The 144,179-nt window shown below is 38.6% G+C and overlaps 1 protein-coding gene and 1 long non-coding RNA gene across 2 annotated transcripts; one reads left to right on the top strand and one right to left on the bottom strand.

Annotated features, from left to right (window-relative positions):
* Positions 1 to 33,876: 33,876 nt before the first annotated feature.
* Positions 33,877 to 44,103, bottom strand: LOC130707477 (uncharacterized). Its single transcript, XR_009007357.1, has 3 exons — positions 44,039 to 44,103; positions 41,672 to 41,786; positions 33,877 to 34,188 (listed from the first exon to the last, which is right to left on the bottom strand). It is a non-coding gene; the product is annotated as an uncharacterized LOC130707477 (long non-coding RNA).
* A 100-nt stretch (positions 44,104 to 44,203) lies between these two features.
* ARMC3 (armadillo repeat containing 3) lies at positions 44,204 to 137,659 on the top strand. The gene is made up of 19 exons (XM_007189880.2): positions 44,204 to 44,242; positions 47,301 to 47,349; positions 55,660 to 55,777; positions 62,547 to 62,672; positions 73,567 to 73,635; positions 73,881 to 74,056; positions 76,432 to 76,626; positions 78,851 to 79,034; positions 85,101 to 85,253; positions 85,355 to 85,460; positions 108,787 to 109,036; positions 113,071 to 113,207; positions 114,034 to 114,202; positions 116,611 to 116,711; positions 117,407 to 117,508; positions 117,912 to 118,028; positions 131,582 to 131,782; positions 133,609 to 133,771; positions 137,450 to 137,659. The coding sequence occupies exons 2-19, from the start codon at positions 47,302 to 47,304 to the stop codon at positions 137,657 to 137,659; spliced, it is 2,625 nt and encodes an 874-aa protein (XP_007189942.1). The 5' UTR covers positions 44,204 to 44,242; position 47,301.
* The last annotated feature ends 6,520 nt before the right edge of the window (positions 137,660 to 144,179 follow it).

Genomic DNA, 144,179 nt, shown 5'->3' with positions numbered 1-144,179 from the left:
CAAGGGAGCGTCTCCTGTATCCTTCCCATATTACTTAATGTACATACAGCAGATATAGATTTATATCCTTACCCCCCACCCCTTACACATATATGTACACCATACACTGTTTTACATTTCGCTTTTTCATTTAATGCTAGGGCAAGCTTTCCCATATTAGCACACAGGGGTCCTTTTCAACTGTAGGCATTTGTTGTGTGGATGTACCATAATTTATTCAGTGACTCCTAACTAATTATTGATGGTTATTTGGGCCCTGTCAGTCTTAAACAGAAGATGACATGAACTTGAAATAGAATGTGCCTGAAACAAAATTTAAGAGATGCTACTAATTTTTTCCCTTGAAATTATAATTGAAGTCAATGGGAAAAGATGTTCCACAAAACTTCTGATAAAGTTATCTATTACCGCTTAAAGTATCGACATCCCTGGGCAAATGTTTATGAATGAGAAAATTTGTTCTTTTCATGTTATTTCCCATGTTATGAGCAGCAAAAATCTGTAATAAAACATTTAAAATAATACTTCGTAGGTTTCTTCTGGTTTTGAATATTTTGTAAGTATCTATCTGGTCAACATAAATTTTTTCTATTTCAATACTAATGGTAAAACTGGTTAAAAATTCCATGTCAAGGGCTTCCCTGGTGGTGCAGTGGTTGAGAATCTGCCTGCCAATGCGGGGTACATGGGTTCGAGCCCTGGTCTGGGAAGATCCCACATGCCGCGGAGCAACTAGGCCCGTGAGCCACAACTACTGAGCCTGCGCATCTGGAGCCTGTGCTCCACAGTGGGAGAGGCCGTGACAGTGAGAGGCCCGCGCACGGCGATGAAGAGTGGCCCCCACTCGCCACAACTGGAGAAAGCCCTTGCATGGAAACGAAGACCCAACACAGCCAAAAATAAATAAATTAATTTAAAAAAAAAATTCCATGTCAAATATTTCTATTGCAAATTTTTCATCGACTTGATTTCCCCAAAGGCTAAAAAGTAATCATTGTAATTAGTATAAGGTTATTCTTCAAAATAATTTATGTTTTGGGAAACATGAAGAGAAAAAGTAACAGAAAAAATGAATACCATGTACCAGGGGCATCTAAAACTTATCTCACATGACCCTTAAAAATCTATGAGTTAGACAGTATTATTCCCTTTTACAGGTAAGGAAACAGGATCAGAGAAGTAAAATGTTATGCCCAAAGTTAGACATAAATTCAGTTTAAGAGCCAGGATTCAATCCTCTCAGTTTCTGTGCTTGTCCAGTGCTTTACCCAGACTCTGGGGCAAGTACATGGCCTCTGATCATTTATTTTTTGACCATTCATCACAGATAAATCACCTTCTTTTAAATTAAAAAAAGAAAAATCATTTTGCCACCTTTTAAATTAAGAAAAGAAAAATCATTTAGGGTTTCCCCAGCTATTCAGGGGCCTAGGTCAGCTATCTCTCTCTCTTTTTTTTTGCCCTCAGGGATAAAGCAGCTCTGAAAATAAGTGATACATATTAGATGTCTCTAAGAGGTCTTGGTTTCTAAAATTTAATAGTGGGGCAACACACTTTTGTAGACAAACCATTGTCTCTTACAAAGATAAAGGTAGAGAGAAACATAGAGAAAATTACTGTGGAGCACAACATCAGTTCCTTCCACAGAGAAACCAGATCTGGAGAGATAAGTGTGACACCGAATAAAAGAAAGTGAAAGAAAAATGAGGTAATTAGAAGCATATCTCCAGTTTCATAGAGCACAACCATATTATAACTGTTCCCTATTGACAGAAATATGCTATCATCTACTGCTGGGGGTTGTCACTTGACACAGTATGTTTTATAGAATTATATAGGAAAAGAAGTTCAAAAAAAGGGCGGTGGGGAGGTCCCATGATTCACATACTGGAAAAATCTTGAGTTTAAAGTAGATCATCCTCTTGTCTAGGTTGTTGATGTGTTTTGTGAAATGTTTGCGCACTGAGATTTTCCTTCCCCTATCATTGGTCCATCTTCCTCTTTCTCTCAGAATTGGAGAAGTAATTGGATTTGAGGTTCTCCACTGTGAAGTAACTCTGGGCAGGGAAGCTGTGAATGCTCTCTGTGCCTAAAAAGTCAGGACATTCATTTGCAAGAAATAAAGTCAAAAGGATGTTAATGGAAAAATAGAAAAATTTCACAGGTAGGGCAGGTTCAGAAGAAATGGATTCCTTTGAGTGGTGACAACTGTTTGATTTTAGATATTCTAGGAACCTATGGACGGAGTGAATGTACCTTCCCAGACACCAGTCCCAGTATATCCCAACTCTATAGGTGTTCAAACCTCTTAGTCAAGAACTGCTTCAACCTGCATGGATTCCTGTATGTATTTACTTCAGAGCAGGTCCAGGGAGGTGAGAGATGGGACAGTAGGTGGAGGCACTTCCTTGTTCACCTCAGTCAATGATGGGCAGAGGCAGCAAACCCCTCATGGTCTGTGGGCAGTGAACCACATGTACCTGAGAGAAATGACACAGCTGGAGAAATAAAAAGGTCTTTCCCCCAAATTTCCTCTTCTCAGAGTAGAGTTAGGGCTATGCACCAGGAGACCAAAAGAAGGTGTCCACTGTGAGAGTTACACACATGTAAAAATCTTTTTTGATAAGAAATAATGGAAAATGTGGCATTGGAGATACTAGTCACACTTGTATGTTGTATTTTCTTGATATATCTTCCTGGAACATACCAATAGAATAAGTGAAAATTCAAAAGAGTGATTACCCCTGGGGAAGGGAATAAAATCTGCAAAGGAGTACAAATAGGTTGTTAAACAATTCTGGTTAAATGCCATGTCTTTAAAAATAATCTGAAGCAAGGATGACAAACTTGAACATTCGGTAAGCTGGTTTGCTTATGGATTGTTAAATGAATTTCACTGTGTCTTTTCCTGATGGTTTGAAATATTTTATGTGGCAAATATGTATTGGTTTGCTCAACATCCACACCAATCTCCTCCGGGTGTGCCTCCCTGATCTCACAGACTGGAAAGTGAAAAACTAGACCCTTTTCTAGCTAGGGTCCCAGGTATGATTTAGGTTCCAACAACACAACTTAATCGGAACTGACATAACTGGGGAGAGAGGCAGGAATGAAGCATCTGTCTGTCAGGATGGCCATAGAGATGGTATAGATTAGAAGCTGGTAGCTGTGGGGCAGGTTCCCCAGCTTAACAGAGATGGCACCTTTGGGAACTAGCATCTTCTCTCAGACCATGGTGCAGGGAGAGGACCAGCAGGCAGAGTTCCAGAAATGTGTAAATCTGCACATTTTATAAGCTGAGCAATTCGCAGGTATCATGCAGGGCTGGGAGATATTCAGGTTCTGACTTTGCAGAATGCTGAGACCTTGCTGAACACTTGGAGCAGTAGGTAGAGATCCCAGAAGGGTCACATGTTAAGTAGTAGAATTAAATTAGTCCTTGATTAAAGACTACTCTAGACATACCTGAAAAAAGGTTATAAACAAGCCTCAGAGGGTCAAACTGACTTGCAAATAACTGCCTGTCAACAAAACAAAGGAAGAAAAAATTCAGATACTCAACAACATAATACAATATCCAGCACCCAATAAACGAGTCAGTCAATATAGGAAAAAAAATAGAAAAAGATCCAGAAATGATAGCAGTGATGAAATCAGCAGAAAAAGGCTTTAACACAACTATTATAAATATGTTCAAATATCTAAGGGAAAGCAGGAACACAGTCAGGAGAAAAAAGATATTTAAAAAGAACAAAATGGGGGCTTCCCTGGTGGCGCAGTGGTTAAGAATCCACCTGCCAATGTAGGGGACACGGGTTCGAGCCCTGGTCCGGGAAGATCCCACATGCCGTGGAGCAACTAAGCCCGTGCACCACAACTACTGAGCCTGCGCTCTAGAGCCCATAAGCCACAACTGCTGAGCCCATGAGCCACAACTACTGAGCCCATGTGCCACAACTACTGAGCCTGCGATCTAGAGCCCGTGTTCCGCAACAAGAGAAGCCTCCGCAATGAGAAGCCCACGCACTGCCACGAAGAGTAGCCCCCGCTCACCGCAACTAGAGAAAGCCAGCGCGCAGCAACGAAGACCCAGTGCAGCCAAAAATAAATATATTTTAAAAAAAAGAAGAACAAAATGGAACTTCCCAGAGGTGGAAAATACAATATTTAAAATAAAATTTTATTGGCTAGGATTAGCAGCAGATTAGACATGCAGGGAGAAAAAGATCAGTAAACTCAAAAGCACTGCAAAAGAAACCACCCAAACTGAAGAAAGAAGAGGAAAAAAAAGGATAAAAAAATGAACAGACTAGGGAACTATATTCAATATCTCATCATAAACTATGATGGAAAAGAAAAAATAAAAATGAACAGAGCCTCGGCATCCTGTGGGACAATGAATACCAGGTGGTCCAGATTCCTGTAACTGGAGTGCGGAAGAAGAGGGGAAAGGACAAAACAGAAGTCATGTGGAGATGCCTGAAGAAATAATAGCTCCCCAACTTTCAAATCAAATAAAAAAATTATAATCAACTTGTTGAGAAACAGTGAAAAACAATATTAAAAGCAGAAGAAGGAGAAGGGGAGGGAAGACATTACACACAGGAGGAAAAAAGAATAATCACTGACATCAGAAACAATGCAAGCTGGAAGAGAGAGGAAGAACATTTCTAAAGTGATGAAAGGGGAAAAAAGACCCTAAAGTTTTATATCTAGGAAAAATATCCTTCAAAAAGACAGACAAAAAAAAAAAAAAAAAAAGACAGACAAAAATAAATAAATGTTCAGGCAAACAGATAAACAGAAAATTAATGGTCAGGAAAGCTGCACAACAAAAAACATTAAAGAAAGTTCATTCTTCAGGCCATTGAAAGATGATCCCTAATACAGTTTCAGATCTACATAAAGGAATGAAGAACACCGGAAAGAGTAAATATATGAGCAAATATTAATGACTTTTCCCCCTCATTTAAAAAATAATTAAATAGACAACTAATGAGAACATACTGTATAGCACAGGGAACTCTACTGTGGTGACCTAAATGGGAAGGAAATCCAAAAAAGAGGGGATATATGTATATGTATTGCTGATTCATTTTGCTATACACTAGAAACTAACACAACATTGTAAAGCAACTATACTCCAATAAAAATTAATTAAAAAAATAAAAATAAGAAAATAAATAATTGGCTATGCAAAACAAAATTAATGCCAATGTATTTGTGGTTTTTACCACGTGGAGAAATAGTGTATGATGATAATAGCACAAAGGATAGGAAGGGGTTAAGTGAAATCACACTCTATGTAAAGTGGTGTAATAGCATTTGAAGGTGGACATTGACAAGTTAAAGATGGATATTGTAACCCCTTGAGCAGTGGTAACGTTAGGGATCTGGGTAGAGGTCTGTGGGAACTCCGAGTACTTCTGCAGCTTTTCCGTAAGTCTAAAATTATTTCAAAATAAAAAGTTAAAAAGAAACAATATATGTATTGGGTACATTTGATCTTATGTTCATTGTATCTCAAAAAAGTTGATTTTAACAAAGATGATCCAGCTATGTCTCCTCTCTGTGTCACAGAGTCAACTTCATTTCCAAGGGTGGTTCCCATAAAGGTCTCAAGACTTCTGCCAGCTACAACTGGGACTGCTAGTTTCATCACGTCTATCAGGGGAGAGGGCAAGCACCTTATAGGAAGTTCCCATAATTCTTTCACAGAGAGCCCCTAAACATCTTATATCTCACCGCACTGACTGGATCACATGCCTACTCCTGAACAGAGCCCTGCAGCCTGGAAAACAGCATATCTTGAATTACTAAAGCCAATCAGGGCTCACCCTGGAGCTGGGGGTGGCGTTAGTCACATCTCAACCTTGCTACTGGGCAAGTTAAGGTTTTGTTAGGACAATGATAGAAAGAAATGGATGCTGGGGAGGCAGCCGACAAATGCCTGGAAGAGATGGCTTCTGGGTTGCTATAAGCAAAATATATGTTAAATGCCCAACCTAAGAGGCTCTAAAGACTAATTATCAGTATTACTTAACTACAGCTATTTTATCATTCTACTTGCTTTTTCTAATCAGAGAAATTTCCAAAGAATTTGGATGGGCTTACACTGGGTAATACCATTTAGATAAAATATTAGATAAACTCAACTCAATGATTTTCATGACTCCCAGAAGACACACCATTCCATTCTCTTTCCTCTCTCCTCTACTTGACAGACTCTTTCTTTCTTCTTCCTCCTTCTCTTATTTTCCCCACTCTTTTTTTAATTAAAATTTATTTATTCATTTATTTATTTGGCTGTGTTGGGTCTTCGTTTCCATGAGAGGGCTTTCTCCAGCTGCGGCAAGAGGGGGCCACTCTTCATCGTGGTGCGCGGGCCTCTCACTATCGCGGCCTCTCTTGTTGCAGAGCACAGGCTCCAGATGCGCAGGCTCAGTAGTTGTGGCTCACGGGCCCAGTTGCTCCGCGGCATGTGGGATCTTCCCAGACCAGGACTCGAACCCGTGTCCCCTGCATTGGCAGGCAGATTCTCAACCACTGCGCCACCAGGGAAGCCCTCCCCACTCTTTTTGTTCTGAACACCTTGTTTACAGTAACACAGGTAGAGCAATCCTTGAGTCAAGTGCAATGCCAAATGAAATTAGTTTGATCGTCCTGCTGCTTTCAAAGAATAAGTTTGTCCTACCAATGCTGGGTCTTTGATTTTTCCAATGGCTATGAAATGTAAAAATGGTTAGTGTTACATATAAAAAGAACGAATGTTCTAACTGTGAGCTCTTCCCAGTGGGAATAATCAGTTTAAGAGTGAGGATTAGAACCTCTGCAAACAGAAGAATGCATTTACTGAGAGTCTTCCCTCACTCTTGCTTACTGTACCCAATTTTCTCAAACCGTCATTGGTAGATGTTTCCCCAGTGACTGCCATGGAAGAAAACTGTCATTTTCCTAAGCCTGCTAAGTGCTTCTAGGCTTGACTGTTTCTAGCCTTGACTGCATCTAACACTTTTGGGACAAATTTCGATTTTCCTAGGAATAATAATTAACTAGTCTCAGAGTTTGCCAATAACAGGCATACACATCAAATAATATATTATCTGCAATTATGTTTCAGTTAGCATGCTATTATATAATTAGCAATTTTCAGATTACTATAATAATCAAAAGAGCATATATTTTGATAATGTGCTGATTACATGGCCCACAAAATATCTTAACTCTTCAGGAGAGGCTTGTCTCTGAGCATTTTAAAAATTCATACGGTAGAAAGTCAGCTCATCTAGCTTCTCAGCTGCAAACCACTTAACAAATCCAGAGTGAATTTAAAAAATGCCAATCCTGCTATCTGAAGAGCCTGCTATTGTGCCAGATTCCGCTGATGGAAGAATGTTTTCACAGCTTGAATATCAATCCTGAAAAAATATCCAAGAGAAAGCAGAAACAGTAGACAAAGGAGAACACTATAAACCCAAGAAAGGATGTATTATTTCCCTTAGCTATAAGTGGTCTGGACTAATGATTCTCTGAATATTGACTTTGCACATTTGTCCATTTTAGACATGTTACTTTTACTATTTCTAACATTAAAACATTTCACACTATTCACTGTTAATAGTTCACAATTTAGTTGAGTGTTAATTTTTTTAAAAGGCTAAGTATAATGTGTATATATTTAACCAAGTTTACAAATCAAAGTAAATAATTATTCTTTTTTCCCTAGAACATAAAATATTCTGTGATATTTCAGTGGGAATTGGAAAAACTAAATGTGAGTGGGTGAAGCCAGGATCTACAATAACTGACCTCATACCCAGCCCAGCAGGAGAGCTAAGAGATTCTAGAGCCACGTTGTCCAAGAGAATATAGTGAGAGCCACATAGGTAACATCTAACTTCCTAGTAGCCATATAACAAGGCAAAAAGAAACAGGTGAGATTAGTTTTAGTAATATATTCTATTTAGCCTAATATATGTAACATATAATCAATATAAAATTATTAATAATATATTTTGCTTTTCTCATACTATGTCTTTGAAATCCAGTGTGTATTATACTTAACAGCACACCTCAACTTGGACCAGCCACATTTTAAGTGCTCCAGAGCCACATGGGGCTGGTGGATACCATATTAGACAACCCAGCTCTAGGTAGATTTGCCAAGGATTGATATCATCTGCTTCTCAGACTTTTGGAAGACAAATTAGATTAATGGATTTTTTAAGTGTAAACTTCTTGAAGTATAAAAAGTACAGAAAAATGCACAAATCCTAAATGCATTTGGATGAGTTTTCATGAAGAACATAGCTGTTTAACTATAATCCAGATCATGAGATGAACATTAAGAGAACCACAGAAGGTCCCTCAAAATCCCCTTAGATTTTTAATAATTAATTAATTAATTAATTAACTAGTTAAATTTTTGGCTGCATTGGGTCCTCGTTGCTGCCCGCGGGCTTTGTCTGGTTGCGGCGAGCGGGGGCTACTCTTCGTTGCGGGGCGCGGGCTTCTCACTGCAGTGGCTTCTCTTGTTGTGGAGCACGGGCTCTAGGCTCACGGGCTTCAGTAGTTGCAGCACGCAGGCTCAGTAGTTGTGGCTCACGGGCTCCAGACGTGCAGGCTCAGTAGTTGTGGCACACGGGCTTAGCTGCTCCGTGGCATGTGGGATCTTCCCGGACCAGGGCTCGAACCCGTGTCCCCTGCATTGGCAGGAGGATTCTTAACCACTGCACCACCAGGGAAGTCCAGATTTTCTTTTACTATCACAAATATGAAGACATTGCTTTCCTCGCCCTCCCTCCCTCAAGTGGATCTACTTACATAACCAGGAAGAGGCTATTGCTGATGCACTGAAAGCCAATCCTTGGGTGCTCAGGGCCATGACTTAGTGGCCATGAATCTGGATTATGGGCCCTCACAAATGTGAAGAAATCCTCATGGGATCATGCCAGGAAAGCAGGCTTGGGAAAGCAGGACATCCCTGACTACATAAAAACAATTGGCTCTATCTATATTTGTCTAGGCTCTCATTTAGTTTCAAATATAAGGTGATTTAGACTCACATAGCTTTTTAATCTGCTTTCTTGCTTCACATCGTCATTACGTATGAGAGTAGGGTAATGATGAAAAACTTATTCTCAGTTATACCAGCTTGCACAGAATTTTGTGACGACCGTAAACGTTTTTGATCAGAGGCAAAATTCTCTCTTGGCATAAGAAGAGCTGGGTATACAACATATGCTCTGGAAATACTTGGTGTAACTAGGAGCATGAGAGGCCAGAGCAAGCATCCAAGCATTTTATGTATTCTTCTGAAAAAAAAATTTTTGGAAGGCTATGTCTGAGATTTATAGATGTAAAATCTTTCTAGAGCCAGGTTGGGGGCTGGGGCACAAAGGGTCAGAGTGAGGATAAGTATGAGTGCAGGGAAGCAAATGTAGCCAAGCTAGAGATTAAATCACACATCTCTGCCCTCTCCTTTAGGACCCTCTGCCTGGGAGAGGAGAGCTGCATGCCTTAAAGGCCCTTCCCAAGCAATCTCATCACCAGCACAGATCAAAATGGCTCTCCCAGGAAAGAGAGCACCTTGCTCCCACTGTGAGCGTGATGCCTCTCTCTTCCTTTCTGGCACATCCTTCCCAGTAGGGTGACTTTCTTTGGGGGAAAAAAGTGTCTAGGCTATTTTCAGGCACCTGACAAATGAAGATCATAATGAGAGCTGGTCGACCACAGAGCTATTTAACCGGTTAAAGATAGAAAATGGTATTGGCGAAAACCCAGTCTTTCCATAGCTTAGTGACTATTTTGTCATAACCTATTCTGGAGAGAGTGAAATCATTTTATAATATTGGTGTCGAGGAAAGGATGCTGAGGATTCCATGTTATATCATTTGTTCTATCTCATAGAATATGACTTAACCCTTTATGTATCTGAGTGTGACGGAAATCCATATCATCATGGGGTCTTGGGGCTTGGCCAGGAAATGGGCTGGCAACACCAGATCTGCCAGGGAATGAAACCTTTCTAATTTCCCACAAGACTTTTGGAAAGGTTGTTGTTTGATTGAGTACCTCTGGGAAACTTTTTGCCCAGATGAATAAGGGCATTAGAACATTCAAGAATAAAATAAGTTAGTATAATCTTAATAATTACGTGCAAAATAGATCCCCTCACTTCCCAGAAAAGAAAACCACAAGACAAAATAACGGGAGTTCTAAATTTACTTTTTAAAAATATTTTCAGCTTTCTTGAGGTTTAACTGACATATAAAATTTTAAGATATTTAAAGTGTCCATCACGGAGATTTGATAGATGTCTACATTGTGAAAGGATCCCCTCCATCAGGTAATTGACACATCTCTCACCTCACCAAAACAGTCAGTGATAGCTACATAGTTATTGCTTGTATTTAGCAAAAAGAGTGGAGATCTAGCTCTGTGAAGGCAGTTTTTAACAGCAGCAAGAGTCTGATTGCCAGATAACCCCGGACAATGCCTAAAACCCACCCATTTCCATTACAACGCAGCTTGAGGAGGAAGGAGAAAAAGAAGAGAAAGATGGCAACCACGTGTAAAAGAAACCATGAAGTTTACTTTCTCTGGCTCTTCCACCTACCTTCTGTCCCAACCTACATTTTACTGCCTGATAAAGCTCTAAATGGTTAATCTGAGCAGAGTACATAGCTAAAGCTGTACTAGAACTTTTCTTTGTGCACATTCTTCCCTAGATAAGCTTATCATTCTCTTGAATTTGCATACCTTCTATATATTCATACCAACAACTCCTAGATCTATCAATATATATCCATGGCACAAACCTTTCCTCTGAGCTTCAGGCACATAAATAGAGCTTCATAGTAGACACCTCCAAACACATGGTTTATAGGTATGGCAAATTCAGCAAGTCCAACTGAGCCTGGGATGTTTCCCTGACAAACCTGTTCTCTTGCAGTGTTCTCTGACTCAGTGAATGGCACTTAGTTGCCCAAGTCTGACACCTGGGAGTCCCATGTCAGTACTCCAACTTCCAGTCAATCACCAAATCCTTTTGATTCTAGCTCCTTCAAATCTTTTTTTTTTTTTAATTTATTTATTTTATTTACTTTTGGCTGCATTGGGTCTTCATTGCTGCACACGGGCTTTCTCCAGCTGCCATGAGCGGGGGCTACTCTTCATTGTGGTGCACTGGCTTCTCATTATGGTGGCTTCTCTTGTTGCAGAGCACAGGCTCTAGGCACCCGGGCTTCAGTAGTTGTAGCACACGGGCTCAGTAGTTGCGGCTCTTGGGCTCTAGAGCGCAGGCTCAGTAGTTGAGGTGCATGCGCTTAGTTGCTCCGTGGCATGCGGGATCTTTCAGGACCAGGGCTCGAACCCATGTCCCCTGCATTGGCAGGGGAATTCTTAACCACTGTGCCACCAGGGAAGCCCTAGCTCCTTCAAATCTTAAGTCCATCCACTTCAGCTCAAGGTGAAGGGCACAGTCCTCCAGACTGCTAACTCTGCCCAAGACTTCTGACACCAGCCGGAAGTTTGGGGGCTCCCAGAGCTACCCTCACTTCAGACTAGCTGCCTACAAATACAGGGGTCCCCACAGACACTCTCAGGCTTGATAATTTGGTAGAATGACTCACAGAACTCAGGAAAGTACTATATGTACAGTCATGATTTTATTACAGCAAAGAGTAAAAACCAGAACCAGCCAAAGGAAGAGATGCATGGGGCAGAATTTGGGACTGAGAGGGCTCCAAACTCAAGCTTCCATGTCCACATGTTGGTGTCCAGAGATTTTACTGAGGCATTAAGTAGGCATGTTGACTGAGTCGTGGCCTACACTGTTAAACTCAATCTCCAGCCCTCTCTCCTTCTTGGAGGTCAGACTGGCATCACATGGCTCAAAGTCCCAACCCTCTAATCACATGATTGATCTCTCTGGTGTGGTCAGTCCTCACTTTAAGACTTTTGGTGCAAGAAGAACCCGCCAATGAGTCATCTCTTAGCATAACCTATCAGAATGTCCACCATGAGTCATTTACCAGCATAAACTGTTAGGTGTGGTTTGAGGGGTCACCATGAATAACAACACATTCCTATTACTTGGGACATTCCAAAGGTATAAACGTTAACTCCCAGGAGCAGGGACAAAGGCCAGACCTCTCTCTGAGTAAAGCTAATTCATCACTGTACCGCATCTTAGAACTGGCAGGTTGGTGCTCAGGATAGACAGGCTGCATTCTTTTCCTAACTGTATATAAGAGACCAAAGGCCAAGAATAAGCAAATTGGGGCTTAGGGAGATTTTAGTCTACAAATGCCATCAGCACACTTTATTTTGTCTTCAGCTGCTAAAACTTCATGGTATAGACAAGGAAGAATTAATATTACCAGATATACCCCCAAACAATGACTGCTATACTAAGGCTTAGTTAAACCAAAGGTTACAATAATTTTGGCTTACCTCTTTCTGGTTATTTATAGTTTACAAAGTGCTTTATATATCTTATCTTTGGATTGTTAGTCATACTGTAAAAAGAATATGAAAATTAATTCAAAAATTGAGTGACAGGACTGCCCTGGTGGCACAGTGGTTAAGAATCTGCCTGCCGATGCAGGGGACACGGGTTCGAGCCCGGGTCCGGAAAGATCCCGCATGCCACGGAGCAACCAAGCCCATGCATCACAACTACTGAGCTTGTGCTCTAGAGCCCACAAGCCACAACTACTGAGCCCATGTGCCACAACTACTGAAGCCCGGGTGCCTAGAGCCCATGCTCTGCAACAAGAGAAGCCACTGCAATGAGAAGCCAATGCACCACAACGAAGAGTAGCCCCAGCTCACCATAGCTCGAGAAAGCCCATGCACAGCAACGAAGACCCAACGCAGCCAAAAATAAATAAATAAATAAATAAATTTTTTAAAAAATTGAGTGACAATTAGCAGAGCAAAAAGATTATTCAACTCAATTTAAGAATTAAGTTGTGCTAGAATTCATTTTTCTAACTCATTTTTCTAACAGTTGATATGCTAATTTAGATTCCTCTAGGAAGTCTGTTATGTGGCAAACCTTTGTTAATATAGTTCAAGATATTTTGTTAATTTGAAAGTTCAGAATTTCATATGCGATAGTTTTTTGAGTTTTTTTCCCTCTAAAACCAATCTTGTGTTAGTGTGACATGAAAAAATTAAGATAAAGCAGATGATGAGGGGCTTTCCTGGTGGCACAGTGGTTAAGAATCCACCTGCCAAGGCAGGGGACACGGGTTCGATCCCTGGTCTGGGAATATCCCACATGCCGCGGAGCAAGTAAGCCCACGTGCCCCAACTACTGAGCCCGCGTGCCACAACTACTGGAGTCCTCGTGCCTAGAGCCCACGAGAGAAAGCCCACGCACAGCAATGAGGACCCAATGCAGCCAAAAATAAATAAATAAATGAATTTATTAAAAAAGAAGCAGGTGATGAAATTTTTTTTGGAAGGAAGATGTTTGTCATTTAAGCAGAATATTTTCCCCCTTTCCCCTAAATAGGGAGAAATTCATGTCTCTTTTTGAGAATGTGTGAAAGTTCTTTACTTCTGATATAATATCAACCTACCTACCAGTAATTTTCAGATGCAGAAAGTTATGCCCTCACCCTTTTCTTTCAAATTTTCTACATTTAAACTTTTCACAAATTCATACTGACCAAACTAAGGAGGCTTAGCTATAATGATGATATTTTTCTAAATCTTTTGAAAAGTGGTTCCAGATACTTTATTTAGAAAAAAGCAGCTAACTAAAGGATCTGGTCATGATAACAGACTGAGCTCACACCAAAGCCTTATTCTATGCCTCCCAAACCCTAGAAATAAGATAAAATAAATATAATAAACTAGTAAATCTATAACTATTCTAGAAGATAAGAATAGCAGTTGAAGACCAAAAACTATAAGGTTCTTCTAAAGTATGGAAAGCAGATAGGTCCAAAATTTTAAAACCACAGCTGGAAATTCAAGAAGAACTGCTATAAAAGACCATTTATGAATCGATAGATGTATTCCAGTGTATCCGTTAGGGAAGGAGAGAAACAGGACCAGTAGTGGAGATATCTACATCCCTATGTACAAAGAGATTTGTTACAGGGTTACCACTTGCTCAATTGTGGGAGCTAGTTAAGTGGTCTCTATGAAGCTATTGTCTCTGCATTTGATGCTGGAGCTTGAAATCCACAGGGCAGGCAGTCACGTGGAAAGATTGTGAGCAGAACGGAACCCACAAACGCAAACCGGAGCTCCATAAGGACAGACTGAAACTTGTGCTCATTCTTGCTACTCCTGACATTGGTGTCATTGGTGCCATTGTGTCATAGAGCTAAACATGCAAACCTGACTCAGGGGTCAGAGAAGTGGAAGGGTGATCCAGGGGAAGGGAGAAAAATTGCAGGCCTAGCTGCAATTGCTTTGTGCCTGTAAGATATGTCAGCAGATGGGTAACAACATGTGAACATCCTAACCAGAAACATACAAGAAAGGGAATTCTAGGAAATGTAGTCCAGCCTACTAGCCAAGGTTAGCACATGACAAAGCTGGAATGCAAGAAAAAAAAAAAAGAAAAGAAATCAGTGAAACAACTTATTAAAGCTAAATGTGCTAGAGACAGACAAATACTGTATGATTTCACTTATATGTGGAATCTAAAAACCAAAACAAATGAATAAACATAACAAAATGGAAACAGAGTTACAGATACAGAGAACAAACAGGCGGTTGCCAGAGAGGAGTGGGGTGGGGGGGAGTGGCAGAATGAGAGAAATAGGTGAGGGAGATTCAGAGATACAAACTTCCAGTTATTGGTATGAAATGTACAGTGTGGGCAATATGGTCAATAATTATGTAATATTTTTGTACAGGGAGGGGTGGTAACTAGACTTATTGTGGTGATCATTTTAAAACATACAGAAATATCCAATCACTATGTTGTGTAACAGGAACTAACACAGTGTTGTAGGTCAATTACACCTCAAAAACAAACAAATAAAGAAGGTCATAGAAAAACAGATCAGGTTTGTGGTTACCAGAGGCCAGGAGTGGGGGGAGAGGAAATTGTATGAAGGTGGTCAAAATGTACAAACTTCCAGTTAAAAGATAAATAAGTACTAGGGCTGTAATGTACAACATGATAAATATAATTAACAATGTTATATGCTATATATAAAAATTGTTGAGAGTAAGTCCTAAGAATTCTCATCACAAGGAAAATAATTTTTTTTCTATTTCTTTAATTTTGTATCTAAATGAGATGATGGATGTTTGCTAAACTTATTATGGTAATCATTTCGTGATGTATGTAAGTCAAATCATTACACTGTACACCTTAAACTTATATAGTGCTGTATGTCAATTATATCTCAATAAAACTGGAAGAGAAAACAAACAAACAAAAACTAAAATTCAACACTATTTTAGTTTCCTAAAATGTATTAGGAAAAATTGGGTAATGAAGGGAGATACAGAAAAAAAATACTAGGGAAAAAAAAAAAAAGGAAAAAAATACACTTAAATGTGTTGATTTTTTTTAAAAAAATGTAAAGCAAAATCAATAAAAATTGCAAATAATATTTTAGAAGAACTCAATATATGAAACAGTAGGAGTGAGGCAGGAAGGAGTAGAGGGAAAGGAAAAAACAAAATGTTTCTGAGATTCTGCTGATTCAGCAAAAGATATAGCTATTGGCTAATTCTAACAACAATAAAAAAGTGACTTTAAGAATGCATTTTAAAATTATGGAAGCAAAAACAAAAAGGTGAAATAAAGACTTTCTCAGACAATCAAAAGCTTAGGAAATTTTTTTGCTTATAGAAATGCACTTTAAGAAATGCTAAAAACTGTTTTACTGATGGAAAGTGATACTAGATGGAAACTTAAATCTATGCAACTGAATAAAGAGTGCTGGAAAAGGTAAATATGTGGGTAAATATAAAATACTTATTTTTTGTTTTAAAATATCATAAAAAGACAATTGACTGCTTAAGGCAAAAATAATAATACTTTATGGGTTTATAACATATATAGAAGTAAAATGCATAATAATAGCACAAAGCAAGGGAGACAGGGAATTAGTGTATATTGTTGTAAGGTTATTGTATTGTGCAGTGATACAATATTATTTGATGGTAGAATGTGATAAGTAAAGATGAATATTGCAAACTCTAGAACAACCCCTGGTACCCTCAAAAAACAAACAAATAACAAGCAATTCAAAGAGATATAGCTCCAATGAAAAGCCAGTAGAGAAGATACAGTGGAATACTAAAAAAAAGTCAAAAGAATTAAGAAAAAAAGGGGGGAAAAAAAAGAACATATGGGACAAATAAACAGCAAAGAGCAAGATGGCAGACTTAAATCCAACTATATCAGAAATTAAATTTAATGTAAGTGGCCTAAATATTCCAATTAAAAGACAAAGCCTTAGTGAAATAAGTCAAACAGAGAAAGGCAAATACTATATGATATCACTTATATATAGAATCTGAAAAATAATACAAATGAATGTATATACAAAACAGAAACAGATTCACAGACATGAAAAACAAACTTGTGGTTACCAAAGGGGAGAGGGAAGGGGGAGGGACAAATTAAGAGTATGGGATTAACAGGTACAAACTACTATACATAAAATAAACAATGAGGATTTACTGTATAGCACAGGGAATTATACCCATTATCTGTAATAACCTATAATGGAATATAACCTGCAAAAATACCGAGTCACTATGCTGTACACCTGAAACTAATACAATATTGTAAATCAACTATACTTCAATAAAAAAAGAAAAAGCCTGCCAGACAGGATAAAATGACGAAAGCCAACTACATGCATGTTAAAAGAGATGCATATTAAATAGAAAGACACTGAAATGTTGAATGTTAATGGATAGAAAAAGATAAATATAAACCATAACGAAAGAAAACTGACATGGCTACATTAATACTGTCTTCTGGCTTGCATAATTTCAGACAAAAAGTCTTTCTCTTTTTTATATTTGTCCCTCTGTATATAATGTGCCTTTTTTTTTTTCCTGTCTGCTTTTAGAATTTGCTCTTAATCATAGGCAATTTAATTATGCTAAGTCTTGAGGCATTTTTCTTTGTTTTTATCTTGATTAGGATTTGTTAAGATTCTTAGATCTGTGGATTTATACTTGACATCAAATTCACAAAAATGGTTTGCCATTTTTCTGCTTTCCCTGTTCTTCTAGGACTCCAATTACACATATGTAAATGTGTCTCATAGATAATAAAGGATCTTTACTTATTTTTCCAACTACTTTTCTCTTCATGTTTCATATCAGAGTTTCTATTTGCTATGTCTTCAAGTTCACTGATCTTTTCTTCGGCAGAATCCAATCAGCTGTTAAGTCCACCCGGTGAATTTTTATTTCAGATTTTGTATTTTTCAGCACTAGAAGTTACATTTATATAGTTTCATTTCTCTCCTCATTATGTTTATGTATTCCTTTCATTCCTTGGCATATTTTTAATAGCAATTTTATAGTCCATTTCTACTAACATTATCATCATTCTGGTTCTGTTTTTATTAACTAATTTTTTCCTGCTGAATATGTCACATATTCTGCTTTTTTGCACAGCTGGTAATTTTTTTATTGGATGCTGGATGTTGTGAATATTATGTTGTTGAGTGTCTGAATTTTTAAAAAATTTTTCTTTAAAGAGTGTTGAATTTTGCTATGGCTGGTAGGCAAATTATTTGCAGATCAGTTTGATCCTTTTGATGTTTATTTATAAGCTTTGTTAGGGTCAGCAGACAGTGGCCTTTATTCTAGGCTATTTTAGCACTATTACTAAGTTGCAACCTTTCTATGGTCTCTGCTGAATACTCCAGCTTTTCAATATGGTTTCTCCATTGTAGCTAATTAGAAAATAAAACATCTCTCAGCCCAATGTGAGCTCTGGGAATTTTCCAGTTTACAGCTCATTTGCAAAGCCTTATGGAGTTCTGCCCTACACATGTGTAGCTTAGTATTCAGCCGAAACCTCAAAAGACCCTTATGCAGATTTGTACATTTTTGGAGCTCTAACTCTGCACAGTTCCCTCTTCCCCAATATTCTGCCTTGTAAATTCCATTCACCTTGGCATTCCCAAACTCCAATCCCTGTCTCTTTAGCTCAGTGAGACCACTGTCATCTGCCTGCTGCCCCCTTACTGTACTACAATATGGAAAGTACCTCTGGGCAGAAACCAATGGTGATCATCAGTTTCACTTTGTTTCATTTTTTCAAGTGTTACAGTCCTGACTGGTTTCCAATTTCCAAACACTGTTGTTTCAGATATTTTGTTCAATTTTCTAGTTGTTTATGGCTAGTTCAGTACCAGGTATTCTGTCATGGCTGAAAGAAGAAAACCTCTACACTTTCTCTTGTTTGTATCATTGAACCAATGAATCACATGAAAAATTACCTACCTCTGTACTTTTTAGATACATGAGCCAATAAACTTCCTTTTTATTTTAAGACAGTATGAGTTGGATTTTTCTGTTGCCTACAACCAAAATTTGTATCCTAAGTGATACACTATATAAAGACTTGGATTCATAGCTAAAAAGTGAAATATTTATTTAGTATTTTATTATTTCTCCTACATTTTTTCCCAAATTGATCTTTAGCAATGCAAGCATTGTTCTAATTCAGTTCAGTTGCCTTCTGTTAACTACAAATTGGCACTTGACATTGGCATTTGCTATCTACCTCTACAAGGATTAAACCATGTCCTGCTGTAGCTGCTGACTTTCAACACCCGCTGAAAGGAATTCAGTGTGGAGAGCAGAGATGAGGCACTCTGTGCTCTGGGAAAAACTAGCAGAACAGGTCTTCAGATAGTTAGATAGTTTCAGAAGCCGATTTTACGAGCCCAATTCTTGTATCTCCTCATATCTAGAAAAGTACTAAAATCCTTCATGGTGACGTCTGTTCCGCATGACTAACAGTAACCTTCACAAGACTAGCAGAAACCTTCTGCAAAAAATATGTGCTTGATTGCATGTACTCTCCCTTCACCAAATTCACATATATACTGACCTTATCCCCTACCTCTGTGGAGCAGTTTCTCAGAGCTAGCTGAAATGCTGTCTCCCAGTCTATAGTCCTCATTTTACCCCAAATAAAACTTAACTCACAACTCTCATGGTGTGCTTTTTTTAAGTCCACACTTCTATACACATTCACTGAAATGTGTCTACATACGTTGACCTAAATATAATTTGATGATATGCTAGATACCAAGAGTGTAAAGATAAAGTTACTGCTCTCAAGAAGCTGACAGATTACTAAGGGGAGTTTACATATAAGCAAATAAGGACAATACAGTTTATTGTGGATTGAATTGTATCCCCTAAAATATGTAGAAGTCCTAACCTCTGATATCTGTGAATGTGAATTTAAGAATTTGGATAAAGGGTCTTTGCAGAGGTAATCAAATTAAAATGAGGTCATAGTGAAATAGAGTAAGCCCTAATCCAAAGATTGCTTATCCTTATGAAAAGGAGGACATTTGGACACAGACACAGAGAGGAAAGCACCATGTGAAGACAGAAATGCAGAGACACGAGGAAAGAAGGCCACATGAAGACAGAGGTGGAGACTGGAGTGATTCATCTACAAGCCAAAGAATGCTAAGGATTGCCAGCAACCACCAGAAGCTAGGAAGAGACAAAGAAAGGATTGTCCTACAGAGCATTCAGGAAGAGCATGTTCCTGCCTACATCTTGATTTTGGACTTCTAGCTTCCAGAACTGTGAAAGAATAAATCTGTCTTGTTTTAAGCCACCCAGTTTGTGGTACTTTGTTATGGAAGCTCAAGGAGACTAATACAGTTTTATACACATAATGGTGGAAGCACATGGCAAAAATGTAGCACAGAGGAAGGAATAAAGCTTCTCCAGGACTCATAAGTGCTATGATGCATCTACTAAGTAGTGAGTAGAAGGACCAATTACTAGGCACCAATCCAAGTACTTTCCATCAGTCAGGAGAAGCCAGAAGGGAAGGGGAGGCAGAAAAATATTTCAAGAAATAATGGCCAAAATTTTTCCAAAATTGAGGAAAACCTTAAACTCACATATTCAAGATCATCAAATCTCAGGGGCTAAAAGCAAAAAGATTTCTCATGCACACAAAACTCACTGTGTTTCTGGGAGACCGTGCCAGGTACCTGTCATGAAGGTGATGGCTCTGCAGGATCTACCTCAGCTTTCCAGCCAACATCACACCATCCTCAGGATGGCCCCTAGTTGGTGATAAGCACGGCAATGTATCAAGGGCCTAGTCATTTCCGCCAAATGCAGAACTCCTCTGAAGGGCAATCTTTTTTTTTTTTTTTTTTTATAAATTTATTTATATTTGCTGTGTTGGGTCTTCGTTTCTGTGTGAGGGCTTTCTCTAGTTGTGGCAAGCGGGGGCCACTCTTCATCGCGGTGCGCGGGCCTCTCACTATTGCGGCCTCTCTTGTTGTGGAGCACAGGCTCCAGACGCGCAGGCTCAGTAATTGTGGCTCACGGGCCCAGCTGCTCTGCGGCATGTGGGATCTTCCCAGACCAGGGCTCGAACCCATGTCCCCTGCATTGGCAGGCAGATTCTCAACCACTGCGCCACCAGGGAAGCCCTGAAGGGCAATCTTTGCTCCAGAGTTCTGTCCTGCGGTGGCAGAGACTCTGTCCTGTCTGCCCTGTGGTCTGACAGCTCCCCCTGCCCCATCCTGCTCCCTCCCCCTTTCCTTTGTAACTTCTATTTCACAATAAAACATTTAAACTTCTGACTTCATTACCACAACTGCTTCCTGGAGAATCCAACCGGTGATCCTCCTCTTAACCCTCCACCCCACCATCAAGGGAGGAATTTGGAAATCAAAGTAAGACAAATGGAGAAAGGTAATTTTTCTGGTTTGACTCACAAAGAGATACTTCCTGCTAAACTGAGAGCACGTTTTAATGAAAACAGACCCAGGTAGAAGGCAAAAATTTTTTAGCATAATAAGAAGTATTATTGTGTAAGACACATGGCCTAAGTCATAGGAGGAATAGGCTGTCTGTGGTCTCAGAAGAATACTAATTCCTGATAGAATCAGCGGAAGCCAGCTGCCATCTCTCACTGGGAAGAAAGGCCAAACTGTTTCTCCCAGCATCCAGGAGCCAGAGCCCCTTTTCCATTCTTTCAGAGCCAGGCCACAGCTGGGCAGAGGAAAACCCATCCACACCCAAGCAAGGTCTGGGTTGGCAGATTTCTGCAAGCCACCCAAAAGCGGCTGGAGATGACACTCCTTATCTAGCAGGATTACCAACCTTCCCCCCAAACAGGCGATGTAAAGGGATCGTAGGCAGTAAAATCCCGACCAGCAGTGTAGTGGTACTGTGCTGCTCAAGGATGCTTACAGGAACATTCAGTGATGACATTTTTCTTTTAAATTTTTACACAGGCTGCTTTTACCTCCATCCCAGTTTAGTGTGGTTTAATCTGGGAAGTGAGGCATGGCAATGTTAGGAAGGGGCCGTTTCTGTTCCTGATCACCTGGTAGGTCACTGTCTGAGACAACCTTGGTTTCTCTTAATGATCCCTCCCTCCTGAGGGTCGCAAGGGACACCCCGGTGGAATGAGAAAGTATTCCATCATACTGGTGATATGATGATCGGTCTGGGTGTAGAATTTCCTGGGTGCAAACTGATCTATTTTAATTTTATGAACCTCCGTAGTTGTCTTTTTTTATAAAGTGGTTTCCCAAAATGTACAGGATAAAACTCAAAATGCTTTGCATAAACTCCTTGGGCATAAGGTCTCTTCCTATATCCCAGCATCGTCTCCTGTCCCTTCTCATGGGCTGTCAGCTCATGTCATGATAACTTTCTTGCAGTGGGCAAAAGATATTTTGTTCATGTTATTTCCTCTCTCTGAAATAATATCCACCCCATTGTCTATCTGGCTAAAATGTAACCAATTCTAGAAATTCAGCTCCTTGGAGCCTGCCTGCACCTTCTTCCTTCTCTCCTGGACCTGGCAGTGTCCTGCCCTATTGCTTTTCTCTGGTCCTTTTTATATCTAATCACTGAGACTGAGAACTATGAGTTATTGACGGAGTTTATATAAAAGACTAAGATTTTGTGGCCACTAATGAACTCTTCTTGTAAATACGGTACACCTATTTCTAAACCTGTTCATATCATTCAGACGAAATGAAGTAGAAAACATCTGTGAAATAACAATACTTTTAAAATATAATAACTTACTAAAATAAATCACTAGTATAAATATCCCAATTGCTGTATTCTTTAGTACATATTCCTGAAAAAGGGGGCCTTATAGTTAGTTCATGAAATATATGATGGGCCAAAATCTCAACAGAGGAGTGAGGTAGAAATTTAAGTAATCAAATACAGTTTTTCAATAGATTCTTCTTAGCAATCTCAAAATTTTGCTTCTGAAACTATTAGTCTAATTAAGAACTAACATTCTAGGGAATTCCCTGGCAGTCCAGTGGTTAGGACTTTGCGCTTTCACTGCCATGGCCCGGGTTCAATCCCTGGTTGGGGAACTAAGATCCCACAAGCCTCAAGGTGTGGCCAAAAAAACAAAGAAAAAAAGAACAAAAATCCTAACATTCTAGTTCCACAGATGGAGTATGGGTAAAACACCAATAAGTTTCCCATCTCCTGAGACACAGCGGGGAAAAACAAGAATGGTCTTTGATAGGTAGGGCGTTCATTCAGCATTAAGAGTTTCTTACCACTTCTGATGGTAAGAGGGTAAGTGTCCACTGTCACTTAAGAGGGGGGATAGATTTGTTTCTGAAATGCCTAAGTTTCTAAGCAGCTAGATTCTTCTCCACTGGTTAGAGCAGGAGAACACTGGCATTGGTAGTCTCAACAGTAGTGGAATGGGCTGACTGTGCATCCTGTCACCTCAGATTGTTCCTATAGGTAGGGACCATGAACTCTGGATACACCCATGGTTCTGTCAAGCCTAACAGGTCATCCTGGATGTGGGTTGCTCAGACATGTTACCTGTTATTCTTTTCTTTCTTTCTTTTTGCTTTAATTTTCCACTTAAAAATTATCATTAAATGGGTAATATAATCACGTTACACAAAAGGTATCAAATGTTATACCATGAAGAATAAGTCTCCTTCCCACGCTTGCTTTCTAGCCATCCAGTTCTCCCCCCAGATTCGAAAACTGTTCTCCCCTGCTTGTGTGTCTTCTAGAGTATTTTCACCACAAATGGTAGCATAATATTCACACTGGAATGCACCCTGCTTTTTTACTTGATATCTTTTTGAGATTATTTCAAATCAATACATATATTTCATTCTTTTTAAAAACTGTATATTATTCCATCAGTAAATGAATTTCATTCCCTAGCAATTGCAAATGCTAGGATGAATATTCTCTCTTTCAGCTTTTACGAGGTATAATTGACAAATAAAATTATAATATAACATTAAAAGTGTACAATGTGATGATTTGATATATGTATGTATTACAAAAGGATTCCCACTGAGTTAACTAACACATCCATCACTTCTCATATTTACCTTTTTCTTTTTCTTTTGGTGAGAATGCTCAAGTTCTACTCTCTTAGCAGATTTCAATTGTACAATACAGTGTTACCAACTATAGTTGCCATGTTATACATTAGATCCTCAGACTTATTCATCTTATAGCTGTAAGTCTGTACTTTTTATCAACCTATCCCTATTTCCCCCACCTCCCAGCCCCTGGCAACCACTTTTCTACTGTCTATGAGTTTGACTTTTTAAAAATTATTCCACATATAAGTGACCATACAGTGTTTGTCTTTCTCTGTGTAGCTTATTTCACTTAGCATAATGCCCTCCAGGTTCATTCATGATGTGGCAAATGGAAGGATTTCCTTCTTTTTTTTTTTTTGGCCATGCCACGGGGCTTGTGGGAATCTTAGTTCCCCGACCAGGGATTGAACCTGGGCCCCAGCAGTGAAAGTGCTGACTCCTAACCACTGGACCGCCAGGGAATTCCCTCCTTCTTTTTTTAAGGTTGAATAATTTTCCATTGTATAGATACCAAATCTTCTTTACCCATTTATCCATCGATGGATGCTTAGGTTGTTTCCATATATTGGCTATTATGAATAATGCTGCAATGAACATGGGAGTGCAGATAGCTCTTTGAGATAATGATTGCATTTCCTTTGCATATATACCCAGGAGTGGGATTGCTAGATTATACGTTAGTTCTATTTTAAATTTCTTGAGGAACCTCCATACTGTTTTCCACAGTAGCTGTACTGGTTTACATTCCCATCAAGTGTCCAAAGGCTCCCATTTCTCCACATCCTCACCGGCATTTGTTAGCTCTTACTTTATTGATAATAGACATCCAAACAGGTGTGAGGTGATATCTCATTGTGGTTTAGATTTGCATTTCCCTGATTTTTAATGATTTTGAGCACCTTTTCATGTACGTACTAACCATTTGTATGTCTTCTTTGGAAAAATGTCTATTCAGGTATTTTGCTCATTTTGTAAATTGAGGTGTTTTTTTTGCTATTGGGTTGTATGAACTCCTTAAATATTTTGAATATTAACCCCTTAATGTATATGTGGTTTACCAATATTTTCTCCCATTCCATAGGTTGTCTTTTCATTCGTTGATGGTTTCCTTTGTTGTACAGAAGCTTTCTGGTTTGATATAGTCTCACTTGTTTATTTTTGCTTTCGTTGCCTTTGCTTTTGGTGCCAAATCCAAAGAATTATTGCCAAGACCAACGTCAAGGAGCTTATCACCTAGGTTTTCTTCTGGGAGTTTCAGGTCATACATTCAAGTCTTTAGTCCATTTTGACTCAATTTTTGTGTATGGTGTATGGTATATCCAGTTTTCCTAACACCATTTATTGAAGAGACTATTCTTTCCTCATTGTATATTTTGCCACCTTTGTCAGAAATTAATTGACCATATATGCATGTGTTTATTTTTGGACTCTCAATTCTGTTTCATTGACCTATTTCTCTGTTTTTATGCCAATACCATACTGGTTTGATTACTCTAACTTTGTAATATAGCTTGAAATCAGGAAGTGTGATGCCTTTAGCTTTGTTCTTTTTTCTCAAGGTTGTTTTGGCTATTTGGGGCCTTTTGTGGTTCCATAAGAATTTTAGAATTATTTTTTTCTATTTATGTAGAAAACACCACTGAAATTTTGATTGGGTTTGCACTGAATCTGTAGATTGCTTTGAGCAGTGTGGACATTTTAACAATATTAATTTTTCCAATTCATGAAATGTCTTTCCATTTATTTGTGTCTTCTTCAATTTCTTTCATTTGTGGTTTATAGTTTTCAGTGTACAGAGCTTTCACCTCCTTGGTTAAATTTATTCCTAAGTATTTAATTCTTTTTGATGCTATAGTAAATGGAATTTTTCTTAATTTCTCTTTCTAATTGTTCATTGTTAGTGTGTAGAAACACAACTGATTTTTGTATATTGATTTTGTATCCTGCAACTTTACTGAATTTATTTGTTCTAACAGTTTTTTTAGTGGAATCTTTAGAGTTTTCTACATATAATATCACATCATCTGCAAATAGAGACAGTTTTACTTTTTCCTTTCTGATTTGGATATCTTTTATTTCTTTTTTCTTCTCTTTCTTTTTTTAAAAATTCCTAATTGCTCTGTCTACTAACGCACAACAATGCTCTATAAAGTAGCTTTGGCCATCAAATAGTTTTCTCAATAGTCATAATACTGGCAAATCCACATTCATAATTAAATATATACCTAAATATTTGCATCAGTTACATACCTTCCCCAAACACTAGAAGCTTTACTTGAGTCATAGGGCAAAATTGTCATCTAGTGTTTTTAAGGCTGAAGAAATATATGGCAGCTGATTATTTTAGCAGATATGCATCATTTCCTTGACTTTGGCCCTTAATATGAGTTTTATCTTGATTGTCACCAACTGGAGAACCATTTTAGAACCTTCAAATCATAAACTGCAGTACTCAGAACTAGTGGATAATAGAACTTCCCGTCTGAGCTGCTATTGTCCACTCTGGTGAATCAACTGAAAAATTTTTTTCTGTAGTTAGACGATAGAAATTGCAAATATTTCTAATAACCAAAACTGTAATATTCTTTAACAAAATTCTTTTGAATAAATATATAGCATACTACCTTTCTGTTTGAATTAGTTTTCAGGTGCTGTAATTAGTATTGCCAAGCTTAGAATGATAGTTTTTGACTTGGATTATGTTCATTAAGATGCTCAAAAATGTGATGAACATAATCCAAAATTGCAAGGTTCACGTGAAATATAATGTGTATGGTGAACATTAATAGGTTCAAAGAAAAAAGACACTAGTGTTTAATTACTGTTAGAATTTAATGCTAAATAGTAAGACCAGTAGAGTAACAATGGTTTATGCTTACTTTCTCAAGTAGTATCCTGTGACTGCAATGAAAACAAACTGCTTAGTAAGTGGAATATACATAGAACTACATTTTCTGCAGAGGTAGTAATGTGTTTATAAGAGATAGAGACTAAATTTGAAGTGAAGAACTCATCTTATTTTGAATAGAGGAAAACAAAATCTCTCTATTTTGGTATTGTTTTCTTTTTGGATTTTATTTGAATATATTGTCTAATTTAATATGAAAAAATAAATTAGATTAATGTGATAGAGAAAATTATTTGTATTTAAGAGTTTGTTTTGTTATTTAGTTTTTGTGTGAACTTGGTCTGTCTTCCATTAAATAAAGATTTCAGAATATTTTATCTCTCTTTAATTTTTCGATTCTTACGAAGGGGTCATATTTAAAATAAGCCCTACACCCTGAAATCAACTGCTCAGCGGATTATTATTATTATTGTTTTTAACATCTTTATTGGAATATAATTGCTTTACAATAGTGTGTTAGTTTCTGCTGTATCACAAAGTGAATCAGCTATATGAATACATATATCCCCATATCTCCTCCCTCTTGCATCTCCCTCCCACCCTCTCTATCCCACACCTCTAAGTGGTCACAAAGCACCGAGCTGATCTCCCTGTGCTGATCTCCCTGTGCTGTGTGGCTGCTTCCCACTAGCTATCTATTTTACATTTGGTAGTGTATATATGCCCATGCCAGTCTCTCACTTCGTCCCAGCTTACCCTTCCCCCTCCCCATGTCCTCAAGCCCATTCTCTATGTCTGCATCTTTATTCCTGTCCTGCCCCTAGGTTCTCCAGAACCTTTTTTAAAAATTTAGATTCCATATATATGTGTTAGCATACAGTATTTGTTTTTCTCTTTGACTTACTTCATTCTGTATGACTGACTCTAGGTCCAACCACCTAAATACAAATAACTCAGTTTCATTTCTTTTTATGGCTGAGTAATGTTCCATTGTATATATGTGCCACGTCTTCTTTATCCATTCATCTGTCGATGGACACTTAGGTTGTTTCCATGTTCCAGCTATTGTAAACAGAGCTGCAATGAACATTGTGGTACATGACTCTTTTTGAATTATGGTTTTCTCAGGGTATATGCCCAGTAGTGGGATTGCTGGGTCGTATGGTAGTTCTATCTTTAGTTTTTTAAGGAACCTCCATACTGTTCTCCATAGTGGCTGCATCAATTTACATTCCCACCAACAGTGCAAGAGGGTTCCCTTTTCTCCACACCCTCTCCAGCATTTATTGTTTGTAGATTTTTTGATGATGGCCATTCTGACCAGTGTGAGGTGATACCTCATTGTAGTTTTGGTTTGCATTTCTCTAATTATTAATGATGTTGAGCATTCTTTCATGTGTTTGCTGGCAATCTGTATATCTTCTTTGGAGAAAAGTCTATTTAGGTCTTCTGTCCATTTTTGGATTGGATTGTGTTTTTTTTTGATACCGAGCTGCATGAGCTGCTTGTAAATTTTGGAGATTAATCCTTTGTCAGTTGCTTCATTTGCAAATATTTTCTCCCATTCTGAGGGTTGTCTTTTCATCTTGTTTATGGTTTCCTTTGCTGTGCAAAAGCTTTTAAGTTTCATTAGGTCCCATTTGTTTATTTTTGTTTTTATTTCCATTTCTCTAGGAGGTGGATCAAAAAGGATCTTGCTGTGATTTATGTCATAGAGTGTTCTGCCTATGCTTTCCTCTAAGAGTTTGATAGTGTCTGGCCTTATATTTAGGTCTTTAATCCATTTTGAGTTTATTTTTCTGTATGGTATTAGGGCGTGTTCTAATTTCATTCTTTTACATGTAGCTGTCCAGTTTTCCCAGGGCCACTTTTTGAAGAGGCTGTCTTTTCTCTATTGTATATTCTTGCCTCCTTTATCAAAAAGAAGGTGACCATATGTGCCTGGGTTTACCTCTGGGCTTTCTATCCTGTTCCATTGATCTATATTTCAATTTTTGGGCCAGTACCATACTGTCTTGATTAATGTAGCTTTGTAGTATAGTTTGAAGTAAAGGAGTGTGATTCCTCCAGCTCTGTTTTTCTTTCTCAAGATTGCTTTGGCTATTCGGGGTCTTTTCTGTTTCCATACAATTTGTGAAATTTTTTGTTCTAGTTCTGTGAAAAATGTCATTGGTAGTTTGATAGAGATTGCATTGAATCTGTAGATTGCTTTAGGTAGTACAGTCATTTTCACAGTGTTGATTCTTCCAATCCAGGAACATGGTATATCTCTCCATCTGTTTGTATCATCTTTCATTTCTTTCAGCAGTGTCTTATAGTTTTCTGCATACAGGTCTTTTGTCTCCTTAGGTGGGTTTATTCCTAGGTATTTTATTCTTTTTGTTGCAATGGTAAATGGGAGTGTTTTCTTAATTTCTCTTTCAGATTTTTCATCATTAGTGTATAGGAATGCAAGAGATTTCTATGCCTTTATTTTGTATCCTGCTACTTTACCAAATTCATTGGTTAGCTCTAGTAGTTTTCTGGTAGCATCTTTAGGATTCTCTATGTATAGTATCATGTCATCTGCAAACAGTGACAGTTTTACTTCTTCTTTTCCGATTTGGATTCCTTGTATTTCTTTTTCTTCTCTGATTGCTGTGGCTAAAACTTCTAAAACTATGTTGAATAATAGTGGTGAGAGTGGGCAGCCTTGTCTTGTTCCTGATCTTAGTGGAAATGGTTTCAGTTTTTCACCATTGAGAACGATGTTGATTGTGGGTTTGTAATATATTATGTTGAGGTAAGTTCCCTCTATGCCTACCTTCTGGAGGGTTTTTACCATAAATGGGTGTTGAATTTCGCCAAAAGCTTTTTCTGCATCTATTGAGATGATCATATGGTTTTTCTCCTTCAGTTTGTTAATATGGTGTATCACATTGATTGATTTGCATATATTGAAGAATACTTGCATTCCTGGGATAAACCCCACTTGATCATGGTGTATGATCCTTTTAATGTGCTGTTGGATTCTGTTTGCTAGTATTTTGTTGAGGATTTTTGCATCTATGTTCATCAGTGATATTGGCCTGTAGTTTTCTTTCTTTGTGACATCTTTGTCTGGTTTTGGTATCAGGGTGATGGTGGCCTCGTAGAATGAGTTTGGGAGTGTTCCTCCCTTTGCTATATTTTGGAAGAGCTTGAGAAGGATAGGCGTTAGCTCTTCTCTAAATGTTTGATAGAATTTGCCTGTGACGCCATCTGGTCCTGGGCTTTTGTTGGAAGATTTTTAATCACAGTTTCAATTTCAGTGCTTGTGATTGGTCTGTTTATATTTTCTATTTCTTCCTGGTTCAGTCTCAGAAGGTTGTGCTTTTCTAAGAATTTGTCCATTTCTTCCAGGCTGTCCATTTTATTGGCATATAATTGCTTGTAGTAATCTCTCCTGATCCTTTGTATTTCTGCAGTGTCAGTTGTTACTTCTTTTTCATTCTAATTTTATTGATATTAGTCATCTCCCTCTTTTTCTTGATGAGTCTGGCTAATGGTTTATCAATTTTGTTTATCTTCTCAAAGAACCTGCTTTTAGTTTTATTGATCTTTGTTATTGTTTTCTTTGTTTCTATTTCATTTGTTTCTGCTCTGATCTTTATGATTTCTTTCCTTCTGCTAACTTTGGGTTTTGTTTGTTCGTCTTTCTCAGTTCCTTTAGGGGTAAGGTTAGATTGTTTATTTGAGATGTTTCTTGTTTCTTGAGGTAGGATTGTATTGCTATAAACTTCCCTCTTAGAACTGCTTTTGCTGCATCCCATAGGTTTTGGGTCATCATGTTTTCATTGTCACTTGTTTCTAGGTATTTTTTGATTTCCTCTTTGATTTCTTCAGTGATCTCTTGGTTATTTAGTAGTGTATTGTTTAGCCTCCATGTGTTTGTATTTTTTACAGATTTTTTCCCCATAATTGATATCTAGTCTCAGAGTGTTGTGGATGGAAAAGATACTTGATATGATTTCAATATTCTTAAATTTACCAAGGCTTGATTTGTGACCCAAGATATGATCTATCCTGGAGAACGTTCCATGTGCACTTGAGAAGAAAGTGTATTCTGTTGTTTCTGGATGGAATGTCCTATAAATATCAGTTAAGTCCATCTTGTTTAATGTGTCATTTAAAGCTTCTGTTTTCTTATTTATTTTCATTTTGGATGATCTGTCCATTGGTGAAAGTGGGGTGTTAAAGTCCCCTACTACTATTTTGTTACTGTTGATTTCCCCTTTTATGGCTGTTAGCATTTGCCTTATGTATTGAGGTGCTCCTATGTTGGGTGCATAAATATTTACAATTATTATATCTTCTTCTTGGATTGATCCCTTTATCATTATGTAATATCCTTCTTTGTCTCTTGTGATAGTCTTTATTTTAAAGTCTATTCTGTCTGATATGAGAATTGCTACTACAGCTTTCTTTTGATTTCCATTTGCATGGAATATCTTATTCCATCCCCTCACTTTGTCTGTATGTGTCCCTAGGTCTGAAGTGGGTCTCTTGTAGGCAGCATATATATGGGTCTTGTTTTTGTATCCATTCAGCCAGTCTATATCTTTTGGTTGGAGCATTTAATGCATTTACATTTAAGGTAATTATCGATATGTACATTCCTATTACCATTTTCTTAATTGTTTTGGGTTTGTTATTGTATGTCTTTTCCTTCTCTTGTGTTTTCTGCCTAGAGAAGTTCCTTTAGCATGTGTTGTAAAGCTGGTTTGGTGGTGCTGAATTCTCTTAGCTTTTGCTTGTCTGTAAAGGTTTTAATTTATCTGTCGAATCTGAATGAGATCCTTGCTGAGTAGAGTAAACTTGGTTGTAGGTTTTCCCCTTTCATCACTTTAAATATGTCCTGCCACACTCTTCTGGCTTGCAGAGTTTCTGCTGAAAGATCAGCTGTTAACCTTATGGGGATTCCCTTGTATATTATTTGTTGCTTTTCTCTTGCTGCTTTTAATATTTTTTCTTTGTATTTAATTTTTGATAGTTTGATTAATATGTGTCTTGGCATGTTTCTCTTTGGATTTATCCTTTATGGGACTCTCCGCACTTCCTGGACTTGATTGACTATTTCCTTTCCCATATTAGGGAAGTTTTCAACTATAATCTCTTCAAATATTTTCTCAGTCCCTTTCTTTTTCACTTCTTCTTCTGGGACCCCTATAATTTGAATGTTCGTGCGTTTAATGTTATCCCAGAGGTCTCTGAGACTGTCTTCAATTCTTTTCATTCTTTTTTCTTTATTCTGCTCTGCAGTAGTTATTTCCACTATTTTATCTTCCAGGTCACTTATTTTTTCTTCTGCCTCAGTTATTCTGCTACTGATTCCTTCTAGAGAATTTTTAATTTCATTTATTCTGTTGTTCATCATTTTTTGTTTGCTCTTTAGTTCTTCTAGGTCCTTGTTAAACGTTTCTTGTATTTTCTCCATTCTATTTCCAAGATTTTGGATCATCTTTACTATCATTACTCTGAATTCTTTTTCAGGTACACTGCCTATTTCCTCTTCATTTGTTTGGTCTGGTGGGTTTTTACCTAGCTCCTTCATCTGCTGTGTATTTCTCTGTCTTCTCATTTTGCTTAACTTACTGTGCGTGGGGTCTCCTTTTCACAGGCTGTGGGTTTGTAGTTCCCGTTGTTTTTGGTATCTGCCCCCAGTGGCTAAGGTTGGTTCAGTGGGTTGTGTAGGCTTCCTGCTGGAGGGGACTGGTGTCTGTGTTCTGATGGATGAGGCTGGATCTTGTCTTTCTGGTGGGCAGGACCACATCCGGTGGTGTGTTTTGGGTTGTCTGTGAACTTATTATGATTTTAGGTAGCCTCTCTGCTAATGGGTGGGGTTGTGTTCCTTTCTTGCTAGTTGTTTGGCAAGGGGTGTCTAGCACTGGAGGTTGCTGGTCGTTGAGTGGAGCTGGGTCTTAGTGTTGAGATGGGGATCTCTGGGAGAGCTCTCACCAATTGTTATTACAAGGGGCCGGGAGGTCTCTGGTGGACCAATGTCCTGAACTCAGCTCTCCCACCTCAGAGGCTCAGGCCTGACACGTGGCCAGAGCACCAAGACTCTGTCGGCCACACGGCTCAGAAGAAAAGGGAGAAAGGAACAAAAAAAGAAAGAAAGAAAAGATAAATAAAAAAATTAAAGTTATTGAAATAAAATTTTTTTTAATTATTAAATAAAAAAAAAAGTAGAGAGCAACAAAACCAATAAAAAAATCCACCAATGATAACAGCTAAAAACTATACTAAAAAAAACGGACAGACGGAACCCTAGGACAAATGGTAAAAGCAAACCTATACAGACAAAGAAGCATACACATACACACTCACAAAAAGAGAAAAAGGAAAAAGGAAATATATGTATATATATATATTTAAAAAAAGGAAGAGAGAAACCAAATCAATAAAGAAATCTACCAATGATAATCAGCTCTAAATACTAAACTAAGGTAAACATATAAATCAGAATCTAGTCAGTCACATATAGCAAACCCCAAGTAAGTCTACAGTTGCTCCCAAAGTCCACTGCCTCAATTTTGGGATGATTCGTTGTCTATTCACGTATTCCACAGGTGCAGGGTACATCAAGTTGATTGTGGAGATTTAATCCGCTGCTCCTGAGGCTGGCTGGAGAGATTTCCCTTTCTCTTCTTTGTTCGCACACCTCCTGGGGTTCAGCTTTGGATTTGGCCCCGCCTCTGCGTGTAGGTCACCCTCTGGCGTCTGTCCTTCACCCAGACGGGAGGGGGTTAAAGGAGCGGCTGAATAGGGAGCTCTGGCTCACTCAGGCCAGGGGGAGGGAGGGGTACGGAGTGCAGGGCGAGCCTGCAGCAGCAGAGGCCAGTGTGACATTGCAACAGCCTGAGGCGCACCGTGTGTTCTCCTGGGGAAGTTGTCCCTGGATCACGCGGGCTGCACAGGCTCCTAGGAGGGGAGGTGTGGATAGTGACCTGTGCTTGCACACAGGCTTCTTGGTGGCTGCAGCAGCAGCCTTAGTGTTTCACGCCTGTCTCTGGTGTCCGCACTGATAGCCGCAGTTCGCGCCCATCTCTGGAGCTGGTTTAGGCATTGCTCTGAATCCCCTCTCCTCACGCACTCTGAAACAATGGTCTCTTGCCTGTTAGGCAGTTCCAGACTTTTTCCCGGATTCCCTCCCGGCTAGCTGTGGCGCACTAGCCCCTTCAGGCTGTGTTCACGCAGCCAACCCCAGTCCTCTCCCTGATATCCGACCTCCAAAGCAGGAGCCTCAGCTCCCAGCCCCCGCCTGCCCCGGCGGGTGAGCAGACAAGCCTCTTGGGCTGGTGAGTGCTGGTCGGCACCGATCCTCTGTGCGGGAATCTCTCCGCTTTGCCCTCTGCACCCGTTGCTGTGTTCTCCTCCGTGGCTCCAAAGCTTCCCCCCCCGCCACCCACCCCTTCTCCCCTCCAATGAAGGGGCTTCCTAGTGTGTGAAAACTTTTCCTCCTTCACAGCTCCCTCCCCAAGGTGCAGGTCCTGTCCCTATTCTTTTGTCTCTGTTTTTCCTTTTTTCTTTTGCCCTACCCAGGTACGTGGGGAGTTTCTTGCCTTTTGGGAAGTCTGAGGTCTTCTGCCAGCGTTCAGTAGGTGTTCTGTAGGAGTTGTTCCACATGCAGAGGTATTTTTGATGTATTTGTGGGGAGGAAGGTGATCTCCATGTCTTACTCCTCTGCCATCTTGAAGGTCCTCCTCCAGAGGATTATTAACTCCTTCCAGGTGCCCTGAAGTTTGAGGTCTAGTCAAAATTAAAGATACACTTTAGGTGACTGACCTCTTGTGATTTAAAATTTTCATCAATTTACATAATTTCACTTATTAATATCATAGATTATACTCTACTTGAAGCTAAAAATTGTTTCTTTAAATATTTAATAATTAAGATTTTTTACTGGTAGATATATCTATCCATAATAAGTTTAAAAATGCAAACAGTGGGGATCTTTCCCCTCTACTTATTCAAATAATAACTACAGTGGATTATTATGCACCTTCTTTTGCTTATTTTTTTCTGTTGTACAAGCACTTGGATCAAACTTTAATAATTTTAAGTATTTCCATTTATTTATTTATTTTTTTAATAAATTTATTTATTTTATTTTTGGCTGTGTTGGGTCTTCGTTCCTGCATGCAGGCCTTTTCTAGTTGCAGCGAGTGGGGCTACTCTTTGTTGTGGTGCACAGGCTTCTCATTGCGGTGGCTTCTCTTGTTGCAGAGCAAGGGCTCTAGAGCACAGGTTCAGTAGTTGTGGTGCATGGGCTTAGTTGCTCTGCAACCTGTGGGACCTTCCCGGAACAGGGATCAAACCCGTGTCCCCTGCATTGGCAGGTGGATTCTTAACCACCATGCCACCAGGGAAGTCCTCCATTTATTTTTTAAACTTGTTTTACTTGGCATTTCTTAAAATAAGTGATGGAAAATATAACAACTTTGAAATGAAAGTCTGATGATTCTGCCCAAAATTAAACACAAAACTCCAATAGTCTGTGGAAATTAAACTTACTATACCTGAAATGATGCTGCTTTGGAACCAGATCCATGCAGGGTGGCCCACCCTTTCGAATAAGGAGGGCCTTCCAAATTCAGGCTCAAGAACCCTCCTTGGGTCAAGGTTATAGTCACCAACTGTCATTGGAAAAGCGTGAGCTCAGACCTCCTTTTCTAGCAGTAATCATGTATCAGTCGTGATCCAGCTAAAATCTCTGGCCCAATTTGGTTAAGAAAGCCAAGGAGGGATCAGACCCAGCAGCCTGGCCTCAATAGTACCAGGTGCTATTGTATTGCCTTATAACTCACCACAACAGGCCAAGACGAGAGCTCAGAGAACCCTCTCCTACTAATGCACTGGTTTTCTTGGGAAGTCCTCAAACCACATTATATTCAATATAGTTTATTCTGGTGAGTCTGATCTGGGTTGTATTTTAGATCAACCCACTTATTCTCAGTTCAAGGGATCCTTCCTTAAACAGACACAATTGTTCAACTTCTTTTTAAAAACAAGCTAAATGCCAGAAGCCAACTCAGGGAATGTCTTCATGTGCAGGGGTTACTCTGACAGCAGTTCCTACTCTGTATCCACAAGCATAGGTTACACATTCTGTGTAGAGGGCTGATCAGTGGTGGGGAAGTCATTCTGGGGCATCCTTCACAAAATGAGATGTTTATCTCAAATGGATAAGTTGTCTCAGACTTTCTGTAAGTGGGATGCATCCTATTTTTTCTCTTAAACCTCTAACCTGTAACAAACAGGAAGATTATCTCCACAGTGCAAATTATAGAAACTTGAGTTCAGAGTCCAAGAATGTAAAACCTAGACTAAGAACTAAATGACTACTACATATGGAACCAGTCCACTAAGTTAAGCTGATTTTAAAGGCCTGGAGTCAAGTACATGATGAGTAATGTTTACTTTGTAACTCTGTCTTTCAGGCTTTTCAATGATCTTTTTTATGGTGTGGCTGTCTTTAGTGTGAGGGGATCTTATTTTTAGCAGTGGGAGCTTAGTCGTATTACCCTTTTGAATGGCCAGCAGGGCTCCCCACTGTTTCATGACCATTTGCAGAACAGTGTCAGTCTCTGGGGCCCTTCATTTTTTTCTCCCCTGGTACAACAAGACAAATGCACTGAAATTGTGCCAAGATTTCGCTTCAACCCTAGCATGAGATAAAGAGGATTTACAGGCAAAGAAATCCCTTGAACAGCAGCCAAAAAAGCAGATAACTTTTAAATAACACAATGTGGTGGAAGAAACTGCCTTGTGGCAGTCTACAGTGGAGGAAAATAGCAACTATTTACAGTACATGTTGGCAAACTATCTGTTTAAGCTCTAGAAAAGGTGAAGGGTTACCATACTGTTTATGGGTTTCCTTACATCGCTAACACTGAATTGAATGTTACAAACAGAAGTCTTACATTTTTATTGTTTATCTTTAACCAAGTTCAATGGATTTACAACAATCAACCATCTGACTAATTCAATTTGAATGGAAATGAATTCAAAGAATACATTAAAAGGAACATATTATGATAAATTACCTAATCTTATACAGAGGTACCCCCTTCACTTTAAGCGAATTTAGATTTATAAAGTAGATAAATAATATATAATTGCTTTCTTTTACTGAAGGGCTCTTTTCTTTTTTTACATAAAATGATTCACCCTCAGAGTTCTCTAAATAGTGAACTCTCAATGTTCTTAAAGTATAATTAGATTGCAAAAATTCTTTTCAAAAACATATTTTCTGGAACATATCTATTGAATCAAATGAAGTTTGTTATGCTAAGACTCTCAAGTCGTTAACATGGGAGAGTTGATGGTGTTGTGAGGTTTAATTGTTTCCAAAACCACAGTACTTGTGGGTGGAGCATGACAGTGATAATACCTAAAGGCACTGATTTTTGTTGTTGTTGTTGTTTTTGTTTTTTTGTTTTGGCCATGCAGCATAGTTTCCCCCGACCAGGGATCAAACCTACCCTGGCAGTGAAAGCCCAAGTCCTAATTCTCAAGGCAGTATACATTATTATATTTCCTGTGATCTTTCCAATCTTGGACCATGTTCATTAACACACTCAAAATATTAGTTCATACTTTTTTTTAAATTAATTTATTTTATTTTTTATTTTTGGCTGTGTTGGGTCTTCGTTGCTCCATGCGGGCTTTCTCTAGTTGCGGTGAGTGGGGGCTTCTCTTGTTGTGGAGCACGGGCTCTAAGCACGTGAGCTTCAGTAGTTGTGGCTCACGGGCTCTAGAGTGCAGGCTCAGTAGTTGTGGCACAAGGGCTTAGTTGCTCCACGGCACATGGGATCTTCCCAGACCAGGGCTCGAACCCGTGTCCCCTGCATTGGCAGGCGGATTCTTAACCACTGCGCCACCAGGGAAGTCCTAGTTCATACATTTTTTTTTTAAATTTTTATTTATTTATTTATTTATTTATGGCTGTGTTGGATCTTCGTTTCTGTGCGAGGGCTTTCTCTAGTTGTGGCAAGTGGGGGCCACTCTTCATTGCTTCATCGCGGTGCGCGGGCCTCTCACCATCGCGGCCTCTCCCGTTGTGGAGCACAGGCTCCAGACGCGCAGGCTCAGCAATTGTGGCTCCCGGGCCCATTTGCTCTGCGGCACGTGGGATCTTCCCGGACCAGGGCTCAAACCCATGTCCCCTGCATTGGCAGGCGGATTCTTAACCACTGCGCCACCAGGGAAGTCCTAGTTCATACATTTTTTAAGCCAACAAACCAACCTTCCAATTTTCAAAGTAAGAATTATCTATACCCACACTTACAGCCAAAATTTCAATTCTTCTTTTGGCTCAGAAACTCTTGAGAAAATTTTTCATTGGTCATCCTCTTTGGTATGAACTGGCAGAGTGTTTTTTTAATCTTAATTTTTGCATAAAGCTGTAAACAGGTATGACTACAGTGGCTTGGATTCACCATTTTGAGACTATCATTTAATGTAGACTATGGATCTGTGGAAAATCTTTACACTAACATTTCTCTGTAATTAAAACATTGAGTTCTTTCACTGATAGGATTTTGGGAACAAACTATAGATGTAAACCCTTTAACCTACAATTAAACCGTCAATACATACATTTAAGCAGTATTCCTAATACATCTTATTTGTTTCAAAATATTCTTTAAATATCTTACCTTAAGGTCTTTGCTTTGGTGCCTCTTTGCAGAATAAATAACGTCTTTCTTGAAGCATTACTCTTCAGGTTATGTAACTAGATCTATTAACTCGTCACACTTCATAACGTCTTGGATTCATCAATCGTTTGATTTAATCATCTTCTAGATTAGTGTTATCTTTATGGCACCTCACAGGCCATAAATGCATCTACTTACGGTGCTATTCAAAAATGGCATCTTGTCCTTGCCTGTGCCTTGCTGGTCCCAAACACAGACAATTTTCACAGAGGCTGTTAAACTGAACGATTCTGCAATTGTGCATGTGTGACTTGGCTTTAGCTATGAAATTGAGCTTAATTTCGTAAAGGTATAACTATTTTCATAAAAGAATTTCATTTTTTATTTTGAGCTTGCAGATGCTTTAAGAAGTTTAAATCATTCTCTCTTCAAGGTCTAAGCTGTGTGGAGTGGAGCTGGCCTGATTAGTTAGGCACTATTGCTTCACTTGATAACTTTTCCATGACAGCAACAACCAAAAAACAGGCTGAGGAGGAAAAGAATTAATGAAGAATGTAAATGCTAACTGGAGAAAATCCTCATTATTCTGCATGAAAGAGACTTAAACTTCCTGATTCCTTGGCTTTCTTGTTTGGCCACTTCTGCAGTATTTTTCCCAAGTTTTATTGAGATATAATTGACATAAGACATTGTATAAGTTTAAAGTGTACACTATGATGATTTGATACATGTAGGTATTATAAAATGATTACCACAATAAGGTTAGTTGATATATCCTTCACCGCATATAATTAACATTTTGTTGTTGTTGTTGTTATGATGAGACTATTAAAACTCCACTCTTATAGCAACTTTCAAGTATACAATACAGTATTGTTAACTATAATCACCATGCTATACTTTACATCCCTGGAACTTATTCATCTTATAATTGAAAGTTTATACCTTTTGATCAACATCTTCCCGTTTTCCCAGACCCCTCAGCCCCTGGCAACATCATTCTATTCTGTTTCTATGAGTTCGATGCTTTTAGGTTCCTCATATAAAATGAGATTATATTGTATTTGTCTTTCTCTGTCTGACTTATTTCACTGAGCATAATGCCCTCAAAGTCCATCCATGTTGGCATAAATGGCAGGAGTCCCTACTTTTTTATGGCTGAATAATCTTCTATTGTACATAGATACACATTTTCTTTATCCATTCATCTGTCAGTGGACACAAGTTGTTTTCACTTCATAGTTATTGTGAATTATGCTCTGCAGTATTGTTTTGAAAGTCATCTCTGATATATCAGCCTAGAACCTGTTTCTCCAGCCTTTGCAACAATGCTATAAATCTCTAATTCCCTGCTAACTAGAATAGATTTTGTTGTCTGCAATGGGACTTCAAATGACACAGTAATTGAAACGAGAAGTGATTATTGATCTTAGAAGCTCAAAGATGTAAATCTGGGACTGGCTATTTGACTTGATTGAATTTGAAAACTGAAGATTTGCTTACTTTGAGAGGATGGCTTATTGGGAGTCACTTGTGGTCTCCTAAAAAGAAGTACCTATTGAAGAGTTCTGACAGAATAAGTGACTACTGCCATAGCACAGTGTGGTGGACAGAAGGGCTACAAGGGATGTGGGGAGGGTGAATTACTTCTAATTATATTTAGTCGTTCTGAGACAGAAAATGACAGTTTTAAGATCCCAGTAGAAGCCATGGCTAGAGAACCAGAGAGTGCCTATGACTGCCACACAATGATATTTTATCTGTTACAACCATAGTCTGGATCTGTAGATATCTGGTTTATAATGTGTGCTGAATTCAGAGCTTCACCAGGCTTCTGAGAAGGCCTAGAAGGAATGACCAACCCAGTAGCAATGAGCAACGCTAGTGTTTAGATTATGGTCTCTAAATTTCATTTTCCACTGTAATGAACCAGGTCCAAAAATATTTCCAAATTATATATATGATAAATGACCTGTATCCAGAATGTATAGCAAATTCTTGCAACTCAGTAATAAGACAAACAGCCCAATTAAAAGTAGGAAAAATATTTGAACAGATGCTTCACAAAAGAAGATGCAGAAATGGTTAACAAGCACAGAGAATCAGCTCATCATGATTAGTCATGAAGGAAATGCAAATTAAAACCAGAAGGAGATAGCACTACATACCCAATAGGAAGACTAAAATTAAAAGGCCTGACAATATCAAGTGTTGTAGGGCATATAAAGCAAATGGATGTCTGACTCATTGCTGATGGGAATGCAAATATAGTATAGTTCCTTTGGAAAACAGTTTGGCAAGTTCTCATAACATCAAACATACACATGGCATAAGATCCAGAAATTACACTCTTGGGTATTTTCCCAAGGAAGGAGAAACATTATGTTCACACAAAAACCTGTGTATAACTGTTTAGAGCAGATTTATTTATAACAGTCCAAAACTGCAAAGAACCCAAATGTCCATCAACCAGTGAATGGATGTTGTACATCCATGGAGTGCAACACTACTCAGCAATAGAGAGAAACAAGCTATTGACACATGCAGCACCATGGACAAATCTCGAAAGTATCTGCAAAGTTTAAGAAGTCAGACTGAAAAGGTAGTGTATTGTGTGGTTCCATATATAAGATGTTCATAAAAATGCAAAATTAAAGGGAGAAAAAACGGATCAGTTGTTCCCATGGAAGTGGGATGGAGAGAGAGATCTGACTTCAAAGGGGCATGAAGGAAATTGAGGTGATGGAAATGTTCTATATCTTAATTGTGGTAGTGGTCACACAACTGTAAACATTTGCCAAAACTCATCCAACTGTATAAATAGGCTCTCAAAAAAATAGACATGTGCAGTAAAGACTAAGTCTGTGGGGAAAAACAGAATCAAAACAGCAGTTTTAATTATTTCATGAAAACACTTTACAATTTGTTATAACACTGTATTTTCAGGATGGGCTGGTATGATGTATTGGCTCAGAACATGACTGACAGTCAAGCTGACCTCAGCTCAACTCCTGGCTCTGCCATTTATCGATAGAGTGACCTTATGTCAATTACTTCATTTGTATCTTACAGGGTTATAGTGGGGGTTTAATGCTGCATTCTAACCACTTCATAATTGCCTGGCTCATAATAAGTATTCAATAAATATGAGTTATTTGAAGAATATTTAGAAACAGCCAAGGTGGGGAGACACACACATTAACAAACGAATTACAATATCATGTGAAAATAGCAGAAATAGAGCAGGTATAAGGTACAAAATGAGAAATGTTTATTATGTTTGGAGAATTAAGACTTTCTGGAGGAAATCATGACTAAAATAAATTTTGAAAGACAGATAGGTTTCAGGTTGATTAGGAGAGTCAAGGGCATAAAATGTCATGGTGTCCTTGAAGAATTATGAGCAGTTTGCTATTTTTTTTTTTTTGAGTGATTAGAGAAGTTATTGCAGTAGGGAGGAGTCAGCCAGAACGAGGTCTTGAATGCAAATTTAGGAATCTTATTGCATCTCATCATGTATGTGGTGGAGTGACTGCGGACCAGCGAGGAGAGAGACAAATTACAAAGATTACCTGGGTCATCCTGGAGAAGATGGACTGAAGCCAGGAGAAAGTCAGAGGATGGGAGACGTGTCAGAAGGCTTGTTTGATGAAATCAAGCAAAGGATGGTGACACTCTGTACCCAGGCTATGGGAATGGAAAAGTGAGAATAAATTCAAGAGAATCCAAATAACTGCATATGAGGGAGAATAAGTCTAGAATGACTGTCAGACTTCATGCTTGGGTATCTAGGTGGGTGGTGGTACCCCTTGATAAATAGAAAAATGTTTATATTGGGAAAATAATGAGTTTAGGTGGTAAACACCTGTGGACATCCAGGTGGAGCTTTCCGTAAAAAGAAGGATACATGATATAAAATACAGGTAACCAACAAGGACCTATTGCACAGGGAATTATACTCAATATTTTGTAATAACCTATAAGGGAAAAGAATCTGAAAAAGAATACATATATGTATGCATATCTATATCTATATATCTATCTATCTATATATATATGTGACTCTCTTTGCTGTACACCTGAAACTAACACAACATTGTAAATCAACTATACTTCAATTAAAAAAAAAAAAAGGCTATATGAGCCTATAGCACAGTACTGGAGTCTGGTGGGGAGCTATGTATATGGCATTTGAAGTCACAAAAATAAGTAAAATCACCCTGAAAAAGCTATAATATAACAAGAGAACCAGGGACAGATCCTTGGGAAATATCAACATTTAAGGCTGTACAGAAAGGACCTTAAATAATACTTATGAAACTAGGAGGATCAAGGAAACCCAGGAAGGTGTTTCAAGTATGAGGTATCATCAAGAGTGTTATTTGCAGCAGCGATGTCAAAAAAGATGAAGTCTAAGTAACAGACAATGGATTTGGGTAGTTGTAGTGGTAGGACCAAACCAGATCACTATGGTCTGAAGAGTGAATGTAGGTTAAAAATGTGGAAGTATCAAATGCAAGCTACTTTGGGGGAAACTCATGGTCAAGAAGAGAAAGAGAAAAACAGAATGATAGCTAGAAGGAGCTACAGGTTCAAAGGAGGCTTTTTGTTTTTTGTTTTTTGTATGAGGCAAATGAGAGACTTCACAGTATTCATATACTGAAGGGAAGAGAGAGAGAGGCTGAAGATACAGGAGTGTATTATTCAAGGTCCAATCAGGAGACGGAAATCACATGTTATTTGACCATACAAAATCTAATATAAATAACTGTTAAATATGTATAAAGTTGTTTATCAGGTAATTGAAAAGGTAAGAAGAGGACATAAAGGGGTAGGAAAGAAGCAATGGTAAGAAGCATCTAACACCCTTAGGACTGGGAGGCCAACGGAGACAGGTAGCAGATGGAGTCCAAAAAGCCTGAGGGGAATTCAGGAGAGGGAGAGATTTTTTGCTAAGATCAATCAAAGAGTATTTTATGAAGATGGCATTTGAGCTGGGCTTCATTATGCAGAAATGAAAGAATATTCCAGGAGTTGTGCAAGTTGCCCATGACCTCGCAAATGGTAGATGCTTAATAAATATTTGTTGAATAGATGAAATGATGAAGGAACAGAGTGAGCACAAATCTAAAGGAGAAAAGCATGGAAAAATTTGGGGGAACAGTAAGTTTGGCTGGGGCTTGTGTTTGGGACAGTGGTGGGCTGCACAGATAGAACGGGGGGGGGGGGCAGATGGCTTTGAAGAACAGGTTAACGAGCTTAGACTTTATTTTAGGAAGCCGCTCAAGTCTGAGTAGGGGAGCGACATGACTAGAGCAATAATTTCCGGAAGGTTGATCTGTGGTACCAAGAAAGCACTGGAAAGAGAAACCGAAACCATCACTTAGAAGGCAAAAAATGATGACCTGGATTGGGGTGACAGTAAAGATTTAAGAGAGGGAATAGAGAGAGGACAAAAAGTGGAGGGCGGATTGATTTAAGTGCTGATTGGAGTTGGGGGTGGAGGGCGAAGAAGGGAAACTGAAGTTCCAGGCTATTGGGAGGAATGGCAGAAAGAGGAAACAGCTGTAAGAGGAGGAGGTTCTGAAGGGACATGATACGTTCTGCGGGGACAGACTGGACACCCTCGTGCATGGAAAGTCAGCAATGCAGGTCGGCAGCTCGGCGGAGTCCAGGCAGCAGGTGGCGATTTGGAAGTCACCTCACAGAGACTCTGGCCGAGGCCTGTCGCTGGAAGAACGCATCCGCACCCGCACCTCAGAGTATGTGAATCCATAGCCAGTCCTCTGGCCAGCTGCTGAGGCGGCCCTGTCTCCCGATTTACACTTGTCACTAGGGCTGGCCCTCAACAACTGGAAGGAGAGGATTCCCAGTGTCTATCCTGCCCCGAAGCCCGGGACTCAGGAACAGAGGGCGCACACAACTCCTCAGGTACCTACCTCTACTCGCGAAGGGGAAAGGGGCGCTTCGGGAAGCCGAGCGCGCGCTTCCACGGCCGAGGCGCACGCGGGCGCGGATTGCGCAGGCGCGGCCCGCTGTCGCCTAGCAACCAGGCACAACAGTGGACTAGAGACGCGAGCTGGCTGCAGCCGGTGCAGCTGGCCAGGTCTGAGAAGCCGCTGCCCGGCGGGATCTCCCTGCAGGTAAAGGCGGGAGGGCGGCTGCACCGCTACCCCTGCGGTTTGAAGAGAGGCCCAGGGTAGAGGCCCCAGCAAACTTTGGGTAAGGAGATAGTGCCCCGCGTGTGGGGGGCATCTGGGGCAACTGAGGGAACACCTTCTAAGGACCTCTGGGTCCCTGCCTTACGCCCGCAGTGTTAGACTGTGGTTCCCGTGGATTTCATAAGCGTGCCGGCCGCCTCCTATCTAACAAATAGGTGACAAAACTGAGGCCCAGAGTGAGGATCTGAGGGTCTTAGATTCCGTTACTTGACTCTGAGCAACTCAAAAAGTGGGTCCCCAATTGCTCTAGCCCTTCTCCTCAAAATAAATCTCGTTAGAAAATGTTTAAGATCGCATAGGCTGAAAATTCACAAAAAAGATCAATAAATTCGTGAAAAAAATGTGACTCCTTTCCAGTAACCAAGAAGATGCATATTCAAAGCAGATTTGTTTTCATGTCCAAAGCCGTGAAGTTCATACCTTTTCACCCAGTTATTTTACTACTAGGGATTTCTCCTAAAGAAACAGTTGCAGATGTAGATGAAAATTCTATTGTCTAAGGATGTTCATTTGCAACCTTGTCCATAATTCCAGAAAATTGGAAACAAATGCTCAACAACAGGGGACTGGCTAGATGGTGGATTTTAAAATATTATTTTAAATGACATGCTGATCCACTAATGATGATTGAAGCAATAAATGGAGAATGAGATTTCATGAACTTGTCCATTAGTTTAAGAATTTAGTAAGAAAATGGTCCCAGGAAGGGAAGTTGAGAATAGCAGATAGAAATCCAGGTAAGATGGTAAAATCACTATAGAAAATACACAAAACATGAGCTATATCCAAATAGTGCTGATCTCCCTGAACTTATTTCTGAGTGATTTTTTTAAAATTCCATATTCCCTTCCTTGTTTTCCAAATTCTCTGTAATGAAATGTTATACCTTTATAAGTGAACAGTAGACACAGAATTATACACTTAAAAATGGTTAAAATGGTAAATTTTATGTGATGTATATTTTAGCACAATAAAAAAAATCAATGGGCAGGTGGTAAAACAGTCAAGGAAAACAAGTTTAGTTTGCTTCAAAAAGTCAAAGAGATTTATTTCCTTAATTTGACGTCTCTGTAGCTTTAAAGGGAAATGAGTCTTTAAAGAATAAAATAAGGTAATTTAGTTGTATCACGTTGATTTTAAGTGAAATGTTTAACTTACAAATTAAAAAAAAAACCTTAGGGTCATCTCTGGGGTTCACTGCCCCTGGACTATGTCAGCTGTGTATTTTCTCCCCTATTAAACTGTTACATCCAATATGGTAATAAAAAAAACAAATGAAATGCTTCCTACTTCACCATATTGCCGAGGACCAGTTCCATCTCTGTAATCCTGTATGTTTAGGCTATTCCAGCCTCTGTATTTTTCAGTATGCAATTACTCAAAACCACTATCCTGAAATGGGAAAAATAAGTTCCTGAGTGAAAATCAGATGACTTCAAGTAACTTTCTACGGGTGTAATTCACTTGCTTCTTGAATGTTATTCATAAGGAATTCTTTTGTAAAGCAAAGGCTGCTATATCTTGGAATTGGTTATAAAGAGCTGTGAAATCTCTTTTTCCTAGAGAAATCATAGGTCAGATTTTCATCTGTCCAGAATAGTCTGTGTGTCTGCCTGAAACATTATAGGCACAAAGTCTAGGATCTCTGTGCTTTTCAACTATCTGTGAAGGAAAGATATTTGGGATCTGAAAAAAAGCATTTGGTCTAAAATATGAAAAGAAAATTCAAAAATTAATATTAAGTGTTTTATTAATATTAAAATTACATTTGAAAACAATTTTCTTATTTTGCAAGAATTTCCAGGTGTACAAACTGATGAGTCATTTCAAATGCAAAATTTCAAATCTTTTTTATGATGAAAATTATATTTAACAGGGGATGTGGGTGTATTTTAATGTTTTAACATATTAGGTATAGCATGAGGTAGTGCACAGCATAAGCTTGCCCAGGCCCTCAAGGATCTTGAAATTTATGTGACTTGAAGTTAGGGACCTGGAATAGATGTCTTTCAGAAGTCACTATGAGTTTCTATGAACATGTGGCTTTTTAACTTATGTGATCAATTCTTGGAGTTGCTTTTGTCCCTTGGCAAGCCATCTGAACTAACCCTGACATTGTAGATTCTCTCCAAAGATTTCCTACTTCCCAAAATTTTCTTGAGACTATAGTAATTTCCTTGAGACTAGAATATACCATCTGAGATTGCCCTAATACCAAACATAACCCCACAAACTCTCATTGGAGAAAACATGAAAGATTTCTAGGGTTATTTTAACAGTCACCAGCATCTTGGAAAGTTCTCTGTACCCAGGTGGAGTTAGTAACCCCAATTTCCCTAGAATACATCTTTTGAGATTCTCAATTACTTTTTTATTGAGCTATGGAATACATTAGAGGAAACATTTTTTTATCTGGGAAAATGACACATATGTTCACTTGGTCTTGGTAGATCTTGGATATCATTCAGAAAATAATTACCCCCAGGAACAACAGAGTTAATGATTTTTATAAATGTCAAATGCCCAGTATGTACCAGACACTGTTCTAGGTGCTTGGGATAGATCAGTGCAAGAAAGCAGACAAAAATCCCTCCCTTTGTGGCAGAACATTCCTGAAGATCTCAAAAGTAATTTAGATTTGGTCTCCCAAGCCCTACACAAGTGAGCTATAAGCATGGTAAACCATTACCTGTTATGTAAGTAAAATTTATGTCATTAATGTATTCTCCTTCTTTCCAAACTGGAAGCCAGGACTAATGCCCAACAATCTTATCAATAAGTTCCTTTAAAATTGTGACGTTTGGGATGTAGGTAACATATTTGTATATGTGCAATAATTCCTACATGTATTGCCTAGTTTCTTTTTAGGTAAAATTTAGAGGACAAAGTACATCTCCTCCTAGGAATGCAGGTAACTGAGAGATTTGTACATATACAATGTACAAATGACATTTTAACCATTTGTGGCATCTTTTTCCAGAATGGGTAAAAAGATAAAGAAGGAACCAGAGCCCCCTCCCAAGGATGTGGTAAGTTTCTGATTTGAATACTAGCAGCATGTTAACAACCAGTTTTAAAAATAAACTGTTGAAACAGTTTGGCATGTACCACTATATACATGAGTGCACGGTGGCAGAAGTCCAAAGTCTGACTAATGATAAGATTAGTCAGAGAAATCTAACATTATGTAAACAAACATTTACAACATTGTCATTACCTGATTAGCACAATTAGAGAGTAATTATTAGCTTTTCCAGTATGTGGATGGCATGTTTATAAGCCTAGTTAATGAACAAATAGTTTTGGTTTGTTCTTTCAAATACTTTAAATTTACATTTGCCAGTCTCTCATTAATGTTAATTATCCAAATGAATTTTAAAAAATGACTGGAAGTTATGCTATAGCTATTAAGTATGTATGTGAGGTTGTCTTAAGATGACTATTTGGATATTGGAAGTCCTGTATTTTCCAATTCTATGGAGAGAAAAATCTGTGTTCATCACCTTTTTCTCTTGCCAGTGCTTGAATAATGCATTCCCCACAACACAAAACCTTGTCTCTCCCTTTTAAAAGCAGGGTTCAACAATGTCCAATAGGTTGGTCATTTGGGACAAGGTGATCTTAGAAGTTGTAAAATAATTTAAAGTGATCATGGTAAATAAGCATGGATCATACAAAAAATTATTTCCATAGCGGTAGTGATTATAGAAGTAAACAATTAGAAGTAACAAAAATGTTTTATAATAAAAACTTAGTTAAATAAATTATTCCATTTTGATAAAATGATGTCACTGAATATTTGATAGCATGGGAATATGATCACAATATATGAATTAAAAAGCTATGATATAAAGAGAAAAGAAATTGAGTTATTTGTAGTGAGGTGGATGGACCTAGAGTCTGTCATACAGAGTGAGGTAAGTCAGAAAGAGAATAACAAATACCATATGCTAATGCATATATATGGAATCTAAAAAAATGGCACTGATGAACCTGGTGGCAGGGCAGGAATAAAGACGCAGACGTAGAGAACGGACTTGAGGACACGGGGGGGAAGGGGAAGCTGGGATGAAGTGAGAGAGTAGCACTGACATATATACACTACCAAATGTAAAATAGCTAGTGGGAAGCTGCTGCATAGCACAGGGAGATCAGCTCGGTGCTTTGTGACCACTTAGAGGGGTGGGATAGGGAGGGAGGGAGGGCGACGCAAGAGGGAGGAGATATGGGAATATATGTATACATATAGCTGATTCACCTTTTTGTACAGCAGAAACTAACACAACATTGGAAAGCAATTATCCTCCAATAAAGATGTAAAAAAAGAAAAAGAACCCATCTGAAAAAAATGGAAACTCACCAATTTTTGGTTTCTGCTATGCTTACTGGGATACTGAGTTAATCAGTTTATAAGAAACTACTATTCTTGAATTGTAGTTGTTCTACAGAAAGTGGAGATACAGAACCTATTCTAATTACAAAAAAAAAAAGCTATGATAAAAAATTAAAGCAGGGTTTTATTGTCTCTCTTTAAAGTTTATGAACTACTGATTATGTTAAAAATAGAAAATGTCCTCAATTTTCAATTTAAAAACTTATTTTGAAACAGACATTTGGTGTGGTTGTCTTCAAATAAAATGTGAATGAGAAAAAATTGTGTATAGTCAAAAGACTCGCAGGATTTTACTGTTTGAAAGAGTCTGAGGTTAGTGCAGGAATCTTCCCGACAACACTGGAACACTGTGGTTACAAATATGACCTCTGTCCCAGCTCTGCCTCTCATAAACTGTTATTTTGGTGAAGTTGCCAAATTTGGCCAAGTTATTTCAGCTTTTTTTTTTAATCTCTTAAATGAGAATTGTCATGTCCAAGTCATTTTGGTTGTTCTATCGATTACAATGAGAGTACATGAAGTTCACAGTGCCTAGCACATAGAAAGCACTCAGTAAATAAGACCTGTTGTCTTGCGAATCCTTTAGATTCTGCTACACACACACACACACATCCCTATATAACTCCTGTATGATCCTTCAATGCAGCTGAAAACAGAGGCTACAGAAGACCTGTCTGTCCAGGTCTAGGAAAGCTTTGCAGAGAAGGTCACTGTGGTCTCCTGATACAGTTCATCAGTCTGGCTGCTCTCCTTTGGGCATACCCCTAAAATGTTCTAAATTCTCTTAATTTTTCATTGCATCTTATTTGCATTACCCTTCTTTTTGCTGCAGAATAGCATTATTGACATCCTATTACTACCAGAAAGTGGAGTCATGAACACAGTACTTGACGACAAACACTTTCTGATTAAAATTAGAATTAAGGAACTATTAAACAATAGATACATTTGTCTAATACACGCTCCGTAATTTTATAATGTCTTGCTGGTGTTGTCCTCTGTACTCCAGTCCTTGAGGAGCACAATCAAGGACTGAGAAACAATTCCGATCCTCAAGTTAACAAAAATCTAGCTTTTGATTCCTTGGGTCACAGCAGTCTTGAGGGCAGCCAAAGGCATGTGTAACAGTGACCGTTGCTCTCTGACAATCCCGAGGATCCTTCCAACCTTCCCTTACTCTGATTTTATGTTAATAAAGCTGATAGAGTAGTATTAAAGTATCTAACTGCTGTTCTGTCTTATAAATTCTAATACTTCAAAACACTATAGCACAGTTTAAACTATCTGAACTTGGAATTTGTTCCGAGGTATACCTCTTCAAAGTCTGTGAAAGGTTTGTTGTACACATTAGAAATAAAAACCAGATTTAAAAGAGGGATATATAACTGCTTGAGAAAATAACCTTTTCTGTGTCAAGTCATGGCAATTTGCCATATATATCTCCTAAAACATTGTTTCCAAAGATTTTTATTTTTATTAGTCTTTCATCTACTGGTTAAAATGGGTAACGGGGACAGAAAAAAAGAGTTAACGGGGACAAAAAAAAAGAGTGTTTGGTGATAAGGTTAAAACAAAATGCTCCCTTTGCTTTTGTTAGTATTCTCATTGTCAAAGCATACACTAATATGTGCATTTACGGTTTATTGCTCTCCGTTTCTTCTCATAAAGGAGAACACTAGCTAAGAAGATGCCTGAATGGGGGGAAGATATGGCTTGAATAACCAACACAACTATATTATGCTTTCCCAAATCATTTCCAAGTCTGGCTGAAAGGTTGTTTGTGATGCTTTAACAAAAGGCAGACTTTTTCTGTGGACTGATTGCACGAAAGAATTATTAACAGAAACAACGTTAGTAGGCAATGTTTGGTATAAGGCATGATATTCGGTTACTGAGTATGGGCTCCAGGGTTATACTGTCAGAGTCTGAATCCTCACCTCATCACCCACCATCTGTGATCTGGGGCAAATCTCCTAACCTCGGTATTCCCCAATGAGGATGTAATCATGTCCACTGCATACCCACTCACAGCAGTGGGGCAAGGTTAGAGAAGTAAAAGATGCTTAGAACAGTGCCAGGCATTAGATAAGAACTTAGTAAATGTAATTATTAATGATGTAGTTGAGGGTGCTGTCCATCATTGTACAAAACTGTTGAAGTTTACGTGAACTGTCCAAGGAGGCAGGGGTATCAGCTGTGAGAGCCCATCCGGCCACTGAAGTTGCCAGAGGCCTAGAGCACAGCCATCACGATTCATGGTCAGGTCTTCGAGTTTAAGAGCACAGAAATTTTATTCTCTTATGTTTCAGAGGCAGTTGAACTTTAGTGGGTAAATCCACAGTATTTAAACTCACAAGAGACTATGATTTGGCCTTGGAATCTTAGTGGTTAAGTATCAAGTCAACTGAACATTTATGTTAATGGGTCAACGCCTTCCTGTTAGGTGCATACAGGGAACCAAGCATGGTGGGTGTTGAACCAGAGGAACGGGCAATAGTGGAAGCTGCTCCCTCACCTGGACAACCAAACCCAGTTCCCTGGATGAGTGGGATGTCCCCAGGGTCTTGTTTTTCTGGACCCTTTTCATCAGCCTCAGAACTCAACCTCTAACTCTGTCATAGACTGCCAAAACTGCCATACACTTTTTTTCTAGGAATGAAGCCTCTTAGGGACTTTATTTTCCTATCTTTCTCCCTCATCACAGATGTATGTATAAATAACATACATATACAAAACTGTATAAATAAATATCGGCTTGCTCACCTCACTCTAAAGATTTGCTATTTTGATTCAGGTTGTAAAGCAAATGAAAGGCCATTTTAGCGGTTTTCATTTTAACCTTTACCCTTCTGCAGATTTTAAGTGATATCTAGAGAGTCTGTACTAAAAGTTCATGCTCGAGTGGTGCAGTCTACTTCCTTCTGTTTATCTGTCTCCCTTTTCCTGTGCAATTGGCTCCTCGTGATCGGAGACCACTGACTTGGTAAACACATTCCAACAGAAATCAAAAAAGCCTTTTATTTGCACTTACCGGCAGCATAAAAATCACTCAACTCTCATGATTTATCTCTTTTCACTGAGTTCAGCTTTATAATTGTATGTTCTTTTAGACTTGTGCTGTCTAATACAGTAGCCCCTGGCCACATGTGATTATTTACATTTAAAATAACTAAAATTGTATTAATTAAAATCAACAATAAAAAATAAAATGAAAAATTCAGTTCCTCAGTCTCATCAGTTACACTTCAAGTGCTCAGGAGCCACGTGGGGCTTGTGCCTGCCATATTGGACAATGCAGGATCAGAACATTTCATCGTTGCAGTTCTGTTGGGCAGCCTTACCCTAAATAGTCTTATTTCCTTAACAGAGGTAGAAAAGCATCTCTACACATATATGGCTTCTCTAATTGACTGGGTTTAAAACTCAAAGCTTAGCCAAAATGCTTCCCCTTTCCTTCATTCTCTTTGTAAACAATTTTGGTTCATCATTTATTCAGTACAGAGCACGAAATTATAATTTCACAACCAGCTTGCTGGTGACTGACTATGAGTTCTTCATGGGAAAGCAAATGGAATCTGTAATTACAGCACAGGATTATATATTTAGTCATGTGGCATTCTTTTATAGCTATCATTTTATTCTCGGCGCCCTTTTTAATGAAAAATTACTATAATGCCGCAGGCTCTGTAGGAGAAACACATGTCATGCCAAGTTTCTCCACTGTCTGCCAAACACTGGTATTTCTCCTCCTTTGACAGCTCTTACAGTGGTAACTCTCACGGTCTCAAACTTCCTCTTAAGCTTCTTGTACCCCCATCACCTTTTTCTTAAGGATGACCAGAAGATATGGCAAAATACCGAAGCATTTCCTGAACCACTGAAGGAGCATTAAAAGATATTTAAATGTATTTCCACCTACCCTGCTCCTTTGAGAATTGTAGCCATTCTGTGGAGATCACGACAAATCTACGCTTCAACATAGTTTACTCATTCACGTGCTCGTAAAATCAGCTTTAAAAATACTGAAATATCAGAGGTCTCTGAAGTGGAAGTTCTAAAATGGAAGGAAAGGTAACCAGCCAGGATGCTAGGGAAACTGACTTAAGTGGAAAAGGTGATCTAAGGCTTTGATTCTCAAGGGTTTGGTGGTGGGTCGGGGGCCTTACGAGGGTAGGATGGTGACTGTGGACTCTCTCCCTGTAGAATGCACACCAAAAGTTGTGCACACAATTTCAGAGAGACAAGCTGTCCCTGGAGCCCACTGATGGCTCCGTGAACCTCAGATTTGGAATCTTCTTTTCTGGCATCAACAGACAGTACGACAGTTAAGGCACTTCAAGGCCACATGTATAAAAAAAGAAGTCTCCAGAGGCACTTTAATATATTCCTTTATAGACATTATAAGGATTCCTTTATAGACATTATTGAGGATTTCCATATATTGGGTGTTGTTCTAGGTAGTGAAGATAGAGAAATAACATAATCTTTTGTCTGAAGAAAGTCATTCATTTACTGGACAAATATTGAGTACATACCATATGCAAGTATTCCTTTACATCCTGGGCATATAGATCAGGCCTCAAGGCAATTTACATTCTAGTGGGGCAAACAGTCAATTAACAAATAATGTAATTCAGGTAATGATAAGATCAATGAAATTTTACCTGAGTTTTGTTGAAAAAATCTAGAATTTTAATTCCAAATCATTATTAACTTTTTTTTCTTATTATGTCATTACTTCAGAAATCCCTTCTTAAGAATTACACTGTGATTCAGACCATCATTATCATCCAGTTTAAATATCAATTTATCAATTTATTGATCCACCACTACTGTGTTTATATTTTGTCCTCCCCAATCTTGGCTGAAGTATTTGCCAAGTAATTTGTTTACGTGTACAGTTGGTATACTTGTTGAGTTTGTGAATGCCTGAACATGTCTTTTTCACGTATGAATGATAACTTGGCAAGGTATAAATTTCTAGAGTCACAATCCTTTCCTCTGAACTTTGTTGATTATCCTCAATAGAGGGCTGGTGAAGGGAAGGTCTAGGTCACTTGCTGAGGCCTCATCTTTCCTTATTTTTCAGTAATATTTCTGCTTCCTATTTCATATTTTCTATTCAGTCAAACTCCTATTTTACGCACCATAAATGCAGCATTCATTCCCATTTTAAACCTTCCTGGTGTCATTTTCCCCATTTGAATATCCTTCCTCCTTATCTCAGCCTACCCAATTGTATCCATTCTTCAAATCGCATCTAAAATTCTACCGCCACCGCGGACTTTTCTCCATTTATCCCAGTTCAAATTAACTCCCCCTTCCGCATCACATTTATCGTCTCTGTCATATGTTTTTGTACTTCATAGAATCCTAGAATTTTATATCTGGAAGAGATCTGAGAGATATAATCGAACTCCCTAATTTTTCAGATTAAAAAAGACGTGGTTAGTGAGCTAGTGATGACTCCAAGTGCTCTGGCATTCTGGGGCTACCCCTTAATGCCTATCTAAGATGTTTCTCAAGCCTCAATCACCGGGTACTTTTAGAAGTTCTTCCTTCAAATTTCTCTGGATTTCCAGGCCCTTATGCTCTCCTGGTCAGTGTTGCAGACAGCATCCTAGCCATTGCTCTAGGCTCTGCTAGAGGCCATTTTTTCCCACTGGTTCATGTCACTGTAACCCGTAAGTGCCGCAAGCCTGGTGCATATGGCAGACTTTTACTGAAGATTTGTCTCCCAAAAAGAATCTAAGAGGCTTGAGGCTTTGATAACTCTTTTAGCTTCTACTATAGAGCTAGACATGCACAAACAACAGCTTCAATTTGGATGTTAGATAATGCTGTCCTAAAATCCAACAGCCATTTTCCCTCCAAGAGGTATTTTTATCCCAGCCACGTCCTTTCGGGTCATTGCTTACTGCCATCTTCTCTGTTTTCACTCTTTTAACCTCACGCAATTATATCTCCTTATTCAGAATAATCTGTCTCTCCATCCTCTACCCAAAACTGAACATCAATTTTTGCTATATCTCAAAACACATTAAGATGTGCATTTAGAAAGGGCCAACACAAAGAACCAGGTAAAGCTTTGAAATTCAAATTTTTTTCCTTTAACATAAGCAGAACCTCCTCCTCCATGGTCTCTGGAAATGGAAGAAAAATAGTGTAATAATTTGTTTTCTCCTTGACCAAACAAAACCCAGGGGGGTCATGCATTTGTTATTGTTCATTTCAACTCCACATGAATTCTCAAGATCTCACAGCAAGATACAGGACTTCTTAGAGTCCTATACTTTTTCTTTATACTATATTACCTTTTCCCCTGTTCCAGATTTTATCCAGTTTTATATTTTGTGATATGCTGTTATCTTTTGCTTTTTAGTTGTTTCACATATGTAATTCCCGCTTTTCAAGAAAGGGTGTAGTGGTTAGAAAGCAAGTACTGATCACTGAGACTGTAAAGGCATCTAATACATACAGGTTCTCAAGGATTCTTGTGTATTGACTAAGAATTATACTAATATATGTTATTTAATGAGCATCTATTATGTGCCGGACAATGTGCTAAATAAGTGCTTTACATACATGATCTCTAATCCGCTTCTTAATCCTTTGCAATAGGTATTATTATACCCATTATTCAGAGAAGGAAACTGAAATTCTAACAGCATAAGTAACTAGTTTGGTTCCCCATGGCTAAAATGAGAGACTACACCTGCCGGATTCCAAAATACTTTGCTCTTCCCTCCATACTCCAGGAATTCCGAAGCCGCCAATGTTGACAACCGTGATGGTTTTTAAATAAAAAATTTACAATGCACTTTGTGGGCAGTGACCACATCCTTTTTGTAAGATTATGTTCTCTTTAAGTTTCAAGACACCACTCATGTTTTATGTGCTTTTAAAGCTCGCATGTGGCTCTGATATTTTTCTCTTTGAATTTCAGTTTGATCCATTAACAATTGAAAGCAAAAAAGCAGCAACCGTGGTGTTAATGCTTAATTCTCCAGAAGAAGAAATTTTGGCTAAAGCATGTGAGGCCATTTATAGATTTGCTTTAAAAGGTTTGGATATTTTTCAGTTTATCTTTCTAGTTCATTAGTTTCTTAAAAATATTTGCTACATAATGGGCACTTTTCTCCCCAGTCTTTAACTTACTTCCTGTCTGATGAATTCTTTCAGACAATCAGAATATCATTTAATGCATCACCTGAAAGTAATATATCTCCCTATGTGCCTAACCTAGTCTTAAGGAGCAATTTAGTCAATCGGTAGAATAGTCATTTTGAAGGCTTTATTGCAGTTTAAAAAACTGTAAATGTCACAGGAGCTGAAAGAGCTCCTAAGGATCAAAGCTGGAATAATTTGAGCAACAAAATAAACAAAGTATTAGATTTATAGCCCTATAATTTATATTAAAGAAGAAAATAAATATCCATAAGTCTATACAGACAAATAAACGATTGAATAAGTAAATAAATGGGAGAGAAAAGACCAATCTCCAACGCAGAAGAATCCCAATTTATGCAGATACTCTGCCCTTGAGGAGGTGGGATGCAACTTCCTATTCTTTAGGGGCTGTGCATAGTGACATCTTTCCAAAGAGTGCAAGATGGACACAGGGGGAAAAGAGTAAGTTTGTAGCAGAGAAACCTGACAAACACTACCTCTGCCAGGTGATCAAAATCAACAACAGAGATAAGTCATTTGATAATAAGTGCCCTTGACATGACATAATGAAAATGGCACTTCTATGTTATTTTCCCCCAAACCTAGAGCCCCAGTCTAATTATGATTTTTTTAAAAAATAAAACAAATTCCAATTCAGGGACATCCTCCAATTACCTAACCAGTACTCTCAAAACTGTCATAGCTATCAAAAACAAGGAAAGTCTGAGAAACTCTCATAGCCAACAGAAGCTAAGGACACACAATGACTAAATGTCATGGGGGACCTGGATAGGATGCTGGAACAGAAAAAGAAAAACTAACAGTAAGGAAATCTGAATAAACTGTGGAATTTCATTAGTAATAACATATCATTACTGGTTCATTAATTGCATCAAATGTCCTTACTAATGTAAAATGTAAAATGACAGGGAAACTGGGTGTGGGACACATGGGAAATATCTGTATTATCTTTGAAATTTTTCTGTAAAACTAAAACTGTTGTAAAATATAAAGTTTACTAAAATGTTGTAAATGTTACAAATTATATTCTATTGAAAGACTTGTTCATAGAGGATTTACAAACATAAGAGACAGTTACATTTTAGTTCATTCCTAGTGGTGATAAAATTAGACTTTTATTATACTATGTAACATTGAAATTGGAAATATTTGAAGAGTTTAGTGTAGCTTGGTATTTTTAACAAAACCTTCTTAAACTAAAATGGGAGCAATTTGGTTTTAAAGAAATGGTACTTTAAAACATTGTTTGGGGGACTTATATGAGAGAACAACAAATCATTCAATTAGCAAATGGTAAAATACTCACCTAGCTAGTCATCACCATCACCTCACTCTAGTCATCACTGGGAATTCTGATAAAAACCAGAGTGGTTCTGGAAGGTATGGTTCATGAGTAGATTGTGTAGAATACTGGGTCAAATTTCAGGGAGACATTGGATCATGCTTCTATAGCACAGAGTCATCGCATGTCATCTCTTTTTATATTGTAAGTTCGATGTTCAGTACTAGCAGTATTTTCTGAAATATTTTCTTAAGTTAAATGATGGGACTTTGCCTTCTTGCCAAGATGAAGTAAGGGGCCAGATTTACCCTCCTTACCAGAACAAGTAAGAAAACAGAAAAATATACGAAGTAAGAGTTGGCAACACACTGAATATCAGGCCATGAAGGACAGCGACCATTGAGAAACAGGAAACAAAGGAAATTAGCCCTCTGATTGCCCCAGCCTATTGATTTCAGAGAGGTTCCAGGCCATAGCCCAGGAAGGGGTAACCTGTGCAGAGCCTGGTGGACTCTCTGAGTTGAGACGATAGACCTGAAAATCCAGGAAGATGAAGGCAGCAAGTTTTCAGGACAGAGTAACAGAGAGGAAAGAGTTGCACAGAGAGAGAACTCAGGAGTTCTGTAAAGGGTCCCACTCAAGTGTTCAGCTTGATCCACATGTATATGTGTGGGGACTACTTGAAGTCAGAAAAAGCACCCAACAGGCTTAGAGGTCACAGTGCCTAGCGCTCACACAGGGTCAGAAGTAGTGCCTGTTCGCATCAGCCAGACTGCAAAACCTCAAGATTCATGGAGAACTGTGCAAGTACACAGAAGGGTCTTGCCTCAATAGTTAGAAATAATTAGGCCTAGACTGAGCCCTGTTCTAGTACTATCAAATAAATATTTTAAAAGCAAACCCGAAAGGATCAAACTTTCTCCAGATAACTGTGTCCCAGAACAAATTTCAAGGTAACAACAATATCCATTGCCCAACTAGGTAAAATTCACTATGTCTGGCACCCAGTTAAAAAATTACCAAGTGTGACAAAAAGCAGGAAAATACAATGTATAATGAGGATATAAATCAATTTGTAAATCAAAACTGACCCAATGTATGTGTAACTTGAGTCTCTGAATAAAGGAGTGAGGAACAGAATAAGTATTTGAAAAAATAATTGTTAAAATGTCCCCCAATTTGATGAAAACTCTAAGCCCCCAGATACAGGAAGCTTAAAGAAACTGAAGCACAATGAATATGAAGAAAACTACACCAAGGCACATTATAATCAAATTTCTTGAAAAGACTGATAAAGAGAAAATCTTAAAAGCATCCAGAGGAAAACAATGTTACATTCAGAGGAACAAAAATAAGGATGACAACAGATTTATTATCACAAATGATGCAAGCAAGAAGTCAGTGGAGCAATATCTTTAAACTGAATCAGTTTTCTGTGCACCTGAAACTAACACAACATTGTAAATCAACTATATTACAGTAAAAGTTAAAAAAATAAAAAAAGTACCAGAAAAAAAAATAAAACTTTCAACCTAGATTTCTACACCCTTCAAAAATATCTTTCGAAAACATAAGTGAAATAAAGTCTTTTTCAAACATTCAAAAACTGAAATAGTTCATTGCAAGCAGAACCACACTACTAATTATATTAACTAGGTCCTTCAGGCAGAAAGAAAATGGCACCAGATGGAAATACGGATCTACACAAAAGAATAAATATAGAACACTAGAAATGGTAACATATAAGGTTGTTTTTGCTTAATATTTAAATCACTTAAAAGGCAAATTGGTTATTTTAAACAAAACTAATAATCATATATTGTGCAGTCTGAAACATATGTAAAAGTAAGATATATGACAACAGAACCAAGGTAGAAAGGTGAAAAATGGAAGTATACGATTATAAGTGTACTGTATGTGAAGTAGTATACTACCACTTGAAAGAAGACTGTGCTAGGACATATACTACAGACCCTAATGCAACCACAAAAATAACAAAGCAATGATATCAAATAAGCCAACAAAGGAACAAAATGGAATCATAAAAAATTCAATTCATACAAAGAAGGCAGAAATGAAGAAAAGAAAAACAACAATGAAACACATAAGAAATAAGTAACAAGATGGTATATTTAAACCTAACCATATCAATAATCAAATTAAATGTAAATGGTCTGAATACATCAATTAACAGGGAGAGAGTGTTTTATTAGAAAAAAAGCAAGACCAAACTGCATGATGCCTTCAAGAAATGCACGCAGAATATGATGACACAAATAACTTGAAAGTAAAAGGATGAAAAAGGATATCCTATGCTAGCACTAATCAAAAGAAAGCTGAAGTAGCTATATTAATATCACAAAAATAGACCAAAAAAAGAGTGGTACCAGAGATAAAGATGGCCATTTTATAATAATAATAAAGGGGTCAATTAATGAAGATGCTACAAAAAATCCTAAACAATTAATGTACTTAATATCAGACTTTCAGATTACATGAAGCTAGAAATGCAAGGAGAAATAGACATCTACAATTATAGCTGAGGATTTTGATACTCTTCTCTCAATAAATGAAAGAACCAGTAGACAGTAAATCTGTAAGGATATAGAAGATTTGAACAGCAATATAAATTAATTTAACCTAATTTATATTTATAGAACACTCCAAGAACAGCAGAGTATACATTCTTTTCAAGTGCATACAGTACATTTATCAAAATGGATTATATTCTGGGCCATAAAACAAGCCTTAATAAATTTAAAAGAATTCCAGTCATACAAAATATATGCTATTCCATATTAGAATTAAATTAAAAATCAATAACACAAAGAACTCTGGACAATCACTAAATAGTCAGAAAGCAAATAACACACTTCTAAATAACCTGTGAGTAGGAGCTTCCCTGGTGGCGCAGTGGTTGAGAATCAGCCTGCCAATGCAGGGGACATGGGTTCGATCCCTGGTCCAGGAAGATCCCACATGCTGTGGAGCAACTAAGCCTGTGCGCCACAACTACTGAGCCCGCATGCCGCAACTACTGAAGCCTGCATGCCTAGAGCCCATGCTCCACAAGAGAAGCCACCGCAATGAGAAGCCCGCGCACTGCAATGAAGAGTAAACCCCGCTCACCCCAGCTAGAGAAAGCCCGCGTGCAGCAACGAAGACCCAACACAGCCAAAAATAAATAAATTACATAAATAAATTAAAAAAAATAATAATAAATAAATAACCTGTGAGTGAAAGTAGAAATCAGAAGGAAAATCCAAATTAAAAATGAGAACACAGCATATAAAAATTTGCAGGGGGACTTCCCTGGTGGTCCAGTGGTTGAGACAATGCTCTTCCAATGCAGGGGGTGCAGGTTCGATCCCTGCTCAGGGAACTAAGATCCCACATGCCACATGGTGTGGCAAAAACAAAAACAAAAACAGAACCAAAAAAAAATTTGTAGGATGCTACTAAAAGAGTATTTAGAGAGAAATTTATTGCACCAAGTGCCTGTTAGAAAACAAGAACGTCTCTCAAATCAATGACCTGAGCTTCCACTTTAAGAAAATAGAAAAACAAGAGCTAATTAAACCCAGGCATTAGCAATAAGGATATAATATATACCTGAGCAAAAATCAATGAAACAGAAAACAGAAAAACAGTGGACAAAAGCAGTGAAATGAAAATGTCTAGCCAGGTTGATAAATAAAAAGAGAGAAGACAAATTATTGATATGAGGAATGAGAGCATCACTACAGCTCCTATAGATATTAAAAGGATAATCTAAATGTTATGAACAATTTAATGCCAATAAATTCTACAACTTAGATAAATTGGGCAAATTCATTTTAAGACACAAACTCTCAAAGCTCATTAAAGAAAAATAGATAGCCTGAATAGCCCCTTATCTATTACAGAAATGGAAATCTGTAATTTAAAAATCTCACAAAGAAAACTTTAGGTCCAGATGTTTTCACTGCTGAACTCTGCCATACACTTATGGAAGAAATAATACCAGTTATACACAAACTCTTTTAGAAAATTGAAAAAGATGGAATATTTCTCTATTGATTCTATGAAGCCACCATTTATTTAAGTATCCTAAAATTTATCCTTAAATTAAAATTTATTTGGGACTTCCCTGGCAGTCCAGTGGTTAAGACTCCGTTCTTCCAATGTAGGGGGCGAGGGTTCCATCCCTGATCAGGGAAGTAAGATCCCACATGCTGCGTGGCACAGCAAAAAAAAAAAAAAAAAATTTATTTGACAAAATATTTTCATCTAAGAAATTCACTTTTCGAACCCCAATAAAATGGAAATATTATGGAAGGTTTGAGAAGGACGTTTGTAATAGTCAACAATGCATATTTCAACGTATTCTTATCAAGTGACAGATTTAACCATTTAGATACAGGGCAGTTCCACAGGCTATAGGAAGGTACAGTCTGTGTTTAGAGAACTGAGTTATCAGAATGAACCTATAACTTCAAGTATAAAATATTTTAATTTTATGAGAAAACTGAGGCAAAATAGTTTAAAAGACTTTATTTTACTCAAATTAATTTTGAAAATGAAATATGCATTTTCATAGCTGGTGAAATTGAAAAGCTGAAATTAATCAGGACCTAAATATTATTCCAGACTTTGAAGAATGATATCCCACTTATTGGGGTAGGGATAAACTGCTTTTACAGTTAGGCCAGGCGCTGGCCTTCACTGACCTTCTGGTTCTGGGGCTTCTTGCCACAGCTAAGGAATCCCAGTAACCCCGGTGGCTCCGCTTTGTGTGTGTGCCTCCGTGCTGGCTGCAGGCAAACCCACCGGGTGAAAAACGAGCACCCTAAACTCCACCACACTTGAATTTGAAGTGGGGACTCTGTGTGTTAATTTTTATAATTAATTATGCAAGTTAAGTATTATTGAGTGCCCATTACATGCCTGGCACTGTGTTAGGCACGAGGTTATGAGAGAATAGAACAGAAAGGGTATCTGTCTTCATGGAAAGTTAAGTAACAGGGATGTAAGCGAACAATGCACGGAGATCGTTAAGTGGTATGAAGGAAATAAAGCAGGATAAAGAGATCAGAAAGACTGAGATGTAGTGATGACATTAGGTAGGGTGGTCAGAAGAGACCCCTCAGGAGGTTCGGTGTGAGCTAAGAACCAAATGAAGAAGCCAGCTTTGTAAACATCCAGGGAAGGGAGAGTAGCAAGTCCAGGATACCTGAGCTCTAAGGTTTATTCTGAAAGAAATACGTGTGGAAACAGAGGAATGTGAAAGACAAATGGCAAATAAGAACTTGGAATGACACAAAGAAGAATTTTGATGAGATTGCTATCCATGTCTGATTTTATTTTACCTGTGATGTCAGGTGAAGAAAATAAAGCAACCCTCCTTGAACTTGGAGCTGTGGAACCGTTAACTAAGCTGCTCAACCACGAAGACAAAATTGTGAGAAGAAACGCTACTATGGTATTTGGAATTCTGGCTTCTAATAGTAAGTATCCACTTTTAAAACTAATCAAATAATCTCACATGATGCATTATACTTTTAAATTTAACCTTAAGGGACTCACTTCAATTTTATTTAAGCTGACTTTAATGTTAACACAAAAGTTAAATAAGTGTAATGTGCAACAAATGTATGATTTCATATTTTAAGTGATATTTTTAAATATAAAAATATGTGCACATATATCCATGGAAAAACTCTCAGAGTTGGTGATGTAGTATGTTCCAGTCTTACAAGTTAGGAGAACAATCATTGTCTCTTAAAATTAAAATAGTTTTTTTCTTGAGTTAGGATAATGTAATTTGAATGTCTGCCTGTACAAGTTACACTTCATGTGTATTTCATTGTAACTGAAGCCCAGAGTAAAAAGTTTTGATACACTTATTTTTTGAAGCTGCAAGCTATATTTTGCCAAAAAAAAATTTAGATACGTATTTACTCCTTAAATCAGACCTATTACTTGCTTTAATATTTTCACATATTTAATATGGTGGAATAACAGTATTACTTAAAATATGCTGTCACTTCTATTAGAATATCACTTTGACTAAAATCATGCAATACAGGCAGTCCCTGACTAGTGAACAGGACGTGTTCTCTGTTTGTAAGTCATTTTCATGTTATGGTGGTAGATTTTCGAGTTGGCCAACAAAAGCCTTGTTATTTATAATAAAAAATGACTTTCTTGGTGGAGACTGAATTCTGTCATGAAACTCGGGCTGATAGGAATGAACATGTCTCTATCATGGCACGTGGCTAAAATCATCCTACCTTCTCCTTTTTACCATTGTCTCAGCAAGCACACAAGCACAGATTCCTCCTCCAGCTTCCTGCACTGTCCCAGCTCACATACCCTGGACCCTCTGTGATGCAGTGGGGGCCCCTCATTCCATGGTGTCCAGCAGGGACTGTGGCCTTGGTGTCTTCAGAGACAGTTATGAGTGGAGGAAGGGGGAAGGGAGGGGAAGGAGAGCCTTCTCTGGCATCTGTGCCATCACAACCTCAGCTGCGGAGACCACGTGAACAGCACCTGCAGTGTTACGGGGTTGGCGGGGGCACTCTGCAGTTAGTGGAAGGGTTTCTGGTGGAGACTCCAGGACTAGCGGTGGCTGTGCTGCAAGGCGGGGGCTCTGGGAGTATCTCCGGGAATGACAGCAGGATGAGGACAGTCAGCGGGCAGTGGATATTCCACCAACGTAGATTACAATAACACTAGTCACCACTTACAAAGTACTTACAATGTGCCAGGCACTGTCGTACATAGTATTTATATATTAAATCGCTTAATGAGGTTGGTGCTATTATTTCCTTTACATATGAGGTGACTGAGGCACAGAGAAGTTAAAGTAGTAATCATTTGTATTGTGGGGCCTTCATAAATCTGTCTCTGGGGTTGTCTGCAGACTAATTCTGCCATTTTGAATGTGCCATATAGAATTATGTATAACCAAAACAGGGGAAATATTTAAATTTCTTCCGTTTTATTCTGCGTACATACCACAGAGTTTGAAAACCAAAGGTGCTTAGTAACACCCCACGTGAAACTCCTTATTTTATTTATTTTAAATTATTTATTTATTTATGTATTTATGTATTTATTTATTTTTGGCTGCGTTGGGTCTTGGTTGCTGCACGCAGGCTTTCTCTAGTTGTGGCGAGCGGGGGCTACTCTTTGTTGTGGTGCGCGTGCTTCTCATTGTGGTGGCTTCTCTTCTTGCAGAGCACGGGCTCTAGGCGCACAGGCTTCAGTAGTTGTGGCATGCAGGCTCAGTAGTTGTGGCTCGCAGGCTCTAGAGCGCAGGCTCAGTAGTTGTGGCGCACGGGCTTATTTGCTCCGCAGCATGTGGGATCTTCCCAGACCAGGGCTCAAACCGGGTCCCCAGCATGGGCAGGTGGATTCTTAACCACTGCACCACCAGGGAAGTCCAACTCCTTATTTTAAACACAAGAAAGATCCCTTGAAGGATTGGGTTCCTTGCCCAAAGTCATGCAGGTGGCTAGTAGCAGAACTGAGATGAGAGCTAAATTACAACTTTACTCTCTGACTCATAGTTCAGTAGACCTTCTATTCACTAAATCTTTTACGATCCTTAACATTAGCGTCCATGCTAAGTCAGATTCTCCTTCTAAATGATTTAGAAAGGAGAGTTATAATTTCCTGTTTACATTTATATTTTCAATTTAATATCCAGGTCTCTATGATTTTTTTCCCTTTTTTATGTTCTTAATTTCTATTATTCATTTTATTTTGTATTTTCATCCTCTAATATATACGAGTTTATCATCTGTGAAACCCTACAATTAGTTTGCAAATTTTTCTGAGTAGGTTTTTAAGTTGAATTTTATGAGTTTCTAAAGGAATCTGTGGCCCCCAAATGTTAAGAATACTGTTACATTTGGGTGCTAAATGAGATGGCTCCCTTAGACCTGTCAAACCACAATCCGTAAGCTGGCTGGCTGGGCTGTAACCAGCGCTAGAACCAGTGCAGTCTGCAACTGCAAAGCTTAACCATGGAAAGAGCTTTGCTGTCTTCAAGGTCTCCACTGAGTGCTTGGGTCTCAAGTATACTGCATGAACTTATCAAACTTCCTTTGATTCTGTGAAGTGGGTGAAAAAAAATCAAACCATTATTGGGATTAACTTACCTGATTTTCTATTTGAACTATCTGATGACATGGATAAAACACATGGCATCCTCAACTGCTTGTGGAGCTCCTTTTTTGGTAAGAGAGCCAACACAATAGCTAGTGCTTCACTTTTCATACATGTCCAAGGAAACTTGGAATAAAAAATGAGCAACAAGTCATTTGACCTAAATGCAAAGTCATGTTTCCAGACTAATATGTAAATAAATGCACCTCTGAAGCTGCATGGTTAAATCATCATCTTTGGGCAGTCTTAAAATAACTGATGCTTCTTCAGAAATTTGTATTTTCATATGGTTTTCCACCACTATGCTCATAGTGGATGAACCAACAGGATGTTCCAACATTCCAGGTGCTAAAGGATTGCTATGAGAACCATCTTTCCCTTTTGCAGTTGCAAATAAATTCTTTTTTTCTTTTTTTGCTAGAGTGATTGAGCTATGTGCTTGTGCTATGCCTGGGTCATTCAAGATAGGAATTTAAATTACTTTGTTAAACCTTTTTATCAAACGGGAGCTGCTATCTTCTTTCACCTTCCAGTTTGTATTTAGTTCAATGAGGCCATATCACAGAGACTCATTTAATGAAGAGAGAGAGTTCAGCTAAAGAGAGAGTTCATTAGGATCCTCGTGAGGAGAAGTAGCCTTGGAAGCCCAGACGTTACATTACTTAAGGCAGCGGTCCCCAACCTTTTTGGCACCAGGGACCAGTTTCGTGGAAGACAATTTTTCCACGACCGGGGTCGGGGGGAGGGCAGGGGATGGTTTTGGGATGATTCAAGAGCATTACGTTTATTGTGTACTTTATTTCTATTATTATTACGTTGTAATATAATTAAATAATTATACAACTCACCATAATGCTGTCAGGAGGCAGAGCTCAGGTGGTAATGCGAATGATGGGGAGCGGCTGTAAATACAGATGAAGCTTTGCTCGCCCCCAACTCACCTCCTCCTGTGCAGCCTGGTTCCTAAAAGGCCACGGATCGGTACCATTCTGTGGCCCGGGGGTTGGAGACACCTGACTTAAGGCAATATGAAGAGCTTGCCATCTTAGGAAAAGGTTGATGTAAAAAGAGTATACAAGATCAAGAGTAAATTAGGTGGTCAATATTATGCAACAAAAAAATTGTGAATAAGAATTAATCCAAGAGCATGGGATATCTTTCCATTTCTTTTTTTAAAAATTTATTTACTTTATTTTATTTATTTTTGGGGGTCATCGTTGCTGCACGCAGGCTTTCTCTCTAGTTGCAGCGAGCAGGGGCTACTCTTTGTTGTGGTGCGCAGGCTTTTCTCGTTGCAGTGGCTTCTCCTGTTGTGGAGCACAGGCTCTAGGAGCATGGGCTTCAATAGTTGTGGCATGCAGGCTCAATAGTTGTGGCACACGGGCTTAGCTGCTCCATGGCATGTGGGATCTTTCCGGAGCAAGGATCGAACCCGTGTCCCCTGCATTGGCAGGAGGATTCTTAACCACTGAGCCACCAGGGAAGTCCCTCCATTTCTTTGAATCATCTTCGGTTTCTTTTATTAATGTTTTATAGTTCTCAGCATATAAGTCTTTCACCTCCTTGGTCAAGTTTATTCCTAAGTACTTTATTTTTTGGATTTGATTTTAAAATGGATTGTTTTTTTTTTACATTCTCTTTCTGATATTTCATTGTTCGTGTAAACAAATGCAACCAATTTCTGTATGTTAATCTTGTATCCTGCTACCTTGCTGAATTCACTTATCGCTTAGTTCTAGTAGTTTTTTGTGTGGAGTCTTAGAGATTATCATACTAAGGGAAGTAATTCAGAAAGAGAAAGACAAATATCATATGACTCCACTTACATGTGGAATCTAAAATATGACACAAATGAACTTATCTACGAAAGAGAAACAGACTCCCAGACATAGAGAACAGACTTGTGGTTGCCAAGGGGGAAGGGGGTGGGAGAGGGATGGATTGAGAGTTTCGGATTAGCAGACGCAGACTATTATGTATAGAATGGCTAAACAACAAGGTCCTACTGTATAGCACAGGGAACTGTATTCAATATCTTGTAATAAACCATAATGGAAAAAAATATGTATATATATGTGTAACTGAATCACTTTGCTGTGCAGCAGAAATTAACATAACATTTGTAAGTCAACTATACTTCAATAAAATAATGTTTTTAAGAAAAGGATGCAGTTAAAACAGATGGCATGGGAACTACAATCCTGCAGCCTCTGGAACAAAAACCACATTCTCAGAAAGAAAGACAAGATGAAAAGGCAGAGGGCTATGTACCAGATGAAGGAACAAGATAAAACCCCAGAAAAACAACTAAATGAAGTGGAGATAGGCAACCTTCCAGAAAAAGAATTCAGAATAAGGATAGTGAAGATGATCCAGGACCTCGGAAAAAGAATGGAGGCAAAGATTGAGAAGATGCAAGAAATGTTTAACAAAGACCTAGAAGAATTAAAGAACAAACAAACAGAGATGAATAATACAATAACTGAAATGAAAACTATACTAGAAGGAATCAATAGCAGAATAACTGAGGCAGAAGAACGGATAAGTGACCTGGAAGACAGAATGCTGGAATTCACTGTTGCGGAACAGAATAAAGAAAAAAGAATGAAAAGAAATGAAGACAGCCTAAGAGACCTCTGGGACAACATTAAACGCAACAACATTTGCATTGTAGGGTCCCAGAAGGAGACGAGAAAGAGAAAGGACCAGAGAAAATATTTGAAGAGATTATAGTCGAAAATTTCCCTAACATGGGAAAGGAAATAGCCACCCAAGTCCAGGAAGCGCAGCGAGTCCCATACAGGATAAACCCAAGGAGAAACATGCCAAGACACATAGTAATCAAATTGGCAAAAATTAAAGACAAAGAAAGATTATTGAAAGCAGCAAGGGAAAAATGACAAATAACATACAAGGGAACTCCCATAAGGTTAACAGCTGATTTCTCAGCAGAAACTCTACAAGCCAGAAGGGAGTGGCATGATATACTTAAAGTGATGAAAGGGAAGAACCTACAACCAAGATTACTCTACCCGGCAAGGATCTCATTCAGATTCAATGGAGAAATCAAAAGCTTTACAGACAAGCAAAAGCTAAGAGAATTCAGCACCACCAAACCAGCTCTACAACAAATGCTATAGGAAGGAACTTCTCTAAGTGGGAAACACAAGAGAAGAAAAGGACCTACAAAAACAAACCCAAAACGATTAAGAAAATGGTAATAGGAACATACATATCGATAATTACCTTAAACGTGAATGGATTAAATGCTCCAACCAAAAGACACAGGCTTGCTGAATGGATACAAAAACAAGACCCATATATATGCTGTCTACAAGAGACCCACTTCAGACCTAGGGACACATACAGATTGAAAGTGGGGGGATGGAAAAAGATATTCCATGCAAATGGAAATAAAAAGAAAGCTGGAGTAGCCATACTCATATCAGATAAAATAGACTTTAAAATAAAGAATGTTACAAGAGACAAGGAAGGACACTACATAATGATCAAGGGATCAATCCAAGGAGAAGATATAACAATTATAAATATATATGCACCCAACATGGGAGCACCTCAATACATAAGGCAACTGCTAACAGCTATAAAAGAGGAAATCGACAGTAACACAGTAATACTGGAGGACTTCAACACCTCACTTACACCAATGGACAGATCATCCAAAATGAAAATAAATAAGAAAACAGAAGCTTTAAATGACACAATAGACCAGATAGATTTAATTGATATTTATAGGACATTTCATCCAAAAACAGCAGATTACACGTTCTTCTCAAGTGCGCATAGAACATTCTCCAGGATAGATCACATCTTGGGTCACAAATCAAGCCTCAGTAAATTTAAGAAAATTGAAATCATATCAAGCATCTTTTCTGACCACAACGCTATGAGATTAGAAATGAATTACAGGGAAAAAAACGTAAAAAACACAAACACATAGAGGCTAAACAATACGTTACTAAATAACCAAGAGATCACTGAAGAAATCAAAGAGGAAATCAAAAAATACCTAGAGACAAATGACAATGAAAACACGATGATCCAAAACCTATGGGATGCAGCAAAAGCAGTTCTAAGAGGGAAGTTTATAGCTATACAAGCCTACCTCAAGAAACAAAAAAAAATCTCTAATAAACAATCTAACCTTACACCTGAAGGAACTAGAGAAAGAAGAACAAACAAAACCCAAAGTTGGCAGAAGGAAAGAAATCATAAAGATCAGAGCAGAAATAAATGAAATAGAAACAAAGAAAACAATAGCAAAGATCAATAAAACTAAAAGCTGGTTCTTTGAGAAGATAAACAAAATTGATAAACCATTAGCCAGACTCATCAAGAAAAAGAAGGAGAGGACTCAAATCAATAAAGTTAGAAATGAAAAAGGAGAAGTTACAACAGACACCGCAGAAATACAAAGCATTTTAAGAGACTACTACAAGCAACTCTATGCCAATAAAATGGACACCCTGGAAGAAATGGACAAATTCTTAGAAAGGTATAACCTTCCAAGAGTGAACCAGGAAGAAATAGAAAATATGAACAGACCAATCACAAGTAATGAAAATGAAACTGTGATTAAAAATCTTCCAACAAACAAAAGTCCAGGACCAGATGGCTTCACAGATGAATTCTATCAAACATTTAGAGAAGAGCTAGCATCCATCCTTCTCAAACTCTTCCAAAAAATTGCAGAGGAAGGAACACTCCCAAACTCATTCTATGAGGCCACCAGCACCCTGATACCAAAACCAGACAAAGATACTACAAAAAAAGAAAATTACAGATAAAAAATCTTAAAATTTGTATGGAGACACAAAAGACCCCGAATAGCCAAAGCAGTCTTGAGGGAAAAAAACGGAGCTGGAGGAATCAGACTCCCTGATTTCAGACTATACTACAGAGCTACAGTAATCAAGACATTATGGTACTGGCACAAAAACAGAAATACAGATCAATGGAACAAGATAGAAAGCCCAGAGATAAACCCACGCACCTATGGTCAACTAATCTACAACAAAGGAGGCAAGGATATACAATGGAGATAAGACAGTCTCTTCAATAAGTGGTGCTGGCAAAACTGGACAGCTACATGTAAAAGAATGAAATTAGAACACTCCCTAACACCATAAACAAAAATAAAGTCAAAATGGATTCGAGACCTAGATGTAAGACTGGACACTATAAAACTCTTAGAGGAAAACATAGCAAGAACACTCTTTGACATAAATCACAGCAAGATATTTTTTGATCCACCTCCTACAGTAATGGAAATAAAAACAAAAATAAACAAATGGGACCTAATGAAACTTCAAAGCTTTTGCACAGCAAAGGAAACCATAAACAAGACGAAAAGACACCCCTCAGAATGGGAGAAAATATTTGCAAACGAATCAATGGACAAAGGATTCATCTCCAAAATATATAAACAGCTCATGCAGCTCAATATTAAAGAAACAAACAACCCAATCCAAAAATGGGCAGAAGACCTAAATAGACATTTCTCCAAAGAAGACATACACATGGCCAAGAAGCACATGAAAAGATGCTCAACATCACTAATTATTAGAGCAATGCAAATCAAAACTACAATGAGGTATCACCTCACACCAGTTAGAATGGGCATCATCAGAAAACCTACAAACAACAAATGCTGGAGAGGGTGTGGAGAAAAGGGAACCCTCTTGCACTGTTGGTGGGAATGTAAATTGATACAGCCACTATGGAGAACAGTATGGAGGTTCCTTAAAAAACTAAAAATAGAATTACCATATGACCTAGCAATCCCACTACTGGGCATATACCCAGAGAAAACCATAATTCAAAAAGACACATGCACCCCTATGTTCATTGCAGCACTATTTACAATAGCCAGGTCATGGAAGCAATCTAAATGCCCATCAACAGACGAATGGATAAAGAAGATGTGGTACATATATACAATGGAATATTACTCAGCCATAAAAGGAATGAAATTGAGTCATTCGTTGAGACATGGATGCATCTATAGACTGTCATACAGAGTGAAGTAAGTCAGAAAGAGAAAAACAAATATCATATATTAACGCATATATGTGGAACCTAGAAAAATGATACAGAGGAACCTGTTTGCAGGGCAGAAATTGAGACACAGATGTAGAGAACACATGTATGGACACCAAGCGGGGAAAGCAGCGGGTGGGTGAGGGTGGGGGTGTGATGAATTGGGCGATTGGGATTGACATGTATACACTGATGTGTATAAAATTGATGACTTAAAAAAAAAAACAACAGATGTCATGAAGATACTCTGGGAAGGAAGGTGCTGGCAGTTCTGAAACAAGCTAGAATTGTAGGTGTCACACTGCTTGCCTAGAATGTGTTCATGTTTCCCAACCACAGGTCCAAGTTGCCATATCTGAGAGGGTTCTCTGCTGAGAAAGAAGGGGACAGAGATCAATATTATATTTAAAGTGACAGAAGTAGCAGCTTATCCATTATTTCTGCTGATTTAACCTCAAAAACAGAAGGATTATTTGAACAATCTGGTGTCAAATAGTTGAATAACAAATTAATCAGCTATGCCACCAATTTACAAGAGCTGCCATTGAATCTGAATGATCCATTGAGCCTTAAGAAAGTGGTGTAGTGGACAAACCTATTAGATCTGTTGTTGAACAGACCTGGGCTAAATTCATATGTAGAAGTGAATTTCGTGGCCCAGAGAATCCTCTGATGAAAACTTTTAACTTGTTTGGGCACACCAAGGGGTGGTGGCACATATAGATGCAGCAAGGGGGCCTCTCCCTGTGGGAGCAGATGCTTCCTGCAGAGAAACACAAGGAGCAGAGAGTACACAGGGCCTGAATCTTCCTGACCTCATGGTCAGCGTTGTAGTAGAAACTTTGAAGTAGATGGAAGATTATTTTATATACTAAATGGAGAATGTACTTGGAGATCTAAAAGCCCAGAAATGCTTTTCTTCAAGCATGTAAAAATAGGGAACTTTGGTACAGCCTTCCAAAAAATCATTGCAAACAACACAGACTGGACTCATAAGAGTGAGAGGAGAATGACAGCATGCTTTTCCAGAGGGGGCACCTCTGCCTAGTACCAGGACACTTGGAAGGATCTGACTATTATGCCATGGCTATTATTTCTTGACCTGTGGAAGTAATGTGTTTTTCAGAGGAGTTTCGACTGTAAAATGAAGTCCTACACTTCCCCAAAACTCAATTATTCTTTTGTGCTGAAAGCCTATCCATGTGCATATACAGCTAGCTGTAAGTTCGCTAGCCCTCTTTGAGCCATTCTGAACAGAACAGAAAGAAAGAAGTTTTGACAGGTTGAGGAACAGCCATATCCCTGAATCCCACAGGAAAAGGTGTCCAAGAAAAGGCAAATGTATCCAGTGGTTAATTTCTGAGACCATCTGCTTCAGCTGCTGCAAAGTGAATTTTTCCAAACTTCTGGTAAGACTAATTTTGGCTTACAGAAGAGATAATCGACCAAGAAGAGAAATTGCAAAACTAAAGTAGCAGTAGTGCCGATTGAAAATAGTTTCATTAGGTCCCATTTGTTTATTTTTGTTTTTATTTCCATTACTGTAGGAGGTGGATCAAAAAAGGGTTAAGGATGGCAAGAAAGAAGTAGGGGCATAATTGTCTAGCTTTAATTAGGCTCCTATAAATAATACAAAAGTGAACTTTAAAAAAATTAATATACTTATCTTTAAGCATTTTTGGCATTTCTGATAAGCAAATGGAACATATACAAGATGTATTTATGGGAAAAGGCTGAGGATAATTCTTATTTGCATTTTATACTAGTTTTATTAAAATCTAAATTTAAAAATATCCTCCCAACAAAACAAAACAAAACAAAACAAAAAGAATTACTGTTATATCATAAGCAAGTGTAGGGCGCAGTAACTCAACTTTACTGATGGTGTTCTAGGCACTTTCGTGCATTTATGGTTATCTTTTCTAGTGTTTTGGAAGGTCGTACAGCTGAGCAATCAAGGAACATGGGCTAGAGTCTGTCTGGGGTCAGACAGACCTGGGTGTGAAACCCTTCCCCACCTCTTACTTGCTGTGTGATTGTGAACCTCAATTTCCTTATCTGTAAAATTAGGTAATCATAGAACCTATCTCATAAGGAACTATTCCACAGACATTGCCATTATTATTATAATTAATAAACATTAATATTCTGTTTCTTCTTTTGTAGATGATGTCAAAAAATTGTTAAGGGAGTTAGATGTCATGAATTCTGTGATTGCTCAGCTGGCCGCAGAAGGTAACTCTGCATCCTCCATCTATCAATATTTCAAAAATGGAGAATGGTTTATTTTTCACATCTGATTAAAGTACTGATTGAAAATAGTTTATGAGTCACCAATCTTGTATTGTCATTAAACTCTCTCAAACCAAGATGGGCTCCAACCGAGGTAAGATCTGTGGAGCTTTGGTTTTCACAGCGTGCTTTAACGTAATGGTTGAATAAGCCTTTACATACTTGTGTTATTTGTTTTTGATACACAGAGGAAGTAGTTATCCATGAGTTTGCTAGTCTTTGCCTAACAAACATGTCTGCAGAGTATACCAGCAAAGTGCAAATATTTGAACAAGGTGGATTAGAGCCTCTCATCAGACTGTTAAGCAGCCCAGACCCGGACGTGAAGAAGAATTCTATCGAGTGCATTTACAACTTGGTCCAGGTGAGATTAATTTCTAACAATGAGTTTTGACAAAAGCTGGTTACAGAATTTATTTTCCCATTAAAAAAAGGACAAAGCTTTAAAAAAAGGTCCAGTTTTAATTAATCACTCCTTCTCAGTACTATTTAGTAGTTATCATTCAGAGGGAAAAAAAATGGAAGTTTAGAGTCGATACCTTTCAGTTTTCACGTTTTGTAAGTAATTGTCCCCCATAAAAGGGCATTTAAAAAAATAGAATGGCTTGCAAATTAAGGCAGGATTATACTAGGTAAGTACTATTTCTTCCAAAACAAGAAATCTAATATTAGTGTTGAACTAGTTTTGACCTAGGCAGTTACCTGTTGATCTAATCTTGGTGATCCAATTGGTTGTATCATCTGCCTTACGCAATGTACCAAGATTTTGGATTCGGCTTCTTTGTTGGTGAAAAGTTGGGTTTTGCTGAACAGAACTCATCATTCACAGTTGCAAGATGCTACCTCACTGTGCTGCTTTCCTTCATAATGGAAGAAACACCCTACCCACCCTCCGCCCACAACCTGTCCTGTCCTCTGGCCCCTCCCCTCCAATCCCCAACCCAGCACACACACCCTCACACCCCCAGCAGGTCAGCTTGCTACCACTTTGGACAGTCTTCTCTGCTTCTTTTCCTGCTCAGGTTCCTGAACAATTCCCACACACGTTTGATAAGCTTTAGATCAACTGGAAGTACAAGACACCATTTTAAGTAGCCGTCAAGAGAATGTGAAAGAAGAGATATAGAAGCAAAGGTGAAGGAGGGTTCATTGAGAAGCAAAGTATCTAGACAAAATATATAGAAAAAGAGGACAAAGGCACTCATGCCAAAAGGCACCCAAAGCATGCAACCCTGGCCCTGGCATGTCCTTGCCACGTAGCTGGGCCCCCACTGGTGTTACCTTTACTCTTCCTGAAGAGCAAGTGCAGCCATATCCCTTCTCTGGTGACTTTACTTCATCCTATAGGCCTAAATAATCCTACAAACGTGTTTGTGTGTTTCATGCCAAGACTCCTCATTAAGTCTATTTCTCTATATTTTTTATCAAGTGGAAATGAAAAGACTTACCTCCACTATTCTTCATAACAGAATGACTAGTTAATAACAGTGTATTCATTTCCTAAGGCTGCTGTAACAAAGTACCACAAACTGGCTAAAACAACAGGAACCTATTCTCTCATGGTTCTGGAGGCTGGACTTCTGACATCAAGGTGTCATCAGGGCCGTGCTCCGTCTGGGACTCTGGGTAGAATCCTCCCTTACCTCTTCCCAGCTTCTGGTGGTGGCTGTGAATCCTTGGCGGTCCCTGGTTTGCAGCCTCATCACTGCAATCTCTCCCTCTGTCAGCTCTCTCGCCTCCTGTTATAAAGACACCAATCTTATACGGACACCACTAATTACCCAGCCTACTCCCCCATGACCTTAGCTTAACTAATTACATCTGCAACGACCCCATTTCCAAATAAGGTCACATTTTGAGGTACTGAGGACTAGGACTTCAACATATTTGGGAGGGGGGTTACAATTCAACCCATAGCAAGCAGCAACCTACAGTTTTTATGTCTGAAGGAAGCTGACTATGAGAGGCCAGTTGAGGGATAGACAGAGGGAAGATAAGCTGGAAGTGGGCCTTTTCTGTCTTTAATTCTATTTTAAGTTTACCCTGTTTTGATTTAAAATGTCATGATTTAGTAGTCAGAGTTTGGGGGCTTTTCATGACTTTTTTGCTTTGTTTTCTCTGTCGCTCACCCCAACGACCCTCCCTCCACCACTCACCCAGGATTACAGGCACACCATGCAGAGTGACTTGTCTGGACTCTAATGACCCCTTGATCTTGTAAATGTCTTAAATTAAGGTCATGGGTCAGAACTAAACCTGATGTAAATTTGCATGCACAGGTCCTGCCAACAGCACTGCATGCAGATTAGCATTTTATAAACCATCCATTTGAATGACGATAATAAGGAATTGATACCATCATTTCATTTTATCGACTACTATTTGAAACAGGGTATATAGCGTGTGAAAAGAATTTCATTATGCATAGATTTTATTGTGATGCTGTTTGTAGTAAGAGGAATTTGCTGTATAATAAAGAAACAGTAGCTGCTAAGAAGTCATAGATCATGCCTATTTCCTATTACTGACAAGGTCTGTATAGTTAAAATGAATATTTTGGTGTTGTCAATCCAGGGTTTGCTTATATTTGTTTGTGAGTTATTTTGGAAGCAAATCCAGAATAAAAGATGGGAACATTATAACTTATAATGTTCTTTGTTAGAAAATAGAATCTCTCCATTCTTGAGACTGTATTTTGCTTTAAAAATCACTTATTTGAACATTTATATTTCCTGGCAGGATTTTCAGTGCCGAGCGACACTTCAAGAACTAAATGCAATCCCTCCTATATTAGATCTCTTGAAGTCAGAATATCCAATTATTCAGTTGTTGGCGCTCAAAACCTTAGGTGTTATTACAAATGATAAGGAGTGCCGGGCAATGCTAAGAGACAGTCAAGGAGTGGACCACCTTATTAAGATCCTAGAAACTAAGGTATCTGTAACATTCATTCAACTCTCTATGAGGAGATGTATCTCTCCTAAGTGCTGTTATATAATACAAATTATAGAATATTTTTTTAATGAAATTTTATTATATTTAAGCATGATGCTAAGTAGAATGGACTAATTTGCTAATTGCTACATAGTTTACCAGCACAATTAAATCAGACTAATGGTAGAGGGCATTCTAAAATAATTTAATTTTTTAAAATCTTCTAATTTAGAAGATTTAAGATTTTTAAATTTTTGTTTGTGATCTTATGTTTTCTTGAAACACCTAGAATTAGTCTTTTAACCTTTGTCTGCCCCAGTTTTCTCTAGGGTAAAGCAAGAAGAGTCATTTACCACACATGATGGAGGGTAACCTGCTTTACTCAGTCTACTGATTTAAATATTAATTTCACCTAAAAAATGCCTTCACAGAAACATCTAGAATAATGTTTGACTAAATATCTGGATACTGTGGCCTAGCCAAGTTAAAACAGAAATATTAACCATCACAAGTCCATCGCTAGTCAATCTGGCATCCGTACACAGCTCCTAAATCATTAATCTCCAAATAAAGACAAAAACAAGATCATACTTCCACTTAACATGGTCCAGCTGTCCTGTGTACAACCAAAAACACACTGTCCCCTTCCCCATAGGAGGATGCAAAGTCCTTGGATGATGTTTACTCTTCTCCTTGACATCCCATAAAGATGTAAAATTAACCGTACTTAAATACCATATTGTAAAGGCAGTACATCTCATGTTGCCTGAGGGGATAAGAGAGAGAAGAAAAGGATATTTCATACACACACACACACACACACACACACACACACACACACATTCATAACAAAATAAGGAAGCAATACTCATGACAATTATAGTCCTCTTTTCTGTAACTGATCACATGGTTGTAGTTGGTATTTATAACTACCTTCTTCCGATACCCATTCCACATTCCCCTTGCCCTCAGCAAGCACCTCAGCTCATCTTGATTCTTTACTTGATGTGGTGACCCAAACCTTCATTCCTCAAGAGCCTGGACCATTAGTAGTGGTACCCAGATTGGGTCATTATAGTTTTCCATCAACCTTAATCACAGGGTATGGTATTACTAAGAGATGCCATAAGGGACCCCCTGTATTCCAGGCATAGTCTTCCTCACCTCTGTTGTGGAGTAGCAGTCCAATTTCCCTTGGATAGGTGGGATCAATCACCCTAATCAGCACAGTAACTCTCTTCTTTGCCTGTTGATTCAGAGCCATGAGGCTACCAAAGAGGCCAGGTGGCAGTCTTAGCTTTTAGTTCTGTGGACTCATTGTTGTGTCTCCGGGTGGAAGTATCCCTCCCTTTGGATCTAAGATTTCTAGATCAGCAGAGCATGACGTTACAGGTACAGGAAACAAAATTTTTGCTGCTGAATTGCCATGGGTAATAGTGAGTGGTGCCACTCCCATATCCACTCCTTGGTTCCTGGGAGTAACAGCAACATATATTGGATGCTGTTCCAGTGAACATATAGCCCTGCAAGTTATTGCCACTTAGCTAGCGCTGTCACTGTGTCTTCCGTAGGCCATTCTATCAAGCCAGCTGCTTCAGGATGGTAGGGAACATGGGAAGGCCAGTGATTTCTGTGACCATCTGCCCACTGCTGCATTTCTTTTGCTGTGAAGTGAGTTTCTTGATCAGAACCACGTTTGTGTAGCATACCATGGCAGTGGAGCATCCTCGCTGTGATTTCTACCTTAAATTTCTAACTGTTCAGAAAAGGCTTCAGTTTTCCACTGCTATGGGGATTCTGGAGATTCCTCAGGCAAGAAAGCCACACACTCACAATACTTCCCTCTACCAATTGGAGATTTTAAGGAATATACTTTCCTTCAGCTTCTGTCTGCTTTTTCAAAAAATATTTTCTTTAGATTTTAAACTTGTTGTCGGTGGAAGGCTGTTTGAGCAACATCACTTGGATACCATTACTGGAAGTTTCCAGCAACTATTTTTTATCTGTAAAACATTTTGGAGTAGGGGAAACGAGAAGAGATGGGACTAATGGTCAGGGAGAGAGATGTCACGTTAATAGACAGAACTGTTTCCTTGGGCCTCTGTCACAACAAAATTAATTACATTATGTTCTGACTGACCTGAGTCCCTCTTGTAATAAAATTTGGAAAGTATGCATTGCTTTTATTACAATTTTCTAAAGTTGTGTTTGCTTTTATTATTAGGAATTGAGTGACCTTCATATAGAAGCGCTTTCCGTGTTAGCCAATTGCCTTGAAGATATGGATACCATGGTGATGATTCAGCAGACAGGGGATCTTAAGAAGCTCCTATCATTTGCAGAAAACTCTACAATTCCTGATATTCAAAAGAATGCAGCAAGAGCAATTACTAAAGCTGCTTATGATCGTATGTCTCATTTTGTATAAACTCAGCATACCTATTTCCTCCTGTAGTCTTGATTTCAATTAGTACTAACAAACGCTAGAGCATTTGTCTGCTTTTAGATGGTCATTTGAGGATAGTGCTATACTTACTATTTAAGATCAAAATTCATCTCAATGCTAATAAGTAAAAGTAGAGATTGCTTTGTCAAGGATTTAATAAACTCAATATGATTTAATTATAAACTTTTAAACAGTTCATTCCTAAATTAAGTTTTAAGCTTTTATTTCTCCTGATTTTGAAATTTTACAGAATGTATGCATTCTTTTTTTTTTTTTTTTTTTTTAAAGTTCAAATTTTTTTTTTTTTTAATTTTATAGCTACTTTATTTATTTATTTATTTATTTTTGGCTGTGTTGGGTCTTCGGTTCGTGCGAGGGCTTTCTCTGGTTACGGCAAGTGGGGGCCACTCTTCATCGCGGTGCGGGGACCGCTCTTCATCGCGGTGCGCGGGCCTTTCACTATCGCGGCCCCTCCCGTTGCGGGGCACAGGCTCCAGACGCGCAGGCTCAGTAGCTGTGGCTCACGGGCCCAGTTGCTCCGTGGCATGTGGGATCTTCCCAGACCAGGGCTCGAACCCGTGTCCCCTGCATTAGCAGGCAGATTCTCAACCACTGCGCCACCAGGGAAGCCCCTGTATGCATTCTTTGTGATCCCGAAAACATCATTTCAATAAATCCACATTTGGAATGATATCTATACAGTAATTTCGAGTTGCAGCTGGAGTCTAGCTATTCCATGTTGTATAGCTGTGAAAAATAATATGCTCATACTATACACAAGATACAATTTTCATTTCACTGGCAAGCTATGTTGACATAAATCTGTAAAATATGAGATTAATTACATCATGAGCACTGAAGATAAAATTATAGTTTCAATTTATGTATATTTGGAGTATTTTATTTAATAAAAGATGTGATTTTATTTTCCCCCTTCCACATCACCCCTCTTATAAATGATGACAGCTTTGACTAGTTTCAGTGATTTATATTCTAAACATATATACTCACATCTGTATATATGTCTATGTGTATATTATGGGAAACATTTCCTTTTCAACCCATACTGGCTTTCTTCAAAGTTTTAATGCAGTATGCCAAATTTCACCTCCCAGTACAAAGTCAGTAGAGAGGGGCCTCATGACTTACATCATACAGGCCAAATCTAAAGACAGCCTGTAAAATTAATTTTGGCAAAATTGCTTAATTCAGAATTCTCCCAAAAGGAACTTAGGCCTTGTCATTACCTGATCAGTTCTGTTCTCCATCTATCTCAGGCCTTCTTAGTTATTTGAGACCAGATGAGAGGGCAATGGAAAGACATGAGCAACATCAAAACTAAAATTTTTACGTATCTCAACTTCTCTTTGGGTTTCGGCCCCTCTTGTGATACAAGTTTCGTGAGTTTATTACCCGTCACACGATACAGTAGTGAAAAGAGCACGGGGTGGAGAGCTCTTGCACTCTAGTTCTACTACTAATTACGCTACTGGCACTGCAGTGACCTAGGGGTGTGTCTGTGAGTGAGCTACAGCCTATCTGGATCTGTTTATGAATTCATTTATTAATGTTTATTAACCCCCCAGTTTGTATCAACAAACCCAGGGCAGGCAAGTAAGCAGGCAGTCGTGATGCCGTGTTAAACGTGCCTGATGATGGGGGAACAGGAGCCCCCAGGAGGGTCCACCTAACGCAGACTCTGGTCAGACAAGCCTTCCTGGAACAGGTGATCTACAGGCTCGGACCTAGAGGAGATGCGGGAAACTGGCTGGGCAAAGAAGGTCCTGGTGGGTTGGGGAGGTTCAGCAGTGCTCTGAGGAGAAGGGACAGTGTGTAATGGCCAGAGAGGGACAGAGCGTGGTGAGTTCCAGAGCTGAAAGTTTTCAGAATGGCCAGTGAATAGAGTGCAGCAGAAAACTGAGAGTCAAGGCTGGAGAAGTAATGAGGCGCCACATGCTAATGGGCATCACGAGCCAAGTTTAAGGGCTTTGGACTTCATTTTCATGGCAACAAAGCACCCCTCAAGTGACTTAGAGAGGGGAGGGAACTCTACAGATTTTCACTTTTTAGAGAAAGAGCACTCTTGCTGAAAAGTGGAGAAGAGATTAGACATGCGCAGGACCAGATGCAGGAAGACTGGGAAGGAGACTGCTGCGGTGATCTAGGTGAGAGGAGGAGGGGTCCTGAAACAGAGCCGAGGTGGTTGGGATGGACTCGGAGGCATTTGCAAGGAGATCCAGCAGCACGGTGCTTGAGGGTCCATATGGGTTTGTTGAATGACTTTGTGGGTTGAGGGAAGAAGAAGGTGATGCCAAGGACAAGGCCTTCTGGCTTGGACAGCTGGACGTAGAACGGTGCCACTCACAGAAATGGGGAACTCAAGAAGAGCGGGTTTTGATTGAAGGAAAGGAGATGAGTTCTGTTCTTTTTTGAAAAATTGTAAAATACACATAGTATAAAATTCACTGACTTCACCATTTCTAAGCGTACAGTTCAGTGGTATTAAATACATTCATGTTGTTGTGCTACCATCACCACCATCCAGCTGCAGGCCTCTTCGTCTCACAAGCCTAACCCTCTGTACCCATGAATAAATAACTCCCCCGTTCTCCCTCCCTGCAGTCCTTGGAAACCACCATTCTTTCTGTCTCTGTGAGTTTGACTACAAGTACTTATATAAGTGGAATCATACAATATTTGTCCTTTTGTGATTGGCTTATTTCACTCAGCATAATGTCCTCAAGGTTCATTCATGTTGTAGCATGTGTCAGGATGTCCTTCCTTTTTAACTCTGAAAAATATGCCATTGTATGATTATATCACATTTGTTGATCCTTTCATCCGCTAATAGACACCTGGATTGCTTCCACCTTTTGGGTACAGTGAATAATGCTGCTATGAACATAGATGTACAAATATCTCTTTGATCCCCCGCTTCCAATTCTTTAGGGTATATACCCAGAACTGGAATTGCTGAGTCATACAGTAATTCTACGTTTACTATTTTGAGGAACTGCCATACTGTTTTCCATAGCAGCTACACCATTTTACATTCCCATCAACAGGGCACAAGGGTTCCAATTTCTCCACATTCTTGCCAACACTTGGTATATTCTGTCTTTTTTTCTTTTTTTAATAGTAGCCATCCTAATGGGTGTGAAGTGGTATCTCTTTGTGTTTTGATTTGCATTTCCTTCATGTTTAGTGATGTTGAGCATCTTTTTCATGTGCTAAATGGCCATTTTAAAAAATCTTCTTTGGAGAAATGCCTATTCAAATCCTTTGCCCATTTTTATACTGGGTTTAAAATTTTTTTGTTATTGAATTGTAGGAGTTTTTATATTTTCTAGATATTAACTCCTTATCTGATATCTGACTTGCAAATATTTTCTCCCATTCTGTGGGTTGCCTTTTAACTCTATTGATTGTGTCTTTTGATGCATAGACATTTTAAACTTTGATGTAGTCCAGTTTATATTTTCTTAACTCCATTCATAAGTAGGTTTTTACAAATGTTGCTCCTTATACTGTTCTGTATTCATTTATAACATTCTCTTTTTTACTTTCCATCATCATAAAAAATTTTTTTGTAGGCTAGGGTTAGGGTTAGCATTGTCATTGCATGTCAAAAACACAGTTGAAACAAAAACACATAACATACACTCTTTAAGTTTTGTTTGCTGAGTAAAGTTTTAATATGCACCCCTAAATCTGTATGCCTTTGACCCGGCACCAGGAGGAGGAAGGTGTTAACTACCATGTTGCCATGAGGTTTATGAACTGGCATTAACATCTCAGCAGGAGCACAGGTGGCCCACTAGCAACTTCTGAGAATGGGTGAAGAAAAGCATCATTACATACAGATTTATTTTCAGATACAAAACCTCATGCTTTTAAATTTAGTGATACTGAACAAATGTTAATTTTAAAGGACATTATTCTATTAGTAGCATAATTACCTTGCCATCTTTATTTTCTGTGTAATTAACACGTAAATACTTCTCAGTGTAGCAATTCAATGAGGGTACTTGGTTAATATGTTAATTCATCTTTTAAATCCATTATAGCCACACTGCAGTCAGCACTTTTGAGGTTTGGTGAACACAGCTGGATTTTGAGAACACTCCCAGCAGGGTTGAGAAACTAATTGCCCACAGTATTTAAATTATTTTTTTTTAATTATTCCAATAATTGTTTATACACTGTTTTTTTATTGTAACCATCACATACTCCAAAGTTAGTCTTTTCAAATTAATTCTTTTGGTCGATTTTCTTGATAGAATCCACTCAGAGTGTTCTGTTTAGGAAAGCTGATTGAGCATCATCTCAGAAGTCTTAATTATAAATCTGAGCATTTTAAGTCAGAGATTCTGGAAAAGTTTGAGATCTTGTTTATTCAGGGAAAACTAATAAGGACTACATATATTTTAAAACATTTTAGGGGCCATATACTTGAGATTTAAGTATTAATCGCAGCTTTTTAATGAAACAGTTATGGCCTGACTGAATTCCAGTTTTAAATGAAAGGAGCAGGGATTAAAATGATAGGATTACAGGACATGGTTCATGATTGGTTTAAGACGAATGAACAGAAGTGTTAGTGACTTAGCTTGTGCCAGTGATGGCCAGATTGCTCAGGCATACATCTGTGTATCAGAGGAACAAAGGCCAAAACAGTATTTGCAAAGGTGGTGACATCTGACTGTGATACCGCTTCTGTGAAAAAGGTAATTTTTAAAAATCATTGTTGAAAGAAGACAAAAATCAATAAAAGTGGAAACCTAGTTGCTATAATTTCTGAAGATATCTCTGGGAAAAAAGTTAATTAAAATATGTACAAGTAGTGAATTATTTCCACATGTCGATGTAATCTAAGGTAGTATTAGCAGTTTTTGCAGAGATCTTTATCCTAACAAAATATTCTTCTCTTGTATATCAACATCCTAAGAGCACATATCACACATTCTTCCATTTTAATCATTTACATTGACTTTATAAAGTTTAATTAACAAGAACCAAACCTATGACAAAATTTTCTTAAGAACTGTAAATAAATTAGCAAGGAATTATTTGTAAGCTGTTTCTTTTCCAACTTGTCTCTGGTTCTATTATAGCATTAAAACTGAGTTTGGTTTAATATATATTTTTTCTAGTACATGCTTTTAATAAATAGTAATTTATTTAGAATTAACTGTAGAACACAAAACAAAAATTGTTTAATGTTCTAATTTAATTCAATGCAGTATTTGCTTTTGTATAGTGATGAGATTGTCATTTATTAAAAAATCAAACTAAATAGAGGAACATCAGGAACAAAAAGAACATTAAAAATACTTTGGTTTTGGTTTTAATTTCGTGTTTTATAGTGGGGTTAATATCATGGTATGTACTTAGAGTCATAACTTTGTTTTCAAACAGAGCTGTGTTATGTTTATGTTATTTTATGTTTATGGCAACTTAGCAATTAAGTAATTATTATAATTTTTGCTATGTCAGCATGTATTGTAACAAGATAAAAGATGATCATAAATTCCTTAAGACTTGGGATCATATCAATACTTTATTACTCATTTTGACTTTCTCCTCCTCTCCGCTCTGCTCTTGAGCATCCAGCTCACAGGTTTGTGCGTCTTAGGCATTCTTCAAATATAGGGCTTTGTATTTAAAATAAACATGTTTTTGTATTCAGTGAGAAGACAGCGCGTGTGAACACAGCACCATGACAGGCACATGATTGATGTTAAATAAATTCTTGCTAAGTCTGAAGCTTGCCTCTTCCTTATTATAGAATTTTCTTTGCCATAGTATTGATATCATATGAGGGAATATGAAAAAAATGCAATGCCCATAATTCATTTTGCATAATCACTGTGTTCTAAAGGATAAATAGGTATATATTTTAGACTGTGACTAAAGCTAACAAATAGTTTGAATTCCTATCATATTTTGGATGGGGAAGTCTTTATACTTGCACAGTTTTTGCAGCAAAATTCTGATTTTTTTTTTTTCCCCTTTTGGTTTATGAAAGCTGAAAATAGAAAACTTTTTCACGAACAAGAAGTTGAAAAATGCCTTGTAACCCTTTTGGGTTCTGAAAACGATGGAACTAAAATTGCCGCTTCCCAAGCTATTTCGGCAATGTGTGAGAATTCGGGCAGCAAAGAATTTTTCAATAATCAGGGTAAGCAAATTGGAAAATGCCACTTTGAACATTTTTAGGTTGCCATATTCTAGTTCACATGGATGTCTGTAAAGTCACATTTTATCTTTCTTTTTCTGTAGGGATCCCACAGTTAATTCACTTACTAAAAAGTGACAATGAAGAGGTAAGGGAAGCTTCGGCCCTTGCCCTGGCGAATCTGACCACTTGTAATCCCGCTAATGCAAAGTAAGTACAAAAAGACTCATTCAACAGGGACTTGTTTATGGGATATTTAACAGTCCAAGATGTGCTCATTGTAATCTCCTGGCTTTCAAGGCAGTTTACATATTCTTTCAGATGCTTCTTTTTTTTTTTAATACAATTATTTATTTATTTATTTATTTATTTATGGCTGTGTTGGGTCTTCGTTTCTGTGCGAGGGCCCTCTCCAGTTGCGGCAAGTGGGGGCCACTCTTCATCGCGGTGCGCGGGCCTCTCATTATTGCAGCCTCCCTTATTGCGGAGCACAGGCTCCAGACGCGCAGGCTCAGTAATTGTGGCCCACGGGCCCAGTTGCTCCGCAGCATGTGGGATCCTCCCAGACCAGGGCTCGAACCCGTGTCCCCTGCATTGGCAGGCAGACTCTCAACCACTGCGCCACCAGGGAAGCCCCTCAGATGCTTCTATGTTGAGTTATTTATTCCTCAGGAACCCTTATGAAAGTAAGAGTCAGCAGATAAGCCTGTTTTCCAAAGACATTACCAAATCTCGAGGGTTTCTGGGCTTGCTGGGAAAATGTGCAGGCCATTTGATGCAGGTAACAGGCTAACTCTTGTAGAAGGTTCCAGAACAAAGAAAACTGGCTAATGCTGGAAATATTAAAGACATTCTACAAATATTGGTAAATCAAGAAAAAAATTTTAAAGAACCAATTTTAAAAGGACATAAACATTAGATAAATCGAGAAACATTTTAAAAGTCCATTGAAAACAACATATATGGGTAAATACTTATGGAGAAGGGTTGAAAAGGAATGTCCTCCGTATTCCAAACACTGTGGCATGTGATTTATATTCATTTAAGATTTTAATTGTCTAGATACTCCATCTACTAATGAGGAAACTGAAGCTCTGCAAGTTTCCCTAATTTTCCTGGGTACACATATTCATTCAACTAGATGAGCTGGAAATTAAAGCCAGATCTGTTAGACCCCAAAGCCTTGCTATTTCCTCTACAGAAGATACGGTTGCCTTATGAAACAGTAAGAATTTTTAGAAGGCAATTTTCATAAATAAAATGATTATTGCCATTTGCGATAACATGGATGGGCCCTGAAGATATTATACTGAGTGAAGTAAGTCAGATGGAGAAAGACAAATATTCTATGATTTCACTCTTATGTGGAATATAAAAAACAAACCAACAAAATAAATGAACAAGCCCAACCAAACAAAAACAAATGCATAGATACAAAGAACAGAGTAGTGATTACCAGAGGGGAAGGGGAGGGACGGGGTGGGGGGAGTGGGAAATGGGTAAAGGGGATCAACTGTATGGTAACAGATGGAAACTAAATTTTTGGTGGTGAGCACACCATAGTGTATACAGAAGTAGAAATATAATGTACATATGAACTTATATAATGTTACAGGCCAATGTAACCTCAATAAAAAATAAATCTAAATAAATAAAGAAGAGTAAAAAAATTCTATTTACCTTCCCTATATATGGTATGAGTATTAGTCAGGGTTCTCTAGAGAAACAAAACCAATAGGAGATATATATGTAAGATTTATTATAGGGATGGGCTCATGAGCTTATGAAGGCTGAGAAGTCCCACGATCTGCTGTCTGTGACGTGGAGAACAAGGTTGTAAAGGTCAGTCCCAGTGTGAGAACCAGGAGCACTGATGTCCAAGGAAAGGAGAAGATGGCTGTCCCATCTCAAGCAGAGAGCAAATTCACCCTTCCTCCTCTGTTCTGTACAGTTCCTCAAGGGATTAGATGATGCCCACCCACGTTGATAAGAGGGATCTTTATTCAGTCTACGGATTCAAACGCTGACCTCTTCCAGAAACACCCTCACAGACACATTCGGAAATGATGTTTCACCATTATTGACTGGGCATCCCTTAGCCCAGTCAAGGTGACACATAAAATTAACCATCTCAGTACGTTAGTTTTTAACACTCATTTATTATTGTTTTGTGGCATTGTGGCTAAAATTACCCCTTTCTTACTTGAAATAAATCCTCCTCCATCCCCATCATATAGTTCATCTGTCTCTTACCCTTTCTTTCTTTTTCTATACTCCCACACAAATATTTTATAAGACCTTAATGGAATGACTAAAAATCTAACAATGTCCAATAGAAACGTAGCTGAAATGCATAAGCATCAAAACGACATTATGTTCCTTTAATAGCTACAATCTTTGACATGATAATTTCCTAAATTCAGGGCCATCATCATCTGTATGAAAGCACACACATTTCTAGAATATTGGGTCATAGTAAGTAGCAATTTGAAAACAACATATTCAGTGATTTTTCCAGTGTAGTCATGCCAGTGCAAAAATCTTATGACACAAAAACACTTCTATCTCCAGTGCATTTAGATTTATATATTATCTAACATACTCTAAAAGGCCTCCAGTGTATATAGCTCTCTTGATTTGATGAGAGTTTGCCTGGCTTACATCGTTTTATATAAAATCATAGAAAATTAGGATGGTAAGTAGTTCTAAAAGAAGCTGCCTTCAGATCTTCTCTCTCAATTATCTATTTATGAGATTTTTGTCTTCTGCCAATATAGTTCCATTTTGTCAACACAGGGAGGTCAATTAGGACTAAATGCTGCCTGACTTTTCCTCTATGACAATCAACCTTATTTTTGTAATTTTATTTTATTTTTTATAAATTTTAATTGCTGTTATTTCTTTAACCTATTATGTACCGTACATTGTGATTTCTTTTTTCCAACTTATGTTTGGTGAGGGAAATGGGACATGAATGAAAGTGTTTTATGGATTTTTTTTGAGGTCTATATAGCTTTTACTTTGGACTTTTTGAGCTAAAAGATACTGAAAATTAATGGTTTTGAGGAGGAAATAGAGTCAGATTTGACCTGTTTGTGCCAAATGCTGAAAACTGGGGTTGAAAAAGATTTTATAGTCAATCAAAAGGAATGAACACAAACAAGCCCCATTGTCGATCCTTCTAGGGTGGTACTTACTGAAGCTAACCACAGCAGAAGAGACAACAAAGATGATTGGTTATTTGTAGTAAAAAAATGTTTCCTACTCAGATCATTTTTAAAAAATTATCTTAAACTTGGCATTGGTGCGTGTTTCCAGCATCGATTTTTAGAAGCAGTCCATTTCATCAGCTTTCCTAGCAAAGTGCTAGCTATAGGAGCAAGGCTGAGTCCCTGCCTCTGCTGCTGGGTAGCTGGAGCTGGGGGTTAGAAATAGTTAGAAAGTTGCTTTTCCACCACACCTAAGTAGTAAGAGAAGAAGGCAAAAACCCAGAGCTACTGTCTTCCAGGTGCATTTGGTAGCTGTTTGGATACCTGATAATTGCTAGCCTTTTTTTTTTTTTTTTTAATGCAGTTAAGCCCTGAGAATTCTTATTTTCTTTGTTAAAATGTAACCCCTTCTCCTATACTTCTATCTCAAGTGCCTAAAATGGATTTCTAATTCTTACACTCAGGGTACCTTCTGGAGCTGAAGACTCATTGCATGAACTGAGTAATAACTGGCATGTTATGACAACATATAATGCTGGTATAATTTCCTTTATGTAACTGAGTTTTGCTTGGAAAGTTGTGGGTAAATCAGAATTTTCTGAAGTAAAGAAAAAAATCAACCAGAGGAAAGAGGAACATACTTTGCTGTGACTCTTTTTGCAAAACTGGCAAATGCTTTTTTAAGTCAAAGTATTTTTATAATCTAAAAACATAATTTTATAATATACATAAAATAATTTATAATCTAAAATACCTGGATTCAGATTTGCGCTCTTGCAAGAGAAAACACACCCAAATGTAATAAAATAGTACAATGATGAGAAATTTGGTAGCAATGATAAATAAATAACCAGGCCATCCATACCCCTTTGTGGAAGATTTTCAACTTGAATTATAAGTATCTCTTTAAGTGGTACCAAAAGATCTTGCCTACTTGTTATTTTCTGTGAATGAGGCTTCCTAGATAAAGTCTTCAAGATACTTGAAAATTTACTTCTATAATCAACAAAGCTTTTAAAAATTTGTAATGAGTTTGAATCAAAACTTTGCGGGGGTGGGGTATGGTTATCATTTTGAGTAAGTGGCTATCGTACACTCCACGGTGCTGTCGTCAGGGTCCCTTAGGGAAAGTGGGTGCTTGCCTCCTCTCTGAGTATAGCCTCCAGGTGGGGTGCCTTTGGGGTTGGTGCATTTTATTGACTCCTACTGGCAGGCTGGCAGTGTTAATATTCACTGCTGTCTGTAGATCTGATTGGCAGGCACAACCCTGCCAAGGTTCTCTTCAGATCCCTTCCTTTCAGTCAGTGAAAAGCTTGGATACCAGGTAACCAAGCTTTATCGAAGTTTACATAAAAGCAATAAGGGAGGACCTGAGGCCACTGCTCTAAGGGGTGTTTTGGTCTTCACAGGCCATTTCTTTCTTCCTTTTTTTCTGATAGTTCTCATGTGTGTTCTGGATATGTGAAGTCTCCAGGTATTGAGTTATGGATAAGTGAAATTGTAGTTTAAAAAAATAGTTTAACAAACACAAATCCCTTTACTTACAAACAAGCCAATGTCAGAGAGTAAAATGATGAAGCGTAAAATAGATAATAAAGTATGTTCTGAAAGTACATTCACCTCCCAGAAGTGTTTTGCTTAAGGCCTTTTGTATGACCATCCTCTCTGCGTGAAATGTTCTTCTACTCCAGGATGCCCACCGCTCAGTCCCTCACCCCCTCAGGTCTGCCCAAGTGTCCCCTCAAGGAGGCCTATGGTGACCACAGTGGTTACAACTGTACCACCCACACACATACTCCATCCTCCTTTCCTACTGCCCTTTTCTCATAACTCTTATCATTTTCTTACATACCATACAGCTCACTCATTATGTTCTCTGACCAGCACCCAACACCTTTGTCTGTTTAATTCACTGACACACACCAAGCATCTAGAATAGTGACCATCCCATAGCAGGCTTTTGGGGGGAAATACAACCAAAACGAAAAGGATAGTGGAAAATAGAAGGTCTATCGGACAATGCCCATAACTTAAAACAGAAAGTGATCATCTGTATTGTGTTGTTTGTTTTCACATAATTTGGATCACAAAGTGGAGAGCAACTTAGCTCTAAGAGTCTTCTAGCAATACTTTTCGTTCTTTATTATCTGCAGAAAAAGGTCACTCAATGTGGACAAAAGGCAATGAATAAGAATAAAAATAACTATTTGAGGGTATAGGAAAAGAGGACAAGAATAGCCAGATTCACTTATTTAAAGTGACAGGGGGAAAACAAGTAATATCATTTTTAAGTGAATAAGTAAAAAGTGAGGTTAAAACAACCCCCATAGAAAGAAATAGATAAAAAAGGAAACCAAGAAGCAATAATGAATTTTATATAAAAATGTAATCCACTTAGTTAATTTGGACACCATTATGTTTTTTGGTTCACTGTTAATCTTTCTGACAATTCTCAATTTATAATACTTTTTGGAAAGGAGAAAGTTGTTCGCTTTTGAAAGAAGAAGTACTATTTCAGCTAAATTTCATGTTATATTTACCTTGTACTCTTTTATCCAAGTAGTCATATCAAAGTTTTATATTATTTATTCAAGTACTGAGAGAATTTATTCTTGGTTCACATTTTCTGAGGGGCAGAGTCTACATATTATAAGAATATTTTAAACTATTAATTTATAACATCACTGCCATCTGTTGGATCTGATCAGAATTAGAGTTTTTAAGTTATTCCAAGAATGAAAAGAGTTCAATGCTTTCCATTTCCCAATGCCAACACTAAATAAATTTTGGCTATTGGTAAACAATGAAAAGATTAGAAAACAATACGATTGTTGACTAGGTATTTTTCAAAACATACAATTATTTTAATAAATAAAACACAATGAATAAAATTAAATTATAAAAAGTAATAACTACAATTGACATGTATACACTACTGTATATAAAATAGATAACTAATGAGAACCTACTGTATAGCACAGGGAACTCTACTCAATGCTTTGTGGTGACCTAAATGGGAAGGAAATCCAGAAAAAAGTGTATATATGTATACATATAACTGATTCACTTTGCTGAACAGCAGAAACTAACACAACATTGTAAAGCAACTATACGCCAATAAAAATTAATAAAAAAAAAAAGAAGTGGTATATATACATAATGGAATACTATTCAGCCATAAAAAAGAATGAAATTTTGCCGTTTGCAGCAACATGGATGGACTTGGAGGGCATTATGCTAAATGAAATAAGTCAGACAGAGAAAGACAAATACTGTATGATATCACTCATATGTGGAATCTAAAAAATACAACAGGCTAGTGAATAAAACAAAAAAGAAGCAGAGTCAAGCAGACTGAGGGAGGAAACAAGATGGCGGAGTAGAAGGACGTGCTCTCACTCCCTCTTGTGACTCACAACTAGCTGCTGGACAATCATTGACAGGAAGACACTGGAACTCACCACAAAATATATCCCACATCCAAAGACAAAGGAGAAGCCACAATGAGACGGTAGGAGGGGCGCAATCACAGTAAAATTAAATCCCATAACTGCTGGATGGGTAACTCACAGACTGGAGAACACTTATATCACAAAAGTCCACCCACTGGAGTGAAGGTTCTGAGCCCCACGTCAGGCTTCCCAACCTGGGGGTCCGGCAACGGGAGGAGGAATTCCTAGAGAATCAGAATTTGAAGCCTAGTGGGATTTGATTGCAGGACATTGACAGGACTGGGGGAAACAGAGACTCCACTCTTGGAGGGCACACACAAAGTAGTGTGCGCATCAGGACCCAGGGGAAGGAGCAGTGACCCCAGGGAAGACTGAATCAGACCTACCTGCTAGTGTTGGAGGGTCTCCTGCAGAGGCGGGGGGTGGCTGTGGCTCACTGTGGGGACAAGGACACTGGCAGCAGAAGTTCTGGGAAGTACTCCTTGGCGAGAGCCCTCCCAGAGTCTGTCATTAGCCCCACCAAAGAGCCCAGGTAGGCTCCAGTGTTGGGTTGCCTCAGGCCAAACAACTAACAGGGAGGGAACCCAGCCCCACCCATCAGCAGACAAGCGGATTATAGTTTTACTGAGCTCTTCCCACCAGAGCAACAGTCAGCTCTACCTACCACCAGTCCCTCCCATCAGGAAACTTACACAAGCCTCTTAGGTAGCCTCATCCACCACAGGGCAGACAGCAGAAGCAAGAAGAACTACAGTCCTGCAGCCTGTGGAACAAAAACCACATTCACAGAAAGACAAGATGAAAAGGCACAGAGCTATGTACCAGATGAAGGAACAAGATAAAACCCCAGAAAAACAACTAATGAAGTGGAGATAGGCAACCTTCCAGAAAAAGAATTCAGAATAATGATAGTGAAGATGATCCAGGACCTCGGAAAAAGAATGGAGGCAAAGATCGAGAAGATGCAAGAAATGTTTAACAAAGACCTAGAAGAATTAAAGAACAAACAAACAGAGATGAACAATACAATAACTGAAATGAAAAATACACTAGAAGGAATCAATAGCAGAATAACTGAGGCAGAAGAACGGATAAGTGACCTGGAAGACAGAATGGTGGAATTCACTACTGTGGAACAGAATAAAGAAAAAAGAATGAAAAGAAATGAAGACAGCCTAAGAGACCTCTGGGACAATATTAAATGCACAAACATTCAAATTATAGGGGTCCCAGAAGGAGAAGAGAGAGAGAAAGGACCAGAGAAAATATTTGAAGAGATTACAGTCTAAAACTTCCCTAACATGGGAAAGAAAATAGCCACCAAAGTCCAGGAAGCGCAGTGAGTCCCATACAGGATAAACCCAAGGAGAAACACGCCAAGACACATAGTAATCAAATTGGCAAAAATTAAAGACAAAGAACAATTATTGAAAGCAGAAAGGGAAAAATGACAAATAACATACAAGGGAACTCCCATAAGGTTAACAGCTGATTTCTCAACAGAAGCTCTACAAGCCAGAAGGGAGTGGCATGATATACTTAAAGTGATGAAAGGGAAGAACCTACAACCAAGATTACTCTACCTGGCAACTATCTCATTCAGATTCAATGGAGAAATCAAAAGCTTTACAGACAAGCAAAAGCTAAGAGAATTCAGCACCACCAAACCAGCTCTACAACAAATGCTAAAGGAAGGAACTTCTCTAAGTGGGAAACACAAGAGAAGAAAAGAACCAACAAAAACAAACCCAAAACGATTACGAAAATGGTAATAGGAACATACATATCGATAATTACCTTAAACGTGAATGGATTAAATGCTCCAACCGAAAGACACAGGCTTGCTGAATGGATACACAAACAAGACCCATATATATGCTGTCTACAAGAGACCTACTTCAGACCTAGGGACACATACAGACTGAAAGTGAGGGGATGGAAAAAGATATTCCATGCAAATGGAAATCAAAAGAAAGCTGGAGTAGCAATACTCATATCAGATAAAATAGACTTTAAAATAAAGAATGTTACAAGAGACAAGGAAGGACACTACATAATGATCAAGGGATCAATCCAAGGAGAAGATATAACAATTATAAATATATATGCACCCAACACAGGAGCACCTCAATACATAAGGGAACTGCTAACAGCTATAAAAGAGGAAATCGACAGTAACACAATAATAGTGGAGGACTTCAACACCTCACTTACACCAATGGACAGACCATCCAAAATGAAAATAAATAAGGAAACAGAAGCTTTAAATGACACAATAGACCAGATAGATTTAATGATATTTATAGGACATTTCATCCAAAAACAGCAGATTACACTTTCTTCTCAAGTGCGCACGGAACATTCTCCAGGATAGATCACATCTTGGGTCACAAATCAAGCCTCAGTAAATTTAAGAAAATTGAAATCATATCAAACATCTTTTCTGACCACAACACTATGAGATTAGAAATGAATAACAGGGAAAAAAATGTAAAAAACACAAACACATGGAGGCTAAACAATACGTTACTATTATATAACCAAGAGGTCACTGAAGAAATCAAAGACAAAATCCAAAAATACCTAGAGACAAATGACAATGAAAACACGATGATCCAAAAACTATGGGATGCAGCAAAAGCAGTTCTAAGAGGGAACTTTACAGCTATACAAGCCTACCTCAAGAAACAAGAAAAATCTCAAATAAACAATCTAACCTTACACCTGAAGGAACTAGAGGAAGAAGAACAAACAAAACCCAAAGTTGGCAGAAGGAAAGAAATCATAAAGATCAGAGCAGAAATAAATGAAATAGAAACAAAGAACACAATAGCAAAGATCAATAAAACTAAAAGCTGGTTCTTTGAGAAGGTAAACAAAATTGATAAACTATTAGCCAGACTCATCAAGAAAAAGAGGGAGAGGACTCAAATCAATAAAATTAGAAATGAAAAAGGAGAAGTTACAACAGACACCGCAGAAATACAAAGCATCCTAAGGGACTACTACAAGCAACTCTATGGCAATAAAATGGACACCCTGGAAGAAATGGACAAATTCTTAGAAAGGTATAACCTTCCAAGAGTGAACCAGGAAGAAATAGAAAATATGAACAGACCAATCACAAGTAATGAAATTGAAACTGTGATTAAAAATCTTCCAACAAACAAAAGTCCAGGACCAGATGGCTTCACAGGTGAATTCTATCAAACATTTAGAGAAGAACTAACACCCCTCCTTCTCAAACTCCTCCAAAAAATTTCAGAGGACGGAACACTCCCAAACTCATTCTATGAGGCCACCATCACCCTGATACCAAAACCAGACAAAGATACTACAAAAAAAGAAAATTACAGACCAATATCACTGATGAATATAGATGCAAAAATCCTCAACAAAATACTAGCAAACAGAATCCAACACATTAAAAGGATCATACACCATGACCAAGTGGGATTTATCCCAGGGATGCAAGAATTCTTCAATATACGCAAATCAATCAATGTGATACACCATATTAACAAATTGAAGAATAAAAACCATATGATCATCTCAATAGATGCAGAAAAAGCTTTTGACAAAATTCAACACCCATTTATGATAAAAAAAAAACTCTCCAGAAAGTGGGCATAGGGGGAACCTACCTCAACATAATAAAGGCCATATACGACAAACCTACAGCAAACATCATTCTCAACGGTGAAAAAATGAAAGCATTTCCTCTAAGATCAGGAGCAAGACAAGGATGTCCACTCTCACCACTATTATTCAACATAGTTTTGGAAGTCCTAGCCACGGCAATCAGAGAAGAAAAAGAAATAAAAGGAATACAAATTGGAAAAGAAGAAGTAAAACTGTCACTGTTTGCAGATGACATGATACTATACATAGAGAATCCTAAAAATGCCACCCGAAAACTACTAGACCTAATCAATGAACTTGGTAAAGTTGCAGGATACAAAATTAATGCACAGAAATCTTTTGCATTCCTATACACTAATGATGAAAAATCTGAAAGGGAAATTAAGGAAACACTCCCATTTACCATTGCAACAAAAAGAATAAAATACTTAGGAATAAACCTACCTAGGGAGACAAAAGACCTGTATGCAGAAAACTATAAGACACTGATGAAAGAAATTAAAGATGATACCAACAGATGGAGAGATATACCATGTTCTTGGATTGGAAGAATCAATATTGTGAAAATGACTATACTACCCAAAGCAATCTACATATTTAATGCAATCCCTATTAAATTACCAATGGCATTTTTTACGGAACTAGAACAGATCATCTTAAAATTTGTATGGAGACACAAAAGACCCCGAATAGCCAAAGCAGTCTTGAGGGAAAAAAACGGAGCTGGAGGAATCAGACTCCCTGACTTCAGACTACACTACAAAGCTACAGTAATCAAGACAATATGGTACTGGCATAAAAACAGAAACATAGATCAATGGAACAAGATAGAAAGCCCAGAGATAAACACACGCACCTATGGTTCAACTAATCTATGACAAAGGAGGCAAGGATATACAATGGAGAAAAGACAGTCTCTTCAATAAGTGGTGCTGGCAAAACTGGGCAGCTACAAGTAAAAGAATGAAATTAGAACACTCCCTAACACCATACACAAAAATAAACTCAAAATGGATTAGAGACCTAAATGTAAGACTGGACACTATAAAACTCTTAGAGGAAAACATAGACAGAATACTCTTTGACATAAATCACAGCAAGATCTTTTTTGATCCACCTCCTACAGTAATGGAAATAAAAACAAAAATAAACAAATGGGACCTAATGAAACTTCAAAGCTTTTGCACAGCAAAGGAAACCATAAACAAGACCAAAAGACACCCCTCAGAATGGGAGAAAACATTTGCAAATGAATCAACGGACAAAGGATTCATCTCCAAAATATATAAACAGCTCATGCAGCTCAATATTAAAGAAACAAACAACCCAATCCAAAAATGGGCAGAAGACCTAAATAGACATTTCTCCAAAGAAGACATACACATGGCCAAGAAGCACATGAAAAGATGCTCAACATCACTAATTATTAGAGAAATGCAAATCAAAACTACAATGAGGTATCACCTCACACCAGTTAGAATGGGCATCATCAGAAAACCTACAAAGAACAAATGCTGGAGAGGGTGTGGAGAAAAGGGAACCCTCTTGCACTGTTGGCAGGAATGTAAATTGATACAGCCACTATGGAGAACAGTATGGAGGTTCCTTAAAAAACTAAAAATAGAATTACCATATGACCTAGCAATCCCACTACTGGGCATATATCCAGAGAAAACCATAATTCAAAAAGACACATGCACCCCTATGTTCATTGCAGCACTATTTACAATAGCCAGGTCATGGAAGCAACCTAAATGCCCATCAACAGACGAATGGATAAAGAAGATGTGGTACATATATACAATGGAATATTTCTCAGCCATAAAAAGGAATGAAATCGAGTCATTCGTTGAGACGTGGATGGATCTAGAGACTGTCATACAGAGTGAAGTAAGCCAGAAAGAGAAAAACAAATATCATATATTAATGCATGTATGTGGAACCTAGAAAAATGGTACAGATGAACCGGTTTGCAGGGCAGAAGTTGAGACACAGATGTAGAGAACAAACGTATGGACACCAAGGGGGTAAAACCGCGGGGGGGTGGGGATGGTGGTGTGCTGAATTGGGTGATTGGGATTGACATGTATACACTGATGTGTATGAAATTGATGACTAATAAGAACCTGCTGTATAAAAAAAAATTAAATAAAATTAAAAAATTTTTATAAATACCAAAAAAATTAAAAAGAAAAAAAGAAGCAGACTCACAGATAAAAAGAACAAACTAGTGGTTACCACTTGTGGGCGTGGGCAATATAGGGGTGGGGAAAAAAGGGTTATCATGGGTTTATATGAAGTCACATGTGTGAAACTTTTGGAAATTGTAAAGCACTGTAAAATTTTTAAAATCTTTCATTCAATAAAAAATTATTTACAATACAAATATTTCAAGACCTATAGAGAAGTAAGTCAAAACTGTGATTTTGATATAGAAAGTAATCAGGTCTCTGTTGTCTACACATAGATCATACTAACTAACTCTGATTCTTCATACTTACTTCATGTTCTCTCCATAAAGAACTGGGCGATTTCCTTAAATCTGTTGTTATCTCCTCTTTCTTATTTTTTTACTTTTTGTTTTTAATACCCCTTCTTGACTTCCCACAACAGCAGTGACTCAAGGAAGTTTTAAATGGCAGCACATATAGTGGTTACTTAAAAAAAATTTTTTTTTGATTGATTGCTGGGCCACCGCTTGCTTCCACAATACCAGAGACAAAGAACTCTTCCCTAGGGACCATCCTGCTATCATGTAACCTACAGTCAGGACCACAATAAAGGAAATGAGGGAGATGAGTAAGGAGTACACCCCAAGAGGACTCCAGAAAGAGACAGAATGCCCCCAAATTATATGGATGTGCATTTTGAGTGCTTTGGGAACTTTTCAGCGTCCTCATTCTACATGGATGACGTGTCATTTTGTATTATCAGTATTAATATTTCTCTTCACTAACATAGAAATAAAGTATTGACCGAATAATTTTAATACCTAGTAGAATTATTCATGGGGTACTATGCCTAAGAAAGCCATGTAATGTGTAGAGAAAATTTTTGAAAGATATTCCACATACAGAACTTCAAGAAAAGACAGCACTTCATTTATTCACAGTGACCCAACTCCCTATCCATTCAGTATTGTTAGGGAAGGGCCTGACCTTGAGTGATTTCTTGGAATGTTAAATCTCTCTAGTGTGCATACAAAGCACTTTTCAAAGCTTTTTTAAATTCCCACCCCATTAAAATAGAGTTAGTGGAAGTTAGTATACATGTATATTTATTTTTACAAATATTTTAATTTCTTTTATTCTGTAGACTTAAGTATAGACTAGTGCTATTCCTTAAAATTGCCTATATTTTCTTGTGTACTTGAGGCTGTAGTGCAGTGAATGATGATGGTCATTTTGAAGGAGGGAAAAAACCACCTCTCAAAGCTGGCAAAACATCACAAGATTCACTTCCGCATCTCCGTTCCTCTACAGGAAGAGATGGGATACGTACCTCCCAGATGGCTAGAGATGTGTACCATCACCCTTTGAGAATAAACTTTAACATCCGTTCTAGATCATACTTCTTGGCCAATATGCACAGATTCACTTAGAGTAAGTGATCTTGTCACTTACAGTACTTTTTTTTATCAAAGAAACATTGACCATAGAAACAATCCACTGTGATTTACAACATTAAAATGCAGTCTCGGGAAAAATGCAAACTCATGTTACAGACGTGATGTATGGGTTGGACTTGATAATGCTAAAGTTCCACGGTTATTGTCTTTGTTAGGGTTTTTCACAGGGAAAATGTTTTCAGAGTTCCATATTCCGTCTAACAGTGGAGGAACTGTGTCTTCATACTGACCCCTAGTGGCAGTTTAGGAAGAAGTTGGGGGAGGGGAAAAAAAAGGTGAAGGTTTGCTCTGTATTTTAGTGAAAACGCACACTAATTTAATTTGAAATACTCTTCAATATGTCTAAAATAATATTTTAAAACATTACTGAAAGATTGTGATCTGGAAAGCATTCCATTGTGGTGCTTTTAAAGAGATAGTATTCTACTGCTAACTGTGTGTTACTAGATGCTTGTCTTCGTCTCTTTTTAAGGTGAAGTCATTTCAGAATATTTTGACACATTGTCCTGGTGACTGAATATTGGCTGTGCTATATAACCATATAGGATAAATATAATACACTTAACCGACATAAATTAATCTTGTTGTTAGGTACTTACTCTAGAGTTGAATTTTTGCTCTTGACTTTATATAATAGAAAAGATTATTTTGTTATAAAATTCTGACATCTTACTTTGTTGTCAGATGCTACCTCCTTTGAATTAGAATGCTCACAATATGAGAATCCTGCAAGAAAACTTGAGTTAGTTTCCTTTTAGAAAGTTCAGTTTTGTAGTAAGGATGTTTCAAACTTTTGTATTCAGGATGATACCTCAAAGAACTTTATTTAAAGTGTTCTTCACCATTTTAAAAGCCTTCCGAGTTAATAGATAAAATAGATGGGAAGCACCTTCGTGGTAAACTTAAGTATTATTCTTGCCTTATTTCCATCCAAGTTTACTGAGTGGATACTTTCCGTTTCTACCCCCCTTAGTGCCTAGATTCCTCCTCTGCTGTGTGTTGATAGATGCCTCTGATTTGAAGGAATATATAGAATGAAAAGCTGGATTTTGCAATAAAAACAAGTTGATTCCATACCCCCATTCTGTGTCAGTTGATGCCTAGTCGACCTTCACAAACAGTTTGAATTTTGTTAGCTACAAGTTTTGTGAGGCTAGGTGAATCCCATGAAATGTTCATTCAGAAACTTATCTATGCTGCTTTTATTACCTAGAGAGCAGAGACTAACATTTGCATAACCTTATTTTAAATTTGCTGCTACATCCTTCAGGTTTAATTTCCACTGTTACTGATTTTAAGTGGAAATTATCAAACAGTTTGGATACCTTTATATTGTGTGATTTTTCTCCTAAAATTTGAAGCAGTGCTTAAAACCTACATAAATTCCATTTTTACTCATCTTTGACTTTTCAATATTAATCCTTTTCCTTGATTTTTCTTCCCTCTGAAAATGGCCTTTATTACTCATCTGTTGCCTAAACAAAGAGACTTGGGTGGGATGCTTGAGGAAACTGCTTCTGCTCTAGCCCTACAGGGGTTGGAGATTTGACTGTCTAGCTGAAAAGTTGTCTGAAAATGAAAATTTCATACACACATGCAAATTTGGATATAGGATCCTATTTTCCCATGATCCAAGAAATGGAGACAGGATATAGGAAAATCTCTGCCCCTGTGGCTCACTGAGTATGCGTGGATGATGATGGTGATGATGATGTTGATAGTGATGGTGAAGATGATGATGATGATGATACCTGGCCTGTGTGGCCAGGCATTGGGCTAAGTACTCCAAATGGAATTTATCACTAAATCCTTGAAGCAGTCCTGTGAGGTAGGGAATATTATCATCACATCCATTCTGCAGATGAGGAAATATAGGCACCGTCTTTGCTCAAGTTCACAGAGGTGGGATGGACACTTCACACCGAGGCAGTCAGCTATGTATATCCAGGGGGAGCTCGTGACTTTTCTCTCTCTCTGCGTCCTGCTCACTATCTCTGCAACTTTGAACTTCTCTATATCTTCCAACCAAATGTTTCCCTTTGCCTTCCTGGTCTTTTTGGATTCTTCCAGACTGCAGGCACCTTTGGAGAACTGAATTTCCATCCCCTCCTTTCCTTCCTTCCTCCTTTCTTCCAGGTTCCTTTCCCTGTTTTCCCTTCTCTTCCTCCTCTTCCTCCTCCTCCTCCTTAGTCTCTTTGTAAGAGAATGAGAAAGAGGAAGAAATGTATCCAATGGTTAGTAAGAATTTCCCGCTATGCTATACATCAAAATGGTCTCCCTTATTTCTCATTCCCTGAGGAATGATGAAGTGAACCAAATAGATTCTGGTTCTTTTTTTTCTAGAAAATACAGTACTTTTTAAAGCTTAAGAGACTGATAATTGTAAAAAAGATAGTGAACTAAAAGTCAGATCATCATGGTTTTAATTCTGTGCCTGTTGACTGACTTGCTTCCTGAGCAAGTCTTACTCTCACTAAATATTATCTTTCTTAACTCTAAAACAAGTGAATCTGGATTATCTATTATATTTTGTGTGTCTAAGCGATTACCCTTGATCCAGGATCACAGGGAGCCTGGAACATACCTTCCACTAGGAACTAGATGGGATCACTCCTTACCACTTTTGTCATTTTATCCCAGAGTAGGAAGTTATTATCTGTGAATTTCGGTTTCTTTTGTAACTGTTTCACAGTTACTTGGGTGTTCTTTATGTGCCAGGTACTGCTCTAGGCTGTAGGGATCATGACAATGCTTCCATGAAACTGCTTTCATGAAGTCTACAGTTTGGACAGGGAGACAGACAACACACGAGTAATTTTAAGGTAATTTCAGAAGTGATAACAGTATAGATGAAATAAAACAGCACGAAGTCATAGAGAGGGGCATGCATGACACCAGTGTTGTGAAAGGGGTCACAGGAATGACACAGCTGGTCAATGACCGTCTCTCTGACGCTCTCTCTGACATTAGAGCTGATGAGACGAGGGTAGTCCTGGCAAGGGGCAGGGGGCTTTATGTGCCGTCACACTAGAGATTTCAGTGTCCTTATTTTTTTTAGTTAAGAAAATCAACAACATGGTATTTCTAATTACTTTGGGATTGTGGCCCTTGTCATATCCAGTTATGTAAATAGACTGCTTTCCAGGCTAAACAGAAACATTTGGTAACTGCAGAAGCCATTTATTATGAATGTTCTAACACCTTGACCATTATTCCTATTTTATCAGAAGACAAGTCAGCCATGTAAAATGAAGACAGTTGTTCTTTCCTGATGGCAGCTAGTTAATTATTGGCAGGCATTCCAGCTTTTTGAAACAGAAGGTGGCATGTATGGAAGTGAAGTATCGTGACTGAACAGATAGGTCAGTAAGGATTCCATGTCACTTGTAAGAAAATTACATTTGATTTCCCTGCACCTTGATTGACTGCCTCGTAATTGGTAACAAAAACCCGCATGCTCTCTGTGGAGGTGCTGGGTTGGCGTGTGCTCATCTCTTTGCAACTAGCAGTTTTCTCTTGAAAAATCATGATGCCACAGCAACTGTAGCATAAAAGCATGTTCTGGAAGTTCCCAAATCACACCTGCTAGGACACATCGATATGATGGAAACAATTTGGTTCCACATACTTTTAAATATTTTTTTTTGCATTTTTTTCTTATTTTGCTATAGGATGCAAAACTTCCCACATCTGTTTCTATGTCTGGGTTTCACTTTAATAATAGAGTTACTTTACACTCTTCATTTTAAGCTTTTTGCCTGCAGTTAATTGTGATTCTCTGCCTTACTATGGATAAGCTTCTTTAAATAATACTTTTTTCAAAGGAGACAATACTCTTGGATACTTTTGTCAATCCTGGGGTTCAGCCAGAGTTGGGGGGCACATATATTAGTCTTCTGCAACTGTGGGGCTGCTGCGGGGTGATGGTCCTTTGGGACTCAGAAACTGATCAATTTAACAAACACCCTCGACTTCTCGGGTCATTACCTTTGAAAAACTGTCTGGGATGAGAGTCAGGAATCCTGTTCACAGCATTCCAGATCCGGCTGTGATAACCAGGAGATCTGCTTATCATAACGGCCAGCACCCCACCCCCCTCGCACCTGTATAGACTCGCCGGGAGCCCGCAATTAAACTCGCCAACACTGAGTCACTGCTGCATATGCACCTCTCTTCACCACTTGCAGCGTGTCTGCCACCAATATGTCTTCCTTGGTGTGACAAACCTCACGGAGACATATGAAAAGCCGTGCTGGTAGGAATGGTTGTAATCACTGTTAACAAACAAGGTTCTGATTGCCAATATTACCATCTGTTCCAGCAGGTTCCACATACCCCCTGTATATGGGCTCTGTTAAACAGATTTTCTGTGTGGCCCAAGGTCACCCTTGATTCATGTAACCAGCCTTTGCAGATGAGTTAAATGTGAGTCTCCAAACAGCAGCAAGGATCAAAATCTGAGAGGTACCAAATCGTGTCCTCTGATGACACAACCCAAACAAACTGTGTTTGCAGAGAAAGAATATCCACATCCCTTGATACATGAGAGGGACAGATCCCAAAGGCATTGTCTAAAGTGCAAGATTTCATCTATTAAACTTCATATAAAAATGACTTCATGGGGGGACTTCCTTGGTGGCACAGTGGTTAAGAATCCACCTGCCAATGCAGGGGACACGGGTTCAAGCCCTGGTCCGGGAAGATCCCACATGCCACAGAGCAACTAAGCCCGTGCACCACAACTACTGAAGCCTGCGCTCTAGAGCCCGCGAGCCACAACTACTGAAGCCTGCGCACCTACAGCCCGTGCTCCGCAACAAGAGTAGCCACCGCAATGAGAAGCCCACGCACCGCAATGAAGAGTAACCCCTGTTCGCTGCAACTAGAGAAAGCCCACGCGCAGCAACGAAGACCCAACACAGCCAAATAAATAAATAAATAAATAAATAAATAAATAAATAAAATAGTAATTTAAAAAAATGACTTCACTATATAATCAGAGAAGCCTAGGCGTGAGGAGGAAATAAACTGCTTTTAAGAACAACTATAAGTGATACAAGCGGAGATCCCCATATTGTTGGATCCCACCCCTTCTTGCAAACTTCACACTGAGCTAAGTACTTTTCCCTCTCCGCTTCTGGATGCCAGCAGAGGTTTTCATCACTCCCCTTGAGTTGATTCAAGTCAATTAAAATATATCGATCTTCTCGGCACTGGGGATATAAAAAGACTCACATGCTGCCTAAGAAGTAGGCACCAGGCGTAGACGTGGCAGAGGAGGGGGTGATTAATAAGGAGGGGCAGTGATGGACGTGGATAACTTCACCGAGGAAGCGGTGAGTGAGCTGGTTTTGCAGGGCGAGCTAGGGGTCCTCAGGTAGAGGTTCGGGAGGGATTTGGGGACAAAGGGAGCATGAAATAGCATTGTATTTTCAGGGAAGCATAAATAGACGCTATTTGTGCAATTGAGTTTTTCCTTAGAGCTCTTAGTGCCCATGCTGTAACTGTGGGGCTTGGGGACTTAATATGAAAAACTATGTGCTGAATTCCTTTCCGTAACAGGTGCCGTAAAATAATATTTCGAGATTGTGACTCTTCTCTGACTGTGAACACTTGTGCCAAAACCTCATTTTTTAAAACAAAAGGAAATGTATACGTTTAGCAAACGAATGCTCTGAGGACATGTGAAAAAGAGACCTAACCTAGTTTTGGGGGTCAAGAAATGCTTCCTTGAGGAAGAGACATTTGTGCCAAACTTGGCAAGATGAATGGGAATTATCCGGGGGAAGGGACGTCCGGGAGTGAGACCAGAGTGTGGGCACACCCCGAGGTGAGACGGAGTCTGGCGTATGGCAGGTTGCCAGAAAGGCCTAGGACACGACAACAGGATGAGGTGGCGGGGTGCATGGGCTGGTGAGGGAGGTGGGGTCAGCTCATGCTTGGCCTCAGAGGCCACGTGAGAAATTTGGGGCTTTATCCTGAGCAATGGCAAACCGTGGAAGTTTTAAGTAGGGGAGAAATAAGATTATTTTTTAAAAATCACTTAAGCTATAAGATGGAGAAAGGATTGGAGGGGATGAGGGGAGACCTGTTAGGAGAGTACTTATATCAATCTACAAAATATAGGATGTTGAATTGGATTCAGTGGGAGAGATGGAGATGGAGAAAAGGAAGCGATCTGAGAAATATGGAGGAGAGAAATAGTCTGGACTTGGTAATAGACTGGATACACATGACATGTCGAACTTCACTTCTATTTACATATGTCAAATGACATAAACAGATGTTTTTATACATTCCCATATTTGGTTTGTAGTTTGGTTAATTTCTGTTTCAATTTACATTTTAAACTCTTAATTGATTAAACTCCTAATTGATTAAACTCCAGCCGGATGGAGACTAATGATAGTAAATATCAGAAAATAGTTTCAGATTGTTGTGATGATATATGGCCCTGTAATTCTGGATTTTGTAACAAAGCAGTTTGACTTCTGTCCTATTCATTTGGATAATGCTCTACCATCTAGGAGACTAAAATGTGTCTTAAAAATAGGACAGGCTTCAGCTTGTGTATATGTTAGACTTGGGGAAAAATAAGACAGAATGTCTTGCGTTTGAAAGCACAAAATTAACGCAATTCTTTTTTTTAAAAAAAGTACAAATTCTGCACTCTATTTCTATGACTGAAATTAGTTTTTTTTTAAGTAAGACTAATAGCTTGATTTTCATATCATAAGTTAATCTCAATTATGCTTTTTGCACTTAGAGCTGCACGTAGCAAATTATGGGCAGATATGTACATATAATATACGTTGCTCTCCCAGCTGTGCCTGTATGATTTGTCTTTCGGTGCTGGCAGTTATGTCCAATTTAGTAAAAGCTATATTCCACTGTGTACTAGAATCTTTGGTTTTTTTAAACAGCTAGGTTTTTATGTACTTCCCTTTACTGCCTCCATAAAAAGCAAAGAAAAAGCAGAAGGTAGAGTATAAATGAACCAGGGCCAGACATGCCTTTGTACAGGAGAAAGGGAGAAGCAAAATCCAAGCAGAAAGGCTGAGAGCAGAGCCATACCTGATGAAAATCCCTGAGTCTCCATGACCCAGGTTTGTTTGTTTGTTTTTACATAAACTAGAGAAACTAAAACGATGGAGTATGATCCTACATACTTACTTAAATTTTCCCTAAACTCCCTGATACACACACAAAAGATAAAACCTTTCAGAATTTACTAGTATGCATTTCTGGCTTCTGTCATGGATGCTGTTGAAGTGCCTCCATTGTGTGCTCTTTTTTTTTTTTAAATTAATTAATTAATTTATTCATTTATGGCTGTGTTGGGTCTTCGTTTCTGTGCGAGGGCTTTCTCCAGTTGCGGCAAGTGGGGGCCACTCTTCATCGCGGTGCGCGGGCCTCTCATTATCGCGGCCTCTCTTGTTGCGGAGCACAGGCTCCAGACGCGCAGGCTCAGTAATTGTGGCTCACGGGCCTAGTCGCTCCGCGGCATGTGGGATCTTCCCAGACCAGGGCTCGAACCCGTGTCCCCTGCATTGGCAGGCGTTTTCTCAACCACTGCGCCACCAGGGAAGCCCCTGTGCTCTTTCTTTACTCTCCAAGATGTATTAAAAAATGAACATTGTCAAAGATAAAAACCACTAAGTGACAAAGGAATCGTGCATTTTAGCCAAGGTATGTTTATAATGATTAAAAAAACACAGAGTATTTGGTTTAAGGAACTGATTGCATCAAGTGCATGAAAAATAATTCAAAGGAAAGAATTTTTTTGAGAAGGTTTAAGCTTATGTTAATTAATTAGAATATATGCATAATTTAAAATTCTTCCTGGCATTTTTTTTAAATTCAGTGTTGAGTATGAGAAGTTCCCGGTGAACTAATATATTAGAGCCTCCAAATTTTCCCTTATTCATAAAATCAAATGACCACCGTGTCAGTTAATAATAGGAGAGAGACGTAAATGTGAGATTATCTTAAGAGTGTTTATTTTATCCTCTAGGAAAGGAAATTAAATGCTGTTCCTCAGGCTGCCATAGTGAGATGCAGGGCCTTCCTCTCAATATTTTTCTTGGGCTTCCTCCCAAATTTTGGTCACATGTCATCTAACCAAATTTTAGTTTTAAGGGTCGCCATCCCAGAGAAAGACTAGGAGATGCCACAGAGGGTTAAATAGACACCAGGAACTGGAGGAGGGGAAACACGGAACTGAGTGCTGACTTTAACTTGGTATCAATCAGTAGGGTGTGTTTTCTGGATGGGTGTATATAAACCGGGGGTAGGAGGTGCGTTCATGGTCAACACCAAGGAGCCCTTCGTTCTCCAGAGATGTTGCCTCTAGTCATTCCGTTCCTGCCCGGTGGCTGCGGTTAAGTCTCCTTCAGAGCTGATTTGTGCCTGATTCACAGCTTCCTTTCACCTAAAGCTAGCAGTCTCCTTATTGAGGTTGTGTTTGTATTCTGCTCTCTGATGAATAATTGTGATACCTTCTGTTCTTGACACTGTCAGTTCTCCTTCACAACCAGCAAATTCAAGTGACAGAACCAAACTGAACTCATCAGAATACAGTGATGGGCTAAACTACATAGCCTCACTTCTTTTTTTCAATGTTGGTTATTACTGTGATCCTAAATTTTTTTTAAAGTGGCAAATATAAACTGGAAAAAGATGTTCGTATTATTGAAGTCTCAAGTGTATTTTTATTGTCTTGATTAACTTTATTTCTATGATGATTTAAATGGATTTTTAACATAATTTGGGGTTTTCCTTTAAAACCAGGATGCTCTATATATCTTACTGCTTGAAACATCTCTTATTTGAAGCAATTCCAAGCATTAAAGAACATAATTAAATCAACTTCCACTCTTTAAAATGATCTCTTTTTTTAATTTTTACTATTTTATGAGCTTTTTGAGTGATTACAAAGCAAGGACTATAGAAAGTATAGTGTTTTTAAAAGGACGTTTAGGACTTCTAATTGTGGGAAAACGTTTTTATACTAGAAATAGGAAATTTAACAACTGAATATGCCTACATTACTAAAATTATTCTTGTCAATATCATGACTTTGATCTTGATGTTTAATTTGTAAAAGCAACATCCACCCCCAAAATGATTTGCTGCCTTCAAACGTGTTAACATCTGCCTACAGTTAACAGCCTCACTTACAAAAAGGGAAGATGAGCTGGAGAATTTTAAATTCCCATGCTCACTCATTCCTCCCATTTAAACCTTTGTTTTCTTACTGGTTAGGAATATTTTAATAGACTTTCTTTGAACAGAATTTCCTGGTCTTATAAGTATCACTGAGTTAAAAAATGAATAGCTGTAGTAGGGTTTCTAAGAAGCAGTCATGCATTTTCGTATAACCCAAAGCTGCAGATGTAGGGAAAGGATTATTTAAATTCATTCATAACCCCCGAGACTCCATTTAAATCCCCAGAGCCTCAATTCCAGGTTCATCGCCCAGGTAAATTAATTTCTTTCTGAAATTGTCCTTAGGCACTCGTTTGTTTTATAAGCTTAGTTGTATGTTCCAAAGATCATTTCTTGAACAGGGGTGAACGGCATTCATTTCTCCTTCATTGACCCAGCGCTGCTGCCGAAGGTGATGGTATCAATGCGTTAATCAATGCCCTGTCCAGCAAACGAGATGGAGCCATAGCCAACGCCGCCACGGTGCTGACGAACATGGCCATGCAGGAGCCCCTGCGTCTGAACATCCAGAGCCACGACGTCATGCATGCCCTGCTCAGCCCACTGCACTCTGCCAACACTGTCGTGCAGAGCAAAGCCGCTCTCACCGTTGCTGCAACCGCGTGTGATGTCGAGGCCCGGACAGAGGTGAGCATTTGCATCACTTTCCTTTTCTCTTTCTTCTGGTCCGTACCTACTGGTGCATTAATTTGAAACATTTTCAAGTATTTGAACCTACCCATCATTTAAGTCCCTCAAAATTGGTGCAACACGTTGGAAAACAAATTAGCATCACCCAGCAAAGAAGGTGAGCATACCCTATAATGTGGCAATTCTAGGTATATACCTAAGACACTCTCTTGTCTCTGTGTACCAGGAAGCATTGTTTATAACATCTCAACAGCTGGAAACAAACCAACTGTCCAGTTGTTAAGAGAATGGATACATAAATTTGTGGTCTATTCATAAAATAGAATCTTGCATCAGTGAAAATGGATGAACTGTAGCTACAGACATCAACAGAGAAGAATCTCAACCAGCATAATGCTGAGCAAAGTCAAGTTCAGAAGAAAACAGATGTGTGAATTCTATTTATATAACGTTCAAAAATATGCAAAGCAAAGCAATATGTTGTTTAAGCACATACATATAAAACTATAAAGAAAAGTGAGAGAATGATTGACCCCAAATTTAAGAAACTGATTGCCCCTTGGGGGATCAAGGGGGTCGATGTGTTTGAAGAGGAGCACACAGGGGTTCAAGGTCATTGAAATGCACCATTTCTTAAGCTGAGTGGGGGACACTCAGGTGTGCCTTTTACTATGATGCTTGAAATTATAAATACGGGTTACTCACACTCTTCCGTTTCTCTTGTATTTCAAAAATTTAAAACATGGAATTGTATTTTTTACAAGTCCACCATATAAAAGTGTGTTTGGCCCATTTCATAAAGACTTGATATAAACCTACAAACGTACCTTTTTATCTTGCTTTTTTCCTGTTTGCTTGTCGCGTGGCACTCATTAAAACAGCCTAGGACTGTTCCTCTCTCCCCAGTAAAAATAACAATATGGAGCACTTATTATGCACAGCCAGTGTGCTAAGCACTTAACATGCATTTAAGCCTCACATGAAATAAGTATGTCTGTCACTGCTTCGAAAAGGTACGTGCACCTCAATGTACACAGGAGCATTAGTCACAATAGCCAAGATATGGAAGCAACCTAAATGCCCATTGATGGATGAATGGATAAAGCAGATGTGGTATTTATACACAATGGAATATTACTCAGCCAGAAACAGAATGAAATTCTGCCATTTGCAACAATGTGGTTGAACCTAGAGGTTATTATGCTTAGTGAAATAAGTCAGACACAGAAAGACAAATACTGTTATCATTTACATGTGGAATTTTAAAAATAAAACAAACGAATGAATATAACAAAGCAAACAGACTCACAGATATAGAGAACAAACCAGTGGTTACCAGGGAGAGGGAAGAAGGGAGGGGCAAGATAGGGACAGGGGAGTAAGAGGTGCAAACTACTAGGCATAAAATAAATAAGCAACAAGGACATATTGCACAGCACAGGGAAATATAGCCATTATTTTGTAATAACTTTAAAGGGAGTATAATCTATAAAAATATTGAATCACTATGTTGTACACCTGAAACTAATAAACCAATTATATGTAATCTATGTAGCATGTAAACCAACTATACTTCAATTTGAAAAAAAGAAATAGGTACATTTGCAATCCCCATTTTATAGAGGAGGAAAATGAGGCTTAAAGAAATAATGTGCTGAAAGCAGAGTTGATGGGTCGGGAAATCAGGGACGGCGAACACACCTTTCTGAGTCCAGAGCCCCTGTCCTCACACTGTGCTGTCTGCTCAGACAACTAACAAATCTCTTCTGTCTCTTAGATATTTTTTTCTACCCCCTTCTTTGTTCCTGTTGACTCAGTTCATTTGTATTCATCCATTAAGGTAGTAAGATAGTCACCAAATTTTTTTTTTACCAGCTACCACGTGCCAGGTGCTGCGGTAGGCAGCGGCAACACAGTGATAAACAACACTGTGTTAGTTGGTCATTCCTCCATGCGGCTCACTGAGCAGTCCATCCGTCTCCTGGAATACTGCAACTGACTCTACGGCCCTCCCTACCCCTGTCACCTCCTATTCCCCAAACTGCCTCCAGACTGATCTTTCAAATGTATGACCCTCATCACATCATTGCAAGTCCCCAGGCGTGTGCCACTGCCCCATGGGAACAGCTAAGCTGCTTAGTGTGCTACGCAGGGGCTCACAATGATCCACCCCTACCTGCCTAAGCCTGAACTCGCTTCCCAGGTGTAACTCTACACTCCAGAAATACCATATGATTTGAATTCTAAAATTCTCTTATTTACACCTCCTTGATTTCTCTGCTTGGAAAGCTGGTCTCACCTTTGTTCACCTGATAAATGCCTGTCTCTCCTTCAACACCCAGCTCAGCCATCCTGTCCTCCATGACGGCTTTCTTTAGTCTTCAAACGTGGACTCAAACGTCCTGCTCTGGGCTCACACCACCCCCTATGCATGCTTCCCTTGAACTCTGTTTTGCATTAGTTTGTGTATGAAAGACCATAAGCTCCCTGAGGCTTTAGGGAAGGGAACTGAGGTTTTCCTTCCCTGCGTCCATGTCATTGATCTATACCTGGCACACAGTATATGCTTAATAAACAGTTGTTGAATGAATGAGTGAATGAATGAATGGAGGAATGAGTGGAGAAATTAATAAATGAATTAGATATTTGCCGAAAGAACACGTGGAGTCAGATTGCTCTCTTATACTCAGATATAAAGATGTTCAGAAATTTGGCTTGCTAAGCATCAGATGCTTCAAGTAACCTTTTCCAAGCTTGCCCAGGTCACATGTGCTAATGTGTAATCCCCGTTAGAGTCCCTGTGTTTGAGCAGAACATGCTTGGAAGTGGATCGTATCTCACAAGGGCTCCTGTCTTCAGATACTACACAGAGAGACCTGTAGAATATTCTTTTTTGTCCTCCGGGCTCAGATAATACAGCATTACATTTCAAACAGTGAGACAAGAGCTCTGTCGAATCTTCTTTTTTTTTTTTTTCCCTGATTGGAACAATTTTATACGTGTGATTTCTTTTAATAGTGTAATTAATGTAGTTCTCCCCGATTCTCTTCTTGTTCTTTTTCTTCTCTTTTTCACTCCTTGAAGCAGTATGAGTGATAACAAAATGGATCTCCTTCTGGTGAATTGCTTCAGCGTTGCTTCGTCCACACTGCTGACGTCATGGCACTGTCCAGTGACACGGGTGGCACTAGCCTGCATTGGTTACTCCTGCCTAGCTTTGGAGACTGTGTCCATTTCCTATTGCTGCTGAAACAAGTGACCACAACTTAGTGCCTTAAAGCAATACAAATCTATTACCTCACGGTTTGGGAGGTCAGAAGTCTGAAAATGGGTCTTATGGGTTAAAGTCAGGCTATCAACAGAGCTGTGATCCTTCTGGAGACTTGAGGCGGAAATCTGTTTCCGGGCCCTTTCTAGCTTTTACCGTCCACCTGCATTCCTTGGCTATGGCCCCTTCCTCTGTCTTCAAAGCAGATTACTGCAACCTCTGTTTCTACACGTCTCCTTTCTCTGCTCCTCACACTCTTATCTCCCTCTTGTAAGGACCCCTGTAATGAAGTTGGGCCAACCTGATACCAGGACCATCTCCCTATCCCCAGATCCTTAACCACATCTACCAAATCCCTCCCAGGGACAAGGGCATCTCTGGGGGCCCGTGATTCTGTCCTCCACAGGCCAGATGGACACGCAGTGGTGAGCAGCAGAGTGAATGAACGTGGGGCATCCCGCTTGTAGAGAGGAGAGGACAGGCTCTTTGCCCTGCACCCACCCCATGTAAACTCACAGTGACCTCCCTCAGTTACTTTACTGCGGTCTCTTCTTGACTTTGAACAGAACATTGCGCTCCTGTCTGTAAGGTTTCTGCAATTGATTCCCCCTGAATTTAATAAATCTAAACATGGACACATCCTAAAATGTTTTTACATAATCAAAACCCTTTCAAACAATCAAAAAATGAGATTTTTTTTTTTTAAGCATGAACGTTTATGTTCTGTACTCTTAATGTGTAAAATTTTGGCTTCCATTTCTAGTTGAGAAATTCAGGTGGGCTGGAGCCGCTGGTAGAGCTCCTGCGTTCCAAGGACGACGAGGTCCGACGGCACGCCAGCTGGGCCGTGATGGTCTGTGCCAGTGATGAGCCCACGGCCGTTGAGTTGTGCAGGCTCGGGTGAGTGGAGCGGTCTGGAGGGTCTGGCTCAGATGAAGGACACACAGTCTTCAGGCCGAGGAAGGTCGAGCAGAGTCTCCACGCCCACTCTCAGGCCGCGGGGCGTTCAGACGCTCTGCGGGTCGCAGTCCCTCCGAAGGGACCGCCTGCAGAAGCGTGATCCTCCCCACTCCTCCCCCGAGCGATCTCCCCCGCCACTGCCACAAAATCATCTTCCATGTTTCCTTTTCCACTTTTTCATCCTGATAAACGCTTCTCTTTCACTTTCCTCTGCTTTGCTAAACACAATCCTATTTGTCGCTCAGCTTTCAAGGTTAAATTAAAACGGGCAAGCCATGACTGCCATCTCTGTTTTCTCCCCCACAAACCGTTCCACCACAATGACGCCTTTAACCAACCTCACCACATCGGTTCCCTTACCAACAGCCTATGAGTCAGCTGCCTTGAGCAACTCAGCCAAGAGGGTTTCAAGGTTCCACAGACAGATTTACCCTGTTTCTAACCATTTTTGTTCTTTGTATATGTCACCTGGTTAGCTGAAAAAATTGGAGTCCGATACTAATTTTGCTTTAACTGAAGAACTATTTCTTCCTAAAGTGTCCTTTTCAACTCTTTGATCATGAGTTTCTACATGGCATGTATGTTCTCAAAAAGGGCTGATTTGTCTTCATAATTCTGTCAGGATTAGTTTACCTAAAAGGGTGGGATGGTTTTAACCTTTCCATCTCAATTCTTCATTCAGGATCTTAGTGAGGTGTATGAATGGGAACTTACTGTTGGATTGCTTATATAAGGCAAATAATGTCTTCTTTGCTTTTATTGACAGGGCTTTAGATATCCTTGAAGAAATTAATCTATCAGTAAGTCGAAAAAACAAATTCAGTGAGGCAGCTCATAACAAATTGCTCAACCACCACCTGTCTCTGAAATACAGCCAGACTGGCTATTTGTCATCAAGTAACATAATTACTGATGGAGTCTATGATTATGGTCGGGTAAGTGGCAGCACTAATTTGTATTTTAGTATGTGTGATCAGTTCTTCTTGCATCGTGATGCCATTACGTTGCAATTTTATAACTGCCTAACATAATTTATATTTTTATAGGCAGAAACTTGGGAATCAGAACTTCATCCTTAAACTTTGTCTGGCTATAAGATTTTGCATTTGTGTACAGTTTTAACTAGAATCTGATGACCTGAACTTAAATTAGTTTGCTGTTGCTAGTCTCAAGTTTCAGAGAAGATATAAAGCAATCGGCTTTTATATTACTTCTAGGGCTCAGTGTTAATGATAATGATAATGTCAATAATAGAAGTATAAGTTTTTATTCTATTAATTATAATCTAATTGAAATTAACCAAATTGTAATACTGAATTTTAAAATGTAATGTAGAAGAATATTATTTTACTTAGCTGCGTTTGTGATTACTATTTTAAAACAACTTACAGTGTAATTCAGTGTTAATGTTAAGAGAAATGGGAAGCTAAACATTAGAGTCTTGAGGGCTTTTTGACATTACTGTCTAAGTCAGCATGTTCTACTTCTTCTGGAAACCAAAAGCAATAAGGAGAATGGGGAAATTTTTTTAAAAACCTACAAATCCCATTTTAGGCAGAAGTAGGAAATTGGTATGATCTGCAGACTTCAAAAATATTTAAAAGTCCCTGGGATCAGGCAGAAGTTACACAGGAGGAAGAATGAAAAGGGAAAAAAAGCACAGAGAGGGACAAGAGTGGTAGCAGATCTCAGAAAGCACCATCAAAAGTCTATACTTCCCGAGGGGGTGGAGAACTCAGACATACAAAAGCTATATGCTTGGTTTGCAAGGGGGTAGGTGGGCAGGACGCCAGGAACTGGGGTGAGCAGGGCTGGCAGCAGAAACCCTCTTGGACGAATCTGGTTCAAAGAAGCAGAGGCAACAGGGCCATAAAAGAATCACAGCTAAGCCGTATTTGCAGGAAACACTGTATCGTGGTAACAGAAATAGAGACATGTTGAATAACCAAAACCGCTAGCCTAAAACTTTTTCTCTTCCTTCTGCTTCTGCCAACCACTGCCACCACCATACACTCCATAACAGATACACACAAACCACCGAGAAATTACTGCTCTCGTTCAATGATGAGTAATTTTAAAAGAACAGGTGCCACATTATTAGCACAAAGACGCTTTAAGAAAAATGAGGAAAAGAGCAGAAAAATCACCAAAGAGCACTTACCAGAGCACTTATCTGTTGCCATGGAACAGATAAAACTGTGACAAAATGTATTTGTTCATGAGTTTTTAAAAAAAAAAACTTAATGAGACAATTTCCTTATGAAGGAGAACTCTCTGATTCACTCTAAATATTTTTAAATATTTCAGGCTTTAAATGTGTCAGTGAACAAAAGAGACAAAGATCTCTACTCCCATGGTACCAGTGAGAGGAAACAGACAATAAACAATAAATCTCACCAATACATTCTATCACGTGATCGAAATGATAAGCGCTGCAGTGGGTGGGGAGGAGAGCAGAGAAGGATAAAGGGGCTGAGGACACTGGAGTTGATGTGGTCAGGTAGCCCCACTGAAAGGGTAATATCTGAGCAAAAAATTTGAAGGAGGTGAAGGACTTCTTAGCCTTGGGGATAGTGGAGAAGGAGCTTTCTAGATGGAGGAAAGAGCTAGTGCAGAAACCGTGAGTAAATGTGGTTGGCACACTCAAGGAACAGCAAAGTCGGTTTAGCTAGAACTGAGTCAACCAGGGGCGGAATAACAGACCAAATCAGAGCAGGTAAGAGCAAGCAGCTCATGGAAGTCTTCTAGACCACTGGAAGGATTTGGGCCTTTACTCTAAATGAAGTGGGAAAACACGTCAGGGTTCTGGGCAGAAGAATGACACGCTCTGTCTTACTTTAAAAGAACCATGAAAAGTATCTTGGATGAGAGAAGGATCTATTACTTGATTGGAAAAAGAGTTCACAGGGTGATCTGGTCTAACCCTCTTCACCAGGCTGATAAAATTGCTAGTATAGGGCTTTGTCTAGCTTGTTGGTAGTTATCCTCACAACATTTTTAGTGATCTGTTTAGTAATTAGTTACTCCTACAAACGATAAGCTCTTCCTTATGTATATGGATAGATTTTCAAACTCAAATACTTCCAGGGGCCAAGCTGATAATTATGGTATGAAACAGTTGAGTATCAAGTTACAGAGACTGGGGGGGGGTGGGGGGAGGGGGAATTGGAGGGTGTATCTTGCCCAAAGGCAAGACATCCACAAGCTTCAGTTTCCCATTTTTAATTGTGTGTGTGTGTGAAATTAGATACCTCAAACAGTTAAGAACCTATTCTATCAGTATTCATTAAAAAAATATATAATGCATGCAGATATTACTTTTCAATTCTTAAATTATCTACAGATAAATCCTGGCACCAAACTTTTGCCTTTGAAGGATCTCTGCTTACAAGAACCAAGTGACCAACGTGCTATACTCTTAGTTAACAGTAAATCTTCTGATGCGTGAGTCTTTGCGGGGAGGAGGAATGAAGGGAAGCAAATAATTTTTTTGTTTGTCCATCATCATGTGAATATATAAAGGTTCCCAGTATGGTATCTTTTCATACTTCCTGTATCTAGCACCACCATGAAAGTAAACAGTGGTCCATAAACTCATAGCCTGACATAGTAAAGAACACAGAATAGTCACCACTGTGGTTTTTCCTTCGACTCTATGTTACCAGTCAATTCCATGGGTATTTCTGCAATCAGGGCTTCTTACCCTTCTGGTAACATGAAGTAGCTGAAGAAAGTATAAACAGATAGGAGCAAACCAAGATGAATTATGTTTACAAATCTCCAGAACTAAATCCAGGAATACCACTGCTGTCCAATATTTTTAATAAAATAAGGAGAAAATAGTAGAGCTAAAAATGAAAGCTTCAACAGCCATTAAAATGGTCTTGTATTCCTATATATCTATATAATACATTTTATGTGACACATTTTATAAAACTATTTCCAGTTCTAGCTCATGAAAAGCTTTATAATATTCATTTTATCTTATCTTAACCTCTTTTTGCTTTTAAAATAATGTGTCACTGTTAAAAGTCAGCTCTAAATATGATTTTTCAGAAAAAAAATCTATTTTGTAGGACAAAGTCAATATTGACAAATTATTTTAATTTGTACATAATTTCAAATATGTAAACTTTTAGTTCTCCACCTCCATCTACGGAAGATAAGTCATCAGACGTTGGTTATGGACGAAGTATTTCTTCTTCATCTTCTTTAAGAAGAGCAAGTAAAGAAAAGACCAAGTAAGAAAATGATGTTTTGTCTACACTCAAATAATTCTCTCCCTTAATTTGGGAGTAAAAAAGAAATTTAGATTTTAGGTTTTGGCAACTTAAATTTTATTCTTCTCACAGTCACACAATTTCAGGATGAAAGCCAGGAAACCTGGTTTGACATTCTGTCTTCTGTGAACCCAGAGTGAGATCTTGAGCCCCTGCCCCTGACTAGTGCACTGTCCATGATCAGGCTTCGTGTCCTTATCTGTAGATGGAATAATGCCTGGTGCCCTGCTTCTTCTCGGTGGCTGGAATCAAAACATATAATGGAAGTGAAAATGCCTTATAAATTATAAAATGCCTTGCAAATGTAGTGCATTGTTATTTTCTGTATGATTGAAATTGGTTGTGGTTTTTTTCAAATGACAAGAGAAAACAGTTATCATTTTAGTGCTGGATTTGCATCTCCCACCGAAGAGAAATCAGAATCTACTTCGGGACGCAATACTGCTCTTAGCAAAAGCGCCACTAAAGAGAAAGGATCCAGGTAGAAACTTCCTTACTGTATTCTTCTCCTAACTGTAATCCCGTCAAGTTTTAATTACCCACAGAGTTGGTGAAAGGGAGGGGTGGCTTTTAACTAGGAAGCTCTTCTTATGGAATCAGAAGTAGGACTAAACAGGACTCATGAAGTATAATTAAAATTACCTTTATTTGTGTCTCTTGTTGTCTCTTTAAAACTTACCCAGAGGGAATTTCTTCTCCTGCCTCTGGGTGAGAACTCAGGGTACTTTGCTCACTGTAAAGTCCTACAGTCACTTTAATTCAGAGACAACAACGGAAACAGCAGTCTCCAGTCAGCCCTTTAAAAGTCCGGTCATGTGCAGGAATCAACTTGAAAGGAACCGTTCTGCCCGCCCCTGGTGGCTGCCTCTGCAGCTGAAGAGCAGCACCGGCGGAGTGTGAGCCTTCCCTCTTCGCCGCCTCCCGCTTCCACGTCCCCTCCCCATCTTGCTCACGGAAACCCCTGGCCCTTCAGGAAGCAATGAGAAGAGGAAAGGGAAACAGGACCACATTCGGAATTTGGCTGGAACCATTATAATGTCGTTCCACGCTTTTTAGGCCTGGCATATTTTAAAACACTGTCTACATGTTTACATATTTTTAAACATATTCTTTCTCTTGTGAGCACTTTCCTGGATTCTTCAAAAAACCACTCAGACCTCCTGCCCCGCTCCATGACCCGTCAATTATTGTTGACTTAAGCCCTTGAAAAACACTGGGGTGCTGGAGGCTATTTGGCACACATGTATACAATTGAGCATCTACCTTCTAAACCGAGACTGTCTCCTAAGGTCTCCTAAGGAGTGGTCTGCCCTCCTCCGCAGACCTCAGAGCTGCGTATTTTCTATTTCTGACTTTATTTTCTCCTGTCAGTCTCTGTTGCTCACTGTTCTGATCTCTGCTTCTGATCAGCCCTCATCCTTTCTGCCCTCCTGCCCCTCCTCACCTCTTCCCTTCCCTTTCTCTCCTCACTTGGCTTCTCTCGTTTCTCCTCCTCTGGACTGAGAGTGCCTTGAGGACAAGAACATGTTCTGACTCGAATAGTTTCTCTTTTCATCCCCAGCATTTAGCACAGTGCTTGGCTGGCATACATAAGGCATTTGTGTTTATTGAAGAGAACAGAAATCTCAACTTTTTGCAGGAAAAGGTTATTTTCAACAAGATCCACACTTATAAACTGTGTCTCTTGAGCAAATAGGCTACCTTCTCTTTGGCTGAGTTCACTTATCAGTAAAATACAAAACAAAACAAAACTGTAGTCTGTTCCTCACAGTGTCTTGAGAAGATTAAATAAGTTAATGAATGAAAAGGGCTTAGAGCAGGGCCTGGCCCAGAGTAAACATTCAACAAATGTTAGTACTACTGGACGAAACAGTTGCAGGGAGCCCAAACCCACTCCAGCCTTGCAGGGATGCAGAAGAATCCCCAGAATCCAGCGCATGACAGGAGCTGGGAGTAAAGTAGATAAACCGTTAGTCTGCTTGTCTCTCTCCCTCTCTCTTTTTCTCTCTCCACCTGCACAGTGTCTGTTTACAATTGCTTTGTTACCTTCCTTGACTTTCTTTTGGTTATCCCCTCACCCATAACTGTAGCTTATATGTGACTTTGACTTGCCATGGGACCAAATCTGGCCCCAATTCCAAGGCAGTCTTTCAGTTCTAAAGCCCAACAATAATCAAGTACAATCTGCGTCTCTTGTGCATATTTGTGGAGACCATCTTATCTTCACATGCTTGACAGGACATTTGGCTGGCTCTGAGGCAGGTGTCTCCCTGTGGTCTCCTCAACTCCTCAGCTTCCTGGAGAAGAATCCACCTGGCTTATTTAAGTGATCAGTGTGTCCAGGCTCCTTCCCTTTCTTAGCCCATGGTCCACTGGGGGATAGATTGGTCATAATCTCATTGTCCTGTTGTTTATCTTTTGGTCAACCTTTCTTGTCTTGTGACTGTTAAAACTTTGGACCCCTGAACATAGAGTAAAATATTTTAACTCTACTCATCTGAAAATGTCACGGAGAATGTTTAATGTTGACCAAAAAAAGTACTGAGCAATACTGACAAAGAATAATGAGACATCTAGAACCACAAAGTGGCTGAATTTTTGAAAGGGAGAGGAGAGATGGAAGACAAGTCAGTCAACTGCGTGTGAGGTACCAGGCAAGGAAAGTGAAAGTGCGGACTTCTGTCTTTTTCCTGATGAATATTATTACCATATACCATGTAAATTAAAATCACTGAGCAAGAGGCTCTCATTAGGTGACCAGCCACCATCTTATTTGTTATCGAAGGTTTTAATTGCACTTTCTTTTACGGCACAGCACTCAAAGGAGAGGTGATTAATTTATATTTTGTTTATCCAGACACCTTCTTGATACTTCCCTAGGCTTCACAGAAACCAACACGTCTAATACTCTCTAAAGCTTTTCCTTGTAAAGACCATTCTCCTTACAATAAACATTTACTATACCCATTCGTGAAAGGAATTACAAGTTCTATCTATACCATCTTTTTTATTCAGACTAGTTTTCATAAATATTTAAGTTGATTGCACATGAGTTTATTACACACACTTAAAAGTGTGTTTTTCTGTCCCCAAATAGGAGGATATGAAATACATATCCTTCCAGTCTGTTCATCTTTGGAGACTTTTAGATCTTTACAACATATACTTTAACATTTCTGCTACTTAGGTCATCTTGATAGCATCACAACGACTTCCTAAAACATTTTTGTTTTTAAAATGATTTTCCTCAGAAAACTGGACAGCCACATGCATAAGAATGAAACTAGACCACTATCTTATACCATAAACAAAAATTAACTCAAAATGTGAGACCTGAAGCCATAAAACTCCTGGAAGAAAACTTAGATGATAAGCTGTTTACTTCAGTCTTGGCAATCAATTTTTGGATCTGACTCCAAAAGCAAACAAAAGCAAAAAAAAAATAACTGGGACTACATCAAACTAAAGAGCTTCTGCACAGCAAAGGAAACCACCAACAAAATGAAGAGACAACCTACTGAATGGGAGAAAATATTTACAAATCATATATCCAATAAAAGGTTAATATCCAAAATATAAGAATTCATAAAACTCAGTAACAAAACAAAGCAATCTGATTTTTAAAGGGCAGAGGATCTGAATAAACATTTTTTCAAAAAAAGACATGCAGATGGCTAACAGGCACATAAAAAGATGCTCAACATCACTAATCATCAGGGAAATGCAAATCAATACCACAATGAGATATCACCTCACACCTGGTAGACTGGCTATCAGGAAGACAAGAAATAGCAAGCGTAGGCCAGCATGTGGAGAAAAGAGAACCCTCGTGCACTGTTGATGGGAATGTAAATTGGTGCAGGCTTTATGGAAAACAGTATGGAGGTTCCTCAAAAAATTAAAAATTAAAATGATCCAGCAATTCCCCCTCTGGGTATTTATCTGATGAAAATGAAAGCACTAATTTGAAAATTTTCTACACCCCCACGTTCACTGCAGCATTATTTAACACAGCCAAGATATGGAAACAACCTAAGTGTCCACCAATGGATGACTGGATAAAGAAGAAGTGGTATATGTATTCGATAGAATACCACCAGCCATAAAAAAGAATGAAATCTTGCCATCTGAGATAACATGGATGGACCTTGAAGGAATTATGCTAAGCGAAGTATCAGACAGAGAAAGACAAATACTGTACAATTTCACTTATATGTGGCATCTAAAAAACAAAACAAATGAACAAACAAAACAAAAATCATAGATAAAGAGAAGAGAATGGTGGTTGCCAGAGGGAAGGGGGGTTGAGTGGGAGAAATGGGTGAAGGGGGTCAAGAGGTCAAACTTCCAGTTATAAAATAAAGTCATGGGAATGTAATATACAGCATGGTGACTATAGTCAATAATATAGAGCATATTTAAATGTTGCCAAGAGAGTGAATCCTAAAAGTTCACTTTGTATGGTGACGGATGGTAACTAGACTTACTCTGGCAATCATTTCACAATGTATAGAAATATCGAATCATTGTGTTGTACACCTGAAACCAATATAATGTTACATGTTAATTATACCTCAATTTAAAAATTTAATTAAAATTTAAAAAATAAAAGAATTTCTCTCAAACCCTCTTTTTACCCATACCTTACCTTTTTTTTTTTCCCTTCCCTTAAATCTTGACTTCAAAAGTCTTCCAAAAACACATATTGTCTCTTGGTCACATTTAAATACCTTCTGACCTTCTTTTCTTGAGTTTATTCATTCATTCAACAAATATTTACTGAGCACTTAGATGCCAGGAATTATTCTAGTATTGGAAGTATAGCAGTGAACAAATACCTCTGTCCTAATAGAACGTACATCTTAGTGGAACAAACAAAATAAACTACAGACACACACACACATCACACACACACACACACACACACGATGTACCTTCCTAAGACCAGAATAAATCATATCTCCACTTTGTACAATACTCCCTTCTCATCCTTTTGGAATAGATTGGGTAGAACAGGACACCTAACTGGAATAGATTTTGTTCAATGTTGAACTGCTTGAGTTTCTAATTTTTATTCCTTGTGGAATTTATTGAATGCTACATGGTATTGTGATTATTTTTCACATACCAAAATCTTCTCACCTAAATTGAAACCACAAGTGGGCCGGATTCATGACTTACATCTCTCCCACCAGCTCTGCTCTATAATTTATATATTCAAATAGTTGGCACTTCCCTGGTGGTGCAGTGGTTAAGAATCCACCTGCCAATGCAGGGGACACGGGTTTGAGCCCTGGTCCGGGAAGATCCCACATGCCATGAAGCAACTAAGCCCGTGCGCCACAACTACTGAGCCTGCACTCCAGAGCTTGCAAGCCAAACTACTGAAGCCTGCGGGCCTAGAGCCCATGCTCCACAACAAAGAGAAGCCACCACAATGAGAAGCCCGTGCACCGCAACGAAGAGTAGCCCCCGCTCACCACAACTAGAGAAAGCCTGTGCACGGCAACAAAGAACCAATGCAGCCATAAATAAATAATAAATAAATAAATAAATAAATAAATTTATTTTAAAAAATAGTTGATGGGATCAGAAGGAGCAAGTGATTAAACTTTGATAATGTCAATACACAATTTTGAGCCAATTATCTCTCTCTACTTGCCTATCTACCTACTCATCCACCTGTGAACATAGAAAATATCCTTATTGTTTTGGGTTCTCACAGTAAATCTCTATTGTCTGAGGTAGTTTTGCTAAAGTTTCTGCAAGAAACCTAGAATTTCTTATATCTTTACTCATAAATTGATGTTCTTTCTGGAGATTAATTTTACAGGAGTTAATTTTGTAATTTCCAAGCTCTTGTTTCCATGTTTATCTAGAAATGAAATTCATTTAAGTACTGAAGCCCTTATTTACACCACTTGGCAGCCTTCATGGGAAAGAAGTCCAAGTGAAATACTTCTATTTATAGCAGCAGGAAATTACAATTCAGGGGTTCCCATAAATTAGCTCTTTTTAATCACTCAGTCAGATTTCCCTCTCTGATGCGCTTAGCCCAGGATACCGGACGTCATCTTCTCACACCAAATGATTCTTCTCACTTCAGGCTGCATGCTCAGGGAGAACTACACCTGTTTTGTTTCATAGGTGGCTCTGAGTAATCACAGGGTCGAGATCTCCAATCTTACAAAGCTACCCTGTAATTTTAGAAAACAGGTAAACCTATTTATGCTTTCTTGCCATTCTAATTGACCTTCCCAACATTAGTTCCTAATTTACTAACATCTGACTATGCATGTTAAGATGTTCAGTTTAGGGGGGAGGGTTAAATTAGGAGTTTAGAATTACCATATACACACCACTATATATAAAATAGATTATCAACAAGGACCTACAGGGAACTCCACTCAATACTCTGTAATAACCTATATGGGAAAAGAATCTGAAAAAGAATGGATATATGCATACGTACAACTGAATCACTTAGCTGTACACCTGAAACTAACACAACACTGTAAATCAACTATACTCCAATATAAAATAAAAATTAAATTTAAAAAAAAAAAAAAAAAAAAAAAAAAAAAAAAAAAGATGTTCAGTTTATTTATCTTACAAAAAAGGAAAAGGGTTAAGATGATATAGCTGGAAAATAGTAATTTTTGCTTGGAGATTTTATCACAATATATGGTTAGTGCATTTAATGCATGATTAGACTCTTTCCTTGGCTGTAGTAAATAGAATATTGGATTAGAAAATATAAAACTTTTTTTTTTTAGTATTTGTTATGATTATAGAGTTTTGTGTAATTCTCCAATAGCAGCTGATTGGATTATTTTTGTATTTTTTTCTCTAAATTAAAGGGAAAACTCAAATGGACTTTAGTTGATCCTCCTCCCACACCATGCTTCAAATAATACTTAAAGATAATTCCCACCCCTAATTTACTGCTAGTGGAACAGAATGCTCCATACTTGTAAATACATAATTTAGGAGATTTACCTGCCTACACTAGCCTAGTCCCATTTTGGGGCTTTCAAATATATAATCACGGCTAAGAGTTATTATAGCAAAAGATACAATGCAAGATCAGCAGGCAAAAGATACACATAAGCAAAGGCAAAAGAAGTCACACACAGGCTTCCTAGTCCTCCCTCTCTCTCTGCTAGCATAGCATAGAATGCTTCTCATAAGAGATTGCTCCACCCAAGAAAGCCCACCTGAGTCATGGGATCCAGACTTCATAAAGGTGTAAATTCCAATTACCTATAGGGAAACACCAATTTGAATGACAGTAGATTTCTCTCAGACCAGAAGGAAATGGCACACCATTTTTCAAGTTCTAAAAGAATCAACCATGTGTTCTCTATCTGATGAATCTATCCTTCAGCAATAAAGAGGGAGAAATAAAGACATTCCCAGATGAGGGAAAACAATTTATTGCTAGCTAGCCTACCCTTACAGATTGGCTAGCTAAAGGAAGTTCTTCCAACGAAAAGAAAATAATGAAAGAATCTGGAAGGATCGGGAAGAAAGAAGGAAGAGCTGAAATATGGGTATATACAATAGACTATTTCCTCGTGAGCTTTATACATCATATTTGATGACTGAAACAAAAATTATAAAAACATCTGATACTCAAGTCGATGGTATTTAAAAGTGGAGACGGTAAAGAGACCTCCATGGGTGTGAGGTTTCCATATTTCTCTCAAAGTGGTAAAACGTGGATACCAGCAGACTGTGATAAGCAATATACGTATATTATAATACCTACAGTATTACACTCAAAAGCAATGTAAATAAATGAAGATGGATAAATAAGAAATGTTCAAGTAACACACAGGAAGGCAAGAAAAGAAAAACAAAGGAAAAGAACCAATCAAAAGGCAGAGATTGGCAGAGTGGATTAAAAAGTTATGATTCAACTATATGCTGTTTAAAGAAACTCAAATGTATCGATATAGGTGGGTTGAAAATGAAAGGATGGAAGAAGATACCATGTAAACATTAATTTTTTAAAAAGCAGGAATGGCTTTTTAAATATGTACTAAGGTAGACTTCAGAGCAAAGAAAAATTCTAGAGACAAAGAGGGACATTACATATGATAAAATGAATCAATCCATGAAGAAGACATAATGATCCAATGTATATGCACCAAACAACAGAGCCTCAAAATACATGAGGCAAAAACTGATAGAGCAGAAAGGAGAAATAGAAAAATCCAAAATTATAGTTGAGGACTTCAACATGCCCCTCTGAGCAACTGATAGAACTACTTGACCTAAAATCAGCAAGGATATAAAAGAGTTGAACAACACCAGAAATAAATAGGATTTAATTGACATATTATGGAACATTCCATCACCAGCAACAGAATACACATTTTTTCAGCTGCATTTGGAACATTTATAATACCCTGGGTCATAAAACAAGGCTCAGCAAATTTAAAATAATTGAAATCATACAGATTATGTTCTCTGACCATAATAGAATCAAACTAGAAATTAATGACAGAAAGACAAGAAGAAAATCTTTAAGCATATGGAAATTGAATGATACACTTCTAAATAATCTCTGGGACAAAAGGAAGCCTCAAAGGACTTAAAATATACAAAGAACTGAATGAAAATGAAAATACAACTTTCAAAATTTGTGGGATGCAGCCAAAGCAATGCTGAGAGGGAGATTTATTTTACTAAAATGTATTAGATAGAGAGGTCATAAATCAATAATCTAACCTCAAGAATCTAGAAAAAGAAACCTAATACAATTAGAAGGAAGAAAATAATAAAAACAGAAATCAATGAAATTTAAAACAGAAAAACAGCAGAGAAAGTCAATGAAATCAAAAGCTGGTTCTTTAAAAATGTCAATAACTATGTCAATAGTACTATGAGAACTTTAATTCAGCACCTTAGATGAAATGGACCAATTCATCAAAAACTGCAAACTATCAAAACTCACCAAAGATGAAACAGATGCCCAAATCATCATTTAACTATTAAAGAAGTTGATTTCATAAAACCCTTCAAAAGAGAAATCTCCTGACCCAGATGATTTCATTAGTGAATTCCGCCAAACATTTCAAGAATTAACACCAACTCTAAACAATCTTTTCCAGAAAATAGAAAAGAGAATGTTTCCCAACTCATGTTATGATACCAGCATTATCCTAATGTCAATACCAGACAAGGACATTATAAGAAAAGAAAATTACAGCTCAAAATCCATCATGAACATAGATGAAAAAAAACCTTTCTGAAATATTAGCACATCAAAGCAATATATAAAGAGAATAATTCATCTCAGAGGAGTTTATCCCAGGAATGCAAGGCTGGTTCAATATTTGAAAATCAATCAATGTAATCCATATTAACAGTATAAAGAAGAAAAAGCATATAATCATATTAATTGATGCAGAAAATCAGTTGACAAAATTCAACATCTATTCATGATAAAAAATAAAACTGTCAGCAAAATAGAAATATAAGGGAACTTCCTCAACCTGATAAAATGCATCCACAAAAATGACACCATACTTAATGGTGAAAGACTGGATGCTTTCCTGCAAAGATCATGAACAAGACAAGTGAGGAGAGAAAAACTGTTCCTATTTGCAGACAACATGATTGTCTAAATAGAAAATCCTTAAGGAATCCACCTAAAAAAAACCAAAACTCCTAGAACTAATAGGAGAGTTTAGCAACATGTCAGGATATGAGTTCAACACAGAAAAATCAATTATATTTTTATATACCAGCAATGAAAAACTGAAAACCAAAAACTTTTAATACCATTTTAATATTAATAGGGCTGAAAAATGAAATATGAAATTAAAGTGAAAGAGAAAATGAAACAAAACATGTATAGAACTTATATATTGAGAACTGTAAAACACAAAGGAAATCAAAGAATCACTAAATATGTGAAGAGATATATGATGTTCATGTGCTGGAAAACTCAACATAGTGAAAATGTCAGTTTTCCCTGAGTTGATCTAAATTTGATACAATTCTATCGAAATTCCAGCAGCATTTTTGGTAGATAGAGATATGCTAATTCTAAAACTTTTATGGAAAGGTAAATAAATTATAATAGTGAAAAATCATTTTGAAAAAGAATAAAATTGAATCATTCTACCTGATTTTATGACTTACTGTAAAGCTACAGTAACCAAAATAGTTTGGTATTGATGAAGGGATAGACCGGGACATGAATGAACAGAATAGAGTCCAATAATAGATGACAGAAGCCTGGTCAATGGATTTTTTAATTGAAAATATTATGATATAATTGTAAATTTACATGCTATTGTAAGAAATAACATAGAGTGAGCCCATATACCCTTAACCCAGTTTCCCCCAATGATAACATTTTCAAAACTATAGTACAATATCACAACCAGGATAATGATGAACACAATCCAATGATTTTATTCAGGTTCCCCCAGTTTTACTCCTACGTGTGTGTGTTTGTGTGTGTATTAACTTCTATACAATTTTCTCACATGGGTAGGTTCATGTTAAGATAATCAATAGTTCTATCACCACAAGGATCATTCATGTCTAACTGCTCAGCACCATTTGTTGAAAAGTCTATACTTCTTCCATTGAATTGCTTTTGCACCTTTGTCAAAAATAGTTGAGCATATTTGTGTGGGTCTGGGTCTTCTGTTCTGTTACATTAATCTGTGTGTCTGTCCCTCCACCAGTATCATTCCATCTGGATTACTGTAGCTACACAGTAAGATTTGATATCAAGCAAAGTGATTCTTCCCACTTTATTCTTCTTTGTCAAGTTTGATTTCACTATTCTAGCACCTGTGCCTTTCCATATAAATCTCAGAATAAGATATTCTATTCTACAAAAAAACTTTGCTTGGATTTTGATAGGAATTACATTAAACCTAGATATCATTTGGGGAGAATTACATCTTTAATATGTTGCATCTTTAAATCTATGGACACAGGATGTCTCATCATGTATTTATGCCTTCTTTGATTGCTTTTGACAGCACTTTTTAATATTCAGCACACAAATCCTGCACATGTTTTTTAGAAGTTTATACCTAAGGATTTAATTTTCTGGGCATAATTGTAAGTGCTCCAAATTTTTTTTGGTTTTTAATTTTGGTTTCCACCTGTTCATTGTAACTATATAGAAACATAATTGATTTTGTATGTTGTTCTTATATCTTCAGATCTTGATGAACTCATTGCTTAGTTCTGGGAGTTTTTTCAGTAGATTCCTTGGGATTTTCTACATAGGCAATCACGTCATCTGCTTTGTCTTTAGTTTTCAATAGTTTGATTTCAACGTGTCTGGAGTGCATTTCTTTGGGTGTACCTTATTGACATTCACTGAAATTCTTTTTTATTTTTTAAATAAATAAATAAATATTTATTTATTTATTTATTTATGGCTGTGTTGGGTCTTCGTTGCTGCGCATTGGCTTTCTCTAGTTGCAGTGAGCGGGGGCTAGTCTTCGTTGCAGTGCATGGGCTTCTCATTGCGGTGGCTTCTGTTGTTGCGTAGCATGGGCTCTAGGCATGCGGGCTTCAGTAGTTGTGGCACACAGGCTCAGTAGTTGTGGCTCAAGGGCTCTAGCACGCAGGCTCAGTAGTTGTGGTGCACGGGCTTAGTTGCTCCGTGGCATGTGGGATCTTCCCGGACCAGGGCTCGAATCTGTGTCCCCTGCATTAGCAGGCAGATTCTTAACCACTGTGCCACCAGGGAAGTCCCTGAAATTCTTGACTATGTAGATTTATGTCTTTAACCAAATTAAGGAAACCATTTCAGCCCTAATTTACTCAATTTTTTTTTCTGTGCTTCATTCTTTCTCCTCTTCTTCTGAGTCTATGATGACACCAATATTAGCTCTTTTTTATTGCACCACAAGTCACTGAGACTCTGTCAGTTGCTTTTTCAATCTTTTGTTGTCCAGATTGGATCATTTTTATTGATCTATCTTCAAGTTCACAGATTGTTTCTTCTGTTATCTCCATTCTGCTATTAAACCTATTCAGGGAACTGTGTTTTTTAAGTTTTGGTTATTGTATTTTTCAGCTGCAAATTCTATTTTTTTATCTTCTATTTCTTTCTAAGACTTTGTAACTCCCTAGTCATTTCAAGAGTGTTTGACCTACTTGTTGGAACAGTTAACAGCTGAGTCATCTCAGCATTGATGTGTTTTGATTGTCTTTTTCCATACGAGGTGAGATTTTCCTGGTTCTTCATATGTTGAGTAATTATATAGATTGTGATATTATGTTATGAGCCCTTCAGTTCTTATTTATGGGTCTTACACATATTCTAAGAAGAATGTTTCTTTTGTGTGTGTGTTTTAGCAGTCAATTGGCCCAGTTGCTTTCAGTCTTCAAATTTCAACCAGTGTTTTGTGGGTTGTCATTCCACCATTAGTCCCATTTTCAAAGGCTTTGCAGTGCTATTTGGATCAGCCCTGCATGTGTGCCAAATAGTGTCCAGTATGAGACTTGGGCGGTAGTTTATACCATAGTTCCATCTTCAAAATCTACGTATGTGCCGTTTAGGATCAGAACTATGCACACACAGCTTGGAAGTAAGCCTAGGAATATATAAACAATTTTATAGGGTTGCTTTCCTGAGCTCCTCCCTCTCCATGATCTCCCTTGTCTTTTTTGGTTCCTTGGAGCTTCCCTTTTGGTCCTCAAGCCAAAAAAACCTTTATTTACCCTGTGCTGCTACACTCTTGCCATGACTGTATCCATGTCCACAGCCAAACAGCAGGAGGACTGAGCAAGTATAAGGCAGTTTTAGACTCTTAGGGACCTTAATGTCACCACTGCCACCACCGTCACAAGCTTCCTTAGAAGATGGGGCACAAGATGATGGATAAAAATAAGAAAAAAAATCAAAAAAAGGGCTTTCCTCCACTGTCTCTCTTTCCTGTTTCTCAATCGGGCTTCTCCTTGGGCTCTCTCTGTGCTGATGCCCGCTTCCAGACTTGGGGCTATGTTTAGTTCAGCTTGGAGAATAGTGGAGGAAAATTAAAATATAAGCTCAAAGTCAGTTCCGTAGTCATTCAAATGTCAGTCTTCTCTGATCTTCCTGCTATGAATTATTTTTCCGAGTTTTCAAATAGCTATTGCATGCATCCTGTCCAGGTTTTATGACTGTATTCAGTAGGAGACACAGGGTGAAGTGTGCTTACTCCCTGTTACCTGGAATGAGAACCCCTGTCATTGTTTTGTTCCACTCATGAGAGAATTAGTTAAGATATTAATACTGGTTCAAAGATCATTTGAGAATATATGCATTTATATCCAATTTAATTAAGGAATGTTAGAAAAAGATTTTAACCTTTGGGAGTATCTTTTTCCATTGAAAAGAAATAATTTGCATCTCTACTAAACAAAAATCTACATGTTAACTAGTAACTTCTCTAAGTCTGGAAATCTTCATTAAGAGTATCTTTTAGTTAAACAGTATCTTTACTGTTTACTAAGTACATTCTATTTTCCCTAAGTACAGAACTAAATACGTTTCCCTAGATAAACTTTGCATGAGTCTTTGCCCCTGCATGACATGGAAATTCCATGCCATCCTTATTTTGTTTTTGTCTTCTTCCATGTTTTGGATAATTGTTCTTAAAAGTGGGATCCAAATTCTTCTTGCAGAAGGTCTCAACTGAAGCAAGAGATGATATGAGACTGGCATAGACTCTCTGAGGAGGCAACCTATTTTTTCCCAATTCCATAAATATTTATTACATATCTACAATGTACCAAATATCTTGATAAGCAATGGTACAGAAAAGCAATGATTTTCATAATATATATCAGTCATGTAGTAATCTCTTGAAAAATAATTTCTCCGGCAAAATATACAGACTATAAAACTCTATCACTGTCATGGAAAATTTGAAAACTCTGTATGGTATGGTTGTTGAGGTATATATAAAATACTGTATTTCTGCGATGCTCTTCAGATCAACTCAGAGCACAGTTAGTGCTTATTCACTCTGTGATTTTGATTGCTATTGTTTACTCTCTAAGGAAAGGCAGAGGAAAAAAAGAAGAGGAAAAAGTGAAGGAGGAGGAAGAGGTTGCAGTAGCACCAAAACTGCCTGGAGAAGGAAGCCCTGATAAAGAATGGCTCCCTCCCTCTGATCCTGACTTCTGTGTTTATGTGTATGAAGTGACCAGATCCATACTTCCCATCACCAGTATAAAGGAACAGATTGAGGTTCTTGCAAAGTAAGCATCTATATATACATACACATTTTCAATTTCTGAAAAATGTTTTTGATGTTACTGATTTGCACTTTTTAGCCAATTTTCAAACAACTACACCATAATAAAACTGAACTTGTATAGCACCCTGCCTCTGACTCTGAAGCAGAAACACAATGAATTGGAAATAAATCCTCCATTTCTATTTTAGATCATATTTTTGCCAAGAATCAGAGCTAGGAGCTGGAAATTACTTAAAGAAAAATGCCTAGGTCATTTTCTCCAGCTAAACCAGGAAAAGCATCTTTCAGGGTGATCCTAAAGAAGTTATGAATGAAGGAATCTTATTTTGAATTATTTGTAAACTCACAAGTTGTTTTCTAATACAAATAGCCATCCCTTATTTTTATGTTATATGTCTGATATTTTGTGTTTCACGGTGCTCCAAAGTGGGATTGTGGGTATTCTAAGAGATGGTTCGGCACTCTGTATAAGCCAGTGAGGTAGCCTCCTAAATGAGAGCATTTAATCTGATTCCGCTAAGAGAAGGCTGAGAACCTGACTTTATGACTGACAGGAAATCACTAGAAATGGAGGCTCGCCTTCATGACTGACACCAGCCAGTTGTGAGCTCCTGGCTTGTGCAACAGCTGCAATCTCCGTGGGAGCCTGTATCTTCTCCAAATAGAAGTGAATTGCAGGCACCAAACCTGGATGTGACAACTGCAAGAAACACAGCCGCCAGATCACTGACTTCTTGTCAGGCAACTCTGGAAGAGAGCGTTTTTGGCTACCGAAGTTTTCCTTGGTGTCCTTGAGAAATGATGACTCAAGCAGAACTCTGACTTAGCTCATTTCAACACTTGTCAAATTTCCTCATGCCTTGTTCCTATCAGAAATAGTTTTCATCATTCCCAAATAATTGTTTTTTTAACCTGAACCCACACCAAGAGAGCGATACAGAGATGTGTCCCCATGCCTTTGGCTCCTAGCGGCTGTTACAGGACACCTGGCTGGCACTGAGGGTCAGTTTTCTGCCTAATCCTTTCTCTTGGTTTTCACCATTGTTCTTCTTCACTTGGTTCCCCGTACAGCAAGAGGAAATTCTTTCTTTACAATGGGCAATCCTGCCTTTACTCCATGAGGTAGCAGCCTCAGTTGACAGAGGATTTTTATAGGTGTGCTTACTGACATCTTCAGTGAGAACCTAATCTTAGGAGAAACTCACAGGCAAAGTACACCCCCGTACCTCACCTCCTTGCCTAACTGTTAGTAATTTTTCCCCTTTTGCCTCTTCCTCTCTCCTCTAACTTCAGTGTTACGTAAATGCCATGTCTTTCTCTAAATTAAAAAAAAAAGATAAAATTTAAAAGAAAAAGATGATAAAACTTGAAAAGATTTGTGAACCTCAGGGTTCACAATGGTCCTATATGTTTGTCTTTGTCTCTGAGTTTAAATTCCTTAAAAGAAGGACCACATGTCAGGACAATGCCTTGGATTTCAGATTCAAACATGTGAAAATACTTTCCAAGAGTAAGATAACATTTAAAAACTGTGTTGATACAAATGTAGTGTGATATTGATTTGTATCTTGCTATAAATATTGGGAAAATTAGCATTCATTTCTTTCTTCCTGCTGAATGAAATTGTTGGAATTTCAGTTTATGTAAAATAGTTTAAATATAGTAAGCATAATGTTAACTTATAGTAAATACATTTTTGAAAGTAAAGCAAACAAAAATCAGAGGGAAAGTATCTTTTACAAGTATAATTACACAGATATTTATACTCAAAGCATCCAAAGTGAGATATTAAACTTGATTGATTCAATCTCACTGTAATTGACACAGGTACGTGGCAGAAAAAATGGGCGGTAAAATTCCAAAAGAAAAACTACATGATTTCAGCTGGGAACTTCATATAAGTGAACTAAAGTTTCAACTTAAGTCCAATGTTGTACCAATTGGACTGATCAAAAAAGGAATCTTCTACCATCGAGCTTTGCTTTTCAAGGTATTTAAGATGTTTTGCTCATTTCCCACTAGGTAAAAATGTTTTGTCTTTATCATTGTGGAGTGAGCCAGTTGCTAACAATTAACTGGATGATATTAATCCTATCATTTAGATGTACTTATATTTGGCATGTATATGTATGTGTATATACATACACACACGTATATTCACCAGACTATTGGAAACATATTCATTCAACATTTATCACACACCTACTCTAGGCCAGGGCCTCTTCCAAGGTCTGGGAATATACGGTTACTAAAGTGAGAGTCTCTGCATTCAAGGGGGACCTAAGCCAGACTTGCGGGTTCTCAGGTGACGTCAGGGAAAGTTTCAAGGGAGGAAGTGATATGTGGCCTCAGAATTAGAGGCTACATAGGATTTCAGCAGGTAAAGAAGGAAGACAAGGGTGTTCTAAACAATACAAATATTTTATTTAAAATAACAGGTATGAGAGTCAGTGGTCCATTTGAGGGATGTAGAGTAGTTGGTCTGGATCCAGAAAAGCGGGGAGGGGTTGGATAAGGCTAGAGCACCAGACAGTAAAGCACCATGTGAGTTTGTACTTGATCTTAAAATCTGTGAGTAACCACTGAAAGTTAAGGGGAAAGTGATTTTGAAAGACCACTCAGGCAACAGAATGGGGAATGAACTAGAACGGGGGAAAGACTGGAGACGGGAAGGCCAACTGGAAGGTCACCGGAGCAAGAAGTACAGGTGCCTGATACTAAAGCCATGGTGGAGGCTGTGAATGAGAGGTGAGTTTGGCGGGAGATGTAGGAGATAAAACTGAAAGGAGCTGTTGACTGCCTAGCGGTGGTGTGAGAGACTGCATGAGAAGAAGAAAATGATTTCCAGGATTTGGGCAGGGTAACTGGAAATGATGGCATCATTCACAGAGATGTGGACACTGGAGCAGGATCAGGTTTAAGGGAGGGGGTGATCTTTTTTTTTTCCTCCATTGTATCCAGTGTCTGGACTATAACAGGAGCTGAGAAAATTGTTTCAGAGCCATAGACTTAAATGTATAAACTTCCTACCCTCTCCTGAATACCTATAAACCTCATTGCATCTTACCTCCAGTTCCAAGCCGATTCTATTTATAATCCAAATGCCAGTCTTTCCTATTTCCTTGGATTTCTTGCTCTATCAATTCTTCTCTCCCATCTTAAATCTCTTTCTCTCTACTTAAATCTCTTTCTCTCTTTACCTTTAAAATCTAAACTTAAGTCCAAAACATTTAAAGAGAAAACGTAAATCTTTTCTCATTATATCTACAACTACTCCTATAAGCGCCTATCACCATGACCACCATCATTTTGAGCTTATGTGCCAGGCACTTAATAAATATAATTGTGAAGAGTCTCAAATATGCCAAACGTTGAAATTACTACCTTTGTTTTAAAGATAAGAAAATTGATACTTAGAGAAGGAATTTACCCAAGGACAACCAGAGATACAGCTGGAATTTGAACCCATGCCTATCTGAGCCAAAACCTACCATACTGCTTCTATCTGAAGATAATTCTCATTCCCGGTCAAAATTCTGAGCCATCTCAACTCCTAGTCACTCCTTGACCTCAGTTTCATCCTCAACTCCCTGCAGTCTAGCCCTTGTTCCCTCCCAAGAAGGATCACAGTGATCTGTTTTCTGTCTTGCTTGATATGTCAAAGAATTTGTCACTGATCCTTCTCTTTCTTTAACACCACTTTTAGTAACTTCTGTCCTCTCTTGCCATTTCATCTCAGTCTCCTTTGGAGACCTCTTTTCCTCCACCCTTGTCTTAAGTGTTGGGGTCCTGACCCAGAACTCAAGTTCTGTCCCAGGCTCTTCTCTTTTCTCCCTTTACATACTTCGTTTGGTGAGGTCATCCTCCTACATCACCTTAAATACGACTTACATGCCTCAGGTTTCCAGATCATTTCCTCTGTCCCACAAGCCGCTCCTGATTCCAGGTCTAGCTGTCTGTTTACCATGTAGCTAGCTGCCCTTCTGTGTCTTGTAGGCACTGCATTAGTCTTCTCAGGCCACTATAACCAAGTACCACAGATGGGGTGCCTTAAACAATAAACAGTTATTTCTCACAGTTCTGGAGGCTGAGAAGTCCAAGATCAAGGTGCCAGGAGATTCAGTGTCTGGTGAGGGCCTACTTCTTGGTCGGCAGTTGCCACTTTCGTACCGTATCCTTATATTTCAGAGTGCAGGGAGGGCCCTTCCTCCTCTTATAAGGGCACAATTCCCATCATGGGGGCTTCACCCTCATGACTGCCTCTTAAGGGACCCACCTTCAGAAAGAAAACAGGAATCTCAAGGGGAAACATTTCAGTTCATAACGTTACAGCAGACTGAATTCATTACCCTCACACCTCACCTGAGTCATGCAGTTAATCACCCAGGTCTTGCCTACCACTGAATCCTGAACACCAACACTCACTGGTAAAACGTGTTATCCTTCCATTCCTCCCAAAGCGTTCACTCCCCCTACATATACTCTTCATCTCCCCGTTTTCTTTCAGCTCCTTTCCTCCATGGCAGCCTAGATAAATCGTCCACAGACCGTATAACCTGCTCACTGATTTCCCTCGTCTTCGTGCCCCCATCCTTCCGCCCCTCCGCCTTGCCTGCCCACACTGGACCAATCCTACTGCCTGCCCTTCCCACAATGACACTCGGGCTGCAGAACGCGACAGTGGGATGTGCCACAGCCAATTCAGGGTCCAAGGTGGTGGGTGTACGTGCTGCCTGGCCATCTTTTCCAGCTCCTGGCCACAGGCTTCTCCTATTTTCCTCAGCATCTGTGCCCCACATCTGCCTTCTTTCCTAAGCCTTTTCATCTTCACCTCTTCCTATACGCAGATGACCTTGTTTCCCACTTCACAAAGAAAATAGACACTTCCAGATTCAACTCAGCTGAGGTTAAGAACTCAGACTCTGGGAATTCCCTGGCGGTCCAGTGGTTAGGACTTGGCGTGGTCACTGCTGGAGCCCTGGGTTCAATCCCTGGTCGGGGATAACTAAGGTCCCACAAGCCAGCTCTCTTATCCACTATGATGTGGTTAGGAAGTTTCCAGATTATTTAAAAAGTGCTTTTAAAATCAGGACAAATTGAAGAGACAGCTTCTGAGGAACATAAGCAACCCCTGAGGACAGGGCATCAGGCAGCCCAAGAAGGACCAACCGCTCACAATTCTGCCCCTCCGGCTCCATAACACCTGTCTACACCACACAGAACAAATGGGCTAGAAACAGGTCCCCACCGTTCCAATCCTGCCATTCAATCCCACTGCATATCACACCCAAGGAGCAGCCCAGGAGCGTGGAAAGATTGATAGATGCAGTAGAGCTGAAAGCCCAGGGAACAGCTTTTCTCCAATTACGTTATCAATCTTGTGCTGATACAATGCAGCGCAACTGCCTGAAAAATGTCCCTTCCCAGCAGGACCTACACAGAGATTTTGAGTCCACAGAATCTTGAGCAACAGGGGAACTTATCACATTTTACCAACTCCTATCACAACACTCCACATTTTTTCCAGCCTCCTTTCTAAGCACTTTGTTGTTGTTCTTCTGCAAGAGTGTATATTTCACCTTCGACCAAGGTGGGTCTTTCAACCAAGGCTTTTTCTCCGCCCCTCCCCCTCCTCACTCTTGGTTGATCTCGCGTTTTCTCCCCCCAGGCTCTGGCTGACAGAATTGGCATCGGCTGCTCTCTGGTTCGCGGGGAGTACGGCAGAGCCTGGAATGAAGTCAAGCTGATGAATGAATCCCGAAAGGGGGTGACTGGGGCTCTCCCTCCCCCGGAAACTTACATAGTTGACCTCATGTTCCATCCAGGGGCACTGATAAAGTTAAGAAGCCGAGAGGCAGATCTTTACAGATTTCTCTAAACTTCCAAATGAACACAAAAGGTGTTCAGACAAGAAATTCATTATATACCCTTTCTATGAAGTTCACCGGTAGATTTTATCAATATTTCTTTAAATAAAAATATTAGAAATGCTCTCCCTGTGTAGAAATGAGGTCACTAGGATTGGACTTGGTCGTGCTTCTGAGTTCAGGCTTTTGGCAAGCATTCAGTCTGATGAGATCAGATTACACTTGTGTAAAGCTTATTATTCTCAAAATTAATCCACCCCGCTGTTTCCTAAGGAGCATCTCCACCCTTTGGGAATCATGTGTAAAAGCACCCAGCTACTGTTCCCAGGACAGTGCCCTATGACTGTCATTCTTCATGTTCCGGATGCTCCAGGAAGACTTGGTTAAATCAAGTCCATGGTTTTTTGTGTCTTCAGTCGCCTTGTCTCACTCCCATAAAGTAAGAATATTGATATTTTGAATATTTGTAGATCTATTTTAGTATCACAAATTCCTTTCTAAAATTTTTTGTTGGGCTTCCCTGGTGGCGCAGTGGTTGAGAATCTGCCTGCTAATGCAGGGGACACGGGTTCGAACCCTGGTCTGGGAAGATCCCACATGCCACGGAGCAGCTGGGCCCGTGAGCCACAATTGCTGAGCCTGCGCGTCTGGAGCCTGTGCCCCGCGACGGGAGGGGCCGCGATAGAGAAAGGCCCGCGCACCGCGATGAAGAGCGGTCCCCGCACCGCGATGAAGAGTGGCCCCCGCTTGCCGCAACTGGAGAAAGCCCTCCCACGAACCGAAGACCCAACACAGCCAAAAATAAATAAATAAATAAATAAAATCAAGTAAAACTTTAAAAAAAAAAAAATTTTTTTTTGTTCATATTTTCCCAAATTTATCATTAAGAACACTATTTAGTATACTTCACTGAACTAAAAATATTTCTAAAAACTATTTCCATACACTGCACTTGTCTATATTGACTTGGAAACACACCTTCAGTTAAAAACAATTCTGATTTGCTTTTTGCATGTTTCAATGCTGGGTCACAAAAATGTGACTTCAAATTTACATGACTTAAAAGTTCTTTTCTGGAAAATTTTGAAATGTAAGTATAAAGTAAATCTTTGCTGAGGAATTGTATTTTCAGTATTGAGCCCAAAATGGGGAGCAAGCACCCATTTCAAATGGCAAGAGAAAATGAATCTCATGAAGTATACATTTTCCTAGCCAGGCTTTAAGTCTAAAGTTGACCCGTCTAATCATTTTGCTAGAAGGTTTCCAAAAGGGAGTTTGATTTTAGAAATTAAGGTGAAGATTATTCTGTATGAACCAATGTGTAATTTCAAAGAATGTGTAATTCTTTATTTCAAAATAAAGTCCCTTACATCAAATGGTGTGGTAATTATATTTATCACCCAGTTTCATGAAGAGAGCACAGATTATAGGATACATATCCATCTAAGCATTTCCAAGTCTCTCTTGATCCAGAAAGTATTCAAAGTGGATTACAAAGTTATATAAGATGTAACAAGATAAAAATAAATGAAAAACAGGCATAAGTGTAGGAAAGAAAGTTTGACAAGGCCAGGAATAAGCTTAGAATTCAAAACGCAGTCCATGAAAATCCTGCGTATTTGTTAGAGGTAAGTGAAAATCTGACTCAAACTTTCTAGCAGCCAGTGCAGAGGGGAATGCTATCAGTTACATGATTGGTAACAGGGTCCACTAGATAAAAGCACAAAGCAGCTTCCCAAGAGGAACAAAGACCAGGGGAATTCTTTGGGAGCTTCATACAGATGACAAATGTAATATAGAAAATAACATCTTTGAAAAACAACCTCCTGGCAAGTTCTGGAAATAGTTTTCATAGGCCAATGGCCAAAACGTCAAAATGGAATGAGGGAAAAGTTCCATGCAGAGCCACTAAGATGTTGTTCAGGTAGACACCACATTTTTTAGTCTGGTGCAGACCAAAGAGACATTTTTTTTTCATCTTAGAGATGATTTTTTGTATAGTGTCTCTCTCGCTTAGGTTCTAGGTAATGATTGCCCTCCACTTTTAGTAAGTACACATCAGATTGCACATGTATTATTTCCTTGTCAAAGAAGCAGCATTGTCAGTCATGGAAAATATTTTCTAGAAGCTCAAAATAATATGTCAAATCAAATGGATATTGACTTTTCATTTTTATTGACATGAAGTTCTTTAAATAGTCACGTTTCTCAGCAAGATTTCCCCATACTATCCCTCTGCCAAAGGCAGTAATCTGGAGATAAGAGATAGGGGATTTCTGGGCTTCCCTGGTGGTGCAGTGGTTGAGAGTCTGCCTGCCAATGCAGGGGACACGGGTTCGAGCCCTGGTCTGGGAAGATCCCACATGCCGCGGAGCAACTAGGCCCGTGAGCCACAACTACTGAGCCTGCGCGTCTGGAGCCTGTGCTCCGCAACGAGAGAGGCCGCGGTAGTGAGAGGCCCGCGCACCGCGATGAAGAGTGGCCCCCGCTTGCCACAACTAGAGAAAGCCCTCGCACAGAAAGGAAGACCCAACACAGCCAAAAATAAAAAATAAATAAATAAACTCCAATCTCTTTAAAAAAAAAAAAAAGAGAGAGAGAGAGATAGGGGGTTTCAGGAGACAGTACATTTTCCCTTAGAACCATTCCCAGAAAGGCTATAAACCAATTACTGGTGGGGGGTTTTTTTTGTTTTTTTTTTTAGCTCAGTTGAATAATAAGGGTAAGATAAACGGACAATATGAAAACTATTTGGAACATATCACCAGTTTGGGTATATTTTTAGAGCAATACAATAGTATCAAATCACTTATCTAGAGTTTAGTATTTAAAAGTACTATTCTTAATTTAAAATTACCTTATTATTATAGAGATCACTAGCAAAACCTTTGCTTAGGCATATGCTCTTAAAGCCAGAAACATCATTATTTTAATAATAAAAGTAGACGACTTTAAAGGACAACTATCGAGTGTCAGGCATGAATATATTAATATAGTGAATTCAAGTAAGACCCTGTGGAACTCACACAGTACAAAAGACCTGTAGGATATGCCAATAAGCCACAAATCACAATTTGAAAAATAGAAAGCATTGTTGGAAAAGGTAAAGAAATTTTATTGTGGTGATTTTACTTATACATTTATTAAGCCTTTATTATTGACAAGCAATGCAATAATAGTGGCAAAAAGCCCAGATTTGTGAGTCAGAGCTGAGATTAAGTTCTGCATCTACCTTTTTCTACTTACGTGATTTTGAGAAAATTACTCAACCTCTCTGTCCCTCAATTTACTCATCTGGAAAATGGAGATAAATGATAACAAATAGTTAACATGTTGTTTACTATGTGTCAGAGGCTATATTCTACACCTTCATTTAATCCTTCCAGTAACCCTATGATGTATAGGTGATATTACCCATGTTTAGCAAGTGAGGCACAGAGAAGTTAAGTAACTTACCCCAAAGTCACTCAGCTAGTAACTGGCAAATCTTTAAATTTAAACCTAGTTTTTCTGTAGAGGTGATGCTCCTAATCTATATGCCTAATAAAGTTGCTACAAGGATGAAGTAAGACCGTGCATGTAAATGACAGGTGTGGGTGTACACGGAGGAGCGGGGTTGTACATGCCTATATGTGAGTACGCGTGTGTGTTTATAGCTTTCTTTTCTATTCTCACATAATGTTCTGTTCATACCTTGGCCTCTAGCATGTTTTGAGGGAATTCTTTATTCTTCATGTATCTGTCTCTTCTTTTAGATCAGAGGTTAGCAAATATTTTCCTTAAAGAGTCAGAGAGTAGGGACTTCCTTGGTGGTCCAGACTCCATGCTCCTAATGCAGGGGGCCCGGGTTCGATCCCTGGTCAGGGAACTAGATCCTGCATGCCGCAACTAAGAGCCCACATGCCACAACTAAGAGCCCACATGCCGCAACTAAGACCTGGTGCAGCCAAATAAATAAATAAATAAATAAATAAATATTTTTTAAAAAATACTCTAAAAAAAGAGTCAGATAGTAAATATTTTAGGCTTTGCAAGCCATACAGTCTCTACTGCGACCACTCAACTCCGCTATTGCATCACAGAAGCAGCAGTAGATGCTGCTAGACAATAAACTTTATTTAATAAAACAGGTGTGGGCCAGATTTGGCTCACGGGCCAGCTTGCCAACCCTTGCTTTAGATGATGAGCACTTTGAGGGTATGGACATGGAGAAGGCTGTGCTTAGCCTAGTCCCTGGGCACCTTGACTAAGCATCGAAGGGAGACTCTCACAAGGGCATTTTGTCTTCCTTGGTTTCTCTGGGTTCTAAGATCAATCTACTTGATATTAATCCAATGGATGCCAAAGCAGATGCATTATTTTTCACTAAGGACGAGGACAAATTTGACCTCTCTAAAAAATAAAATTTTCCTATCTTCTGAAGCATGAATGGTCTGAGATTTCACCCCAGTTGTAAGCTAACTGCCACTGTTTCATGGTTGCTGGCGTAAGACACAAGATACCTGGGTCAGAGACAAAGGACTTTACTCCTCACTGCACAGCAAGCAGCATGAGACAGCATATTGTGTCAGGTCCCCTTGCTCCCAAGTCTCATGGGGGCAACGTGGACAGACCCAGATGGATGCCTGCAAGCATGATGGGTTGTGCTCCAGCAGAGGAACACTGAGCTCAGAGAAGCTAGCTTTTACAACACATAGGAAGCATCCGCCCTTTTCACTATATCTTCCTGGGCTGTTCACTAACATCCTTGAAGAGATAGTCTAGAGCAAAGGGCAGTCAGCAAGCCTTTGTTTATAAGACATGCAGAAAAGAGGGAGATCCATGGAGAATTATCTCCCAATAGCTTCATCAATTCTTACAGTATATGAAGCTTTATGGAATTTCTCATCTATAAAACAGAGATGATTGATATATTTTGACACAAAATTTATAAAATGTTAAAAGTATATATATAATTAATTATAATTATATAAGAAAGGTGACAGTAGATCAACTCAGTGATTCATGAGGCCAACTTTCGTTCTCTGGCAGCACCAAAGGAGCATTAGTGAGAAAGTATGGTATTTAATCTCAATATCATCCTACTAATATTTGGTCTACAAGTTCAAATCCAAATTCAGATTAAGCCTCACCTTCTTCCCTGAGCTTCCTCAAGATGCTTTTTGATCTTCTGGTGACCTTCCATGACACTGCCTTTGGCACTCATCTCAACATTTTCCCACATGCTTACTGCCTGGCACTGCCCCTTTCCTCATGAACATGGATACCATGTAGTAGTGCAGACCATGCATGGTCTTTGGGGTCAGAGAGACTTGGGTGTGAGAATCCTGCTTCTGCTATTCTTAACGGTGAGATGTTGAGCAAATAGCTTGGTGTCCTTGTCTCTAAAATGGGCATGTAGCTATAATAATGACCTCATAAGGCTGCTCTGAGGAACAAATAAGATAGTGGTTGTACACGCTCAGTACAGCGCTAAAATAGTAAGCATCTGACAACTGTTAGCAATTATGCTTTGATCTCTCCCAGTGAGATGGAAAGCTATTTCAGGTCTGGCATCCACCTTACAGGCAGAGTGACCAGCACAGGGAAAGCCTGAACAATATTTGTTGACTGTCTTTGTGCCATGAACGAACTGACCTTAAAGACTACAATGGGATTCTTATTTTCATGTGGATCCTTTTGAAAGTAGTTGTGTGGTAAAGAAAAGCATTCCCATCTCTGACTTCCTTTTGCCTTTCAGTGTAGAGGGTACAATGATGGCACAGCTACTTTTGAACTTGCTCTACAGGAAGTGAAAACACAGAAATGCTCAACGTCTTTGAAGCTCATAGTTGAAATCATTCCCCATTTTGCCTCTCTTTCTTTTGATTCCATAGTCTTTACTTTGAGAAGAACTTTGAAAAACCCAGATGAATCCATTTATATCTGTACTATCAAGTCATTTATCTGCTAAATCATGATCCTGCATACACAATTTTCTAATTGTGAAGTCATGCCCCCATCACCAACACCTTGCCTACGCCCAGGGTGTGACCTGTGTGTGGCCGCTTGATTGGAAAAGGACATAGTATTACTTCCATGGTTTGATGATTTCTTATTGCTGCTTTGTCCAGCTTGTCTGTGATTTTGAAAGACTCATCTTGTATATTTACCTTTGAAGGTACTATCAGTTTGTATGGTTAAGACTACTTAGGTTCTTTTTAACTTGCTAACCACGCATAAGGCTCCCGACTGGCTCAGACCTTTCCACCAAGCAGAACCTGCACGTGGGGCAGGCCCTTGATTTACAAGCCCCCAGTAACAAGCATCTGCTTTAGGAATATATTTCAGTCACAGAAGTCTGGGTCTGATCTCATCAGGATCAGCTAAGAGCCATCCATTTCCTTTTCTAACTCGCAGGTATCAGCTCTCAAACCCTGCAGACAGTCCCACTCTGATTATCTTGAGAAAGTCCCAGTTTGTTTTACACAAGAACAGCTGGCACACAAATGGAATCAAGCACTTTAAAGTAGTCATTAATCATATTGATGA

Source organism: Balaenoptera acutorostrata, chromosome 3 (genome assembly GCF_949987535.1).
Source record: "Balaenoptera acutorostrata chromosome 3, mBalAcu1.1, whole genome shotgun sequence".
Taxonomy (NCBI): domain Eukaryota; kingdom Metazoa; phylum Chordata; class Mammalia; order Artiodactyla; family Balaenopteridae; genus Balaenoptera; species Balaenoptera acutorostrata.
This window is presented reverse-complemented; position numbering and strand designations above follow the sequence as displayed.

Coding starts and splice junctions, on each gene's coding strand:
- ARMC3 (XM_007189880.2), top strand. CDS start 47,302: ATGGGTAAAAAGATAAAGAAGGAACCAGAGCCCCCTCCCAAGGATGTG. Junction 55,778..62,546: donor TTATAGATTTGCTTTAAAAG/GTTTGGATATTT, acceptor CTGTGATGTCAG/GTGAAGAAAATAAAGCAACC. Junction 131,783..133,608: donor CAGATTGAGGTTCTTGCAAA/GTAAGCATCTAT, acceptor TAATTGACACAG/GTACGTGGCAGAAAAAATGG.